Here is a 121,896-nt window from a genome sequence, read left to right on the forward strand (position 1 = left end):
TTGCCCTGAAGTCACAACAACATATTCATTGTGTCATTCATCTTCAGATAATAACAGGAAAAAAACTTAATCTGTTCCAAAATGAGACTTCACATTCTTTAAATCAGAGAGATGTGTCTGCTTTTAACCTGAAAATCATTACATACAACACAATTTACAGTACATATATCTGAGTTTTCAGACAGTGTAGTTGATTAGATAGATGTATCGCATGGTATCAGATACATTTATATGGAGGAAACATACCTGGGTGGGTACCTAGGACATAGCACATGTCCACCCCAAGCTTGGGGCATCCCATATGGTAGTTTTCTGAAGGGAAAAAAAATCACTAAAATATTGTATGTTAAAAACAAAGAGGCTAGCTTTCTAAAAGAATATTCCAAGAGAGTACAATTTCAGTTTTTTTCAGAAGTCCAATGTGTTGAGAAGAGTGCACAATAGAACCTATACTTTAGAGATGAGGGTTACTGTAGAAAGATACCCTTTGTCTCATAACTAGACACAGACACTGATGCCCCTGTTTCTAAAAGTATTAGACAGTCTTCAGTCCTCAGATGCAAAAATGCTGTTTGTAAATACATTTTCATACAAACATGATATAAATAACTGGGAAATACTATGCAACTGAGAGCAGTGAGTTGAATGAAAACTGCTGGGATAGAAATAAAACTATGTGTATTGAAGGTGCTATATGTAGATTTTTGTTATGCTACATAGCTAATGTTAGCGCTAACACCTGTTTACTTATCAATTGAGAAGAAAGGATGCATCAAACTTCATTCCTTTACTCACCAAGAGCTGATAAAAGTTTAAATATGTTAATATAGTGTGAATGCTGAGAGCATTCACACTATAGTTCTTCAAATCTTTATTCTTATTCTTTTGTACGGCATCTAACTAGTCCCGCATACTTTGTGCTATTAAAACTATTCAGGTATCAAAATGTTCAGCTCATTCAGGAAATTCCTGATTGTATACAACTTTTTAGTACTATTTATAATTTTTGTAATATTTAGCTTTTTCTGCAAAATTCTTCTCATTCAAATGAATGGACGGAATGTTCAAATTCTCCAAAACTTCAGCCTCTTTAAACCTTTACTACTTCAGCATACTTTGTGCTAGAAACTTAATTTAAACACAGTGACATCACCCACTCTAGCCATTCAGTCCTTCAACTTTTTCAGAAATGTGTGTGCTTCAAGTCTTCTCCTGCCCACACCTTTCACTTCTCACACACAGTTTATACCTCAGATTGTAGATAATTTTGTGCTCTGTCACACAGTGTGACTCCCTAAGCCATAGGATTCACAGTTTTTGAAGTAGCAGCCTCTGATCACCAAGAGGAGCCCTCACCTGCTCCATATTATCTGGCTCTCTCTCTCTGTTCATAAAATAGCCAAACCAGGCCAGTTTTTAAACTGCCATCCTGTGGTCATTTTTCACTTTATCTACACAAATGACACATGTCTGTGTTCAGTAAAGTCTCCTGGTGCTGGTAGTCACCCCATTTCATTGATAGCAGCTATGGTTTTTTAATCAATAACACAAATTCCAGAGGTGGGTTGAGCCACCTCTCAGTACTGTGTGACTGTGAATGAGGGCCAGCTTACTGCAGCTGCCTGATGGACATCTGGTCATTAAGACCTCCTCTGCTCTCTGTGCTGTTTACACACACACACACACACACACACACACACACACATACAACTGACACCTGCACATTAACACATTGGTCATTTTGATTGGTGATTTACCCTAACACACACCTCTCCTTTTAACTGTTTGTCCCTCACCTCCTCTCTCTCTCTCTCTCTCTCTCTCTCTCTCTCTCTCTCTCTCTTTCTCTCTCTCTATCACTCTCACTTGCACACACACATCCTGCATACTTTCTGTTATAGAAACCATTCAATTATTAAGAGGCTTAAACTATTACCCTTTTTACATTTGTGCTTATTCAACTTTCCTCAACTCTTTACACTTTTTAAAATGTTCAACTTTGCTATTGCAATTTTGCTATTCATCTGAATAGTTCAGCTGTTGGTTTTAAATTTCAGCTTCTGCATCTACCCTCTCTCTCTGCTAATTTCCACCACTTTAATCATTGCTTCAGAAATTACTTTTGATTTCCAACTGACTTCCAACTTCTATGTTTTTCTTCTTCATTTCAACCATAATTTCAGACATTTTAAGCATTGCTTCAGCGATCCATTCAGCTCTCAGCATTCACACGCATTTTCCACAGGAAATGCATTTTCTAGTTGATATTGATGTCATTTTTTATTGTCTGTGTCTATTACCAGGTTTTTAAACTAAAAGGAGATTTGTTGTCTTACTGATTTTTCCCAAAATAGAGTGGGATATCTTTAGAAGACCTCTCTGATGCACATGCAGAGTGTGTGGACCATGGTGTTTTTTCACTGGAAAAACCAAAAGATATAGATTTAGTTTAACAGTGGGAAAGATGTTAAAACTAATTCTAACACATATTTACATAATACGGGATGTTTGGGAAGTGTGATAACAAATCACCAAAGCAGAGACAATGTTTTCTTTTATTGTACAATATGAATGTTACATCAGAATATAAATGAATGAAGTATGAGTCATATCTCACTGTTCTTCTCTGGAAAGAAGAGGGATGTCCTTTGATGACCTCTCTGTCTCACAAACAGAGTATATAGATCCTAGTGGTTTCACACTAAAAAAGTAGTTTTTTAAAAATTTAGTTTGTAAACTGGCACATGTGAAGAGTAAAAGTAAGAAGTCCAACTTATTCAACATTTTTGAGAAATATGAGGTGAAACTACAGCCAGTAGGCTGTTAGCTTAGCTTCGTACAAAGCAACTAGCCTCGGTAGTGTTGTGTTTCATCAACTGGAAAATGGACATATGTTAAATGTTGGTGCTGCTAGTGCATTTTATTTCCCTCAGACAGAGCTAGACTAGCTGTTTCCACCTGTTTCCAGTCTTTGTGCTAAGCATAAATATATGAAATTGGTATCAATCATCTCATCTAACTTTCACAAAAAAAAAGCTAATTACCATATTTCCTATAATGTGAAACTATTCCTTCAAACACTGACAACCAACATTTAGTGACATAATCACTTTAAAACCATCCTTTTGGCATCCTAATACACCCTAACCCATACTCAGAAGCAGAGAATGGCAGGTAGAAATCAGACTCATTCTCATTTTGGTGAGAAGCAAAAACAATTATTTTTTCAAATGCAAAACATGCCCCAATTCATGTCTATGCACGTTCATTCATTATTGATGCATTTCTCAGTCAGGTAAATAGAAAGCAAAACTGCTTTACGCATCATTTGAAATATGCTGAAAGATCTTTTACCTTTTGTCTTTTTCCTTTGAACAAGTAGACGTTCCTGATATCTTTTTGTCTCGGAATTTAGACACAAGACTTTTCACATTTACCCTGTGTGTTAAAAGAGTGTTAAAAGAGTGAAATTACTCTCAAGATTCAGCTGACTTGATCTATACAATGATGATCTTGATGATCTATACAATTATACATTTATACATTATTACATATTACAATTGAGACACTTAAAGGTAAAAAAAAAAAAAAAAAAAAAAAAAGGATTCCTACTTTGCATTGTTGTCCTTTGTAGAATCCATCACTTTTTCTGACTGAGAAGTCAGTTAGGCATACCATACACCACTTTTTGATCCATACAGCCACAAGGGCATTAAACGTTAACCTGCAAATTTACAAGCCAGTTGTCAAGTATCAAAAACTACAATGAGTTTCAACAGTGAGTTTAATGCCAAAACTCTGCAGTGACCATTTACGGCCACATGTCCAAGCAATCTAAGTGTTATAGTAGGTTATTAGGTCATTGGGTATTACTGATGAATTATGACTTTGCCTGAAAATGCTCCATTACCTTTGGACTTACAACTAGCCTAGCTGAACAGTAATTGTTATTATTTAAAAATGATCTTTAGAAATTAATATTATTTATCTACAAATCCTTTTTTATTAAGTCATCTCAAGATATGTTAGTTTAGAAAATGGAACATTTTATTGTTGTAGTTTAAAGAAGAAGGTCATTTGAACAGCTTTATATTCATTCATTCATATATATATATATATATATAATACTTCCCATTGAAATGTAATAGAGCATAGATGGGTATAGTAAAATGTAAGCATCCAAGTACAATACAAGTATCTTAAACTTGTATTTAAGCAAAGTACCCAAGTAAATGTACTTAGGTACTTTGCTCCAAATGAGCACAGTGGGAGCCAGACATTAGGTTAACACTACAACTCAGGTGATGTCATTATCAATGCACTGATTGAAGTGATTGCCAGCAGAGGCAAAGTTTGAGGGGGAACATTGTCTGTCTTATTTCTAAGGAAATAACCTTAGTAAGTTTAAAATAGAAAATGCTTGGTGCAGAGCAAACAGATCACAGTAAAAAAAAAAAAAAAAAAAAAAAAAAGTTGAGAAATGAGAAGATTAGATGTAGTTAAAACTTATAAAACTTACTCATTGAACATAATCTGGGGTTTTGCTTCTTGAAAAAATATTTTTTAAATGCTCTACAGCTAGACAGAGTACACAAATTTGCTCCCACCTGCAACTTCCTTTAATAAAGGACATCTAAATAACATGTGGTTTTCAACCACAAACTTTTTAGCTACATTTGTTATGAGAGGAGTTGCTTTTGGACAGGATCAATTGAAATGTTCAGTATATGAAGACAAAAAGACAAGTCACATGTATTGTCAGACTAATATGGAGTAATCACTCAAAATGCCCAATGGCTAAGGAATAATGTGGAATTTTAAAAAAAAAAATGATACAAATAACCTACCTGAAAGAATCACCTGGCAAACCAATGCTCTGAGAACTCAAATAGAGCTGAACAAGGGTTAAGGAAGAAGGGAAGGAAGGTTTTAGATTGCACAATATCACAAAGGTTACTGGCCTCTCCCACAAGTGTAATATGTAACTAGTTCAGGCAGCAGAGGCTGTGACTCTTCTGAGTTCTCAAGGTCTGTGAGAAAATAATGTGAAAACATGCAAAAATGACGTATGTATTGGTATCGGCCCTGAAAAAAACCATATCGGTCTATCTCTAATGTTGACATTGTGTGACCCTCCTTCAATCCTTGCAGTGGAATAACTGTTTTCAAACCTTTTCACATCCCTTGCCAGACTCATATGCCTATCACAACCTTTTTCCTGACGGCCTTTGAGACCACCACACAATTCAGTAGCAAAGAAAACCCTACTGTAGACCATGGCAGAGGTTGAAATAAGACAGCTTGTACCAGCACCCGCTAAGAGGGTTCTAATAATTGCCACCTAATCTGGAACTCCTGATTCGAATTTTATGAATGTGAAGATGTGATAAATGTCAGGGTGTATGTACTTTCTCATGTGACTGGTCTGTTTGTTGTTTGTTTTAAATTCTGAAAATTAGTCAGATGTTTGAATCCTTCAGTGTTTCATGGATGTTGGTTCAAATATGTTGAAAAAGTAAACAGTTTCCATAGGGTGTGCTTTATTTTTTAGATAACTGTAGGTGCAACAGAGCAAAGAGCAAAGTTGCTGGGTGAAGTGCAGTATATATACAGGGTGTGGTGATAACTAGCTGTGCCAATCAAGTGAAGTATGACAACAACAGAGGGCTTCTCCAGGAAATCTATTTGCTGTCTGGAAGGTGGTGAGTGTTACAACATGAACACATACTGCCATAAATCTGCAGCCATCTCCTGTCCACAGAAGTGGCAGCAGAGTGCTAGTCCCAACACAAAGTCTAACTTCCTACCTGATTGTGCCTCTCCTCTCAACTGTGCACCTCGTGCTGTGCAGTTTATGCCAAAACCACACACACAGGCAAAGTGAATTTCAAGAACAGGAAAATAGAACCCAAAGACTTTTACTTTCTTAACACATTCCTCAGCTTAAATATATTATATTTATATTTAGGCTACATCACAACATAGAATTTTAAGTGTGTATATCAATCATAATGTGTGTAAAGTATATTAAAAGAATGTGAAGCCGAGACTTTTAACTGTACCTTTCTCGGGAGCAGTGAATATACATGGAGCTGCTCCCACACAGCAGTACAGCCAAACTGGGAACTCACCACCTACCTGTTTGAGTGGGTGGGGTAGTAGAGATACTAGATAGACAGACAGATGGTCAGCTATAGCTGATGGTCAGCTGACCATCTGTCTGTCCAGGAGGTAATGATTGAGGTATGAATTAAGCTAGTGTCAAACTTTCTGCATCTGCAAGTAAGTCTGCTAGGATCCATGTGACATACATTTTGTTATCAGAGGGTGTACATGAGGCTCTGTGCAGACTTCCATATACCCTGCAATATAGTGGTGGGGGAATGACTACCATGGAACCAGGAGTGCTAAAATACCAACTAATATTTGGGTTTTAGGAAAGTCAATGGGCTTTTTGAGTGGGTTTTTGGTTAAATGCCTGAAATAAGGTCAGGACATAAAATATGTCAGAAAATACCCTACTTATTATTTTTTTAAGCTTTTACATGTGTTAAAAAAGGCAGTTGCTAACGAGTGGCTAAATGAGACTACAGAGGTTGTTGACATCATAACACCACACACGAAAATGATCTACTCAACAATCCCCCTTTACAGCATTACAGTAACAGACTAGTGCCCCTTGCAGTCGTTCAATCAAAGATATTTTGTCTTTTAATGAACAAAAGAAAATCATTTTAGCTCATTCAAATTGTAGCCATGGTTTACACTTCTATTTAAGATGATTATATAGTAACATGCCATTTTTTCCAACCCATTCCTCCAAAGTATACTGTATCATTATCAGGGGTATTCACCATTTCATTTATCACAAGAATTAAGGTACGCATAACTGTCTGCTGTTGGATCATGTTATCCATAATACTCATACCTGTCTAATGTCTCACAGGTATTTGCAGTTGAATATCCATTGACAATATAAATGTACATACATAGAATGATAAATGGCTAAATAAATGTACTGTAATTCTTAGATGTCATATTTGCATATCTTGTTCATATTTGCATAAACTGTTCAGACGTTCTGAGCTAATGGTTTATTCAGTTTTTTTTCTCTATTTCTAGATTCTTTTCTCTAAGGCCCAAGGCCCATATTTCTAAATATATTTGTTTAAATGACATGGACATGCATGTTAAAAATGGAATAACTCCCTTGTCTGACACTAGCACCTGCAGCTTGCCTCTCAGACCCAGAATAATTGCCAGAAATAGAGTCACAGAGCAGATGGGGCTCAAGCACTGATGAGCCATGGACACATTGAGGATCTAAGAAAGAGTGATGGAATAATAGCTAAGAAAAATGACAAACAGATCCAAAGAGGTTAAGTTAAATTTTAATTGCATCTGTTAAAAGTTTTAATCTTACACCAAAGCTGAGGTACTGACCCTCCAGAGCCACAAAAGACAAGCAAACAGAGCTTTAAGTATGAGTTCAATGGAGTGCTGCTTTTATAAAAAATTACATTTGTTCCTCAGACATGTCTGAGTCACTGGAATCTAACACCTTGTTGGTCTTCTTTACATTTAATAGCAGGTAGCGCCACTCACAACAATCTGCAGATCTGATGTGGGCACATGTTCACTTGGATTAAAGTGTTTTTAATAAACTACTGTGCACGTAAGGTGAAACATTTGATTATGGCTATTCAAAAGTATTGAAGGAAAAAGATAATGAAAAGAACATCTACAGTAGAGAGAGAGAAATGAGAACTCACTTTTCAGCAAATGCGAAGGCGGTCTGGAGAGGAATGAGTGGGATCTCTGGCTATGGGGCTGCCAGGCCAAATGGTGGAGGAGATTCAGACAACAATGCAACAGACTCATCTTCTTGTAACACTGCTGTATTACACAGTTTTGTTGCTTAGGGCTGTAAATGGTTATCCCCTCAAGCATAGTCTAATTAGAACACTGATGTTGTAGCGCCATAGTGAATAATGATGGTCAGAGAAGCTGGCTCAGCAATATATCAAACCAAAACAACCATTTTTAACAATATAACTGTGACAGTCAAGTATGACTGCTCCTGGGAAGCATTGCTATTAGATTTAATGAGTTTTGAAATGTAGCCATCTAGTGCTAGCAACATTAGCACTGTAGTGGGTCTATCAGACGTGGTGAAACAAGGTTGATGAGAAAGGAATTTGGAGGCCAAAACAAACGAGCTAAAAGAAGCTAAAATGAAGCCATGAGTGAAAAACTTAACATAGTTAAGATCCACTGTCAATTTAAAAATACTGATCTGATCAGTGCAGATTTAAGTATACTTCTTGCATGGACTCTCTTTTTGTCACACAAATGATGAGTGATGGAAATAACGTTCAGGATGTCTATGGACAAGAAGACATGAAGTTGACCAGTGCTGGCTGAAAGTCTGGCTCTGACAGGTTCAGTATGATGCTAAGGTGGCTCAATAGCTTTGTGTCAGTTTCAGGTGTACACAGAAAGCCATGTGCTCTCACAGCAGGAACATGAAAACACCACAACCCTTGTTTTCCTATACATACAGTACATTTAGCATTCTTTGCCATCAATAAAAACTTCATGTAAGGTACTAGAAGTAAGTTCCTCAGTAGGCAAATTCAGTCAAGAATCATTAGGTATTTTGCCAATTCTCTACTAGATGGAGATAACCAAGGAAAATTACAGAATGTGCATGGCAGTGGGAAACAAACAATGTTATTGGTACTAAGCAAATGACTTGAACTCCTAAGTATTTTAATAGCTGTAAATGGTGCAAACAGATCTACACAGGTGAATCATACTGAGTTTAGAAGGTAATTAACAGAATATATGAAATAATATTTAAAATGAGTTTCTTTAGGATATTGAAGCCTTTTGTCACATGTAGAGTTCAGTAGTAATATCACCATTTCAATAGATATTAATAATACAGTGGTAATATAGTTTGTTTATTGCTGGGGCCATTTCCCCTGAATCAGTGTGAACCACTTATACTGTGTATACCTAATGGCCTCCTGGTCACACAAGAAGCAATGATAACCAAGTACGAAAGAGCTAACGTCAGTAAACAATGAATGGGTACAGCTCTTGGGAAATGCATTCATGAGTATATGAATCAACTAATCAGAGTAGAAAATTAGCTTGACATAGTGTGGATGTGTCTTTTTCTGTATATGGGTAAACTGTAAATTATATATCAGTCATCATTCATTAAAATGTCCAGTTATTGGATCTCTAATCATCAGAGGCACACGTTATTCACACTGTATTACTATTACACAGAGTTGTTTCTATAGTATGTACAGATATCTATGGAAATCTCAGTCCCCCCACCAAGCTGGCTCCAAACAACCTACATCTACCTGTATCTGCTCTCGCACCAGCTGGGCAGTCTGCTAATTTTAACTTCATAACACATTATTCATTGCAAAACAACCCATTTCAGGCTTTAGCTGTTAGCAGTGCTGTGCGTCACTGTGTGTAAAATAGTCACATAACATTGATTTCTAAGCAAACAGTGTGTGTAATATTCCAGTTATTTTATAATTTTATAATTCACTGACATTTTTTTGTACTATGCTGATATTACATAATGATTATTCGTGCCAGAGAGTGGCCAGCATTGCTAATCAAAGCTCTGACCCTCTCTGTACAGGAAATCTACATTTCACAGATCCAGTTTTGCTCTATATTACAGTTCTCATCATTCCAGTCGCCTTTCCCTGTTGCACGGTGCCAGAACTCCACACAGTCCTGGTTTCTCCCATTATAGCTGTTGGGCTGGTCTTTACCCCAGTACCTGTAGGACAAGGAGATACATCCAAAATGAGAATAAATACTGTTCTACCCATGGGTATATGAAGTCAACATTGCTTAGAGCTTTAATTTTGTATATATACAGTGATGTGAATTCAGTTTTCTTACGCTGTAGTCAGTGGGGTCCCATCCACCCACTTCCACTCCCCTTCTACTCCTTCATCGGTCAATCCAATCCAGACTTCTTTCTCACTTCCATACAAGCCGTTGATGAAAGTCTATAAGGGAAGCAGTATTTTAAAGTCATTGCAGTCTCTATGTTTTTTTTTTTTTTTTCCAAATAAAGATGCATCAAGATAATGTGACATGCTAGTTATAAATGGGGTATAGTGGAACAAATAGCTTAAAGCTCTACTGTATTTTTACATTAACAATGACTGTAATAACGTTATAAATGAATTTAGTGAATGGCTGATGAACACAGAGGAGCTTTTAGCAGCTAAAGAACCAGACTGGTGGAGACAAAAAAGAGCTAAAAGAAATGTGAATATTAGACGCACATTTGTGGAGTTGCCATAGACACATCTCCAAATAAGTGCTCATGTTCCTCTGTGTTTATATGTTTCCAAACATTTTCATCATATGAACTTCAGATTACAGCAGTGTTGTGTTTACAGCTTATTCCACTGCCATCAAGTCATCAAAAATTCAGTTAATGGAGCTTTAATTACAAGTTCCCATGGTGTAGCTTTTATTAAAACATACAGTTTCTATCAATACAATAGGGATAGAACTGTATTCTATCCTATCTGATGTATCATTTAATACATTTCATAACATGTATCATTGTTATTATTATATCACTACTTGATAATAGATCAACCATTTGAGAAAAATTTGAAACTTTATTTCATTAGGTCCTTACATTTTGGTTTGCTGCATTTTCTCAAGTAGCTATATCTTAGTTTAACCTCCTTGTGTCTCAAAAATTTTCCAGAGAAGTTTCCTGAACACTATGTCCTGCCAAACATCCTGTTTAAGCAGTAATAAGAGTGAACAGTTATAAATAGATATAGAGTTAAAGCCGTAATAATTGATTTTGAGCACAGTCAGCTAAAATCAACACATCATCACCTTATAAAGTTTGCAGCAAACCTGTTAATATGTGCCTATTTGCATAGCCATTATATATGAAATGACATTAGTATTCCTTTGAAGTCGTGTGTCTGGTGACCTGATGAAGTTAAGTCAAATATTCATTCTTTTAGCACTTTAGCTTCTTCTTTAGCTGTACTGAGTCTGACCCTGTAAAAACAGTTGTGTCATATTGTCATTTTTTGTAGTTTTATCACTATGACCCCTTTCACTGAACACATAGTGCTTAGATCCATTGTTAATCTGAAAATATCAGTTAGCGGAACTAAAGTAAGATGCCCTCAACTTACTATGCAGATGATGCAAACGGATAAACTCACCATTTCATCTCTGCTGTTTATGATTGCCAGGTCTGCTCCTTTGTTTTGACAGTACTCTCTGCTCTGCAGCCAGTTTTTCTTGCCAACAGAAGTGAAGTAGCAGCTGTACTGAAACTTCTGCCAGCCAGTGGGACACTTCTTATCTGTAAATGTAAAATATTCGTTGATCTATAAACAGTAGAGTTGGAGCACATTTTCAAACAATTTTTGGTGGTTTTCATGTGAAAAAAATTGTTTTTCATCAGATGGAATGGCTATCAGTGCTATCACATTTTGTGAAATGACATGTTGTTTTTGTCAATTCCTTAATTCTTTCTACTGACCTTGAATCGTTGCATTCAGTTTCACAGTCTGCCCCTGTAGAAGATCTCTCTCAACAGTCAGATTGTCGATTTTCACCTTCAGCAGGTCTCTCTCCATGGTCACATTTTTGCAGTTGCTTTCAAGCTCATTTTTTTCCTGAACCAAAGATTCATAACTAGCCCGCAACTCATCTGTCGCTTTTTTAAGCGTAATGAAAGTGGCTTGCAGAGTGTCTTTTTCTAATGTCAGGTTTTGGTGACTGCTTGCCAGCTTGTCTTTCTCATTGTTAGAGAAGTTGTATCTGTCCTGTAGATGTTCTAGGTTCTTAATTCAAGTCATTGTAACTCATCTGCAGGTGCTCTTTTGATTTGGTTACATTATTGAATTTGTTCTGTAAATTGTTCTTCTCACTGGTCACTGAATCATAATTGGCTTGTAACTCATTTTTGCGCTTGACTACTGAATCATATTGCTTTTGTAACAAGTCTTTGGCTGTAGACAAGGCATTGTTATTGGCAGCCAACTGTGTTTTACTTGCTCTGAGCTGTTCAGTTTCTTTATTTAAAGCAGTGTTACTGGTCTGTAACTGGCTTTGGCTAAGTTTAAGGTTTTGTGTCTCTTCAGTCAATAACCCGTTATTTGCCTCTAGTTGCTCTCTCCTTTTAGATATGTATTTAACGTTTTCCTGTAGTTGATCACGGATGACTTCAAGATTCCGTTTCTCTCTCTGCACTGTCTTCAGGTTCTCCTGTAGGTTCTCTTTCTCTTTAACCACAGCTTTTAGGTTGTTGTGTTGCTCTTGCTCTACTCTTTGGTCTGTCAGAGAGAATAAATTTTATGTTGTGCATCAGCAATTTTACTGTGACATTTGGCAACTTTCTAACACATGTGAATATCTGACAGACAGAAAAAGGAAGACTTACGGTGGACACTCTGACCTATGGCACCAACCACCAGGAGAGCACACAGGAGCCCAAGGCAAACGGTAGCAATCCTGTAAGGGCTGTTTCTCAGCACATAAGCTACGTGGCAGCAACCAAAACAGAAACAGAAGATTTCATTTGATTAATTTGAAGTAATCCATGGAACTTGTGGTTATGTGCTTCATCAGTAGTATTATAAAGTACACAAGTGTCATTTCAAGCAAAAGGGGCTGACTAATTACTTGTTATTTTGGGGATACACATCATTCATTATTATTCTGAAGGTGTGTGTGGTTTTGAAGTGCAATACCACATTTTGTATATGATATAATAAACCAGTAGACCTGTCAACCTTATTAAAATGGTGGCTGTATTTTATCCATATCATTTTGTATTATATGGATCAAATCTTATCTCACAGGTTTTGTAGTTTCGTATTATTTTGACTCAACTGTCAGATGATTTTAAACACAAATTGAGCCGATCTGTATGGATGAAATAATCAGACAGGAATGACTGCTTTTAGTTAATCCTGAGAATTAAATATGTGATAAGTCATAATAATTCATCACTTTAATGCAACAGTTCTATAAATCTTATATTGCCATTAAGCTGCCCAGCTCATTGAATTGCAGCATCACCCACAACTGACCTAATAAAAAAGATAAAGGAAACAATAATAATGCATATATACCTTAATAAATATATCCCTATGGCAAAATTGTTGAGAGCCAACATTTTACTTGACTTTTACATTTGACTTTCACATGTTAAATGATATCATGTAAAACTGGAGGGCATCGTAACGAAATTGTAAAAACAACATGGACATGTTAACCTCATAAAGCTGTTCGCTAACATTGCAGATATTTATGTGTTGAACAGATGCAGAAGAACATCAGCACTTCTCCGGTGTTTCTGGTGAATTGACAAATATAAGTCCAATGTTCACTTCCCTTTTTGCTCCGATGTTGTTCATTACCCATTTCAGGAGGGAAATGCTTAAGGTGTGAAAGGCTCCACTGGTTTAACAAGTTAACTTTGTCTGCTGTGTGATGCTGGATTTACAATTGGTTTATCAGTGTTTTTGCTCATAGGTACAAAAAAAACACTTCTCTATTGTGAAGAGTGGTCAGCAGTAATCTTAAGTATTTATAATTTCTGTTGATGAGAGCAGTGAGATGGAACTTAAACAACAAGGTTGTGGGCCCTGAAAGTTGTTAAAATGCTCTGTGGAGCTGTGTGGAACTGACAAGTTGATAAATATTTCTTGTCTCACATTGTCATATTATCCAACCCTGCGTAAAATTAAGTTTTTATTTTGTTACCTGAATAGCGGAACTTGCTTCCATCTGATAAAAGCTGCCTATATCCAATTTTACTGTCTTCGACGTCCATGTTTGTCACTGTAGAGGCATGGTACTCAACGGTCATCTTTGCATCTGCTTCATAAGCTGGAGTCCTATCAGAAAAAAACAACATTAGCTCCTTAGTTTTTCAGTAATGTTCCCAGGATTAAAACATCTGCATGCATTGTCAAGGTGCTGAAACTCTTTCTTCTCTGTTGCCGATTGCTTAAAAAATTTGTTTGTTTGTTTTTAGTTTTGTGCAGTGGATAATAAAAAATTAAACTCCATGAATGTAAGATACTGTATAAACACAATAAACATTACCTGTGCTTGTAGAGATGATAACCCAGTTAAAGAACTGAAAATATGAAGGAATTATGCTCTTGCAGTTTTGGAACCTACTGACTTCCTGTAACTTCACCCTGCAAAAGGAATGCACTTATGCCACATACACTATAAATCTTGACATGGTTTCCTTAACACTTGTGACCAGTTGGGCAGAACTTGGGGGTTGGTAGGAAGGCGGAGCAAGAGCCTCCCTAATTGATGGTAAGTTGAAATAGAACTCCAGATTTTAAGCTTTTATCATAAACTCTTTTTTGTGGTGTTTTTCAGGGAAGATGAACTTTTTCATGAAATAAATGTATGCGTCTGGTTGGAATGCACTCCTGCCACCACTCAGGCCATGGTGGCACTCAGATGAGAGTGCCACTGAGCTATACCATGCTTGAGATCATCTGGTTTTCTGAGAGTTCTGCACAGAGCAGCAACAATTGTTTGCCAGTTTCACAACATGACCCACACGTTCACATATGCGGAACAACAGATTTCACAAAACATAAAAAAATGCTGAACATGCAGTTTTCATACAAATGTACGGTGGAAACATCTGAGTCAGGTCGATTACTCAAGTTTTGTTCCAATGCCTGTTTCCTGATTCAGTTATATGTGATGCACCCTGTGTTTAATCTCATTGTGATCATAATGAAAACAGCATACTTTTAATTCCTCAGTGCTCCAATTAGTAAAGATCTGGATCCTGGATTCTGGATCACAACAACAGTAACACAGTACTAACAGGTCTCACTGGAATAATCACACAGGTGCTAACATACTCAAATACTCCAGCGGGTCCATACCTTGTCAACCATTCAACAAGTCATGCTTGACCAGGTTCCTGTGTGTAAATCACAAGCTGTAGATGATACAGCGAATCAGCATTTTATATATGACACAACCCATCCGGAACATACAGAGGGACAGGAAACAACAGGACAAGGGTGAGGAAATGCAAAGTTGCACTGAAGAGTGTAGGTGTGTGAGTGCTGCATTAGCCTCCCATCAGTCCTGACCTTAATACCTCTGTGTATTTGGGACCACAATGGCAGGATGTGACCCCCTACTCATATTCACTGGATTTATTTTCTATTTTAAATTGATTATAGAATTGATTGATTATTGATTAAATGACCATGACCATATACAAGCATCCAACATTTGCAGGTGAAGTTAGCTGAAGCCATCTTCTGTGGACCTGTTGATGAGGGATGATGTGATTTGTATAGCTGTTGCCTGTGGGTTTTGTCATTAGGTCTGCTAAGTTTGAATGCAAGAAGCATGAAATTGTCTGAAATGAGTTTACCATTGGAAGAGTTGTGCTGAGTTTGAAAGATATGAAATGACTCAGAGCTCGTCATTTTATATCTTTAATTTTGATATTGTGCATGACTGTGGTGTTGTAGTGTTATGTCCTGACTGTAAGTAAGCCCACAGCTGATGGGGTGCTCATAGAGAGGAAAGTAGAATTGTGTAACTTCATGGTATGTATGTAAATGGTAATTTATCAAAGTTTTATTTGTACAAGGACTTGTGTATAATATCTTGACAAAATACAAGCTACAGTACAACTAAAGACAGAAATCTTTGATGACACTTTCCCACTGCTGCTGAGGCAACATGTCTTACTGCTGAGTATGTCAACTGAAGACAAAGCATGAGGAAGTGAGGAGTCCTGACAGAGCTGCTCAACCCCTTTATCATCTCATCTGAGCAGCCGCGTTTTCCACAGTCAGTTAAGATCTCAAAAAGAGCCTCAGACAGTGGATTATGAACACACAGCAATGACCACACCGTGGAGAATACAGAAAATTGTACTGTTGTTTGAGATAAAGATATTTGGCTCATTTGAATGTTACACTGATGGAAAATAGCACAAATGCTGAAAACAGAAAGACCTTCATGGCTTTGTGAATATGAGTAAAGCTATGACTCCTACAGTTTGAAAAAATGTCAAGCACATAGATTTCAAATTAGAGCTATATGAGGGGAGGGGGGGTGGGGATGTATAACATATTTATTTATTAATATATGCATATAATTAAGAAATTTCAAATGGGTATGAATTAAATACTGAACTTAAATAGTAATAAAAGAAAATGAAATAAATTATATAACTTATTCTTAAAAGAAATACACTCATTCCGTCAGCACAAAACATTTCAAATGACAATTCCAATTACATAACAATGACAAAATTAAATGGTTTGTAGCTGCCAGACACTATAAGGATTAAACCCACTTTTAGCCCTGAATTGGTCACTTGCAAACAATCTGGCTGAATTTCTGCAGTTTGAGATGGTTCATGATGCCTGATTCATTTCCTGAACAATTGATAATCTGACTCGCAAATTATTTGCTGGATTTCCGGCATGTCAGAAATTTTGGCTAGTTTGAGCAGTTCCATAATCTGGTTTCTGAAAACGCCGTTGTCAGAAGATCTTTTATAAACTGTAATGAGCATGTTTTAAACTTACTAGAGTAGTACTTTAAATGTTACAGCAAGATCATCACTATAAACACAGACAAGTACACTTCCCAGCCGAAACTCTGTATCTAGAGCACAACCTGAGACCAAAAATGGATGCAACAACCACCACAGAGACAACTGATGAAAGAACCCACATTTAATTAGGTCAACCCTAGTGTGTGTACTGGTGTTGGGTAGTTATGCACCTAGAGCTGGTTTGTATTGAGGAAGGTCAGGTGTTCCAGTTAATGCTACAGATAATGCCCTTGAGACATCTGCTAGTAACCACACTGACAATATATACAAATTAAAAAACACCAGCCCTAACTCTGCCTTCATTTTGACCTCAACTACACACCTTAACGTTTCATTATTTTGCACAGTTTATATATGTCCACAGACATATGAACACCTACCCAAGTAATCAAAACTGCCTTTGTGGTAGTTCTCCCTACAATATGTCTGCCAGGACCATATTTTGTCATTATGACACACACACACACACACATGCGGTGAAAATAATACCAGCCATAGTATGGTGTGGCTGATAAAGAATGAAATCTCAACAATGTTGCTAAACTGGGGAAACACATAAATGCTCCAGAATGACAGGACAGTCCAGCCAGTCATAACCATACAGCCACACGCTGTATGAGCACATAGCACAAATGTTTGTGTTTTCTTTTACATTAAGACACTTCCACCATACATTGCATTGCAGAAAAAGCACAAATCAGTGTATAACAGCACTACACCAGAATGTATGAAGTTTTGGACAAACTGCTAATAACACAACTCTATTGCTGCATCTATAAGAGGACAGTCATTATTCACATGGTCACAAAAGGTGGCCCCTCAGAAAAGCGTAGGCATTGACCAAATTTTTTTGAATAGACAACCAATTCTATTGTTTCCCTGGATATTCTCAAAATTCTGTTGTCACTAAGGTCATTGTTGTCCATTTGAGGTGATCTTGTTGTGTTGCACATCCAGGCTGTAGTGGTGATGGCGGACTCTGTAGAAAATTCTCTCCAGTAAGGACCATCTTGCACCAGGTGTGACATACCCATTAGTGACCCCAACACAGCGGAAACCCAGACGCTGATAGAGCTGGTGGGCAGCCGGACTGTACGCCGTGGTGCCCAGCACAACAAAGGAGTATCTGTGAGCAGCAGCAAAGTCCAGAACTTTCTGTCCCAATGCGAACCCGACTCCGCACCGCCGACACTTTCGGTCAACAGACATTCTCTGCAGCTCGACAGCACCTCCTGACTTCTGCTGGCCAACTGCTGCTACAACACCCACCACTTTGCCTTCCAGCACTGCTACCCACAGACAGGCATCTGAGATGGAGGGCAAGAATACCACATGGTTAATAAAAGATATGAAAGTACAACCAGGAAAGGCAGATCATTCAGTTTAAAACTTTCACTCAGTCCAAGAGCATGCACAGTGTCCTGTTTCATCAGAGACTTTTTTCTTTTAATCCAATTATGAACCTATTACAGGTTTGTAGTCTGTATCTCTTGTGTTCCCATTATCGGACTGCTTTGGACACACCAGTTTTCTTGATAAGCTTGTGAACATTAGCAAGACCATAAATGCTAATATTTGGTTCATGTAATCCCATTTTCTAATTTTTAGATATTATGTTGTTATATACCACACAACACTGAAGACCTGTAACCATTTCATATTAAAGTTGGTGGACATCATAGACAATGATGGAATAGACATTCTATCACTGACAAAGTCTGATGTTCACTTCATTTTGAATATTGTTGATAAATCAACCCCCCAACCTCATTACACCCCAAAAATGGACAATCCTATTATAAAACCCAAGCTTCCTTGTCCAAGCTTGAAGCTAGTATGGGAAGTAAGACTACAGTGTAACTTATTTTAATTTTTAATCACGTTTTCATCTATATCAACTCGTAATACTAAACTACAATAACAATACTAACAAAAAGATTATGCTACATTAAATACATATAAGGTATCGGCGCAGATATTCGACATTTTGATGCATATAGGCATCGGCTTTTTTTTTTTTTTTTTTTTTTTTTTTTTTAATCCGACGGCAGATCAGAGATCAATTTAAAACTGGGTTATTTTGGCTCTGATGCAGCTACGCCTCTCTGTCTGCAGTCACTACTCTGTCTCCATCATTGTCCCGCCCACAGCACCATCTGATTGGTTACACGCAGAGCCACGGCACGGGTAACAGCCAATCAGTGGTGAAAGTTTATAGGAAAAGAGAGATGCTGCTGACCCTGGGAACTCCCTGCACTTCTTGTTTTTGTTTGAACTTAAAACAAAGATAAGTGAAAGATAAAATAACATTTCAGTTATATTGAAATTTTAAACTTTATTTATTGTAGAAAACTTTAGGGAGCTATTTATTTGTTTAAGCTTTCATTTAACTTTATAAGACATGCTGCTGAACCTGGGAGCTCCCTGCACTTTTTGTTAGAATTTTAAAACAAAGATGTCTATTATCTAAGATTTAAAAAAAAACCTTTAACATATTGCAAATCTGAAAAGCTGTTTATTAATAAACATATGCTTAAAGGCATTTAAACGAAGTGTTGGAGTTTGTATTATTCAAAATTTTGACGCCAGTATTTTCACTTCTACCGCAAATTAATATTGACTCCAAATATTGGTTATCAGCCTCCTTGACTACTAATAATCAGTATCAGCCCTGAAAAAACCTTATCGGTCTATCTCTAATACATATGTATATACACAAATAAGAAAGAAAGAAAGAAAGAAAGAAAGAAAAGACACACACACAGTGTATGAGCACATAGCACTCATTTTTGTGTATTATCTGAGAAAAGACAGTCATTATCTGCATAGTCACAGAAGGTGGCTTCTCAGAAAAACACTGACATTCACCATAGGTCTTATTAGAAAACACTGACTACCCTTATCTTATGTTCAGTTGGCCATTCTTATGTATTGGCATACTTAAATGAGGGATACAAGAGAAATTAAGATTCAGAAACATTTTACTTGGGTATTGCCCAGTATGTACCATCACTGTAAGTCAAAAATACACATACTGCATATGAAATTTAAATTAAATTACAAAACAAACAATATACACTATACCTGGTGACTTCATGTAAAACCCCTCAATGTCACCCATGTCTGTGCTCATGGCGTGTTCCAGGTAACCATGGATAACATGTCTGCTGCAGAAGTATCGTCCACACAGCACAATTGCTGGGAGGAATCCTATCACCCACCAACACATGGTAATGACAAAACATAGAACTGCAGGGGGGAAAGATATGGACAGATGTGTGAACATGGAGAAAATCTACAGTTGGAGTACTGTAACTTTCTCCATGGCTACAGAATAAAGTTGAGGCCAACAACAAGAGAACAACAGAATCAAATGAACATAGTGTAAAATTTGATTAAACATTATATATAAGAAAAACACAAATATATTATTTTTTGCAGCAATCAAGAAATCATTCTAACTAAAAAAAAATTTTTATGATCCTGATCCTGCTCTGATTGGTATGTTCACAGTCTTGGAGCAGTCTCTTGCAATTACCACCTTACAAAGGTTTCCAAGCTGCAGAAGCAATAACAGAAATGTGTAATTTAACTTCTTACCTGTCATAGCAGTGTAGAGCAGGAGACTTTCAGGGTGATGTTTCAAACCTCTGAAGGCAGTGTCCGGTACCATCTCCATCAGCCCTTCGTAAAAGATCTGATGTACCTCTGCTTTGTCCTTTGGCTCAAATTCACGCACAACTATAGTTTGAAGTCTATTTTTGCGTCCATTTTTAATCATTTTGTCAACCTTTTGTGGTGCTTGCAGAAGATAAGGGTATAGAACTAATACCTCAAGTCCAACCACTGCCAACTTCCTTCAGCAGTAATGTTCCCTTGTCCTGTGTGACAGCCCACCCATCTGTCTTCCTGCGCTGTTCTGTTCTGTTTCTTTTTTTAGGAACCTGAGTGGTTTGTCAGAGAAACTGCCTGCACCTGAGAGGAGGGAGGGGTCAAATGCTGCCAGTAGACATTCCCTTCATGCACCTGTCTTAATGTTCACTGGTTATTTTTCCTGTTAGGTCTGATGGCCAGTCCAACTATATACCAGGGAAGGGGAGGTGGGAAGAGGGACCACAGAGTGCATTTCCCTGTTTCTTACGATAGGGGTGGACACCCCAACTTTCTGGTAATACGCTGCCCACTATTTGCTTGGAGACTGAATTCAGCAGTTGGCCAATTCTTACACAACTAGCCCCTTTAACTGCCATCTGTAAACAGTAATGTTGCAGGAAATTACTACACACAGTGGTTTTTTATTTGAGTTTCCCCAGCAAGAGAGTACATCCTAGAAGAGTAGCCCATTCGCTCATTTCAGGCAGTTGCTCTGATGACCCACCCAGGCACCTATAAGAAGAAAACAGAGCAGTAAGCTAAACGGTCTCCCTTTTCTGCTCCCTAATGATAAGAACCGCAACATATGTTTGGAGGCCACTTACACCCTGTTATCAATTCCCATATGTCAAAAGATGTGTTGCTCTCAGTGAAAGGGAGATTAAGTAGGCGCCAGCCAATAGTTCTAAGGCAAATTACACATTTTTTATACATTAAAGTGTGTCCAGGTTTTAGTGAAAAAAATGTATAAAACTAAAATCTAGAACAAACTAAAGGCTAGAAAAGCTCAAAAACCGGACCTCTGAAGTCTGCTCGAAGTTACATTAGCTGCTACACAGGGTAGAAGAATGCATGGATTGCATACTCTTTTTAGTTACACTTTCCTCACAAGGAAGATTAACTCATCTTAGATATATAAGAGGATGGAGAAACACTGCATATCACAGGGTGAATATACAACCCTGGAGCAACACTGCTAATTCTGAGCAGCACTGGGCAGTAATAGATTAAACGTGATTACTTCCACCTTTAATGGACCTGGGCTGAGTAATGAAAAGGAATGGTGGTGATCAAGCCACCACTGAGTGAAATAGTTTGATAGGAAACTCTTCATCATCTTACCTAAAGTGCATATGGTTCAGGGGAATTCTTAATCCACCACTAAATGACAGAGGCAGGTTTTGAATGAGTACAATAAAGACTGCACAAACACCAACTGTTTCAATGTTGTCTCAAGGCTTAAAATTGAGCCACAAAAGATACAGTTTATCCATGAGCACTACAAAGGGAAGTAGCTAATGTATTGCAGTCATTTTATCATAATTTCCACAGAATGAAAATAGATTGCGGCAGTGACGACAGAAGGCAAGGGGCTTGGTGGAGGCAGGGAAACTGTTGGAGTGTGACTCACTTCTAGTCTGAGAACTCTCAAAGGGTCCGTGGAGATCAAAAAGAATCAGTGTACATCAGACAAGACCAAGCATGCCAAATGTGACATGAGGGTTGGACCAGTTGAATTCTATATTTAACTGCAATGACGCCTTTTGATTGTGATGTTTGTGAAATGATACTCACACATATGTTGGAGTGGAGGACGGCATGAATGAAAAGTTAAAACAAGACAGGAGAAACACTATTCAGGAATCACTACCTGTAACTATCTCAGTGTGATCTTAATGATGGAGCTCATTCCTTTAGTCTGAGTGAAAAAGTTAGAGAGCTCCTTTCTGTCTCCATTACATGCAAATAAGTAACAGCAGTGTCTGCTTAGAAAAACTCCATCAGCACATCTTAGGAAAGTATTTCCCACCCAGGTGAAGCAGGAGTGTGTCTTAATAAAAAAGATGAGCAAAAATGAATAAACATCAAGCTACATCTCTTAGTAATGTAAAACCAGAAATCACTAATGAGGCAAACCTTGAAGAGTTTTTAAAATATTCACTCAATAATACAGAACCACAAACACAAACACACCCACACAAACTCTCTTCATCTTCATCTCTCATTCTCTTTTTAATATACATACTATGAGCACATGCTACCTCCCACTCACTACCACTCTCTTTTCCTATGATATGATTAGTATCATCTCTATCACAGATATTCTGATTTATTTAACCCTCTTTGTATATAGAAATAAATGATTAAAAAATACATTCAAGATCAACTAGTATGACAGAGAATTTCACAATTATGAAGCTATAAAAACTATTGCCCAGATCAGCTAGATAATTTATCTTATAATTATGTTATGTTATTAAGTTATTTTATAATTTCCTGTATATATATATTGATTCCTGCTTTGCACAGTTTTGAGTGCTTGGTAACTGGCCTAAAGGGAGCACTTTTAAAGTATAGTTGGACATTTTGGGAAGACACTAATTCACTTTCTTGGACTTGGAAAGACTGGAAACAGAGGGAAAGCTTGGCTCTTTTAAAAGTTCAAGAATTTCTGGTGTCTTTATCATTACCTTTATATTTGAGTACAGATTTTTTTAAAATAAGGCACAGCGTGTTTATTGAGTGTTACAACGTAAGCATATTTTTGAACTTTGAGCTGGGCTAGCTAAACACCTCCTGGCTCTAGTGCCGCATTTAGCGCACAGCCACGAAAGTGGTATCAGTCTTCTTATCTAACTCTTCGGTAATTGTAAAAATGTTGACTTATTCCTTTAAAGCCACACTGAAACATTTTTCCAGCTGGGCTTACCTCAGAAGGTCCTATCAATACTTATGCAGCCATAATATTTCAGTCTGAACTTAAACTGACATAAGTGGTAGCACCTGGGATTCAGAGAGAGTTTCCTGTCAGTTAGTTGTTGTATCATCTTGTGGTCCTTGCCAAAGAAAATATTTTTTGCTTTTCATCATCTGTGTGTACTGATTCCAAGGTCAGACAGACTTAAGATTTCTCTGAGCCAGGAGAATTTCCTGTCAGTCTGTGATGTCATTTAAGCCTCTGCGTGATTTGCCACACTTTGATCATCCATATCTAGTGATCCCCCAGACACATTTAGATATTTTTTCTTATTTGTTTATCCTTGAATTGCAGCGGCATGAGTGATAGCTTGTTTTTGACCTAATTTAGCTGGTGACTCAGTAAAGTCAAAAGGCACCCACAGCTAAAGCCATTACAGGAGACATATTTTCTTTGTGCAGTAAAATTTGAACCATGCAAACTGTGTACTGCCATCCATAAAACCTTCCCACAGAGGATGTAAATACACCATAATTTATAAGAACAAAATCTGACTAAGCAACCCACACCTTTGAAAAAGAAGATTGAACTGTTTCAGAACAGTTTGTCAAAACTCAGAAATAGGTGCAGTATCCTGCTGTTCCAGGCTAATGTGTTGGGCTGCAAACATTAGCATAGTGAAGGTGATTGATGTTTAACTGAAACCATACAGCTAAAGCAATACAGAAATGTAGAAAAAAAAAACTATGCTCCCCAGGCAATTCAGGAGGTAGTGAACTCTGCAGCCGTTTAAGACTTCAGTCATTTATGCAAATTTCTCTGCTCTCACAGAAAGGAGAAGAGAGAACTGGATCAGGGCCAGGAACACAGCTCCTTCAGAATATAGCAGCAGTTTTCTCACCGACAGTTGCAGGGAAACAACTGTCCTTGTTATGTTTGTTGGCAAGTGCTGCACTGAGTCGAAACCCCGGAGGGCCCAGGCTGTTCAGTTTGTGCTGAGTGGGCTACAGTGTGAAGGCCTGTGTCCTGGTCCGTCATTTCCCTGTTCCCCCACCATGCCTCTGTTCAAGTTGTGTTTGCTGCTGTTTCTCCTGCTTCCTGGTCAGTATTAGTCATCCTCAAACAGTCTACAGTGCAATCCTAAGGTAATACACAGTGGTGTGTTTTTGTTATTTTTACTGCAGCACATTGGATTAGAAATAAAATCAGATCAATATTTTTTAATGGTTAACCAGCTGAATAATTTTGACTGGCCAACCTTGCCCAACCTCAGTCCAACTGAGTGTTCCACTTGTTGACCATTTAACAATACACATTTAAATAACCTGCACAATTCCAGCACCAGCAACCTGTTTAAACTTGATTTATTTCAAACTCAGAAACAGTAGAAACCATTCTTTTTTTCATTTTCACTTTAAGCCAGCACCAGAGACATTCTGTGACTCTCTACAGTAGCCCTGGTGCCTCTCACTCCTGGCTGTAGCCTACTGTTAGCAACAGAGGCCATAGACAAAGGCACCCATCCACAGAAAGCTAATCTAAAATTTACCACGATTCCACTCTCAAAACTGAAAATCAGCACTTTAATTGTATACTCATTGCTTTATTTCAAAACCACTCTAGTGTAGTAGAGACAAAACAATAACACTGTCCTAATACTGCTGACTGATCAGCTCTGACCAGGTCCCTCTGATTCATCAATTTACTGTACAGTAGAGTCAACAGAAAAGCAATGAAAGGCAAGTATAGTTTCATAAAACCTCTCAACCTCAAGCCATTGAAAGACACTGAAGAGCAACAGCCACAGGCTGAAAATCAGATTTATTACTCTCTCTGGTTGAAAGGGTAGTAAAACAGCCACCATAAATGACACCTCAGTAATATAGCCAGTCATTACTGGTAGAGCAAGAACAGAACATACCCATGGATGACAGAGGAGGAGAAGAGGAGGAGTTGCAGAAAGAGAGAGACAAAGAGGTGGGAAGATGTTGGGATGAACACAAAGTTTTGTGCTGTGCTGCAGGATACAAGATTAGGAGAAAACAGATGGAAAGGCGCCATGTGACTCTGAAAAACGTGGACTGGCAGACAGGAAGTAATAAGGGGGCAGTGATCTGGATGCTAGCTTCACTGAGAGGTTTTGGTTAAAGCTTGTGATGTAGTTAGTCTATGTCAGTTTTAATCAGTGAGGCGCAGAGAGAAATTAGGACACAGAGGAGTGGGAGGACTAATTTATTGGTGCTGTATCATGATTACATGAGATAGAGAGATCAGACATGCCCACCCCCTAGTTTCCAGAAATATTTTCTCTGAGCTTTTTGGCCCCTGGCAGTTAATAACATTAGCCAAAGAATTTACTGTGGGACAAACCACTGCTTTCTCCAGATTATAGAATAGTCATATATGCAGAGTTCAGTTCCAAACCACTGAATATCACGTTGGTAGGAAATGTTGAATTATTTATCCCTAAAAATTTCCCAAGTGAAGTTGTCTATCCATATCATGTATGATGTAACAAGCAAGCAGGTTTCTTCTTGCAGCTCCTGATAGGTGTCTTGGTCAATCCTGAGGTGTACCCAGATATTTTTGCTTAAAGGCCTTTTTTTCCCATCAATGTAACACTGTAACTACAGCGTAGGCTGCTCTGTAGCTGTCAGTTCTTGCATGACACGTGGGGGGATGCAAGAACTGTGACCAGGCAGCTCATGTTTCCCCCTACAGGCTTCTGATGTCGTTGGAGACTACGGCCAAAAAAAACATGAAAGAAGTTTTAAAAGGCTCAGTTACCCTCTTTTTTTCAGAATCACAAATCTGAAGTCATCCTTACTGCAAACCCCCCTGCTCACCACAACTGCCACTATATGACAGAACATAAATATGGCACAGAATAGTCTCATTTTCATAATGAAATGATGTGGGCCTTTCCACCATTGCTGATATCCCAAAGTGAATGAATGTGAATGTGTGTGTCATTTGCTCCTACTATTGGATACGATCCATAGTGTACTAGTGGTAGGCATACCTTTGTTGTTAGGATAATAACAATAACCATGTGCTTAAGGTTGTGGAATGGTTATGGTTTGTTTAGGTTTAGGAAAAGATGGTAAGCTTAGAGGACTTTTGGCATCATTGGTACAATAATAAAGACACAGGTTTGATTGTGGAAGATTACAGATAAAAGATACCTCACGAGTACTGATCAACACTGCAGTAAAACTAGTTTTAACCACACAATTAACAAGATTTTGACTGAAATCTGGGTGATATGAAATCAACAATAGCTATAAAGTGGTGAATGTTTGGAATGCCATAAAGAGCAGAATTAGATGCTTTAGCTCTAGCTGCTGGTGGTGATGTCATATAGTTTGCAGACACAATAACGATGCATGTTTAAGTGCAGGTTTCTCTGCGCCTCTCGTGTTCAGAATCGTGTTCAAAGCCCCGTGCAGTCCCGCGTTGTTTTAACAAATTCACGATCTTGCAGCCATTTCCTGGAGATGCGGGCAGTAAGATACGAGCAGCACCTCCCCCTCGTCACCTGTGCTAGAGGTGTATGAGCTCAGAGGAGATCTGTGCATAGAACTCAGAATATTCAAAAGATAAATGGATTTGTTGCTCGGTATGGGGAGATTACCCCCCACTTATGATGATATGAATCCGGCGCCGGTGCCGTCCATCCACCTCACATGGACTTTGTCGCATTACGTCACCTGCCTTCCTCCTCTATCACAATTAATACAGCCATTCAAGGTTGCGTAACAGTAAAACTTAATATATTAAATATAATATGGTAGCTATATAATGTAATAATGTAATGTAATAAAAATCCACTTTCTTATCATGTGGTGCTCAGCACATGAGTTCACTGACTGTGAGTTCAGCATGAAGTGATGAAAGAATGAATGAAAAACTAGGGTAAGAATTCAGTGAGGCATGAAGAGAGCTTTGCAGGTAAAAATGAAGTGGAGGAGGAAAGATCAGACTCAGCAGGTGCTGTACCATCATTTATGACCATTGCTGCGCCTTGACCTGTAATGACAGCTGAAGGTTTTCTTTCTGTTCTCGCTTTTGTTTTTGCTGCCAGTCCTTCACACTCCTTTCTACCCTTCAGTTGGTCCTCACTCCTCTCTTTATCATCACTCTTTAAATGACAGCCCTACAGATGATGTCAGAGTCCTTCTGAGACATCTGTATGTGAGTGTGTCCATCTGTTCTCTGTGTGTTTGTGCTGTTATGTCTTTGCATATGCGTGTGTTTGGTACACTTAGCTCTCTCTGTGGAGTGTTTTTCTTGCATATATCAGTATTTCTGTAAAAGGGTAGAATTTTGTAAAAATATATTTTCAGGGGGTACAGGATCACAGCAGAGTTTGTGACGTATTCACCACCTCAGAAACTAAAATACACACTGAAATGCAAATGCTTACGTGTTTGAAAACATTTAGATATTTTGGGGCCACCTAGTTGGGAAAATGTAGCAGATTTGTGCCGCTTATGCACGTAAGAGTATATCTTTTGTTTGCAAATCTGTAGGTGTGTTTGTGTGCACAAGTGTGTGTGTGTCTGTGTGCACACATGTGTGTAGGCATTCGTGTGCGTGGATCCCATATCTGTGATGCGATGAGGAACGTCTGTCTCCCAGTGGGCCTCTCTCAAGGCATACCAGTAACGGCAAACATTGCCAACGAGGGTGCATTCGCACGTGTGTGTGCGTGCACACTTAAGCCTTCCAAATGTTCTCAGCTATGAAGGGATCCAAGTACATGACTCAAACGTCACACCTCTTCTGTTGCTATCTTTCTGTCTCCCTCCTCTTTCACAGAAATTTTCATTTTCATCTCATTCTGTCAACAGCAAGCTCTGCTTTCAACCCCATATTGGCGTCATTGGCTTTTCACCTTTTCCAGTCTTTTTGTTACACACATACAGTCATAGGGTCTCTTCTAAATTTTCTGACATGATCATGCATTGTCGAGAAGGTGGCATAATAACATCACACACTGCAGCTTCAGATATTACCATAGAAATAATACTGAAAACCTCAACATTATTAGCTTAATTAAGGTATTATTTGTTATTATTTGTTCTGAGTTGTAATCTTATTGTACAGATGCTGCCTTTAATGTATCCACCCCTTGTATAAGGGTCCATATGTTCCTATATATGCATCAGTTCATCTGCATACTCACATAGAGAACTTTGCAGCCTTTAATGTGATTCATATAAATCAAACGGACAACAGTGCTTCACAGCTGCACACCAGATCAAAGGTTGCTCTGTTGTCTGGTCGCAGCAGCTGACTTCTGCTCTCACCTCTTTGATATGGAAAATATTTTCATTGCTACTACTGAAAAGAAAAAATGGAAGAAATAGCAGTTGAAGAATGTAAATTAAAAATAATGAGCTAATTAAAAGGGAAAACACCTGGTGAAAAGAAATCACTTGGCAAAAAAAGACTTTAGTCACAGCTATTGATTTGACAGATGCAAAGACAAATGGGAAAATATAAGTGATACATTTCTACTTGACTGAGTTAGAGAAAATCCATGAATCCGATGGACTTGTCAGCTCATGAGTTAAATCAAGTCAAGTCAATTTTTATCTATATAGTGCCAATTCACAACAGAAGTTATCTCAAGGCACTGTATAGAGCAGGTCTAGACTGTACTCTTTATCTTATAAAATTTACAAAGAGAGACCCAACAATTCCCACCCAGTTCCCAGTTAATATGTGCGAAAGACCAGGGAGCAGGCAAAATAGAGATGTGAGGACAAGAGAATGAAAAGAAGGAATGGGTGAAAGCAGAGACCTTGTGACAGGATGTTATATAGGAGCCTAAACTCAACTCCTGAAGACATGAAAAGGTGAAAAACATGCAAATTGCGTCTGTGCTTGAGAAAGTGAGAAACTGTTTGCATGTTTTTGAATATGTGTGTGTTTGAGTGAGTGAGAGGGAGAGAAAGAGAGCGGGATTAGGGCCCAGCAGGTGGAGACAAGTTGTTACAAAGTAGTGACGCACTTGAACAAGCACGCACTAACCAGCCTCCTCCCCATCTCTGTTTTTGCCCCTCTTGTCTCATGAATAAACTGGGAGTCATTAATATTCATCTATCTAACATACTCTAGCTTCCACAGACACATTCACGCCCCACCTCGCATGCAGCGATTCCTATTGTGTCTGGCCGTTGAGAGACATGGATGTCAACCAATCAAACCCACACTGTTTATATGTACTCTACGAAGAAGGTGCGTCATGGAATTTTCTGCCACACAGAAGCATGGAGACCAATGGGAATGTGAAGGATGAGCTGTCTGATGTGCTTGTTTCATCCTTATATAGGCATGGCAAGTAGTGAGTCCACGGAGTGAGCTCTGTGCCACAGAGTGTGATCTGTGTATGAGTGTGTGTGTGTGTGTGTGTGTGTGTGTGTGTGTGTGTGTGTGTGTGTGTGTGTGTACTGTGAGCCTGTGACTTTTGTATGTAAAAACTCTTTTTGCTGGTCTGTTTGCCCAGACTGAGGTCTGGTATAAACATATTGCTGGAAGATTTATGCCTCTCCTACTAAACTGTGCATGAGCAAAGTATACATTGTGCATTTACCTGCCTGCCCAATGACAGGATGCAAAGGTACCATGACAACAAGTCAAAGTCAAATGCCTCTTATTAACAGCCACATATTAACTCATTACAGCTCCTGGAGACCACCATTTTGGTCAGAGATTGGTGTCAATAGGACCAGGGGATGCATGCAACCCTTTAACTCCAGTGACAGAGGATGAAGCCAAAATGATTTTAAAATATCCATATGGAGCTACTTTCTACTTAATAAATAGTCCTAATGAAGGACAGTGAGGTGATCCAAAGTAACCTGGATATTGTTTCTGGAAATACAGCTTGCTAATGTGCTTTGCCATCCTAGCAGCATGGCTCTAGACGTGGCAATGTCAGTGTGTCGGTCAGCTGGTTCACCACTTTGATCCAGTACTAAGTGATTGTTTGCAGCCTCCAAAGGATGAATCCTAATGACTATGGTGATCCCCTGACTTCTTTTGTTGTGTCGACAGTAGGTCAATATTTCCGCTTTTCTTTTCGCTTTCTTGCCGGGAGCAGGTGGTGGTGATGGTGCTTTGCTGAGGGCTTCCACTATTGTTGCATTTACAATTAGAAAAATGGTTATAATACACCCTCTGAGCAGCATTACTTCTTCAGGGCAGTCTGGATGCTACAGTAATTCACTCTCAGAAAGTAATGAGACATGCCAGCCAGGGTGGGGTGAGCTGTTTAGCATGCTAACTTCAGTAGAAGAAGAGAAGTACAATAAAACAATAGAAGCAAAACATTATCGTTGTTTTCCACCACTAGAGACAGCTCCAAGTAAAGGAATGAAGTTTGATGCTGGTGCAGCCATGCTAATAATCATTATTAAAAAAAATCATCATTACCATTATTGCTGTTTTCTTGTGTTCTGTTTTCATCTCCATGCTTCCTGTCCTCTGTCTTTGCCAGTTGAATAGTTCATTGCTGAGAAAGCTGGACAACTGCCTGGAGGAGTTGCACAATGGCCACCGTGTCTGTGTGTCCACATATATGTGTGGGCAGGTGTGTATGTGTGCTTTGATTGCTTTGGGTGCTTGACTGGACAGGAGCCAAGACATAGAATGAAACACCCACACAAAATGAACATTTTGGTAAAACAAGTATGAATTTATTCATTCTTTATGCTGCATCGTCCAAGAACATCTGTTTTTTCTTTTACAGTAAAAATAAATAACAAATAAGCCAATCTGTCATATACATAATTATTATTTTTTTCTCAGATACAAAACATAGAACATGCACACTAACAGACTAAACAAGGAAACTGGGGAAAATGGTATAACTGGCACTTTGGTCGTCTGACAGTGACCTCACTGTCATGGCCACTGAAGAGCACCCGGGCTCAGTTTGACCTCCTCCACAAGACTCAATAAGAGACTGAACAGCAAGATGACACTGAATATTTCCCAAAATCACTCTTAATCAAGAGCTCAGTTGACAAAAAAAATATCCCAAAAAGGCAGTCATTTTCACAAACTGTCAACATCGGATAGAGTGAAAAAAAAAACAATCTAATCTTGTTGTTGTTTCTGTTGTAGCAGGGCTGACTGGCTTTGTGAGTGGATCTGTGCATATGTGTGCGTCACTAAAACTACCTCCTACTCTTTCACTCCTACTGCATCTTGGCCTTGCCCTCATCACCTCTATTGGAGCTAGAGACCCTCTCCTTCCATCCTTGCAGCGCCCTTGAGAGAAAGAAAGACAGTCATTGCTATACATCGGCACAACTATGGTATGTTGCTTCCCTCGATTCGATGTGGAAACCTGCTTTGAAAAAGGATGGATTAGCAAACACTGTTGAAGGAGAATGACTGGATGACTATATTTGGTCATTTCCTTCACACTGCTTCCGCTGCTCGCTCCAACCAGTTCTTCGCCTTACTTTTGCTGTCTCAGCATTAACAATTCCCAGCAGTTCTGACTTTAAAGCTGAATTCTCTATCACTTCACATCATCTCCATCAGTCTCTCAGCAAGTCAGTGTTTCAGTCTTAATTTGTCTCCTGCTCTCTCCGACTCTAGACTCTCTCATTGCTCTCTTGGTGTATTTACAAATCAGCCAATTTGCACCTCGTCTGGCCATCTGGCATCGCCAAACGATGAGTCAATGGAGTGACAAACCTACTGACGTATTTGCCTTTTGCAGTGTTGCCAGCTTGTGAATCCATTCATCCTAATTTATCCAGACATACACACACACACAGATGCCCATCACAACCAGAGCCAATCTGAGTGGCATCTAGCTGTGACATCAGGTCCATGTGGTCAGTCCTTTTAGTCTGCTGTAATCACGGTTTATTCACACAATGGCAATCTGCTACTTTTTTTCATTCATTTTGTCCCACATTTGTTGGTCGCTTTTGCTTTCGAAAAACAAAATGACCATGTAAAGCACCTTAAACACCCATTTTCAAATATCATCTGTAGTAAATCACCCCAAAGAAAAGTATGATAGACAGCATGATTCAGGAAATATTCAGTATATCTTTTTATCAAGATCTTCATCTGCATCCAAGTCAACAATCTTTACACATTATATCAATATGTCACAGAAAGACATCCAAAAACCAAAATCTCTGGCTTCCTGACAGGAAGCATTCATTTCCCTGTGGTTGTCGCAAACGACACCATATTTACTGAAAATGGTGGATGGTAATGGTGACTGGAACAACTACTGATGATTTATTACTTTTCTTCCTGCAGGTTGCTGCGTCTACGGCCAGCACTGTCTTTCATAATGTCTCACCGTTCTCTCACTGCTTCCTGTCTTATTGCTGCATGAATGTCGTCCCCCCTCCATTCTCCTTTTTTTCTCTTCCTCTTTCTAATCCTGTTTCATTAGAAACCTCTTCCCCTCCTCTCACTGTTCATTTTCCTTGTCACTCTTCCTTCTTCTTTGACATCCCTGCATTCTTCTCTCTCATTCCTTTCCCTCCCTCTCTCCCAGCTTCACAGTATATTTTCTTCTCTTCTCTCTCTCATAGTAAGTTCTTAGCCTCACTGCACATTGTGCTCTGTCCTGTAGAAGCACTAGCCTTCACAGTTTTCCTGGATAAAGATGAAAGTGATAGTGCTGGACCACAGATATCAGTTAGAACACTCACAGAATACATATCTATTTACATGACACTTTAAGTGGTTACAGTATTGTCATTACTGTGCACTGATTCTAACAGTAATTATAGTATTCGTAGCAGCCAGTTAATTGGATGCACTAATAGCACTAGTAGTTTTAACTAAGTTGAGGTGACAAAATTGACAACATCATTCACAACTGCTATCAAATCTTGTTGATATTAGAGATGGACTCAGCCCTGGTAGCCCTGATTGCAGGGAATCGTGATATCATACAGGTGAGACACACAAAGCCATACCTGTAGAGTATTGTAGATATATTTGACCTTAGCTGAAAAACTCTTAGCAGCCCTGAAAAGTGTTAAGCCCTGTAGGTGGTAGATTCAGAATCTAACCGTCCCCCTATCTCCATCGCTGTGCCTTGAGGATTGGCTTACAGCTAAGCAGGCAAAGGGGGTTTAGAGAGTCTAACAGGGGTCCTCATAGCCTTTAAAACAGGCTGGAAGGAATGGGGGATGGGGGAGGTGGTACTAAGAGTCTGATTCAGCCGAATAGCAGGTGGAGGTTGAGGCAGAGGGTGAAAACAGAAAGGGCTAGTAGTGAGAAGAGAGAAGGTGAGCAGGATGAGGGAGAGGAGGAAGAAGGAGGCAGGTCAAACTCAGGTGGACATTCAAGCTCGAAGCACCGCAGAGTGACACCTGAGTCCTCGTTGCCGTAGTTTGCCCAGTATTCTTCTGGGTCAAGTTTGGGCAGCGCCAGCTCTTCCTCCCCAAGCTCGTATTTGACTACTGAGGTGGTTGTGGATGGGCCTTTCCCATACAAACCAGCCTTGACAGTCTCTGAGGCTTTCTCAAAGACGCCTTTTGTGGAGGACTGGGGCTTGTTCTTGTGGAACCACCAGCGGGTCTTGGTGCTGAAGGTGGTGGTGGTGGAGCCAGCAATGGAACCTGGGTCGGGCAGGGGGCAGAGGGCGAAGTCCATCTCACGAAGGAAGCGAAGGTCCTGGCCACGACGGGTGGAGGGGGAGGCGCAGATCACCTCGGAGGAAGAGACGCGGGCCTCACGGAACCACTCCCACAGAGCGCGGGCCTCACAGCCGCAGGACCAGGGGTTAGCATTGAGGCGGAGGAACTCGATGCCCTGGGTGTCCCTCAGGGTCTGGCTGGGCAGCTCAGCCAGGGAGTTGTTAAAGAGGAAGAGCATGGTCAGACGGCCGAGGTCCCGGAAGGCGCGGCGGTTCACTTGCCTGATGCGGTTGTCGTGGAGAAGAAGGCGGTCGAGATTGACCAGGCCACGGAACACATTCTCTGAGAGGGTGCGGATACGATTGCCATGCAGGAAAAGCTGGCTCAGGTTGATGAGGTCAGAAAAGATGTCATCCTGCAGGAAGTGGAGATTATTCTCCTGTACAAGAGAAGAAAAAAATGAAAAGGGTTTAGCATGAGAAGAACAGACACTAGGTTTGGTAATATTTGTAACCGGACGTTTGTCATGCTGTGTGTATGTGCGTGTGTGGGTGGTTGCATGTGTGTGTAAGAGAATCCAACTATGTGTCAGTTATCTGCATGCTTTTGTTATGTCTCTCCAGTGCCCCTACCTGCAGATAGAGGAACTGCAGGCTGTAAAGCTTGTGGAAGATGTCATGGGGCAGGGCAGTGAGCCGGCAGCGGTGCATATGGAGGCTCTGGAGCTTCTCTAGGCCGCGGAAGGCTCCCCCCTCCAGCCTGTGGAGGTTAGGGTTGTCCCCCAGATCCAACTCCTCCAAGTCCCTCAGCTCACTGAAGGCCCCTGCCTCAATCCACGTGATGTTGTTGGAGAACAGCCACAGAACCTGATGAACACAAGGACGCAAAGGTGATTATTCTTCGTTGTGGATATTATGTAAAATTAAAAATGGAAAAACATTTAAAAGCGTGCTGGAATTTAACTCTTATATGTGTAAGAATTAAGAGACACCCTCCGCCTCCCTGCAAATGTTCCTTCCTACCTGAGTTCCGAAGCCAAAAGAGCCAACTCTAAGCTCCGTGATCCGGTTGTTCTGGAGGAACACGCGCTGGGACTCGTAGGGCACTCCGACCGGGACGGCGGTGAAGTTCTGCGCCTGGCAGCTCACAGTCATTGGAGTCGGGTAGCACACGCAAAGGTGCGGGCACGCCGATGCCGGACTCGGCTTGCCTAGGACCAGCCACACCACCAGCCAGAGGGAGAGTCCGCCTGGAGGAGAGCGGGAGAGAGGGAGAGGTGAGCGGGGAGCTGTCCGTGGTGCTGAAATCATCCGATACCAGCAAGCATACAACGGCATACAGAGTCCAAATAGGTAAATATTTACGCTCATTTTCAGCTGCATGTTAGCACGGTCTCTTTATTTTGGTATTATTGTATTTAAACTCTAGCGTTTTAGCTGTATTTGTCCCTAGAATAACATGATTAACATCTTCCAGCCTTATCTTTGGACAGTAAATGAAGTTTGCGCTTCAGCACTAGACTTGTACCGAGCATTACGCACAGCATTGTCGCTTAAGTGTTCGATCAAACCACTCTAAAACTATGTTTTAGTTAACAAAATAGTCTTATTCTGTTAAGCTTCACATCCAGCACACTCTATTTGACTATTACAAATCATAAAATAAGTAAATGTCTGACAGAACTTCTAAGTTTCCTTTCAGTTTCGTATCATCCATTGAATCATGTATCCATTTCGATGTTATATTCAGTAAATCAAAGAACTCAGATGAATCGTAGATTAAAAACTTGGAAGCTGTTGCACAAGTTCTACTGAAAAGCAAAATTAGCTCTAAGTCTATTATATTCAAAGAGTATCCAAAACCAAAGAAGACAGGGAGAAACTTACTTTTGCAGTTGCGCATGATGGAGCATCGTCGGCTCCGAGAATTCGAAGAGGTTTCCATCCTGAACCAAAGCCCAAAGCGAGTTAGCCTAATAGGACGAAGTAAAGCCTGCTATCTCCGCTGATGCCCTGGTTCCCGAGTCGGAGCGACTGAGAGTGTGCCGGTTGATGGCTACCAGTGTCCCATATATACTCAAGCATCCCGTTATTGCCTACGGCAGTGGGCACCGTGGAATCTCCTACGTCACCGATCCGGGGTCATGAATGAGTGAGGGCGGCAAGAAAAAACGGAAAGGGGAGGGGCCGACCGTCGGGGATTCTCTTGGAGAGCTCGTACGCGCGTAAAGGGCTGGTTGGAGACGTGCGCTCAGATTCTGTGAGAGGAGGAGACTGTTTCTCGACGCACATTGGAACGAGAGGGAGGGAGGGCGAGAGAGTGAAAGTAGAAACAGTGATGGGAAGGGGGGGAGCGAAGGCACGGTGCCCGGTAATGATGACTGGGTTCTGTGGAGGAGCGGAGGACGGGTAGGAGAAGAGCGCACAGCTCGTTTCCTGGCTGGCTCGCTCAGAGACCGTTATGGTCTGCTTCCGGCGCGTTGCAGCCAGACAGAGAGATACAGAGAAAGGCTTAGATGGTTCTGTCTTAGGAAAGGAGGATGCCCCCGAATTATGATTCAGCCACAAGAGAAAATTCGGTGCCAGGAGAGAGTCACTCAAAACAACCATGATTGAGTAGTATTTGTTGTGGAGGTGAACTACGACATGCTCCAGTCATGTTGTTTATACATTAATTATAGCTCCTGACAAAATTATTCTGATGATGGAGATATGAAATGGCACTGATTGGCTAAACAAGGCAACAGTGTTCAGATAGAAGTGTGCTTTTCTTTACTATTTAAGGACGTTTGGATCAGTTTAAACTAAATCTGTTGATGTAAATCAGGCTGTTGAAATGTAATTCCTCTGTCCTCTGTTTTTATTGCACTAGTTCAAATATTGTTAATTAGCTTCATAAATGGGGGGAAATGAGCTGGTAATGAAGCCAGAAAACAGAGAAACAGCAAAAGACAACAGATGCCTTAATATGCATGTCACTTCAAGTCTGTTTTGCTGTGTCTGTGCCTCAAGCTGTCGCAGCTTGTTTGACCACCAGCTGTAAGATAGCAAGTTATCATCAATTCTGACAATGTTACAGCGTGCTAAAGAAAACTGTCATTTGTCCTCTCACTTGATCAAATGATCAAACCAAATCTGATCACATTTTGTATATCTTTTTTCAGTATCAGTATAGTGCTTCCCAATGTAGTGCAGTTCAGTACCACTGCAGCATTCTCAAGCTGAATTGATACAAAAACAACTGAAGCTGTGAGCAAGGCTATGGTGTTGTATCACATCATAGGTGTCTGTGTGTTTCTTGTCACTCAGTGCATCATGTATATTGTTCAGTTATCTAGTGACTGTGATGGAAATCTGGGATCTGGTCAACTCATGACGACAGAGGTTTCAGGAAACTCAGCTGATGTCACAAGCAGAAGTATTTATTGAAGCTTGGCCAAGGATAACAGAGATGAGTGAAAAATGCCATTTCATTCTGAAAGGTTTCTTCCTGGTAGATTCTATTTAACCTTAGCCAACGTCATATTTACTGTTAATGTCCAAATACGGTTATTCTCTATGGACTTGCATTACATCCATACACCGAGGATTGTGTTGGCCATCTAATCCTAAACAATATCTTATGTCTTACCTTACCTCACGTTGTAATGTATATCCCTGTCCTACTCCCAAAGATGACAATGTGACTAACTGACCCTGACTGTGAGAGACTGATTTAATTAAAGATTTAATGTATGAAACTTCCTTCACAGTGACCATGTGGAGAACAAATTTATCTGGCAGCAGAGGAAGATGAGGGACCAGCAGCCAGTACTGTGCTACATAAATACCAAAAAGTCACTTTTTGCCATTTTGTGCAATTTTGAAACATCACAGGAAGTTGTACCCACGTTTAAAGCTTAGCAATGCAATGAACAAATATACAGTGCTACAGCACTATATATTGAATAGGATGGAAAAGTATAGAATAAGCTCTGACACTTCAGTAGTTCAAGAGTGGCTTTCAGTATGACATCAGCTCTTGGTTTGCTTTCCTGTTTCCCTTTGCTTAATGTACAGTATGACTCAATTCTACTTTAATTGATTATTGATTGATCTATGAGAGCCCTGACTTTGTAAATCATTTTACTTGCACAAAGAGCTAAATAAGGAGCTTCAAAGAGCTGTAAAAAAAATATGAACGTGAAGTTTTACAGCATAGTTTTTATGAAGATTTTCCTATTGGAACATTATACAAGCACCACTCTGAAATGAAATGAATAACCTTCACAGTAACATTAGAGAGGCTCCAGCTGTTTGAGCAGCAATAGAAGAGGTCAGAGTCGACCTTGGAGAATAATTCTGCTTTTTTTGTATGTCTGACATTGAAAATAAATGTAGACTGCTGCTGAGGCTGAGAGCCATGAGGAGGTAGACAACAGAAGCGCACCCATTCATAGAAACGCACAGGCGGCTCAACAGATGAGCGTATGAGGGAAGAAGTAGTCACACACAAGGGCGTATGCATGGCTGCACACATGCACTCATATCAACACGCGTACTGTACAGTGCACGCACACACCGTTTGTATACACACACACAGTCTACATTCTGCACAAAGCCAACTGAGCCACAGGCATGATAAACAAATGAGTAATAGAGGGGATCCATTACACGGTGTGTGTTGTTATTCCCTCACACCTCCTGCTTTGTCCTTTTCTGGACTTGTGGACGCACACAGAGCTTTAGTGCCCACTGTCCATCCGGGACCGACACCTCACAGGCTTCCCCTTCACACAAACCCACAGTACCAGCTGTGTAAGTGTGTGTGTGTGTGTGTCAGTGTTTGACTGTTCATGTGTGTATGCATGCCTGCCTGCTGAGGCACAACTTTGTCTAAATGCCACCGCGGAGTGTCAGTCAATCAGTGTTGTGCCAGTCACCCACACAGCAGGTTTGCGGTACTGTGTGTAGGCACTGTCTCCTCAATGAGTATGATGATCGCTACGTCGTGTTTGTGTAATCCCCACACAGAAACAAACCAAGGCTTCCCCGGCCCGTACCGACTCCAGCACATCTGCCAGCCCGTCTCCCTGTCCGTCTGCACGTCTGTCTTTATCTGTCCCCCTGTCTCCAGCTTTATTCAGTGTCTGCTTGGCTTTTATCCATGGTTAGTTACCAACTGAGGAGTGCGTCACTGCACCTACCAGCACGACGTGCTGTTATCCTGCTCTCCGTGGTGTCAGACACCCTGAAATAAACTGATTCACTTTCAATCAGCTGATCCTCCTGGACTTATCACTACAGGTGTGGCTGCGCAATTCTCTCCTGTGTGACGTCAACGGCATCACACCATAACACTGATAGCAAGTCGGAGTGGATGTAGGTAAGGGCGATGGGATACTGTAGAGGTGTGTCTGTTGCCAAGGTAACAACACACATCCCCCTGCTCTCAGACCTGTGATGAAGATATTCAACATAGGCAATATCTTCCTGTTATTGAACTGCAGCGCTGTTTTGTACAATTCACAATTGGTTAAAACCAATCACCTCACTTGCTTGTCTTTGTTAACATCCTGGAGAGGTATCGATTGAATGAGGATGAGTCGTGAGGGAGGAAGACTTTTACATGGTTCATCCCATTAATGAACTCAAAAGACTGCATTTGCATGCACAACTTGTACACTCAGTGTATTTGTGTCCCATAGGGGGATGCTAATGAGGAGGTATGAGAGACACATGAGGATGTGCACGTATCCCCCCCAGTGGTTACAACAGACAGTGTGATGTGCATCAAGTAAAAGACTGATATAGACACAGATTTGAAGACACAGATAAACAGCGTAGTGTCATGCACATAAACAGTGAAACAATGAAAACCACGACATGTACTTCTGGAAGGTGACTCAACATGTCTGATTGTTTTGTAGCAAAACTATCTAACATGTTGCTCACTGGCACGGTCTGTCTCCCTTTCACTCTCTCACACACGCATTCACAGAGGCAGTGGCATCTTTCAGCGTCTGTCCAACTGTCACCGACAAAGATGCTCGTGCTATTCTTTCCTGCCTTGCACACCTCCCCTCTCTTACATTGCTTTTCTCTTTGTCTTCCAGAGCTCCCTCCCTTTTTTTTTGTTGTCGGTATCTGTCATTTGTTCTGTCCCTTGGCGTCACCACTTCCGCTTAACCATATACTGCTGCTTTCTCTCCACACGCTGGCACACAGTCTGCAGCACAATGGATAGTGGAGTGGCATGTAATTAGTTTTTTCTTCTTATAAGGCAACTGGTTTTTGAGTTGATAAAATGCTAGACAGCCATTTAGGAAGAGCGTCATCACTATTGTGTTAATATTTTTAACATCTTTTATTAAGTCAAATATTCTATACGTTTAAGTTCAAAAAGTTTGCAATTAACAGTGAATTCTCTTAATCTTATAAAATTAGGAAAATATATAGTAATTCATGCTCGATGTCTTTATTTGCACAGGAAAATTAGAATATATTACTGGATAGTTTTGTATTAGCTGCTGCCTAAGAATTTATTTGGAGTACTTTACAGGGCCACACTAACCAGTTATGGAGCCCAGGGGCAAAACTGACCTGTGAGCCCTTATTAACATCTTCTCATTTTTTGTGCATTGCAAATATACTCTGTTGCCTTTAAAGGAAGACTCCACTGATTTTACACAATAAGCTTAGTTTACTCATTATGAGGAGTGCTATATTCCACGTATGCAAACAGCTGAGTAGTGTCTTCTATAGTGCTAGAGGAGATTTGTCAAGTTTAAGAAAATAACCCTGATGACATCATCAAGATTATTTTTCCATTAAGCTTTGGCTTGGAGATAAATTAGCTTATAGCTGAAGGACTATGTTACAGACTGCAGACAGACAGTCTGTTACAGACTGTTTCCCACAAAACCCTAAGCTTCTTGGGACTGCAGTGCCAAATCTCTGAAGTACTTTATTAGTTAATGCCGGTTTCATTTTATTTTGCATACAAATATGCTAGGGTATTACTTAGGTCAACTTTTGCTGCATGCTTTTTTGAGAACACATTTTATTAAGAATATGCACCAAGTGAAGCATATTATTTATTAAAACAATGAAGACATTACTGTAACATTCAGGGCCTTAAGATTAGGTAAAAATACAGGCACCACCTTAAATGTGGTTTGTGGAGTTTCTTTTTAAACAAACAAGGTGTTAGGTACAAGTAGTGCAACAACATTTGCGTCAGGAGGAGGTTGGGATGGATGTATGAGTTAAGAAAACATAGGAGTGAAACTGTTGACCATTCCACAACCTTAACAGAGGTCCTCTAACCTTAAGGAAGCACATATTTAAAACTTAAACCACAATATTTTTCTAAACCTAACCAAATCATGACTGCTCCACAGCCTAAACCTACACCTTTATTATAGTTACCATGTCGACCAAGCACTGGCACGCCTGCCGCTGGTACAAACCTGTATGGTCATTCAGGTTGGAGTACTGGTTGAAACAAATAAATGTTCTAGTTATATTCATTGTTACTCACCAAAATACATTGTGTGTGTCCTAGCAATCTAAAAACTGTGTTGAGTGAGTTTCCTTCCTGCTACAAAAACAACTTTGTCCATGTTTGCATAGCATGAAACTAATGGCTGGGATGTGTTTTGTGTCTCCTGCATGCTTGTGTGTGTCTTTGTGCACATGCATGATACAAACAAAACAGGGACCCACTTGTGAAATCATTGCTACTAAAATCACTGGTGGTCAGAAGCTCTACCACACAGATTTAAGCCCCCTGTAATTTAATCTCTAATATATAAACAGTACTACTTTACCGTATAAATTTGCAATAACCATCAATGATTTAACACATTGTGAACATTGAGCCTTTTGGCTCCCTGATGGTCTGTGCCCTGGGACAGTTGGTAATCCAGCTTTGCTATAGAAAGTGTGTTTTTCTGTAATTCAGACTGAAAATAATGTAATTGTTTAGGTCTTTTACTCAAACTACAATTATGGTCAGTTTGAGAGCAGAGGTTGTACATGCCCAGAAGAACAGAAGGGAAGTGTACAGAGTAGCTACTGTGAACCTAATAAATGCTGGTCTCACTCCCAATTTATGAATAAGGTCTGAAAATATCATCCTTTGTACTGACAGATATAAAGTGTTCAAAGAGAGTTAGGGAAGAAGTCCTTTATGAAATGGTCCTCTGAAAAGGCCATTCAACAAGATGGAAGCAGGATCCACGCTGCTTTCTTTGGTCAACACAACTTCCTGTCCTCCCCTTTCATCTCCAGCAGAACAATTGTATAACACTCAGCCATATGTGTTTGCATGTGTTCAGATCAATATTGTCCACTCTCCCTCCTCCTCCTCCTCCAGCCCTCCCTCATTCACTCGCTTGCTCACTCGCACGTTCCATTTTTCTCTTCAGAGCTGATCTGCTAAGTCTCCACTCACTTTTTCCTCTTGCAATTACCAAAAACACGAAAGCATTTTCCACTCAGGACATCTATCTATCTATCTATACAATGAATGCCCTTTCTCTTAAAGCATGGGAAGAAAAGAAAAAGTAAAGTCTTTGCACATGAACAGTGTATTTTACAGCTGATCCTTCAGCCATGAGGGTCACAAACTCCTCTGGCCTCAGAGAGAGAAGAGATCATTTTATCCTGGAATGATTCCTGCAGTGAGAAATATTTTTCACAGCAGAGGCTTTAGTGCTTTTCTTATCATGCCATGAGCACATACACTCTTCCCTCTGTGTAGCCTTTTCCTGTATCTACAGGGAGTTGGTGATTACTACGCCTGTGTTTGATCAGGATCTTGCACAGAGGACAGATAATCAGCCAGGTTATATTTTCTACATTGAATCAAATAATAATTTTGCTAATCTTTTCTCTCTGTTGCAGTGTTTGATCTGCTCTGGGTCCATGTCTCTCAGGCCAGTTTGATTCAGCTCTCCAAAGCTTTATTGGTTTGATTATAGTGCTGCCAAAGCACACTGTTGATGCTAGATTAAGTTCACATATAAATTCTCCTTCCCAACTCCTTTTCTCACGTCTTTCACACCAACACACTTCATGTTATCATCTCCTCCAAACATTATCTGTGAATGTTTCACCTGTGTGTGCGTATGTGTCTATGTCTGCAAATACATTCTCTTATTAGCATTTAATCCCCAGGTGCAATGTCTTTTTCACTCTGTCTCTTTCAATTAAATCTAATTAAACCAAGTTTTTAACATGAGTGTTCTGTAATAACATTGCCAAATCAATTATGTACCAACTACTCATTGAAAACAAAAGCTCATGGTTAGGAAGTATTACCATTAGGAGGAAAGTAAATGATCCTGAATTAGTAACAGCCACTTTGGAACAGAATTGCTGATTGGGGCCATGAAATGCTTTGCATCACATGAAAATGAAGGTGATGAGAAGAGTAACACATGAGATCTATGATCTATGACTGTGACTTGATCAGGTCTTTCCCTTCACCAGCACAATAGGTGCCTGTATAATACAATAAAACAGACAATGAGAGGTAAGGAGGACAAAATATAAAGAAAAGACAGGACAGACCTACCACCATCCACACACACAGCACATCTTAAGCTCAAAGTAAGGAGCAAGTCCTGTAGACAAATGTCAGTGATATGATGCACAGAGACCAAGAAGAATCCCACGACTGGGCTTCCAACCACCACTTTAAAAAAAAAAAAAAAAAAAAAAAAAAACACATCACAACAATAAAATCTTGACAGAGCTAATTCAGGACACTTTCTGCAATATTTAGAAGGTGGATTAAAGGTGAACAGGTGTTTCTGTAGGATCTTACAGATTGACCAAACATTTTCTATCTGTCTTATTGTTATTTGAGGTCAGGCAATGTTAATAACCTCAATATTTTTTCAGTTTTTACCAAGGCACTCCACATTTAAAGACTGAAACAGCCTAATGTACAGAACTAAGTGTGTCAGAATTCATTTGGAGAGAATTTTGGACACAACAATTACACATTCAATTATGATAGTTTAATTTTTGGTACTAACAGGATATTCCACCTTGTGTTGTTCCTGACTTCCATCAGGAATGCTTTCCCATCCCCAGAATACCACAGCTTTAAATATTTCTACACATTAGGCTGCATGCACAGTCTAATATGAATTACAAACAAACATTTAGCTTGACTTAAAAGTGAGAGATGCTTATATTCTGTAACATTATGAAGATTAAAGCTATGCAGGATTCTAATTTATAGAATCATTGTCAACAGTGCTATCAGTAAGATCAGCAGAGTAGAAACCATTAGGTATGTCATACTTTATATTCTTTCACTCAAAACAGATTTCTAAATCCATCCCAGTCAGACAAAAACCAATAAACATACAGTCAACATCAGCTGTAAAAATGCTGCAGTAAACAGTATTAGACTGAAGTGACAAGGAAGACATAAATATCAATTCTATTTCTTAAAAGTATGATTATCCTCTTTCCAATAAAAAATTAATGAGTTAAGTTTAATCATATATATATATATATACAGTATATTTTAATATGTAAAGCCAAGGAATAAAGAAAAGATGGAACAAATATCATTAGGATTAATGACTGTGTGCTATAAATAGGTGCAGATCTGCCCAGATGTCTTGCCACTGAGTGAGCTTTGTCCACCTTTCTTGATGTGGCCACAAATTGTTGAGCACCTTGGGAGTACTGGTGTTTGTGTTGCTTTTGACCCTCCTTTGTTTTTGCTGTCGCTCTGTTGACATTACAGTTTATGGTCCAAGCGCAGCGACATGAAGGCAAGTCTCAAAGCTCTTTTATTTGTGTTGTGTTTGTGTGTTCTTCTGCACAAAGGGGTGGCAGTCAATGCCAATCACACCGTACTCTGCAAGCTTCAACAGACATCTCACTATACCTTTAACCTCTCACCAGCAGCTTCTTTGTCTTTTGTGTGTCTCCTACGCTATCACCAGGGCTGACTTGGTATCCCAAGGAGAGTTAGTTCCAAATGTTGCATTGTGACCAGGACAATCTGCACACACAACCAGTGGTTTATCTTACGCTGCAACCAGCACAGCTTCACTGTGTGTTGTCCACTCCTCATCTACCTCTGGGATGACATAAGCTTTCTGAATGTTTAACCATTTTGTCTTAGAGTTTCCAAACCAATGGTGTTACAGATCTCAAGAAATGGATTGCATTCGTTGCCGGTGGCAAAGCTAACTGCAGGGATAGAAATGTTAGAATGCCAAATGCTGTGAGTGCCATCAGTGCATTCTGTAATCATTCTCAATCTGTAAATGATAAATGGATTGCATTTATATAGCACTTTTTTAGTCATATTGACCACTCAAAGTGCTTTTGCCCAAGAATACTGTGGCATACAAACTGGAGGAGCCAGGGATCAAACTAATGGCCTTCTGATTAGTGGGCCACCCACTCTACCTCCTAAACCAAGGTCACCACTGCAGTCCAAATGAATACAGAAAACAAGTGTGAATGTGAGTGTGAATAACCCTGCGATGGACTGGCAATCTGTCCAGAGTCTATTCCAATGTCAGCTGGGATAGGCTCCAGCCCCCCCGCGACCCTTCCAGATAAGCGCTATAGTTAATGAATGGCTGGATGGATGGATAATGTCTGAATATAGGTTAATGAGTAGCTAACATTAGAAAGCCAGCTAAGAACACACAACATGTGAAGTTTAGAGAGCCCAGCAGTCACACTACTAAAAACTAACCAACTCCTAGCTGCAGCTATGCACTAAGCTAATATGTTCTGCACATGTCTGTACACTGAACACACAGAAACCAAACTGATATCAACCCTCCGTAGTGTTACTATCATCAGTAACTGTCAAGTCATTTTTTAAATTTTAAATCCCTGAAATCCCTTACGGTATTGGTTACTTAAAAAATTAGGAAACTCACATGACTATAAGGTGTTACTGTGTAATGCATTACCACCTAGTACTGCTCAACACATGCTTTGTAGCCATCTCAGCAGTTTTCTACATGAAATAAACATGTCATCTACCAGACATACATGTTTACTCTTGCATTTCTGTTTACACATTATAAACACACAGAACATAAGTACTAGTTGATTCAACCTATTGTTTTGACTGTTGTCATATCACACCACTACACCTACAGTAAGTCTGCAGGTAGCAGTGCCTTCTCCAAATGTGGCAACTGCCACAGACTCTGCAGACACAGCAGCAACTTGCAAGTACTTTTGCTTTTGTCTCTGACAGGACTATCATCTGAAAACTCAACACCAAACTTGTACATTACCCTGACTGCCAAATATAAATGTGGGCATTCATATCCAAGCTGTCAGACAGCATAAGCTCAAGGCTGGTATTTGTATCCTTAGTGGAAAAACTAACAAACTTTAAACCAGATTTCCAAACCCTGAATTTAGATCTAAACGCTGAGATGTGTTTGAAAGAAGGTAGTTTGTATGCAAGGCTGGATTACAAACCGTGAGAAGTGGGCATAGTGGCCCTCATGTGTCAGTTAGTTTCTTGTAAATTTAATACAAAATTTGTTAGGAAAATAAGCACCTGTAAGGCCCAAATTAACAGCACAGTAAAAGGTCTTAAAGTGGTCCTGCTTTACTATCTAACCTTAAGATCTGTAGTATCAGTGCTATCATTATTTCAGATTTGTTTTGCATATTCATGGTTTACTTTGTATTTAATCAACACATGCACACACAACAAATCTGTGGCCACGACATATTCCAGCACAAATTAGTTGTACACATTCTCCTACAAGGTATTCATGGTGTAGCACTTGGTTGTGCACACAAAAAGCAACAGAAATAGTCATGTGACAAATTAAAAAGAGAGCTTGACAGGAAATTTTAGTTTCTATGTAAATCTGTCATCTCCACACATCTGGCCAGTCACTGTGTGAAGTTTGCATTAATGTCAGATAGCCAGTTTCTGAATATACAAACATAAACAAAATGCAGTGGTTTCAAATACTGAACCTTAAACCAAATCTTAGCCGACAATCTTAAAGAATAACTTAAAACCTGACTTTGATCCTAAACCTCAACACTCCTAATTTCAATGATGAACTTTAACAATAAAACAGCCATGACTTAAATATATCTGAGAAATGACTCACTTAACTTTCAAAAACTTGTTTTCACTTTGGAGGTTTTTCATCATCATCTGGCCTTACTAAAGATAGATATACATGATAGCATATGCACACACTTTCCAGGATACACACCTCACTACCTGTTCTTCTGATTATTGTGGACACTGGCCATTATCTGTCAGCACTCAGGATTCAGAGATTTCATTAGGATCTGTATCAACCACTGACACAGCCTGACAGAAAGCATTCAGTACCTGTGACACCTCAGTGGCACCACACTTACAGGAAATGGACTGGAGAATAAACACATGAACAACTATTAATGGATGGATTTATTACTTTTCTTCTGCAGGCTCCTGCCTCCAAGACCAGACCTTCCCCTCCCTCCCTCCCTCCTTCTTCTATCCACCATATTTTCACCCCTAGTCATCAGTCCCCCTCTCCTCTCTCCTTGCATCCGTCTGTTCCACTTTCATCTATTATTTTTAACCCTCAGGCATGCCTCATGCGTGACGCAGATGGGCACGTAATACGGACACTGTAAACTAAAGAGAGAAAAGGCCTGGGCTGCAGACAGAGAAAGAGACAGAGACTGATATGAGAGAGGAAAACAGACAGACACAGGGGGTCTTGTTAGGGAGACAAGGAGGGAGAAAGATTGAATTAAAGCCTGGGGGTGAGAGATGATGGTGAGACAGATGAGAGAGAGGTAAAAATGTTATCATCACTTATTTTACACATAACATGGAGCAAAACAGGTAGCCTTCTTAAAACTTGTAATGTGTCACACATCACATTAACACCTGCCAGCAATATTTTTTCATTTTGTGGTGTAAACTTTGTCAAAAAAGATAATCAGCATTGTACTATTCCCACTTCTTCCCTCTCCCTCTCTACCCCATCTATTTTACTGAAAGCTCCACACACCCACTTATTTGTCTGAGCAGAAAGAAGAGGAGTTACATATCAATCTTACATCACTCAACAGTCAGCCTGAGACTTTTCATAGAGGCACTGAATGAGCATCAGCACTCCATGACGCACACCAACTGTCAGGTTGAAGTATTTATGCGTTCGGTGTGTTTGCATATGTGTGTGTGTGAGGGCAAATGTGTGCAAATGTATTTGTGCATGGTTAATTTGTGTGGCTGCATAGCAGAAACTACACAATTATCAGCAGAATCATACAGCATAAAGGAATAAGAAAGTTTGTCCTCCATATGGTCCAATACCTTCGTCTTTCCCCTCCAACTTATAATAATGAGTTACTCATAATTGGACAATGAAACTAAAATTGGCAGTCCACTCCTACTCAACATACGTGTGCAGGCTGTTTCCAAACGTATACATCACAATCTCTGCACGTAATAATGGCAGCATCCAAATTATTGTGAATTGTAATGATTAATAAGGCTGTACGTAGGACCACATTATTCAAATATCACAGTAAAATTAGTACAGATGACACATTCGGTTTCTGGCAAAAATCTGTGACTTTGATAGCAATAAACAATACAGAGAATCATCTGCTCTGTGGTTTCATTTTATCTGCCTGTAACTCTGACTAAACTCATCAAGCTTGCTGAGAAACAGTTACAGTGCAGTTAGTGGGAAGGAAGATAATGACTTCAGTCTAAAATATGGAGGACCAAAGTGACATTACCAAAAATAATTTAATGGGTAAATATACTAAATGGTTAAATAAACTCAATAAATAAATGAAAATAAAGAAACAAATAGAAACATTATAAATCAAAATGATAACAAAGGAACACATAAGATAGAAAATATGCTGTAATAAATATATTTCAGAATAAACTGGCAAATAACTTTTAAAAATTTCAATAAGATGGACAGGATTTATTCAACTGTCTTTATAAATAAATCCACATAATGCTTATATAAATATCAAAATACATTTGCATGTGTAATATCTTTTTTCCTTGTATGTATCTTTTACTGTCACCTTGGGTCTTAATTTTCCCTCTGCCAAATATCTATTTTCAATATGCAGAATATATTTTCATTTTGCATTTGATTTATGTAGTGGGTATGGCTAAATCTCTTATATAGGTTTGGTTTGATAAACTGAGTTATTGTGGACTCTTCAAAAGAAAAAGTAATTGATATGTTGAAATTAATTATATTGGTTATTGTGCTTCCTTGATATAAATGTAAATTGCTATATTATCAATGCAACAATCTCGATTAAAATGACATTCAATTTAATTAAATATTGCCAGCTGTAAGTCACAACATAGATCAAGTTATTTTTTTCACACAACAAAAGGTTTCTTGTACATAGCCAGAGCGAAAAAATCCTTGGCAGAAAATAAGCGCAAATAAATAAATGAAAGCGACCCACATAACTACAACGACAGTTTTATCAACTCAGAGTTTCCCTCATGTGGAGCATGGTTTTCATGACTAAATCAAATTAAAATTGTAGTCCTGCCCATTGGGGGATTTCACCTTGCGAATGATTTTATTTTGTGCATGGCCTATTAAATTTGTAATTTTTAAAAATACATTTTTAGATATATCCATTTTATTTGTCCTTCACTTTTGTTCATTCGCTCCTTGGTGACACTGAACTAATTCTTTTTCCTCCAATATGCAAAATATGGGGTTGTTAAGATTCGCCCTTAAATGACAATAAGAGGTAAATGAAATATAAACTGAATACAAGACAGACAAGACAAATGTGTCATGTATTTATTTTCTAAAATGTATTCATGTAATTTATTTTCATTTTGTTACTTTGTAATTGTGTTTATGCTGCATAAAGATTATTATTATGAATGTTATTGTTATTATTATTATCATTAGTAGTTGTTGTTGTTGTAGAATTTCTTATCACCTTCATTTTGTTTTATTGTTTTGTATAATGAGTTACATCTGGTCCTCCATAAAGCAGCTCTCAGGAGACAGGGACTGTAGTTCTGATGATTTTATTAAACCTGAATTGAAGAAATCCTCCTCACATTATTTCCAATTACATTACAGTCCCTACAGACTTCCAGTGTAAATGAATTGTTGAATGTGCTCCCCTCTACAGAAATCAGTCAAACTGTTGTTACATAAAATCCATTTCTTCTATATCTACCAAGGTCTGTAACTGAGTGACCTTACTAGTCTGGGAGAAGAAATGTGACAAGGAGCTTAAGTTGCAAGCATATATTTCATCATCCTCTACAGCCGCTAACAAATTAGACAAGTCTTCAGCAGTGAATGATCACCTTCTGAGCAGCCAGTCAGGTGGTCAGACCTGCTAAATCACCAGATGGAGTGAGAAGTGTAGCAGTGGAATTGGAAGTGAGAAGGTGAAGACTGGGTGGGTGTGATGTTGTGTAGTTGTGTGTTCATCCCTCTTCTCTCTCTCTCTCTCTGTCTGTCTGTTTCTCTCTTGCACTCTCTCTCTCTCTCTCTCTCTCTCTCTCTCTCTCTCTACCCATTATTTAGCAGCATTGTACCTTGAGGAGTCATTAAGCTCTTATAAGCTATCCCATAATGCCCTGCTGCTGAGACAGTCCCAATTCACAGAGTGACATCAGAAGATCAGAAGCAGGGCTGGAAATAAGAGTAGCCGCATGTGCCTGTATGTGTGTGCGTGTACACACACACACACACACACACACACACATACATATATATATATATATATATATATATACAACATACATATATATATATATACATACATGTATGAGTGTGTGTGTGTGTGCCGGCTTGTGCACGGGTCTACTCACATACCAACGTCCATATGTGTGTGTTAACTTGAGCGCATTTGCATGTGTGTGCGTGCGTGTCAGTCTGACGTCAATACTCCTCCGATCCACATTTAACTGCATAGTGAGGAAGGCTCATAGCACCTTGTAGGTGTCTTATCTCAATGTATTTATAGCCCAAACTAAACTGGGTGCCAGTGTGACAGGTGAAGTGTGCCTTTCCCTCTCTAGTTTGAAGGGAGGAAGAGGACTGAGCTGAGTTTATTTCTGGAGTAGGACTGCATGGGAATTTGCTATGATAGAATTAGGTTTTATTGCATTTTCAGCAGCAGATACAAAAGTATTTCAGGGTGGAGGGATGAAAAAATAATGAGGAAAGTGCTGAAAGTGTATAGTCACATATTAAAATAAACTTAGAAAAGCTTTTCTAAAGTAAAAGTGCCTTGCATGGAGAGATATTTCCATCCAGCCATAAAAAAAAAATGACTGAACCACAAAAAGTAAACATAAGGTGAATGGATTGAGGCTATACGCTATGTTTCTCTAAGTGATAAAATGCTGACTTTTGCTCAGCTGCAGGACCTCTTCTTATTGGATTTTCTATTTCTGTTTCTCTTCCCCACCTACACTACGGTGCGGTGACGACTGTGTGCTACAGCTGTATCCACTGTATCTGGGAAGTCTTCTTTCATTGGGCAATATTATTCATTCATTCATTCATTCATTCATTCATTCATTCATTCATTCGCCTTTCAGTCTGGTCTACTAATTGAAATACCCACACCTGCCAATCAATTAGCTGTAACAGCAAGAAATGGGGTGGAACCACATATGAAACCTCATGTCCCTCATCATTTCAGCATGGGTTAATTTAATGATACTACAGAGTCACATTACAGTAAGTAGTTCTTGAAATTGCAGTTTTGTTGCTGAAAAATTATTTTTGAGTCTTTCATTGGCTTTAAATGCTACAGTGCCAATAGGCCTTGTCAGTCTATGCTATGAAGAAGAAGCCAGCCAGAATCTATCAGAGCTATATCAAACTCAGAAAGCTTTGTTGTTGCCTCTGGGACCAAACACTGCGCTACTGGTGAATTCTTGAATTCTTCACCAACCCAGAACCAGAGAGTGAATTGATTCAGAACACAAAATCTATTAATTATTAACAGGAGTCTTCAAAATGTAAACTCAAGTTTTAGCCTGCTGTTGGAGCTGCAACAGAATTTTTAGCTCAGTTACTTCTCTTACAGCAGTACAGCAGTCACAGTAGCTAACCTTTGTCCCTTGTGTCCTTGATATTTTATCAGTGTACCAGATTTTTTTTTCCGCATAGTTGTTCTTTTTTTTTTTTTTTTTTGATGACTCAGCCAGGAAGACATTGTGTTCATCCAAGCCCTGCAACTACTCCAACACAAACAACCACAACCCTGGAATCTATATCTGTATGAGTAACAAACAACTGGCTAATGCTGTCTAATTAGCCATCAAGATGTTATGGAGTTAACTAAAAGAAGAAATTGTATTCCTTATATTTACCAGACTTACCAGTCAATGTATTAGCTAGTGTACGTTTAAAACAACTGAAATCTTCAGTGCTTTAAGGTTGTTGAGGCTATTTTGTCCCCCCACGCCACACCACTAGTCAATGTCTGTCTGACACAGAATCAACCATACTTTAATACTGAATCCTAAAAGGTGATATTTTTCAGGGGCTTTGTGTTGTTGCATCAGATTGTGCTGGTGTTTGTGTTTTGAATCGTTATTGGACTAGACACTGTATTTTTCATCTCTGCTATGCAACGTAGGCGCCTCTTAATAGAACTTAATAAGGTTGTTGGGCACCAGACAGGTTAGGTATAAACTTTTCCACCTATACCTGTCAAATTTAGGAAGGAAGGAACAGGAGAAAAACCAACCAATAAAGGTGAGACGTGTATCTTGTATTATTTCACTCTTTCACATCAATGATGAAAATCACAATTTCAGCCTCCAGAAAGAGAGAAAAAGAAAGAAAAATCAAATCTCACAAATCAAGATGTCATTAGTCAGTCTCATTTTAGAGGTCTGTAACCAGTGGGGGTATGGATGCAGGTAATAGTGTATGTGAGTCCATTTGGGGTGTACAGTCACTTAAGGAGGGTGAAGGTGTGAATGGAAGAATATGGGAAAGTGAATCAACTCAGTCCAGTTCAGTTCAGTTCAGTCTAGTCAGTTCAGTTCAGTTCAGTTCAGTCCAGTGTGTATGTAGGTGTGTGAGTGTTTCTGGGTAGAGAGAGGGAGAGGGAGAGTAGAAATGCATTCAGGTGAGCATGTGGGAGAAGCCAGGAGAGTTTGGGTGGTGAAGGGACTTATCTGGGGTGTGGATGATGAAAGGGTCCTCTGACCTGGAGAGAGAAGCCTTAGAAAACGGAGCAGGACAGGTCCGGCTGCTCCAGGGTTCCCTTTTCTCTTCCTACCGTCTTAGTTCCACAAGTTCAACATTCCATCTCAAACTCCTCAGTAAAAGACCGTGTAAATCCATGTTTTATCCAAGATACTAGTCCTTTTTTTGTTTTCTCTCCATTTCCCTTTTTCTCTCACTCCTCCAGTCTCAAACTTCCTTCCAGTATCACTCCTTTGTTTGAATTTCCCTCCCTAATCAGCTCCCAGGTGTGACTCCTCCTTGTATCTTTTCAGCATGTCATTTCCTGTTTCCTCTCACCCCCCTTTTTCCTCCTGCTACAGCTAAACCTGTCAAATTGTTCCTACAGGAACCTTGATGAGACAGAAGAACAGAAGTGATTTCTCTTTTTGGATCTTTTCAACAAGACAGTTGAAAGTCTGGTGCTGTGAGAAACTCAACGTTATTGTAATACCACTGTGATAATCACATTACATCACACTACTTCCTGTTAAAACACTAGATATTGGGACACTGTGAATTGAAAAATCACTCTGGGAATAAGCATGTTACGGTGTTACATTTTCTTACTGGGTTGCATCGTTTTGTCATCAATGGCAATAATAATCTTTTGTTGTATTTCAATAGAAAGTATGGTTTGGTCAGGAGGTTGGAGAGAACATATTGAGTGAATCATATTTATGTACCGTATCCATCATTTCTGAGCTAATGACTGAATAATGTCCTAATGCAGTTTACTGAAGCTTGCCTCATTATGTTTGTATGATTTGAAGCACTCTCAGCAATTTAATGTTCTATAAAAAGTCTGATCGTCACCGACGTCACAGCATGGGTAAACCACATGGCGCAGAGAGAATGTGCAGATTACATTATGAATGATGTAGTTGAATGTTTTTCAATATTTGATAAGTCTTAGGGGAGGAAGTGAGCATTACATAAATGATCACATTTTATAAAAAAAAAAAAGAAAGAGTGAATGCTAAAATGTGGTCAGATCCATTTTGGTGCTGATGTTTACAGGCCACACCAGGGCAGGCATCAGTATGCTCTTTGTTGAGGAATATAAATAATGAATGAAATCATTCATTACAGAAAGCCTCAAAACATAATGTGCTGTTTCATACGGAGTGCTGTGGTACAGGAGATGGAGTGCTTTCTTCTCTCACAGATCAACAATGTTGGTCTAAATTGTTTTCCATCAGTACAAATCAAATCTGTGTCTCTGCAGGGTGTATTACGTTGAGTGATTACGCTGTGTGTGTGGACTGGGGAGAGAAATCGTATATTACCTCAAGATGAGCTCTAACAATAACAAATCCAGTGAGCCGGTCGATTCTTCAGGTTACTAACTTCTAGTGTATGAAGTAAATCAATAACAGTGGATTTTGAGTCTCAGATAAGAAGATGACAGAAATCCACTCAAACATTTTACCATTTTGCGGCACTGCACTGGCACGAGGTTTCACTTCCATACAATTTCCAAACGACATAACTTAAATCTTCTAGTGTGCAGTTCCTACACACACATATATATCCATCCATTATCTATACCGCTTATCCGTTAAGGGTTGGGGGGGGCTGGAGCAGGGGATTTAGAATCACCAATTAACCTGCATGTCTTTGGACTGTGGGAGGAAGCCGGAGTACCCAGAGAGAACCCACACAGGCACAGGGAGAACATGCAAACTCCACACAGAAAAGCCCCGGGCTCGAATCCAGAACCTTCTTGCTGTGAGGCAACAGTGCTAACCACTGCACCACAGGGAGGATAGACTCAGTATCTTGTCTGAGGCTGAGGGGGTCTGTTGTCTTCGGACAACAGTTCTCCTTGAAAGTGTCTTGTATGATGGGTCACCTGATGTGATCTGGATAACACCTTGAGGCCCTTGGTCTTCAACAATGTTGAAGCAGTTTGTGGAGATTTATTTTGCTACAGCATTAGTGTTAGCTTAGTTGTTGTTGTTGACAGACCAACAACAACTCACATCAGCAAAGATGTGCTGCTGGGCTGTGCTTTGCTTTGGAAAGACAGTTCATCACTCCACCATGTACACACAACTTTTTTAATTTTTTTATTTTATTAAGCACATACTGCAGAACCATCAAAACACTAAATGGCTCCCCAATCCTGCATCAGCACTTTATCAACACCAAACAGTAACCACTACCAATTTTACCATTGATCAGCCATGCTTATTTGCACTAGAACTTTATGTATTCTGTTTTTTACTGTACTTCAAGCACATAACACTTTATTTTATCTTCATTTTTGATTTTACTATTTTATCTTTTATCCTTTTGTATTTTATACCATGTGACTTTTGGTATTTTAAACACTTGGCACTTTATCTCATACTTGATGCTACATCCACGGATGTATACAATGGTTATATGTACTATGTGTTTTTAATTTTTGATATTATGGTACAACTGACTGTTGCTGACTCTTATCATAAGCACACTGAAGCAAATTCCTAACAACTAAGTGGTACGGTAATAAAGTATTGAATCTTGAATCTTGAATCTTGAATACTGATATGCTCTGTATCAACATATTTGTGACTTTCCAAATATGTTAATTAACAAGATATCCTCATTATTTATTTATTTATTTATTTATTTTGGTGGTGGTAGTAGGGGGTTCCTTACAACCGTGATGACGAAGGCCCTCTAACCTTAGCAAAGCACTTATTTTCCCGATACCCGAACCAAGATGTCTCCCTCAGCCTAACCACTTTGTTATTGCTCCTAAACCTAACCAAACTATTACCAAAGAGCTGTCACATCATAAAAGGTTTAGTTATTAATTTTTCATCACTGATTTTCATCTCCTGCCACCATAGGAGCCCTAATTCAGGAAATGCTCCTCCAGGTCATGTGAGAGGGGCAGGACAAACAAACTACTGACAAAATGACCACTTGCGGGGGGGTTCTGGTGGAAAGGGGGGCCTTTATGTGTCTGTGCTTAGGGGCCTGTTGTCTAGTCCAGGTATTTGGGACATGTACATCACAACTGTATCTTATATTAAATAAGATGTCTTTTCAAGTGTAGCAGGATGTGAGATGCTTTATTGGGTTTTCGGGTTGATGTGGTTACAGGATCTGAGCACTCTCTTCTGTCTCAGATCCCCCACACAAACACACACAAATCCACACTGGTACCCCTCTCAGTCAGGCTCTTACAGGCTGAGCGAGGGCTGACGTTGGTGGGATGTGGAGGAGAAGTGTGCGAGAGGGGAGAGAGGGAGGGAGGGAGGGGAGGAGAGGGAGGAAAGTGTGGAGCAGGGAGCTGACAAACAGAGACGGTGAGAGAGGGAGAACAAAAATGGAGAGAGCATTTATTATCAGGTACAGTCTCAACGGCCAGTGTAATTATCTCCTCTTCCTCTGCTTCATTTTGAATAACTTTTCATTGGTCACTAGATTACAATGTTCCAACAACTAAAAATAACAACCTACTGCTTTCCCTCCATCCTCCACTCAAACCACCAAGAGATTTCAGGACAGAGAAGAAAATATTACACCCTCTCCCTCCTCTCCTTCTTCGCCTTCCCTTCTCCACCTTTGCCCCCCCTCGGCCTCTGTCTCGCCTCCAATTCCTCTCTTCCTCGCCCTCGCCGGGTTTCACTTGGCAGACATGGTGTAGCAGCCGTGTGGGTGCCACTGCATGTCGCGGATGCGCCTCATGGACTGCATCTGGGGGCAACGGGCGCCAAACTCATTGAAATGCCTGTAATCGCCTTTCTCCAGCAGGTACTGGCTGCCGCGGTAGCCAGGGTACTGATAACCCACCCAACTGGGGAGAGAAAGAGGAGAGAGGAAAGAGGGAGGAAAGGGAATTTACATTTTCAAAGTATGGGTGGATGGCAAGGTTGCAGAAGAGATCACAATAGAGACAAGAACAAGGAAAAAGATGTCTGATTGAGCAGAGAAGATTCAGAGGAAAGTAATTCTAGTAAAGGCTGAAAGATGAGTAACAGAATGTGAGAGAAAGAAAACCAGGAAGGATAAACATTGAACAAATACAGACATTGATCTGTTTTTCATGCTGTCAGCATTAAACCACAGGTCACTCTGCTTCTCAGCTGTTTGTTTCAGGAGTGGGTAATGCTACAAATGAAGTAATCACAGTCGTTAAGAAACAGTGTCTGCTGCCTGCAACACCTCTGAGAGCTCAGAGACACCGAGCTGCTGACGTTGATGACACCCTCGGCTAGCTGCTGATGAAAAAGCCTCTATTCCTGAACTCACTCTCAGACAAACACTTTAGAGAGTTAGCTGGTGATTATGCTCCCGTTTCTAGTCTGTCTGAGAATGACGTCACAGATACAGAAAACTGTCTGCAATTCGTTAGAGCCCAACCGTGTTTTGACGCAGCTGTTGCAAAAGCAGGATGTTTGCAGCCAACACTGTTGAAAAATGTATGATTTGACAATCAAGAGCAGTGAAGAGAGAAAGGATTTAAGACAGCTGAGTTTCTGCTCTGTAGGAAGGCATAAAAAACAGAGACAGGTACTCTTGGTGTTCAAAGGAACAGCTCTGGAAAAAGTGTCAGTCTCCTTATCTAAGTGTGAGCAAGAAAAAAAATCAGTGTTTTTCCAAAAATGTAGATTTTTTTTTTTTTTTTTTTTTTTAAAGCAAAGCAGTAAAACACTTGTAATATTGCTACAATACTCACGTTCCACAGCTGACCATGATACTGCCCACTCTGTCTGTGAAACCATAGGCAAACAGGCTGGGGACATCGTCATCCATGATCTCCATTTTACGACCCTTGAACTCCCCAGCTTCATACAGGCAGATCTTATGTTTCTCAGGATCCTGCAGGGTGATGGGAAAAGAAAAAAGGGGGATGGGCAGTTGAAATTAAGAGATAGATATTGAAAAAAGAAGAAGACAGGAGTGTGTGAAATGTAGTCAAGTTGGACAGGTATAAGGGTTTACCATGCGGACAGGCCTGAAGGACAGCAGGTAGTCGTTCTTCTGGCAGTTGCTCCAGGAGTCCCAGCGGGGGTACTCACCCTTCTCCAGGATGAACATCTCGCCACAGAAGTTCATCTGCTCAAAACCCACGAAGCTGAGGAAGGGAAGAAAAAATACAAGTCCACCAATTTTACATATGAACATCAGTCTATTTGTGATGAGGAGTTCTGTCAGTGCACTACAGCCTGTGAAAAGAGTTGACGTGTTCAGTGGGTCTGAGGGGAGTTTTCAAAAGTTTGACAAATAAGCCTAGTGAAGTCATCAAATGTAGGATCCAGAGTTTTTGGAGTTTCAGCCATTCTAGAGACTAAAAGTTGGGATGTCTCAGCCTCTGCTGCTTCAGTTTTGACCATTCTTTTTCAATGTGTCTTTCAGAGTGTACCTCAACTTTACAGAACTCCATATCTGATGTCCCTTTTAATTCACTTTAAGTGCAGTATAATAGACTGCTATTATCTTTCTCTTTGCAATCATTTGTTCTTACCTTGAAAAAGTTTCTTCTCATCTCCTTCCTTTTTATGCATCTATTATTTCTCATTACGTCATTGGTGTTTGTGACTTTGTTGTGTCAAAAGTTTGGGTATTGGAGTTCATTCTACTGCTGCACTCACTGCAAATGACTCGGGATAAAAGCATCAGATAATGCCTAAAATGCAAAGTGTGAGATGTCACATAATGGTGAGGTACAACAGTGAAATTACCTGCTCTTTGCTCAGATGAGTGTGGGTGCTGGGTACATTTTACTGGCATGTGTGGGAGGGTGCGCACCCGTGGTTGTGCACGCACAGGCTACTTACGGTCCACAGTCGACGCGCAGGGAGCGCACCCTATCCATTCCCATGTCGCACACATTCATGCACTCGCCATTGATCTCAATACAGCGGCCCTGGAAGTTCTCCTGGTCAAACACGCACATCTGGATAGTTGTTGTAAATAGAATAAGAGAGGCAGTATGAAGGGACGTCACAGGGGTGGTTTCAAAGTTCAGGGGCGAGGCTTGAGAAGAGCAAAAATGGGATAGAAAGACTGTGGCAGAGGAGAAACTGTCCAAACAAGAAAGCGGGAGACAGAAATGAAGTGACTGTGTTATCACTGTCAGTTGTAGTTGTCGCCCGCCCCCTCACACAGCTATAAGAACCAGCAGGTCTTGATAATAGACATCAGCCGAGAAGGTAAACTGTTAGTGTGAGACCAGCTGCTTCACACTGTGTGAAAAATACTGTATGGCATACAGTATTTGTAGATGTTTGATCATCTGTTCTACTGTATGTGTGATGTACTGTGTGTGTGTGTTTGTGTGTACTGTACCTTGTAGGACATCATTCCCATCTCAGACATCTTGTTCTGAGCCGCCTTCCCATCAGTCTGGGAAGCAGACTTGGATTTCTCTCCTCCAGCAGACATGATGACTGAGGAGAGGAGAAGACTACCTGAGAAGACTGCCTCTGTTTTTAGCTGCCTTTTACTGTTTCATTAAGAGTACAAAAATGGGGGTGGAAAGCAGGGTTAAGCATTATGTCTCACTTATTTAAAAAGGATTTTATTGTGCACAAAGAATGTGCACACCAGTTTAAACCTTAACATGTTAATGGAATAATAATTTTCACATAGCCACAAGTCACACAACAGAAGTGGAATCAGCAAAGGCCAAACTGTGGCAAACATAATTCTCCATTCTGTATTTCTGAACCAAGCTCTCTGACTGTCTCTTTATATGACATGTTACTATCTGTTGCAGGACAAATGACATCCTCTCTGGAGAGATCATGTTGTATCATTCTGAATTAGCTTTGTTGCTGTAAATGTTTAAGTTAAATTAACACCAAATAATTAAATATTATTGAATATTCACTTCACTTCAGTTCACTTGTAAACAGTTTGCAGTACAGACCACTGAAGATGCTCCCCAACAAGATGATGACCCTCCCTTCAGTAAAAAAGATAGAAAAAAGAAATCCCATTTTTCTGTCCCCTTTCCCAGCCCGTTCACTTCCATACGTTCCATAACAAAGCTGAATTCAATTCAGACTTAACCATACAAATTAGCATCTTGTCACTTGGTTTACACTCTACAGTTTCCTTCAATAATTCATCAAAAATCATCAAAAATCATTCATTTTTTGTTAATCACCAAAAAGTCACAGTGCCTTTTTAATAAATGTTTATAATTAGATTTTGATAGACTGACACTTTTCTCAGTTTTGAAATATTTAAAAATGAGCACTCCTGCAAATTTGTTACTGCATTTGCAAAACCAACTTGATTTTAGATTCCACCAGTCAAGATTATAGCAGATTGGCTTTAGCATAATTTATACTCAGAATAAAGTCTAACGTTTACTCTGAACAGGCCACAGTGCATTTATTGACAACCACTGGATTTGCAAAAAAGAAATTTACATTTCAACCAGTACTGTTTGACTTCCATAGCTTGAACCATAGTTGACTTCCTATATCATTGTAAGGTATTACATCAGATTTCTCTTGCTCTCTGTCTACTCCCCCCTTCTGTCTTTTCTTTTCTGTATGATGTTTGTCCACTGTCTTACCTGTGGCAGTGTGTGCGTAAAGGAGTAGACTCGGGGCTGAGACTGGTGGTCTGTGTGAAAGTGCGCAGGGCCCCCTCGCCGCTTTTATATGCTGGCGCCCAGAGAGAGGGGATTATAGACACAGAAACAAACTCGCTGAGCTCACAGCCCCCACAGAATAGAAATACCCCCATCATCAAAGAGAGAGAGAGCGCGAGGCAGAGAGAGAGAGAGAGAGAGACGGTGGGGCAGAGAGGGAGGATATATGTGATATATGACAGTCAGTGTATATTTTGCCTTAGAGGACCTACTGAATGACAAATAACTTCATGATGACTTGATGTTAATATGAATCCATTGACTAAATGAGTAAAAGCAGAGAAGAACTGGAATAAAGTGAAGTAAAAGTGAGACTGTTTGTGCAGTGGGCTGCTATGTACAATGTATTTTTTCAGCCCCACCTCCAGTAGCAGTTTCATAATACTGATAGCCAGGCTGACCAGGCTCACATATAAGAGCCTGTCACAAAATTATTCATTCCCATTCCCTTCAGTGCTGTAATCAAGAGGTGCTGGGACAAACACTAACAGGAAAAGCAATAAACTGTGAGAAGCAATAACCTCACTGTTCCACCTCTGGGTGAGCAAAGAGGTTCAGAGTGCACATGGACAATAATCTGAATCTCCCTCTTCATCACAGTGGGAGAAAGCTATTCAATTAAAGCCCTCTGCCTTTTTTTTCTTGCGTGGGTGAGTAAAATATTGTGGTGGGTGTTAGTTGCAAAGAGGAAGGTCCATGAGATACTTACTCCAAAGTGTACACGAGGGAGCAAGCAAAAAGCGGTCAGCTGTAGCTCTGAAGCACGTCCATCACAGGTGAGGTCACATGTCGTCTGACATCAAGGCCTCACATGGGCCGGGGGGGACGGGGGTGAAACAAGGAGAGCAGCTCTTCACCAGATGATGCCCCTGAGGTAAAACTATTCATCTCTTGGATTTAGTCTCTGGGCTCATTAATCCTGCAGTTTGAATTTCCTCAAATCATCACGCTCAAGTGAGCATCAGTGAGAGGTCAGAGGAGGAAGGAGTGAAGGGCTGAATCACACACTTCCCTCTCAGTGGCTGCTGGACGTCCTCAGTCACCACTGAGAGTCACATGAACACACAAAATAAGGGGAAGTGGGCAACAGGAAGAGGAAGTTAAGTGAGCACACTGGGGCACAGCTCTTATTTATGCATCTCAGTGCTCCTCGATCGAGGTCTTCCAATAACAGCGGGATTGAGTGACTGCATACAGTCAAGGCCCACCATCCTAAAGGACATTCGAGCTAACAAAACACTTCTCAGAGGAGACAACACATAAGCAGTGAGGATACACAAGCATATCCAGTGTGGAAGTCCTATATCAGAATATGTTCTCCTTTCTTTTTATGATTGTTTTAGTGGCATTTTTCATTTATTGAATAGTGATAAGAGAGGTAGGGGTATGATTTGCATGTATGATTAACTGATTTGTGTGGTATAAGAAAAAAAAAATCACATTCACATCTGGTACAACTGGAAAATAGCAGGAACACGACTTCATAGTTAGATATTGTGGTCCTGCTGTTTTTGGAGAAGATCAGTGTTTTTAGTATGGGCAATATAAGCTGCAAAATCTCTCTCAGTCCTTTTATATCAAAACTGACACATGATATCAGAACTGATACATGAGCTTGAGTCATCAGACACTGCAGCTAATCTGATGGAAAATAATCATATAAAACCAACAAAAGTCAAAGATTTTTTCTATGTGCTATAATAAAACATGCTCTTTGAACCCATTGATAAATATCTGGAGCATGGCTGCACCAAGTCTGTGAAATACATCTTCCAGATAAATAATGGTTTGATTGTTCTTTCCTCCTCCAGTTGAGTATAAATAACAGTTATATTCTCCTGATATTTTTAGATTTTCATGTACAGGTCTATTTAATATTGTTAATATTAATATTGTAATATTGTAATATCTGTAATTTTCTGCTGAAGATGTGAATGGAGTGTAGCAATACTGGACAGCCTATCACCACACTATCTGAGCAAATCCAAGTGTAAAGATTAAAATAACAAACAAATGAGTAAAAGTCTCTTAACTTGATTCAAGGTGATCCATTTAACATAAATGGACCATCCATACCAATGACTAAAAATCCATTGATCATTGCATCCTGATGGCCTTTGAATTATATACATCTATAGTATATAGTATTCAACACCCTCATGAAATAATGTAAACTTTGTATGTAAGTCAGTTGTAAAGGAAAAGTGATAAGATATGCATGCACTACAAATTAAGGTGTAATAAATGCTAACCACCATATAGCAGTGTTAGTTTGTTATAAGATAAAGTAAAAGGAAATAAAGAGTGTTGGTGGGGTGACAGTGGAAATTCTGTTGGGAAAATGATGTTGGTTGTGACATGTTCTTTGACTTGGCCACTGCCTTTGTGTGTTTGTATGTGTGTGGAAGTGTGTGTGACAGTGAACATGTTAAGAGGAACTTGGTGCCAGGCCCCTCATAAGCACTCTAAATGAAATGTCATGGACCAAGGACCAGATGAGGCAAGAGGAGATGTTGCTGTGGTAACTGGGGCCCACTGTCTGAAGTGATGGACTCAGGGGGATTCCTGATAAAACAACAATCAATGCAAGGATGTGTGGGTGTGGTGCAGGGACAACATTTCAAAACAGTCACTAAGTTAGTCTCCACTTTTTCTGTTTCTGAGTTTCTTTCTTGTATTTTAGCACAAGAAATCCTCTCTTGTACTGCTTTTCTACCTATGTCTCCCATTTCAAGAGAACACTATTACTATATTGTTATTGTCAATTCATAATGATTAATTGAATTTCTCTATTCTGATTTCCTCCACTTTTGGGATGCACCTTTGAAACAGGCTCCCCGGATGGCTCTCCAAATCCTCCTCATTCTCTGCCTATAGCCCCGGCCATTGTTGGTCTATACGATGGCACTGCTGACCTACACGAATAGACCAACAACAGCCCGCATTCACCACCCGCACCTCTGTGGCTGTATATGATCTGCTGAGTCGACAGGTCGCATAGGGTTACAAAGAGAGAGAGAGAGAGAGAGAGAGAGAGAGAGAGTGAGAGCGAGAGACAGACAGACAGACAGAGCGAGCACAGAGCGGCAGGCTCATCCAGCACGCGCGCACCATTTTTTTTCCTCACGCACGAGCCGCTGAAGTCCTCACCTGCGTCAAGTTAGTCATAGTTTGCCAGAGGAGTACCGGAAGTATCCCTCACTTTGCCTTCGACTGTATTTGGGATTTGCCTGCAATTATAAACATTATTGATTAATCTGCCTCTTGTTTTATCTTGATTATTCGATCGGCCTGTTTAGTCTCTGCAGTTACTTCAAATATATTCAAATTATGATCAGCCAATAAATTGTCATTAAGCAACTTGTCCTCCGAACTGAGAAGCGGGAACCTGTCGTTTGATATTTTTTTAACAAATTACTAAATGATAAGTTTTTATTTAATTGTAAAACTTGTCGTTGGTTAATTTCCACGTTGATCAATAATAACTGACCAGGCTAATCACTCAGCTGTAGAATTAGGCCTTACCTGAAACAGTGATTCAGTGTTACAGGTACAGTTAAATCGTACCTCGTGGAGCTGTTAATCCTGAAGCTAAATTTGATTCTATTACCTAGGAACTCACACAAAACCAGATTATCTGCGTATATATTTTCTATACTCAAGACTTTGTATTAGCCTCCTTAATCGTTGTAAAAGAGCGGTGTGATAGAGCTTAATTTTGAAGAGGCTAACCGGAAGTAAGAGCCTTATTTGAGTTCAAGCTTTACATCCGACAAACTCGTTTCGCTCAAGAGTCATTAGCATGAAGTGGCAACACGCGCACACGCGAGGGTGCGAGGGCCGCGGGTGGACGCCGGTATAAAACCGAGGCGCCAGGTTCAGACAAAGGTCTATGTAAAGAGGATTTGGTGAGTGAGGAGCACGAGGAGAGTAACCAGGTAGGATGAGCGGGAAAATGACTGATACTGAACATTCCTATGGGAGGTATTAAATCTCCCAGACTTTATAATTTTAGTTAATAGCTTTTTGGGGTGTAAACTGTCTGCATGAGAAGTTAAATGTAAAAGTCTGAATTAATACGGAGGGTAACAAGTTCATCTTTAATGAAAGAAACTAGTTTGTTGTTATGCCATAAATTTGCATTTGTCCTTTATCTGTTCCTTGTTACTGTTGAAAGTCTTCTTGTGATCCATGGTCCTTGTTCTCTCTCTTATCATCACCACTCTAGAAATGAACAGAGTCACTAAATCCCACACAACCTCAGCCATGTACTTCCCTAGCATGGGTACAGCCCCTTGCTTTAAGGTGAATTCACACTCACTCACGCACACACACACACACACACACACACACACAAATATATATATGTGTATACACACATATGGTACATACCCTCATGGCTTCCCCCTGTCTCCCCCTGTATGCAGGTGACTGTGTTTGAGCAGGAGCATTTCCAGGGCAAGTGTTTGGAGTTCACCTCCGAGTGCTGCAACATCCATGACTGTGGCCTGGACAACATCCGTTCCATCCGAGTGGAGAGTGGAGCGTGAGTCACACAGCCTGTACGCCTTCAAGTCTCTGTGGACAACTGACTGACTGTGTGTGTGTGTTTATGTAAGTGTGTGTCTGTGAGATGGAGGTAGAAAGATAATAAGATAGAAAGCAGTGTCCAGGCTCCCACTACGAAGCATGTCACCTCTGAGGTCACTCCATCCTACGTGTAGGATGCACCCAGTATGAGCAGTAGTAGGGGGGTTGTCTCTTTGCTACAATTTCCTTTTTCAGAGGAAATACCAAGAAAGAGCTTTTTTCATGTTCACCTGAGGAGCTAATGGGTTCTTTTTACCACTTTGAAAACCATTTAAAGTGTAGGATTTTCTCTGTGTGGAGGCTATTCAGACCTGGCATGCATGCCTCACTTGTGGTCAACAGTCATCATTGGTCAGCTGTAGATAATTTAAGGCCATATGAGCATTTTATTGCTTTGATAAAATGGTGTGCCACCTCCTTTTCTCATATAGTGTATACAGAGGTAAATGTCAAGATCTCTCTGCTGAAAATCACACACCATTCTGAGAAATTTTAAACTGCTCTGAGAACTAGCTATTGGGCCAAAAACTACTTTAAACCTGTACCTATTACTATACTATCAAACCGTCCGGAAACTTAATTTCAAATGTCAGATTTTTCTTGATAACATGAAATAATCATGTTATTTCATGTTATCAAATAACATGAAATATTATTCATGTATTTTGAATAAACAACAATTAAATTGCTTAAAAAAATATCCTGGAATATTATCAGTGGAAATTAACAAAGTGAATTTACTCACATACAGAATTTAGGCACAGTTTTGAGGTACTTGTACTTACACAGTTGTACTACCAACAACAAAACTGAACTCCTGCTTAAGTATTTATACAATTTTAATAATGATATATATTAAAACACTAACACAGGCCATACTGCATAATGAGTACTTTTACTTTTGATGCATTTGCAAATACTTTTATACCTTTACTGTGGGAAATTTTGAATTGCAGCACTATAATTAAATATGTTTATAGTGTGGTAATGCTTCTTTTACTTAAGTAAATTATTTGAATACTTCCTCCACCACTGGGTATCATTTATTGTGAGTATAACCCTTAGTAAAAATCAGCTAATTCACTCTATCAGGACTGTGTGAGTGTGGTATGATCAGATTTGTTTGACAGTGGTCCCCCACAGTTATTTCATTTTCTCATGGTGTAGTGACAGGAAAAGGCCAGCAAATTTAGGATTTATAGGAAACCATCTTTAGAATTATTTATCTGTCAGTGTAATAAAATAAAGATTTCAGTGATGTTGCCAAATTCCTCTGTCGAAGGATGAATCAGCTATCATCCATCTCTCTATCCACCCAAGACCATAATTATCTGATATACTGATTGGGACAGAAATCTTCAAAATAAACTTTTAACTAAATTAATAAAAGAAGGTTCTATTTTCAGTTTTCAGTGATAACCGTCTATGAATGTTCTACCACATTTAGATGATAAATGACTTCTTGTTTTCACAACAGTAATTGGCTTTCCTCAGCTTTGGGGGCACACAAAAATGATTGTACTTTTTGTAACTCCTCTAAATGTATTTAACGTATTCATGAAATGAAGTGAATGAACACATTAGCATTTCAACTTTTTCTTTTTGTGTGGGTAAAGACCCTGTATTTTCTATCAGCTACGGGTCATCATACATTTCCTAACCAGCTCTCTCCCTCTGCATACACCATGCAGCCATCTGTACACAGGGTTAAAACACCTTTTGAGCTCTGTCAAATAATTTAGCAGCTGAGGACAAGTTTTAACACTCAAGGACTTGTTTATGCATTGCATTTATTCCTAACTCAGAGTATGAGAGCGAACTTGTCTCACTCTCAGTATTTTGACGCATTCTGAGCACATTTATACATAACAGCTCAGGCCTTAGTCATGATGTGTAAAGCTTGCCAAAGTCAGAGTAGTGATTCTGTGAACACCTGCTGAATTAAGTAGCTGAGTGCAGATTTAGCTCCAATTTATCAAGGCTGAGGGTGCAACACTATCATCTGTAGACTTTGGAGGAAAATGTGATTACAGAATACCAACTCAGACTATTTTGGAGAAACTGTGTGGATGCGTACAAGCTACAGTGCATGCAGGTTACATTCAGAAACTTAGTCAAGCAAGTTGCCAGGACAGTGCAGGAAGTCTCCTAACAACTTCTTAACACTCCTTGTTATTTCAGCAAGACCTGGCAAAAGCATAAAACCATGAAATGTTTGTCATGTAGTGAATTCAACTGAAGAAATTGGTTGTTGACAAAATGCTCTTATAGCCAACAGGAAAAACTCAGAAATGGTGACTGCTATTTTTTAGTTTAGCTGACACAAAGGAAAAATATATTACAGTGTTATATCCATTTCTAAAATTGCCCAATGTTATTTGGTCACTTTTCTTAGTTGAACAGGAACGAAACTTTCTGATTTTATTAAATGTTTTTAAAATCTCTTCAAAATATATTGGAATAAAAGTATGTATGGAAGCCCTCTCCCACTAATGTGATTATGGAACTCATTATTTTTGACAAGTTTTCTCATTGTTTTGAGATACTAAGTCGGTTATTTTGAGAACATTACTTACAGAACCTTTTTTTTTTCATCACATTGCTGGAAATGGGCGTCTATACTAAACTGATGTTCTCAAGTAACCATAGGTTTTCCCCAGCTGACTGATCCCTCTCTTTTGTCTGTTGTCTATCACCTGTTTTATGTTCAGACTGATTTCAGACAACACTGAAACACCTCTCTCTCTCAATCATGTGACCATTTCACCTCTTCCTCTTTGTGTCCAGCTGGGTGGGTTTTGAGCACCACGACTTCCAGGGCCAGCAGTTCATCCTGGAGAGAGGCGAGTACCCCAACTGGGATGCCTACAGCGGCTCCCTGGCCTACCACACAGAGCGCTTCATGTCCTTTCGCCCCATCTACTGCGCTGTGAGTACCTGCGGGGGGGGAGGGATAAAATTAGACAGAAGAAGAGAGAAGTGGGAGTGAACGAGCATGAGAGGGCAAATGGAGATGGTAGTGAGTGACAGAAGGAGGAGAGTGAGCCACGCAGTGAGTGACTGAGGCAGCTCAAAAATAGAAAAGAGACAACTCAGTGCCGAATGCCTGCTCACTGTGTACGTCTGGCGTAACGCTAACTTTAACACTAATTCTCCATCCCTCCCCCTCCCCTCCCCTTCCCCACAGTCTCACCAGAGCAGTCATATGATGATCTTTGAGAGAGAGAACTTCATGGGCCGCTGCACCAACCTGTGTGACGACTACCCCTCGCTGCAGGCCATGGGCTGGTCCATGCCCGAGGTGGGCTCCATGCACGTGCAGAGTGGAGCGTAAGTCAGTCACTGATCCTGTCTCATTCTAACTCAAGACTGGTGTTTGGTCATAAAAAGGTTTCTGAGGAGTATAGAAAGAGCAAAATGAGAAGAGAAGGGAGATGGAGGCTGAAAAAACTAGATCTAATGGTCGAAACAGGTGCAAGTGAACTAACATACCTTTATCTTAATGTAGTCGTATCTCTCACTAATCAACTTCTTTTGTGAATAATTTACCATTCTCCTCAAAAAAAACCCAAAAAAACTGATTTGTACATGCACATATATAATCTTAAGGCGCTGCCATTGTCTTTATTTTCCTCCTCTTTTGTAGCCTCATCTGTTTAATTATCTCACTCACTCCTCTCCACTTTAATCCTAGAGCAGCTTCAGTGGTTGGAAAACAAATCTCAGAACTGCATGACAGGGTCACACATTCCCAACACTTCTCAAAGCTAGATCACACTTACTTTGAGTGACAGGTCAGGCTGCCACTTTGTGTTCACAGTGACATCTTGCAACAGTTATTTGCTGGGTTGCCATAAAATGTGATACAGACGTTTCATGTTTACTGGAGAATGAACTGTAATAACTTTGTAGTAGATAGAATACTGATTATATAATACTTTTATATCATGATAACTGCTGAAGCTTGAAAGAAAATTTGGTCCAACAGGATGGTTGACAGCTAATAATAGAGTAAAGAGAGGAGTTAAATCAAATGCCATAGAAACACCTGAAGAATGTTATAACATGAAGCAGCGCATGTAAAAAATAATAATTTAGCTCTTTGTGCTCACTTCCTCTTCCTGGCTCTATCTTTGTACAGCTTTGTGTGCTATGAGTACCCCGGCTACAGAGGCCAGCAGTACATCATGGAGTGTGAGAGACACAGTGGAGACTACCAGTGCTGGAAGAACTGGGGATCCCACTGCCAGACTCCCAAGATCCAGTCCATCAGGCGCATCAGGCACTGAAGGGGAACAGATGAGGACTAGAGACTGCAGCAGATGCCTGGGCTCAGGCTAACACCCGCTCACTGTGCTTTGAGGGGCCCGATCTAAGTCCAAAACCAACTTTAGGTTTGGTTCTGAGCTTAGGGCTTCATTAAGTCAGCACTGTGATTACAACACAAAGCATCAGTGATGTAGCAGCTACCTCTTTATCCCATATTCATATTTCTGTTAATACTCATTTTGTTTTAGTACAAGTGAAATAAAGTTCAAAATCAGAACATGAAAAGTCCTTTCTGTAATTCCTGTGTGAGTGCACATATGCAGAGACAGTGACAATGGCAACTTACAGTTGATAACAGTTCATCAATAAATGAAGGATTAAGGATAAAATAGAAACAAAGGTCACTGATGATCCCATACCAGTGAAACTATTATGATATAGTGACGTAAGTTTTTATAGGTTAGAAGTCTGCTTCATGTATCTGCAAATGTTCTGAATGTAATACGTACAGAAGCACAATGTTTGTGTGTTTGTTTCTTGGTAAAACTTCACTGTTTTACTCCTTGACCCATATTAATCAAGCATCTCAGAATCCCTGCTTAAAGTTAAACCAGCACAGTGATATATAATGGCATTTTCTGTGGTTAAATATATTTTCAAGAATTTAATTCTGGAAAGTGATTATTGTTATGTAAGTGTACTTCTGATGTTCAATTACAGTAAAATTGGTAGGTGGAGCTTACGAGATAGATGATGTGCAGATACAGTCTTCTTGACTGAACTTTCGCTAAGCTTCATTTCTACTCTTACATCAGATACATACGTTTACGCTGCTGTAATCTAAATTTACAATGTGTGGGTATGTCATTGTACTGTGTCACAATAATTGTAATGAAACATTTAGTCTTGCTCACGTTTCCATGGCAATAAGTTTAGGGCAGTCACCGTTGGCTTAATATAAAGTTGGTGACTTTGACAACACACCACCACCCACCAGTAAGGAGGCTGTGCAGAGAAATACAGTCATGTACAGCAGATAGACAGACACTTACCTTCAACACAGTCTTTAATTACATTTGCAGGTGTAAAGTACAAAATGAATTCCTGTGAACACAACACAGAAACAACAATGTCATAGGGATCAATGCAACATCAGGTACCTTTGGCTTCGTTCACAGAGAGGAGTGATTTGCATTGAAAAAATTAAATGTTAAATATCCATCATAGGATATAGATGCTATTCCTCTCTCCTACAGCTGGTTTAAAAAGAAATTGATACAGTGGTTATTGTAACAGAATAAACCAGAGGTTAAGTAACTCTAATCAACCCTAATGTCTTTGCAGAGTACCTACAAAAATTTGCATGATACAAAAATATGTTAAATATCAGACCATCAGTGTCAAAGTGTGACAGCTTGCTGTCCTGAAGTCAGGTAAATCAGGGTATTTTAACTGAACATGACATAACTTCAGAAACTAAAAATAAGACAAAAGTGATGCCAGGGAATGAAGTGACAGTCATCAGTGATGACAACTCAAAATTCCCTCAGCCAAACACCGTGTCAGCCAACAGCAGGTCCCCAGACCAACTTGTCATGATTAGACAGCCCATAGACATTTTGCTGTGTCTCCAAAGCAAAAGCGCAGGTGTCACTAATAACATTAACAGTGGTCCTGTCTCATTCAGGTGTCCATGTCATGACAGTGAGGCAGTGAGGCAGTGAGCCAGGACCCTGAAACTGAAGCAGCTACATGGAATTCAGCCATTGCTGATTTTGTTATTCGCATCTATGATTTTTCTACTGGGACGAGTCAAAATATCTTTTGGAGAAAATGGCCTGTTGGAAGCCTGTTGGATTCAGTGCAAATAAAGCTGTTAAAAATAAAATAAAGCATCATGAAAAATTAGATATCTAATAACTGTATAGTATATAAAACAGTTTAATACTTATAAAGCCTTAAATAAACACAAATTTTACAATACTCTTTGGAAGTCATGTGGACAGAGTGATAAGTGTGCAGCTTCATGACATGTTTGTTGTGACAACTTCTGTGCTAAATGGTGAGGTCCTTCTCTTTTTTAGTCACGCTAGAGGTGTGACACCAGGGATGGCAGTGCTGGTCAGTCTGCCACTTTGTTCAAGACTGAAATATCTAAAAATCTGTTTGATTGCCATGAAATTATGTTCAAACATTTATGGTCCCCAAACACCTGCAAAACTAATGACATTCCCTTCAGCCTTGGGTGTACTTTCTGTTTAGTGCCAACTAGCAAATGTTAGCCTACTAACATATTCAATTAAGATGGTGAACATGGTTAACATTATAGAAAGCCAAAGTCTTGGCATCAGTCTGGGCTAGCCTCTGTTCCACTATCTTCTGTACCTCAGTGCAGTCTGTCATTCAGCGTTTCTTTCCATATTTAAAAATAAATCACCATCTGGCAAGAAATGAAAACATTTGTGATTTAACAAATGTTTTCATGCTTTCTAGCTGTAATCTGTGTATGTACAGCATTCAAACTGTCCTGTTGTTATTGCAAACATGTTGTAATCCCTGAACTCATTCATGGACTTGTCTTTTCTGTTGAGGGTTATGGGAAATGGTGTTTGTTAAAGGCTAAAAAAATTATTAACAATATTAGATCTAAAAGAATTTGTTAAAAAACTACTATCCTTACCTAAACACATGAATCAAGCCACACAACATACAGCTGAGAAAGGCTGTGTTCCATGGCTGGATGTTTAGCAAATGTCAATGTGATTTTGAATAAAGTTTTCTCAATACAGGAACTTAATCCAGAAGTTTCAGTTTCACCTTGGCTCTCCATTCCTGCTTAACATCAGCATGTTAACATTGTTACTGTGAGCTAACATTAGCATTTACAGCACTGCTCTGAAGTAGAGCCATTAGCATGGCTCAACACTCCTAGACCTGTTTACTGTTGTGGTACATGAAAACATTTGAGACAACCCATATTAGTAATAATACCCCACTGTTCCTGGCATCGACCAAACATGACTGATGCCCAAACCTGCTGCACACTGAATTACACTAAAGCATAAACATATATTCATACATTCATCTTTAACTTTTGCAAAAGTTGAATTTAACTCCTCCCAGCGGACACATCAGGAAAGTGACACATATCTGAGCTTTTGATACTATCTTGAGTTAGGTTGTTGTCTCCAACAAATATGCATAGATTAAGGGGTGGAAGGTAAACAAAGGCAGAGGAACAACTATATAACTGAGGCTGTTGATGCTGTTCACATCCAGCAGGATTATGCAGGCTCTCTAAAAATGACTCCATCAAAACACACTTCAACCTGTGATTCAAGATAGAAAATCAATTCCTCATTTCTTTTTCTGTCACTTGCAGTTCTTTCTTTGTAGAGATGGGCTCTTTTTAAATGGAACCAGTTTATATTACAAAGTTTGTTGAATGATGAAGCACAAAAGCAGCTACAATCTCCTCTGCAGTTATGGGTACATTTGGTAAATGTGAGCCACATGCTGTGCGGCAAAAGAAAAACAAGTATTCTTGTTGTATCCAGTGTATGCTACCCTTTGAGACTGCTGTGCCTGTTGTTAAATAGCTGTGTAGTTCTTCCAGTTTCTCTGCCTTTTCATCTGGATGACTGTTGTAATTATAGCTGAACTTGTAATTCAAGCCTTTTAAATTAAAGCTCTATAAATATTTTTGTTTAGTGTGGTATGAAAGGATTATGTTAAGTATAAATATCTGTTAAAAAAATGAATGGAATCATCAACACAACAGCATCCATCTCCCCTCCTCTCTCCCTTTCCTTTTCTCTCACCCTCTCTAGCGCTCGTCCCTCTCTCCCTCCTTCACATGGGCGTCCTCTTTGTCCTGTTTGTAGCGGTGACCCTCCACCCCTCTCCTCCTGGCTCTGGGTGAGTCAGCTCCCTGGGCCCCTCCCACTTGGCCCCCTTCCTCCCTGTCCTCTGCTTCTATCTCTTCTGCCACATGGTCTTCGTCCTCCTCCTTCTCCTCCTCATCCTCCTCACTTCTCTCGGAGTCTGACTCATCTGAGTTGTCCTCTTCCAGGTAGCGGTAGCCCTTGACCTGTGGACATAAATGTCACTCTGAAGTCAAAATGTGTTTGCAGACTTTTAGTCACAACTTAAATATTATTACAATAAAGCACAGGCTATAATGACATTTAATCCACTCGTGAACAGCTGAAGGATTTCATTCACACAGGGCTGGTAGAGTGCAGGACAAATCACTGTTTGCAGGAGTTCAAATCTCACTTCACACCAGATCTCTATGGATTATTCTTTATTTCTGCATGACACAAAAAAATTGAGTGAGTGAATAAAGTGTTTACATGCTGGGTGTAAGAGCATCAGCTAACTCTGTTATCTAATGCAGAATAACTTGATGTCTGGTGTGTACTGTGCAGTCAGATTAGATCTTCTACAAAAAGGTGAGGGTTTCAGTCTTAAACCAGTTTCTGGATTGACTGCTAAAGCTGTGTGCAGAAGATCTGTAAACATCTGGAAATCAAAGACCCATGGCACTCCAATCATACATAACAGAGAAAAACAGAAAATCCCCACAATGTCAAAGCTATAACTAGGTAAGATTTGGCATTTCTGCTTTAAAAAATTGTTTATCTAAATACTTGCCTTGCTGATTATTTTTCTGTTTCTTGACTGACTGATTAATCAGCTGTGTCAGGCCTATATATTTCACCAGACCAAAGCTTAATGGAAAAAAACAACAAAACAACTTTACAGTCACAGCTACACAACACCTGCTAAAGAAAGCACTGCAGTGACCGACTGAATTTACAAGCTTCACTCCACATAAAACACTGATGAACATCATTTATGTACATTGGGGATGTGACCTAATAAGATACAGCAAGGAAAATTCTTGTTTCTCACTGGCTGTTAGGTGGCTATTAAAAGCGTGCATAGGACATAAGTTCATCTTCAATTCAAACCTTGTTCTAAATCAGCGCTCATGGTTTGTTAGTCAGTTAGTAAAGTTACCTAAGTACAGGTAACCATAGCAACAACACTTCTTATTTGTACTATATTCCTAAATTATATTAAAAAATTAAATGACATCAAGCGCATTCAAAAAACAGATTGCTATTTGAATCCAGGTTCTTGTTTTGCCTCTGTCAACTGGCCTTGATATGAATGTGATATTACACCGTGATGTCCTGATATACAAAAAATATTAGATTTTACAGCTCCCTTTAAGTTGTTTTGTTATCAGGACACCTCCACATATTCTCATTTAATTATGATGTGATTCATGTGTGGCAAAACCATACTAAGTACATTAAATGTAAATTAAAGGCCTAAACTTGTTGCATAAAAGCTTCTTAACTTCAAACCCACATGAGATCATGTTTATATATTTAATAGTGCATATAGTAATTAAACATATAAGTAATGACTATCTACTCATTCTATGATCCTCAGCCAGCATATATGCAAGTCAATTTTCTGCGCTTTCCTATTTAACAACAGATGTACTTACTGATTCATTCACTGCCAGTTTTTGCACATCCATTCTCAGATGAAAATATTGCACACAACTATATTTATTCATCATTTGAGACAGTTACTGTGAATTTGTAAATATCCTTATGCTGCAGTCAGCAACTACTCTCATCCACAAACCTGCTCTTAATTGCAACCTAAATTATTTTCCTGTATATATTTTAAAGACTTTCTTAGTATTTATACTCCTTCATTTTTTCATAATGTTTGTTGTTACCTACTGTTGCTGTCTCTGCTGCTGTAACGCAAGAATTTCCCTCACAGGATCAATCTATCTATCTGTCTGCCTATGTTCTTCCATATCACTAGAACACCATTATTTTTGGATATTGTATATATATTTTATACAAATCACCCAGGTGTAACTTGAGTGCCACTTACCATAGCTGACCTCAAAGTCAACTGAACTTCTAATTGCAATTTGTTAAGTAAACTACACCAGGACACTTTTTTTGGGCATTGTAACAAAATGATTTCATTAATGTGTATTTGGGCAGATTCAGGCAGTCACTCATGCCAGACTGGATACCTTGTGCCGTGGCCGAGGGATACGAGGCAGTCTGGGCCGCACGTCCCTGGCCAGCCGATGCTCCATCACCCAATAGCAGTAGCAGGCCACCAGTAAAGTGGCCAAAAGGATGGAGAGTTTGGCCTGAGGGAGAGGAACAAAACATAACAGATTTTTCCTGTAAAATGTGGATCAGAAGGTTGTTTTTGTTTTTATTTTTTGAGCATATGAAACAATCACATACCCTCATAGGCATGTTGGACCAGAGGTAGACTATGAAGATGGCGATGGCCTGCCACCAGTGATAGATGGTGTACACAAAGTCCAGACGTTCTTTTTCTTCAGCATACAGCATACCAATCAGAGCTGACACACACACACACACAGAGCAGTTGACACGTCATGTGTGAACAAAGTTAGTGAACAGTACGTACAGACACTTCAACCACAGCTGTTACTCACTGCTGACGCCCGTCTTGTTTAAGGCAGTGCCAAGACCCCACAGCACAGTGATCACAATCAGAGGGCCCAGATACCATGTGCCCTTTATTGGAGGTTCTTTAATATGTAGGGACCACGCCAGGAGGGCCACCAGCAACACAAAATGCACAGCAGCGCCGCTCATCAGACACAGCCAGCGTGGGAGGCGTAGTATGCAGAGGGAGAGTGAGGAAAAGACAGAGCAGGAGAGGCCGTAGACGACTATAAGGAGCCACAGAGATTTCAGACCCAAAATGCAGACACCATAGGACTGTGGAGGGAGAGAACGAATGACAGAAATTAGATGAAATATGCATATATTTCTTATTACTACAACCTACCTGCTCCTTTACAAATCCAATTTTAGCATTTTGCCTCCAAACTACTCAGAAACGCTAACAAGTTAAGCAATGAAAGTTAAGTCTACTCTACAAACTCCATTGATACAGTACCAGAGAGAATCCGGTGACGGCAAACAACACTTCAAAGCCACTGTAAATAAAGAAAGGGCAGAGCAGTCTCAGGCGGTAGTCCCTCAGGTGTTTGAAAGGCAGCTGGAAGATGTTTCCCCAGCCTATGCTGCGAAGGTCGATCTCCTCTGTTGGCCGGTAGGCAGCGCCACACAGCACAAGGAACTGTGGGTGGCAGCAAATGGCAATCAGTAATTGTATTACTCTGCCTGACTGCTATGCTTTGTATATGCTTTGCTGTACTGTAAACAATAAGGCATTTCTTTCCAGCACATCATAGGACAAAATAACCAAATGTGAAGCACAGAGCAACACTGCTGACTTAAAATTACTAAGAGCTGCATTAGCCCCTTAACTAACACTAGGAAATTAAGTTAAAATAAATACATAGGGCGATGTGCAAACATACTTTCTACAATCCACACTTAATCCAGCTTTCTTCACTGCTCTGAACTGCACATAAGTGTGAGACTGTGTCTGTTCATCCATCTGTGTTAGCCCTGTCATAAACCAGTGTGTGCTGGGATAAGTTTACGCTCTGTGCATCACTGAGTGAGCTGAGCAGTTTAGAAATTGGAAAGTCACTTTAAACTGAAGCTGATTAGTGGATAATATAGCTCTTACTCAATCACTAATCAAGGTTAAAATGGCCCCAGTCATGATTCCTTTTGAGTTCTGTGGATATTGTTCCACTGAACACAAAAGCCATATTTAATAGTGAAATAAAATGAAGATGTCAGGTCTCACCCATCTTAAAGCTGCTCTAATCATTAATTGATAATCAAGTAACTGTAAGTAATGTAAAAGGTGTCATAGTGATCAAGTCACAGATAATTATCACCAGAAATAGGGCTCCAAATGAATGTTTTTGTGTGTGTGTGTGTGCTGGATGTGTAAACAGGTAACTGTTTGTATGTCTGTCATATATGTTCACACTTTGTTGTGCTGCCTCCAATTGGCTTATATTTGATTCGTGTTAGACTGAATACTAGCAGGCCTCGAATTTACATCACTTGATTAAGCATATTAGTACACAACAGCTGGAATAATGACGGTTTTATGGGGAGTATGGGCAGTCACATTTATGTTACAAATGTACATCTGTAACAACAACTGGTACCTGGTTGTAATGGGCTAAATTGGTATAAGAGGTGCATGTGCCAGTGTGTGCACGTGTGTTAGGGAACACTTACAATAATCATGCCCAGGAAGGCAAAACCCATGAGGACACTCTCCACCTGGATGAGCAGCATGGAGCGTGGCAGTCTGGTCAGCACAGTGGTGTTGAAGCCAGGGATCACTCCACTGACTGCTGCGCCTGGTAGAGGAAGAGGAAGCCAGCAATGTGATAGGAAGCTGACAAAAACTTGTGTTTCCTTTAGCACCTTGCCTACTATGGCATAATGGACAGAACTATGACATTGTTTCTTGTTTCTGTATATCTGGCTCTTTATCTGCTGAGCGCTCCACAATGTCCACCAGCTACACAATGACTTTGTCTGCTGTTTGATACTGGACAGATTTATCAGAGCCTTTTCTCCAAAATGATCTTCCTGTTGCAGCTGGAATCAAGGCTGATGAGAGCAGAGCTCATGACAGCCCCAAAATAATGAGTGAAAAGTTGCTAAAAGGCCATGTAGAGCTGGGGCCAGCTGCAGATGATAATTCTGTGCAGTCCAAATGACCTCTTTAACTTTCACTTACTAATTAGATCCAAAAAAAACAGCTTTAAGTTTAAATTTAGTGCAGCCTATTGAATTTAGATTTAGACTTAGACTTAGACAGACTTTATTGATCCCTTTGGGATGACTCCCTCGGGGAAATTACGTTTCCAGCAGCAAATACAAACAGAACACATCACACAGGGCAGTGCAACAACAGTTTGAATTTGCATTGTCTCGAATTGTAAAACTCTTTTGGTCAATGTTAACACTGAATTTAGAAATATATATATAATATATAGAAATAGATAAAAATAAAAAGCTGATTTCCTAAGCAATAAAATGCACTCTTGCTCATTTCAATGCACTCATGGTTTTTACTGCTGCAGTCTCAGTTGGTCTGGTATGACCAGTGGCTTACAGTGGTTAATGTCAGCTACTGTTAGCAAACTTAAGATTATAACTGCTAATACTGGAGTGAATCCTCATACACTGTTATCCTGTGGTTATTTGTGTGCAATCATTCATCAGTGGAGGCGAGGTGACGTGTGTATTTACCACAGGTTTTGACATTGCATAGAATGTGGTTGCTTTCATGCAGGTAGTCGTTGAGGACAAGACGCATTGGGAACTCCGCGAAGACAAAACTCAGCTGTTGAGGAAGAGAGAGATGACAGGGACCAACGTCTTTACTGATGTTACACACCATGAAGCATTAATGAACAAAAGATGGTTGAGGACTTACATGGAAGATAATGTGGAAAACTGAGTGGAAGATGATGATGTAGCTGTGGCACGCTCCTTTAGGAAGCTTCTTCTGCTCCTGCACATGCTCTTCCTTGTAGTTGACATACTCGTAGTACTGCTGCGCCATCCTGCATGTGTGTGGTGTGCGAGAAGAAATTCACAGCAAACACACATTAGGAAACATACCCATGTACCATCAGGTGCAGGTTAGTCTGAGGCTTGTACGATTGTGTACCCTCTCAGAATTCATGGTTTGAATTGACTTCACAAAGGAGAGCCTAAGACTGTGTCTGACATTTTTATTTTCTATTTCTTTCTGTATTTAGTTTTAGAAAAATGTCATTCTTGTCTTGATCTTATGTTTAAAAAAAAGAATATCAGCCAATATACTGCTATCAGATTTTACAAATTTTTAAAATCCTCAACAATCCAGTACTGAATGGCCATGTGACCCAAAACAATTAATGGCTATGTTTAAGTTAGTCCAGGTAAAATAAAGTACACTTAAATTAAACTAAGTACACTTAGTATACTTCCTGTACATATAATTACTGTACTTAAAGTCCACTTGACCATATTATTTCAAGATAAGGTGTTGCCTAAAAATACTTTGGTATTTTTTTTATTTTTTTTTTTACTAATGATGTTGCTAAAAAACAGCACACTTTTCAATTAAGTCATTGATTTATTTTTTTTTTTTACCTGGTTAGTGTGGTGTAAAAAATCAATCTGAACAATCTGAGCAAACCCATCTATCTACTGAGATCCCAGCTACCTATGCTGTTCGACCTTCATTCCATGACATCATGAGGGTCAAATTTCAGGCAGCTTATGAAACATCCTCACCCACCGTCTCCTCCACATCCTGTTTCTCACCTAGTAATGTAATTTCCCAAGGAAGCCCAAAACGGCACAATGGCTACACCTATAGCTACTGCTGATGGAACCAAGGTGTAGTAACGCTCCCAGTAATTGGTTGAGACGAAGAGTGCGTAGATTCCTGAAGCCAGGAACATCATCCACTTAGTACCTAGAAACCTGAAAGAGAGATGAAGTATAGAGTATATATGGACAGAGCAAGGACACTGAGATCAACAAGAAGGTTTTATCACTAGTGTTTGTGTGTGTGTCTACCTGATGAGAACAGGGGTGTACAGCAGGCCTATAATGGGCGTGACGTTAATGCCCATTAACATCTTGCGGTCGATGTCCTCCAGGCCAAGGTTGCTGTACTTCACCTCACGGTAGGTCATGTCATAATGGAGGATCAGCTGCATTTGCAGAAGGCCTGTAACACGCACACGCAAAATGCATTTAAAAGTACATGCTGCAACTCTGCCTGTTTGTATTTCTCTGACCATTTCATCATTTTTACTCCTGTCAAACCCACCCATATATACACTGTACACAATCATGGCTCCCACACTGGCTGCAAGAACATTCTTGATGACACCCAGCCTCTTCCTCCTGTAGTATTTCCTCTCCTCTTCCTCCTCATTGTACTCTGCCTGTGGACCCAGAAACTCCTCCATCTGAGGAAAATAAATTATAATAGTGTTATTTTTCACATGAAACTTAAACTACTGCAGAGAACATTATGTGGTTTTCCACAGAACAGCTGAGCTCACCTGGCCCTGGATGTTGTCTTCTTGCCCCACATTTAGCAGTTCGTTCATGCCGCCATTGGGAGGTGCTACAACACGATCAGCATCTCTGATATGCTCTTCTCCATCACTTGCCTCCATCTGGTGACCAAAAGGAGTAATACTGTAGATTACTAGATGGTTAAATGCACTTTCTGAAATCACCCAAAACAGTCAATCACTGTAGTGTTCCTGTAACATTACTTTCATGATGTATCAGTAAGAACTAGGGTTTTCAAATCTGTAAGATTAGATGATGATATTTTGATAACAGAGTAACTGATCGAGTACTCTTTTCTTAGTCTTCTATAATAGTAAGAGTAAAGGTTCAAAATTTTGCCCCATCGCACCAGAGATCCTTTTTTTCATGTTCTTTACATGCTGTTTGACAAACTCCAAGCAGCTGTCATATGCCTTCTACTCAAAGTGGCTTTTCCTAGTCTATAGTAGTATTAGAGTTGATGTACTGTCATTGCTTTAAAATACACTGCAGCTCAATATCCCTCTTGGGCTGACCAGCAGTACCATGTGATATGCAATTATTTCATATTTTCTGACATTTAATGGCCCATATTTATATGTATATATATTTATACATTTAACCAACCCTTATTACAGCTACCAAACCAGTGAAAAGGTGACAGCCACACCCACTGCATATGGTAATACACAGCGTCATGACAGACTTGAAAACCTTAAAAATCTTTTTTCTTGTAACACGATCTCTTTAATATACAATAAATCTTGTATGTAATTAAGTAGAAATAAGGTTAAATAACTCTCTCCTCCTCTCCTGTCGTCTTAATTTTTTGTTAATTCTTTGTAAATTAAGACGACAACAACCTCTTCCTTTTCTGGCGCCTCCCCTCCCCTCATAATTGTTTTTTTTTTTTTAGCAGACTACTACTACAACAGCTTTCTGTGCTAATTGGACCTATCTCTCTTTCTAAGATGTCAAAGGTCAAATCGACCCTTATGTGTTATTACAACAGCCAGTTTAACTGTGACTCTACAATTATTTAAACACAGTTCATTAAATTCTACCACGATCTCTGTTAACTGTGATTTACAGAGTGAACTGATGTTCTGGAGCCTTTTGGTCCCTTCATTTTCACTCAACAACTACGACCTACATTGTTATAAAAGAGGATATGACCTTCTACATGTTCTCCAAAATGTTATGTTAAATACAACATAGCTACTTCCCTTGTTAGAGCCGTCATGGCCTTAAATACCAAAGAAAAAAATCAAGCTTCAGTGGTTAACATGTTTGTTGAACATGTTCTGGGTATTCAGATAGAAGTCTGGTTTGTTTTCCACTTTGAATGCTCGAATTTCCCTCAGCGTGGTTTTAGAAACGAATTTAAACACTCCTGAACGACTTAATATTCCCTTGTTAAAAGTGTGTCTGAGCTAATGTTAACTCTACGTTATGTCGTCTGACATTCATATAACGACCTCTGTTGTAGTAGTATCTAAAGTGGTGTTTTTAGGTTACTGTTTACACTACTGTCAGCCAGACATCTCAGGTTTAAGAACTACTGTAAAATACACCTACCCAACGCCACGCACTTTTTTACCATCTACCCTCACCCTGAACATCACTTACCGTTCTTGCTGCGTGGGGCTCCTCGCGGACACCGGAATGAAAAGTCTGTCCACCTGAGCGACAGAAAACAGACGCCACCTCTGTCTCAGTGTCACTCTCAGACTCTCAAGTTATTGGTTCCTCTTTCCGGCGTACAGCGGGGCAGGTATATATAAAAGTTTCGCGAAGGAAACGAAAGTTAGTTGTTTTCACTTCCTCACTGACATCTGCCTCAACATTTCTCTTAAAGCTACAGGCACACGTTTATGGAAACCCTGCCTCCTCCTGACAGCTTACAAATGCCTGTAGGACAGAAAAGAATGACTTTCACAGCCTTTAAACAACACTTCGAATGTTTGGATAACGTGTGATTTTGTTTAATTAGAGTAATTACCAATGAAACACTGTAGCTTCCCTAATACGCAGATAAAAAGCAGTGTCACAGTGGTTCACAGAAAGGGAAAAAAACATCAGTCAAAAGCATGGTCCACTGACATACAGCACAACAGTCAACACAGGCATGACAAATGAGCAAAGTCCAGTTCATCACTAACACACACCTATGTAACCACAATGACCCCGCTATGCTTCCTGTATCGTAGTTACTTCAGCACTGAAAAAAAAAGTAAACTCTGCATAGCGTGTTGTATAAAAAGACATTTCAGCTCACACCATACAGCCATACATAATTCAGTGCATGACCCTGATCCTACTTATTTGATTTGCAGTATTTTGAGGTTTTGAACAGAAGTGACACTACTTTGTCTGTAATTGTGAAAAATGTATCTCTACTTCAATATCATGTTGTGTTGCAACATTACAAAAAGGGCCCATGTTTACTTTCAATCTTTCAAAAAATGGAAAGGAAAAGGAAAAACAAATCACCCTAGGTCAAAGGATGATTTGGGATCAAAGGTTAATTTCAAATTAGTCTTAGTGTTTGTTTTAACTTGCTGCAAGTGCCAAATGATTGGCACCACAAAGTTTCAACAGTAACAACAAAGTATTTGAGTTTCTGAGCTGAGCAGCTGAAAACAAACACAAAGTATGACTTAGAAATAATGTTACATGTCCTGGGTCTTTCTTCTTTCCAGTCACTTCTTGAGGACCAGGCCAGGCTGAAAGTAAAACAAATGTGACTGATCCAGAGAGGCTGGTGGATCACTCTGAGCAGTTTCAAGATATGCCGCTGTTCCACCAAGAGCTCCGGTGCCTCCTCCGAACCGATCTGTTTTAATCATCCTCTACTGCAGCAGAGGAGGCAGTTTGTCTCAGTGGACCCCAACTTTAATTTTATGTTTTGTTTTGTTTTTTTTTTTTATTTACCCACCCGTTACATTAAAACACCAGTCTCTCACTTTAGAGAACATAGATATGCTAACCCCATCCCGCAACCTAGTAATTCCCCACGTAATTTCTTTCATCAGTGTCCGCTCTATCCGCTCCCAACGGCTGCCTTCCTCATCATTTCCTCATCCTGGACTGAGAGCTCTGTCAGCTTGCGTCCCAGCCTCTCGTGAAGGTCCAGGTATTTGGCCACGCATCTGTCCAGGCACACCGACTCCCCCTTCGTCAGTTCTGCCTCCTTGTAATGTGGTGGTACGCACTTCCTGTGGCAGGCGTTGGTCATTCTGGGAGAAAAGGAAGCTAGGAGTCAATACTTTTAATGTGCTATTTCTATAAACAAAAAATTATGTGGCCCAGCATCTTTTAAAAATGATCAATTAAATTGTTTTGACTGTTAAAGCCCAATCTCCATAGCATGTAAAGATGGGATTTTAAAAGTCACACAGGAGCTACTAATTTCAGTTATTTAAGGTCAAATGTGGAGATGTGCAGAATTAGTGGCATCTAGTGGTAAGGTTGCTGATTGCAACCACCTGAAACTCCCTACCCTCACCCCTCTTCCCAAGAGTATAAGAGAACTTATTGTGGCCTTCAGGTAATGCAAAAACACAAAAGGCCCTCCCTAGAGCCAGTGTTTGGTTTGTCCATTCTGAACTACTGTAGAAACATGGCAGGCTCTGTGGAAGAGGACCTGCTTCATATGTAGACATGAAGGGCTCATTCTAAGCTAATGAAAGTGAAGTGATTCTTAGTTTTAATAATATAACAATTCAAAAATATAACAATGGATATTATATTCCATTTCTGCGAGTAGATCTCCATCCTACACACTGATCCTTTAATTTATTGATTATTTTATAGTTCTGATATAGATATTGATATAGTTTGATATAGTTTAATCATTGCACCTATAAACATCACAAAACCTGTGAAAACATGTCCTTCACAATGTCTAATAAACCCAATGTGATGTCAACAAGTACCTTGTTTTATTAAACCAACACTTCAAACACCAAAGATATTCAATGTACGAAAGAACGAGAGAAAGCCAAAGATTGTCACACTCGAGGAGCTGAAGGAATCATATGTTTGGAATTTCTGCTTTGAAAAAATAGATAATAGATCATTAAAAATGTTGCAGGTGACATGTTCTCTCCTTGACTTATTGTTGCAGATTTAGACTACACTGTTTTTTGTGGGATTCCAACACCACTAGGTTTTGCCAAAGTCACTGTAACATTATGGAGCTTTAAGTTTGACTGACATGAATTTCATTGAATAGTTTATTTGCCAGGGATAATACTCCGTAATAAATAGAAATGAAGAGATTATCAAATGTTTTCCCCAAATTTAGCAATAAATGCCTCGAACTTCCTGAGAATGTATCAATATTTTCTACTGTGACATGATGTCAAAATGTCTTCTCTGAAAAAGGCCTGTAGAGTTTTCCCACAGATGTTTTGACTTGTCGGATTTGTCACAGCAGAAAAGACACTAGTGTCATTAATCACAATAACGATGGTTCTGTTCAATTAAGATGAGTCGCTATGGGATAACAGTGAGCCTGGACAATCTAACTGATTATAGTCATAATTACTGTTATAAGAAAAGGCTGTGTTTGTCAAGTCAAGACATTCACTGACAAAAGTGCAGCTATGAAATAAGGCACAATATCCTTCACATATGTGCCCAGATCATAAATGTGGGCACTTCAACTGATGCATGTTCATATACAATTTGTAGTCAGCTATGATGAATATCAGCAAGCTTGGGATAGAATGGGGGGGGGGGGGGGTTGGCGTGTTTCAGAGTCAGCTCCTTCTTCAGGGCTCTGACAGAGTAGCTAGGTTTCCATCCAAACATAGCACAAAGTGTAAGTGAATTTTAACAAAATCTGCAAAAGAAAATGCTAATTTCACATTTGCAATTATGCTTGTCTATCTATTCACTACTGTTACATTATGGTGGTGCTAATTTTCCAGTTGTGCATCATTAAACCACTGCAGAAGAAAGACATTAAAGTCATGTGCTTCACCTACTGCACATTGAAAATGCACATAAACCACACCTCTTGACTGATGGGATCAAGTTGAACCAGTGGGGGCAGTCCTGCAGCAGGTATTATTTATTGTATATTTGAATAAGCCTTTTCTCCTTCTGCTGTGACACGTCAAAGTGTCTGCTGTGAAGACGTGTTACTAATATACTTAATGATGGCTACATTACATTCATGTCAACAGTTAAAGGACTGTGCATGCTAGCACACTGGTATAGATTACTGGTCACTTAAATCAAACAGCCAGTTTTAACACTATTAATTTCTTGACAACTCAACAGGTCTGCCATGATCAAGGCCAGTGGACATGATTATATATATAATTTCATCATAAATCCTAGTTATTTTAAGACTTTACATTGGCTTTAGCTAAGAATAGGCAGTCATGTTGACATTTAATAGATGATTCATTCATTAAAACCTACACACTGGACATAACAAAATGAAGTCTACTGAAGCCCTAAACAGTGTGAACACACCACTAATCCTACATCATACTACGCCATGTACATGACTCCATTTGCGACGTGTGTAGCTCTGGAGAAAATCTTATGTACTGTTGCAGTGTGCAGGGTGTCACATGTAGCTCCTGTAACTGAATGAACTCAGTAGCAACCAGCATCAGTGTAGGACTTTAAAGCTACGTCTTCACCAATATAAATGAGCACTATAAGACCTGTTATTACTACCTAATATGCGATTTAATAAAGACTATGAATGAAGGCCATGAGACAGTTTACTGCTGTCTGAAGGGTAGCATTAGAAGAGACCGCTAAATGAGTGGTTAGCTTGTTTAGGCTTTACCGGTTGTACATGTCAGCCATCATCTCCACCTCCAGTTCGGCCGCTAGCTGCTGTGCCTTCATGGGATCCATGTCTGCGCTTCACGGCTGCTCTCACCCGGCTTTGACCACACACACTCCGTCCTGGTGACCCTCTCCGGCGGACAGTCGACAAAGATCCTACCCGCTGCTTCTTCTGTAACCTTCAAATCTGCACGAAAACACGTGTGTACCGTTTCCTCAACTACTTCCGCTGTCAATAAAGTTGGATTCAGACAAAGTGTGCCCCCTGGCGCCCGTAGTGAGGACAACAACCTCGGTGCTGTTTGTAAGTGGAAAACACACTGATGAAAAGGCAGACTGTTTCTTTAATAAACCATAATTATGTAGTCTCATTTACATAAAACGCCATGCACTTTACACAAACAGGCTCAAAATAAAATATTCTTTACAGTAGTTACTTACAGAAGTGCTTTCTACTTTAATCAGTCTGACAATTCAAATTTCACTCAGAATTTAAAATGAATAAAACTGACAAACATTAAATGTAAACATTAATGATTCCTTTCAGACTTGTATCAATGCCTTTTCATATCATTAATGAAAATTAAACAACCATTCCAACCTTGTATATTGAACTAAATGAATGCAATCAACCTGTGATTTTTAAATGTACAGAGCTTATGACTGCTAGACACTGACTGATGATGAAAAGTAACAGAAAAGGAAGGATGTAAAAATCTATTATACATTGCCTCACATCTCTGTGAACATAAATAAAACCAGAACAGAGAGAACATTAGGTTTGGCACACCAAAAGTGCTGAACTAGACACACAATATATTCTAAAACTATGCACATATACAAAGGTTATTCAGCCTCATCCCGTCACATCGATCTCATTCACATCTTCCTCCTCGTCTTCATCTAGAGTTATCTCTGTGTTGATGAGACCATCCTCACGCTCCCTGGTCTGAGGCACTTTGACTGGGGAGTAAAGCAGAACGTCCACCTCCACTTCCTCCTCTTCCTCTTGATCGCAGCCTGACACAATCCCACCGGCACCTGGCAGAGGTGGACCAGTTCTCTCAGGTGTCTGGGTGTACAAGTTGTGATGCCATGGTTTGTTTAACTGAGGCAGGTGAGTGTCACTGTGAGACAAGCCTTCATTGTTGATGACATCACAGGCTGTTCCTGTTACAAAACACAAAGGAATTAAAATACATCCAGGTTAACTAAGTACAGTACATTTACTCAAGAACCACTTGGTACTTGTACGTTACTTGACTATTTCCATTTTTCTACTTAAACATCTACTCCACCAAATTTAAGAGGGGAATACTGTGACACTACATGAATTTGACAGCTGGAGTTACAAGTTTCTTTTCAGATCGAGATTTTGTATAAAAAAATTTTAAAAACTGGATGTACTGGATTAAACCAATGGTTTCCGACCTATATGGCTTGTGATCTATAAGCCCCCATCCTTAACAGAGGTAGGGCAGTTAACCAGACTTCATATATAATAATATCACTTACTGGGGACATTATATTGCAGAACCATCACTTTCACTGCTGAGACCTGGAGACCATTGTGCTGCTAGTACTTCTGTACTTTTAGTTTAACAAGCTTGAGTATACAGCTTTTAAGTGCGGTGTATTGGAGTGTTTTTACATTGTTGTACTGATACTTTTACTTTTGTAATTTGGGTGAACAAAGCCTTTGAACAGGGTTCCACCGAAACTTGACACAGGGCATTATTTCTCTTCAGTTTAGGAGCTTTTCAGAAAACTAGCCCAACATCATCACAATTGAAGTTTTTTGTATTTATTGCTATCGGTCAATGTCATTCTTTCATTTACCACCAGATGGCACCAAAACAGGGACTTTTCTCATTTTGGTGGTTTTAAGAAAACATGTTCTCTTTGTCTAACCAATAAACTCAATGAAAAATATTCAGTGGTCATATATAATGTTTACTTTCAATGTACACAGAAAAATAGGGCTTCAGAATCTACCACTAATCAACCCTGACTATCAGAACACCTTACCTTCATAAAGATTCATCAGTGGTTGCTCCCTCTCTGCTGCTAACTTGGCCACCACTTCTTCCAGGTCATCAAAGGAAAACACTGGTTGGTTTCCACCACACAAAAAACTGGTCTTCTTAGTAGAGCTGTCTGTGCCATCTGTTGATTCGCTGAAAACTTGATTGTGATTTTTATCAACTGTGACACTAATGACCGGAGACTGTTCACTCCCGACCCGGTCTTGAGGCTGAGTGATGTCTATGTCCATCTCTTTGTCTTTAGCTGATTCCTTGTATGTGCTGTCTCTGTTCACCATCCCTTCACTTTCTGCATCTTTTACAGTTCCATTTGTTTCCTGGCTTTCTTTTAACTTCCTTGTTTTTGAGTGTTGCCTTTTAATAAGCTTCTGAAACTCCTTCAGAGTGACCATCTGTGGCCATTTGGATGCCCCAAGTTTTCTTACGTCTGGGATTATGTCATTGATACCTGCATCAGGCTTGTCAGTGCTCTCAATGCTTATGGTCTTCTTTGGTGGAATTACCCCCTCCTCTGTGCTTCTATTCAGCCTCCTTTTTTTACACTTCTGCTTTGTTTTGTCCCCCTTTTCTAAATCCTCTTTTGGCAAATTCCTGTCCATTTTCTGCTGACTTTCTTCATTAGAGCCCATCTTTTCAGGGAGAGCAGGATTGTTGTTCGGAGGGATAGGATCTTTAAGTTTTGTTTTTGGTGGTCTTCCACGTTTCTGGTTTGTGACTCCTTGTTTATTTGCCGTCTGAGCTCTATAGGCCCCAGGTTTTGCAACTAAAGAATCTTCTGGGCTTGTGTCACTTGGTGACTTTTCAGTTTTTTTCAAAAAACCCCTGGTTCTGATCCGAGTTTGGGCAGTATTCGCCACAGATATTCGGGGTTTCTCTCTCAAGCTCTCTGTGACAAGTGACTGCTGATTTGGTTTGGATAGAATGTTCATAGAGCTGGTGGCCATTCCTCTTTCCTTGGCAAGTACATTGTTGCTTGATAAACTGACTTGACAAACACTCAAGTTGATTTGACTCTTTGTTCCATCACCGATTTTTACATGTTTGTATGCCAAGAGAGAACTGGCAGCATCTTGTGGATGACTGGTGCGTTTTGTCCTCCTTTTAGGTGCCATTGTATTCCCAGCTGTGTTGTCTTCCTTCATCTTCCTTGGGTCAGATTTCAGTTCTGCAGCGTTTGGTTGAACAGAAGATAGCGTTTCTCTCTCTTCCACCTCTTTCACAGTACAAGATTCTGCCAAGATACCCTCATTTTGTCGATTCAACTCCAGATGTTCCTGCCGGTGCTTTGACAAACAGTTGTAGTTAGTATCCTGTGGTAAAGACATACTTTTATTTTCTTTGCAAGTGATGGCACTCAGGGGAAATTTTAGCGATCCAGGGTTTTCTGTCAGCCAAGGTCGCCCATGTAGAGATGGCTGTTGCTGAACTTTATTACCAAGGTTCATGGGGTTGTTGGGGACAGGCTGATGTTTTGTCGCTGAGGTGCAAGGCTCTAATGGAGAGAGACATTGAGGAAGCCGCAAATCGTCCATGCAAGGTATAGACAGGACAGTAGTATGCATGGACTGTGTCTCACTGCCATTCTTCAGAGGTAAAAACTCAAGATTGTGCTGACTGTCTTGTGAGGACAGGTCCCATAATGCTGGATAATGTAGTTTCTGCCCAGAAGAGAAGAAAGCTGAGGGTATGACTGATCTTGTTGTAGGTGCGTCAAGATGTGGACATTCTTGACTTTTGGATAACGGCATGTTCTGATGGCTCATTTCATCACTCTGCCACATGGATCTGACAGATGAATAATAGTGTGGAGAGCACTCCTGCCGTTGTTGGATTACCGCAGCATCTGGCAGTACAGAGGAAAGGCTTGAGCAGCTGGACTGGTTCTGAACTGTGAAACAACAATGGATACCTGCACAACAAGTGTAAAGACTGCAATCAATCCATCTTGAATTAACAAAGCTGAGGTGATTGATGTTAGGATGGGGGGTTTTGTGTAGCATGAAACTGACAATGTGGGCATTTAGATTGTGGACTGAGACTGAGATCAGGTTCAACTGAGTCTGTTGGTGTGATAAAATAAGAAGTGCTCATCGAATGTAGGACTGAAAAGCATGAAACAGAAAGAACGTTTAAGGGAAAGTTCTCAGTTTAAATTTAGAGCTGAAACCATTAGTTAATGAAAATGAAATCCGCAACCAGTTTTTTGACAATTAATCAATATATGTCAAATCTGATTCTCAGTTGTGAGGAATTTGTTTCCCCTTGTCTCATGTGGTAGAATGCCTTGTTGTTGAGACAAAACAAGTCATTTGATGTTATTGGCTTGGTGCTTGGATGATTCACATAAAAATCATGCATATTTGGAAAGCTGTAGCAGGCCCGCACTGCTTTCCTGATATACAGGGTTTTGTGTGAGTCCTCATTTCCCTGGTATCTCCACAACAGAGGTAGCAAGTTACCATGACCCATGGTCACACTGGCCATATTTCTGGGAAATATTACAGGTTGAAAAAAATGGTTTTTGCCTTAACATGTTTAAACATGGAGGAGGGATAACTTTATGTGACATAATCATATTTCTTCACAGTACTGATGGAATCAAATAAAGGACAATAAAACAAACTGGTAACAGGTTTTCCTCTATGTGTGAAATTATCCCGAGGAATCTATTTTGACAAGTTACAGAGGGAAAAAATAAAAAGATCAAAGAACTGATGGACAATAATTTCAATACCTTTATATTATGGTTCAGAAAACCTGTTTTGTTATGTAAGAAAAACTAATTTGCAGCAAACTAATGCATCTACATACCTGTATCTGCTGATGAGTTGCAAGTTTGTGAACCCAAATCCTGGTTAAACACACACCCTGCTGCACTGACAGCAGCATGCATCTGATTGTGCCCTGCATCGTTCTGTGTAACTGGGTCTTGGGAAATATTCAGTACTCCGTCATGGCTCAGCTGAAGGTGATGAGACTTCTTGAAGTCCCTCTCCAAGTTGGGGAGGATATTGATGCCCATCATGATGTCTTCCAACAGCCTCTCTATCTGCTCATCAGACTCCTCTACAGAGTCCTGATGCTGCAGAACTGGAGCTGCCTCGAGGCCATCGTTCTGGTTTGGGGTGAAGCAGTCACTAGAGGGTGGCTGGGAGTCAGAGGAGGTGTTGGGGTGAAGTGGTGACGTGAGGGAGTTGGTAACAGGTTGAAGAATATGCCATTCTGGTTTCTGTATTGGGTTTGGCTGGACAAGGGAGGGAGGAAGAGGAATGTCTGAAAGGTCATGTCTTCCTGTTGCCATATCATTGCTAAGTAAGTACTAAAATGAGCTATTCTTGTTTTTTCTGTCCTTGCACCACCAAGAGAAATTCTCAAGTATTTATTGCACTTGACAAGAAGTAAGTAAGTAGTTATATTTATAATATATTAATTTTTTCATCACCATTCATAACTACCTGTCTCAGGGAGGCAAGAACTGACAAGGTCTCATCTGCATCTCGCATGCTCACCACCTCCCACACTTCTCCTTTAGTCCTCCTCCTCAGCTTCACCTGCACAAGAGGGAAGAAAACACAGTGATGATGATGACAGCACAAAGATAAACAGGAGTCTTCCCACACACACATCATGACAGTCTGAGGACATCACAAATCACATCACAGCTGAGCCAGGACAATTCTGTCATAGAACTGTCAAGCCACCTTTACTGTGGTGACTGCACTCGATGGGAAACAGAGACGTCAACACTACACCAGGAAGTCGCAACCAAACAATATGATATCTTAGCCTCATGTTGAAAGAAAAAACATTAGGTTCAAACATTATGTAACATGACTTGCAACACTTTTGTCTATTGCAGTGTAATTTTGCAATTTGGACATAGTGAAGCATAATTTACAATCACTTGGTAATCTCACCTAATATACAGTAGCCTTAAGGTTTATGTACACAACTTACTATAAAGGGGATGCATTCCAGGTTATTTTCTACGTGAAAAAATGCAATTCTCTCTCCTTACCCTGATAGAGATCTGTGTGGTCTCCATCATCTGCTGCATCTCTTTCATCTTGGCCATGTTCTTCGTGCCAACATGCCTCACTGTAGACTTTGTGCTTTCTTCTCCTGGCATCTCATCTATGTCAGCCTGGCTTGGCTGCTCTGTATCTCCTCTGTCGTCAGCTGTCATGCCATTTCTTTTTCCATTCTCCAGTTCTGTTCTTTCCTCAGCCAAGGCCTGTAGACTGTCCCCGGACTCAGATGACTGCTGGTGGCCGCTGCCCTCCTCACGACTTGGGGACTCTGAGTCATCAATAAGTGAAATGGGGAAGGTCAACGTCTCACCAAACAAAGCTGGAGTTGATGTGGGATTTATTACACAGCCAGAGGATTGGTTTAATGGAGACTCTCCATCGCTTGGTGCTCCCTTGTCCATACTATAAATGCCTGGGCAAGAAGTGGAGCAAAACTGTTTATCAAGTGTGAGGCTTTGGGGTTGCAACATGACAGAAAAATCCAAGCTTTGAGCTTTGAGTTCAGACTCTGGGGACAGAGGGGTAGCTTGGCCGGACAGAATAATAAAACTGCCCACTGACTTTTCACCAGCTTTAACAGTCTGTGTTCCTATAGATATACAACTTCTCTTTTCAATTGGAGAATCTGTATCCCTCCTTCCAACCATCTCAGCCTGAACTTGTGCATCCTGCATTTTCCTGTTTTCATCCCTCCATCTGCTTTCCTCGGCTTGACGGCCATTCTCTCTGAAACGCCCGAGACTCCGCCTCTTCTCTTGGAGTTCTGCCACATTCATCCCCTCATCTTTCTGCCCCTCTACAAGATCTGCAATCCCAAACTGGCGGGCTACAGCCAACACGTCATCATGTTCAACGCTTCCTTTTACCTCCAGCTGCCCAGAATACAGCAGACCAACCAGCTTCAACAGGGTCTGGGCCTTCACAGGCTGGAGCTGGAGCCGATGCTTCTGGCCGGACGGAGGAGACGGGGAGGCTGACAGCTTCTGAGACAGGTAAGGGCTGAGAGCTGCAAGGATGCAACTGTGGGTTGGCACTGAGATACCTTTACAAAAAGGAGTAGATGGAGAAAAAAAATATTTTGTTTCCACTGAATTCAAACCTTCAGGTATGCAATGTCAGCACTGTGTTATCATCTACATAGCTCACCCTCACCCTCAGTTTGTAACAGGGTATCACAGAATTGGGCGTTGTTTTGTTGTCTCTGCAGCTCTGCCAGAAGCTGCATCTCATAACCTGGCCACCAGTACCTCTGCATGTCCACATGGGCACTTGGAGAAAGGGAGGACAGGAGACAGGACGGATTTGGATAATGCTTAAAACTTTCGTGAAAGACACACACAGAAGGATACACAGTATTGATGGCAACAGTGGCACATCCACTCAAAACCTACCTGTTTACTTCTGCCTAGTGCTCAACTTTCGCCCCTGATTTGAGTTTACTATTCATCAGTCATCTCATTTTAATATATTTTTTAATCGTTTTTTTCATACAAACAGCAGTACCTCTTTACTAGATTTTGAGGACCTTCTTCCGAAGACAACGGATCCTGTTAGGTGGCGTGTACCAATGTGAACACACTCTACGACTTTACTAAAACATGGCAGAAACTCAGCACTGCTCGGTTCACGTGCCAGTCTTTCCTCAAACCGGATAGCTGGTAGGGGGCTATGCTGCACGTGGGTGAGCAGGACTGCGCACGCAAAACGTTAACCTGGTGAACTTGATGTTAAAATACAGTCTGACGTTTTACTTTAGTATATATTTACTTCTGTTTATCTATTTTATGTTAGCTTTAGCTACATGGTACAATTTGACAAACTATTTTCTCGATGATTTTGAGGATCAAAGTGTGACCAATGTTGCTAATAGCTAGTTACGTGGTTAGCAGAAAAATGACAGAAACCCCCTATTCGACAAATTAAACAAAAGTGTAATATCCACCTCATTCCTAAATAGCGGTTTGATATTGTTGTCGATTAGAATGACGGTTAAATGAATCCCGTTTCAACTGTCAGCTCAGCTCAAAGCGATCAAGCTAACACTAACTTTAGTCACACACAGCAGCTAAAGCTTCGTAGCTTGAAAATTATACTCACCTGTATTTTTCTGTTGCACGAGCGGCCGTGTTTCGGGCAACTAAACTATAATCCAAATTAGAACACGAAATTTAAACATCTAAGGCAAACTCAAAGAAGTATTAACATGTCTCCCGCACTGTTATCACATCTAAGCGACTGAGTCGCTGACTGACAGCGACACCTACTGGTCGCTCGTGTCAACAACGAAAACAGCACTGAAGCAAGTCTCCTCTCTTTCCATTATGAACTTCTTCTCACGGATTGTTTACAGTGTGATCTAGAGGCAAACGAAAACAAAGGCTCCGAGAAATCATTTTCTTTTTTATTAAAAACAGTATTGCTAGTTACATAATTCATTCATAAATGAGAATGTGCAATTTTAAGAGCCAAGGCAAAGATATTAAGGTGTAGTCCAGAATCAGATTTTTTCCATTAGTGTTCCAGTATCTGATGACTCTTGGAGGATTTTGTTTAGCTAACTTATTTTGCATTTAATTAAGACATAAACTCAATCAACAGTAAAACTGATTGCATATGCGTTCACCCAGAGCACCCAAAACAATTAAACCCAAATCAGAATATAAAAAAAGAAATACATAAAATCATTAAAATTAACAAATATTCTCTTGTATATATAGTTTTAATGTGCTTATTTCTTCCTCCACTTATCTAATAGCAAAATTCTGATCTATGCCTCCTTACACAGATTTTCTACCACAACCCTTGCTCCTCTCGGTTCTCTTTTAGTCAGTCCACTCTTGAAGGCAACTTGTTACTTTGAGAAAATGAGGCCTCCTCTGTAGTGTTTTTCAATTTGCATGGAAAACTAAGTTTTTTTGTTTTTGTTTTTTTTTTAAGGGGGGGGGGGGCACGCATTATACTCCCCTAGTGCCTATTTTAATTGTCCACTCAATAAGTATCTACATCTCGACACTAAAAGTATGCATTCTTCTACAGAACAAGCACTGTACTAAAGCAACGTGGGCCAAAACAGACAATACTGTGTCTTCTCCCATGTACTGTTCTGTTGTCTTAAAGCCAGGTAGGGTATGGGTTTGTGAAGCAGTAAATTATACAGAACAAGAGTTTTATACCTCGTAAAGAAAACAATAAAAATCCAATCCCAATAACAAAAATCAACTCTTACATACATACAAGTTCACATATTCCATTATTTTGCAGAATAGAAAACTGATGACTTCCATGTACATTATGCTCAATTAGTGACCTACTCGGAAAAAAGACACCTTGATTGTTTACCAATGTCACGTTGGACACATCCATCAGACCTGTCCTGAATAAGCGAGGCACTCCAGTTAGCCCACTGTTAGAGACAGTCTTGTATGTACACATTCTTAAGATTACAGACCTGTGGATAAAAGGAAACACATCCACTGATTCCTGTGATGTCTCCCCAAAAAAGTTACAGGGCTTACATTTATCAGAAAGATAGGAACGTAGCACAGACTTTACTGTCTATTCCACCAAGGTGTAGAAGAATTTCTCTGCTCTATTTCTGTCCCCTTATATCTATAGACCACAATCAAATACAGAAAAATGCAGAATCCCCCCCCCCCCCCAATGCATCTTGGCAATGATCTGCCACTGACACAAACTGCATACAAAACAAAGCAAAACACAATTTTCAGTGTAGCTGCAGTTAAAAAGTCTTGAGTGTGTGAAGTTCTTGCATTCAGTATTGGCAGTTGCAGCAGTAGCAGTGTCATTTGGCACATGTACATTACTGTGGTACAAAGCAAAGCAAGAAGAGGAACAACCACTACCAAAACAGAAGCAGAAAGTTTACACGTATCTGATTAATCGATAAACATTGGTTTCTCAATGGTAGGAAATTCTTTTTTTTTGTAGTATTTAACCATCAGGAGAGAAAATTACACATTCGCTCAGTTTCTTCAAAACAGAGTGTATTAGCCATTTATGTAAAATGTCAACAAAATGTCCTGTTCTGATCCCAACAGTTCCATTTAATTAGTTTAATAATGGTTTAATAAGTCTATGCTCCAACCTCCATAAAATTACAAAAGTCCTCAGATGAAGCCACAGTCTCTGCTTTTTGATGAAGAGAGAGCGTTAGTGTTGTCCAAGCAAGTTATAGTGTTTTTGTGTGGAGATGTAGTGTTGGTGCCACCATATCTGATGGAGTGGTTAGCTTTTTTTGTTGTTTTTTGGAGTTTTAAGGACTCGCAGAGCTTAAAGTGGTTGTAGTGTCGCATCCGGTTGTCCACAGGGAACGTAGATCCACGTCAGTTGTCCATGTTGTTTCAAAAGTGAGTCAGCGAATGGAGGAATGTAACAGAGAAAGGGAGAGAGAGAGAAGGGAAGCTGCAAAAAGAGTAAGGAGAGACAGAAGTGTCGAGTGTAAAAGGATGGAGTTTAATTCCCATTGGTAGTGTAGTGGTCCCACGTTGTCAGTTCAGCAAGGGCAGTAGGTGGGAGGAGGCTGTCGTCTTGTGATGCACACTATCAGTTTTTCTGCAAGAGAAAGCAGAAGTGTGGGAATTGATGATGTGTAGCAGCTAACGTGAAGCGGGAAAAAAAAAAATCACACATTTAGAATTCTGATTTGGAGCAGAGGCTTTCAAAAAAAGAAAACCACAGTACAAAATACAATACACAACAGTGGCTGCAGGCAACAAAGTCACCACATGTTAGACAAAAATCACACAAAAACTGTGCAGAGAAAAAAAAAAAAAAAATCACATCTCAAGAAAACTAAAAATCACTAACACTTTTCACCAGCAGGGGGAGCAAAAAACAGTCCAAATACAGTAGAGTGGAAGCTCACTGACAACACTGGTCACTCTCAAACACACAACTAGTCACAGTTGTACAATATTAGGCCATACAGTGAGCTGTGAGGAGCAGCCGGGGGGGGGGGGGGGGGCACACATACCATGCGCTGACATGCAGTGTGACAGTGGGTGTAGCCTAACCATCGTAAGAATCCATTAGAGGCAAAGAGGCCTGCCTCTCCCCATACATCCCTCCCTGAGAGAGAGAGACAAAAAATAGAGAGGAGGAGTGTGTGATAGATTGAGAGGCCGAAAGCGAAGGAGAGAGAGACCAAAAGAGACATTGGGAGAGAGAAACAAGGCACACGGTGAGGAGGAGATAAGTAAAGAAGGAGGGGTTAAACATGAAAAAGTAAGAGTGAGGGAAACACAGAACAGCAAAACAGGAAGAGAAAAAAGTGGAGGGAAATAAGGCATCAGATGAGAAAAGAAAGAAGGGTTACAACAGGTTAGTATAATGTTGGGTCATGTTATGTTTCAGGGGAAAAAAAGAACACCTGTGAGAAATTATGTGCAAAACACTTCAACCACAGTGAAACAAGACATGCATCGACATGCTGTCTGTGGGTGTGTGTGAGAGCATGTCCGTTCACACGGTTACGTTTTTAGCTGGAAGTGAGGACACTGGTCTGTATATCATCATTAAATGTGGAACCTCAGAAGGTGTGTAGTTTCTAGATGACTAAACTGTTTTTTCCCTACAACTCCCATTTTCTTTATCTTGATATGAGCCTACACTCCTGAATTCACCAGAAAAGGTGATGCACAGACAAACAGAATTTGTAGAAAATAATGAAGCATTACAATCTGTGAGGGACTGCTCTGGTGTAAAAAAAAATTAATGGTTTTATTATTCCTCACAATAGTCTGTTTTCAGTGCTTAAAGTTATATTAGGGTTAGGGAAGGCATGTAGGAAGTATGTAGTAGAGTTTGTTAGAATTAAGAGAATTAGGTAATGCTCATGCAGGACTATGTGTGTGTGAGGGGTGAGGGATGTGGTGTGCATGTGGCCCGTGTTTACCTGTACTGCATCTTTGTCAGCAGGTTCGAGTGTGTTATCCAGAGTGTTCCTTCTCCCTCTCTGGTCCAGTGTGGAGTAGGCATCTTAAGAGGAAGAAAAATGTGTAAACCAGAGGTAAGTGTGTGTGTGTTTGTTTGTTTTAGACATGCTAAGATCAAATGAATCACGTGCTAATTCTGTCCAGGCGTATGTGTCTTTTCTGTTTTCACTCACTCTCACCTGGTCCAAAGTCATTCATTGGAATCATTTCCCGGTCCCCTTTGCTGCCTGTGTATATCAAAAGACACAAACACAGCAAGCATCAACATCACAGTTTCTCTGTAAAGTTAAATGTTTCTGTTCCCTCAGACATGTCTGCCTGAGCATCTCCTGCCAAAGACTGTGAAGTGTGTAGGTGTGTGAGTGTTTTGTAAGTGTTCCTGAGTGTCAGACATGAGACAGCTAGTATTTGCAAATATGTATTTCACATTAGTTTGGTGTGTGCTGGGTGGGGTTAGGAAATTTTAAAGTCAGTGGCAAAGAGCTTAAAGGATCTTTTGAATATATTAAAAAGAAAATCAAATATACATTGTGGTGACAAACAAACTCAATTGGGATTATCTGAAATGTCCCAGTGTGGTAAACCCATAAATGTCTTGCATGCCAAGCAGGTTGAGACAAACATTTAAGAATGAATTCAGACTCTTAGTTAACTCTTAACTTCATGCAACACATAGAAACAAGCATTAGCATTATAAACTGTAAAGCAATGCAAAAGTCATCTTTGTGTATTTTGCAGGTAAAAGTGACGACATCAACAGAAAAAAAGCCAATGTTTAATGCTACTGTATGGACAATACTTTAGACAAAGGTCTGAGGACAGAGGACACTTGAGACTTGCAGCCTTGAACAGCACTATACATGCACATGCTTCCCTTTCACTTCCTGACCTTTGTCTATGAGCGGCAGAGTACTGTCCTCATATCCTCCATTGGCTCTAGTGTTGTTGCTGGGAGGGTTTAGGTTGACCATGAAGTCTGTCTTCTTCCAGCCGTCCTTCTCCAAAGTGCGCCGCAGCTCCTTGTAGCCCCACACTGTCTGCAGCACCAGGCCAGCACCACGTACTTCGCGCTCAGAGCGATTACTGGTGATCCCGGTGGACAGGACAGGCAGAGAGAGAGAAATGAAAAAAGGAGACCCACAATGAGAGCGAGTAATTCAAAACTGCCAAACAGAAAAGTATCTCTTCTATCAGCCCTTACCCATCCTTGTTAATGAGCACCAGTCTCTCGATGCCCTGCGAGGCCCTGAGGGTCTTGGCTGCTTCCAGGCTAGAGCCCAGCACCTCATGAAGTGTGCTCAATACTGACACCACCGTCTCTTCTGACAGCGCTCGCACAGGCTGACTCTGACCACCACCGGGCAGGTTGGCCACCAGGTGAGGCACCGCGTGTTTACCTAACAACACAGGAGTGGTTAAAACATTAAACCACGATTAAACACTGACACAGTAAATCTTTCTGGTACTCCATTTATACAGCACATTGTACATATTTTATTATCTTGTTGAGAGAAACACAAAGCCTCACCTAGTAGATCTCTATTGCGCGCATCAATGGCCAGGTTGCGGAGGGCTCCAGACATGGCTCGGACCACTCGGTCATTTCCATGGGCCAGCAGCTCAGTCATCATGGGTAGACCCTTCTCCTGACGCAGCAAGGCACGGATGTATCGTCCATACTAAACAAAGACATATATACAGTATATTATTAAACTAGACAGCTGTAAGGCTATACAACACATTTACAACAGTTTGTAGATTATCCCCACAATCTGGGACAGTAGTTACTCAGCACAAGGAGCGGCAGTGTTGTACAGTGTAACAGGACGATAATGGATAGCAGTTCTTACAGTCCAGCGGCCGGCGCACAGGTTCTGAACAGCTCCGGCTGAGGCTTCCAACACAGTGGGGTTCTTAGACTCCTTTAGCAGAGAGGTGTAGATGCGCACCACCTCCGGCTGGTACAACAGCTCATAGCCTACAGGGGGACAGGAGGACGAGGGGGAAGTGTAGGAAAGACGTATGAAAGGGTCAGTGGGGCGGGAGGTACATAAAGATTATGAGAAAATGCAGATTGCAGATTGAGTGTTGACTGTCATTACCTTTAGCAGGCGTGGTCCTCTTTGGAATGTCTATTATATCTGCAGCTGCATCCTCGTCTTTCCTACCTGGAGGGAATCATCAACATCACAGTCTTAGAAACTTAAAAAAGATATATATATATATATATATATATATATATATATATATATATATATATATATATATATAAATCTTATTATAACAGATTTATTTTAGAGAACTACATCTACTGTTAGTATTTTTTGGTTTGGTTAAATATATGATGTCAGGCGAAAACAGAAACTGACAAAAAAACAGATGCATATTCTTCACTTTCACAGTGAGACGGATGCATGCATGTTAGTTCTAAGACAATACTTGAATCTATTAGCTCAGCTACAGTTACTCTACCACTGCTAACACTGAGATAACAACAGGCAGCGGAAGCAAAGTGCAGTCATACAGAGGTAAAGAGCTTACCTTTGGAAAACCACTCATCTGTAGCCCAGCACAAAAAGGGGAGAGAAAAATGGAGAGGAGGAAGAAGAGAAAAAAAGGATGAGGAGGGAGAGAAAATGGCAGGAGGAAGAGAGAGCATTTAAGTAAGAGGAAAGCAGCCATAACTGAGCCACCCAATCAACACCTAATTACATCCCAATGGCACAGCTGTCACCGCACAGGCTCAGTATTGTGACATGCCCAGCATGAAGGCCAAAGCAAATCAAAGCACACACAAGCTATCCCTGCTATTCTGTACTGTATCAGTTTGAGAGGTTGTTGCTGTGACATATTTCTGTGCGACACATGAAAATGATAAGTTATAAATAACACATTTAAATTATTAAACAGAAATGCTATTTAATTAACCTATAAGCTGATTACCAGTGAACTGAGACATTTCCTTTGACTTAGACTTAGACGGACTTTATTGATCCCTTTGGGATGACTCCCTCGAGGAAATGACATGTGTACTACACCAATGACACATCTTTGTCAGAGACTCTGATACAGTCTTCTCTTTCATAGAGTGATTGTATAATTACAATAAACCCGGTTACTTGAATTTTTTTTTTTTTTGTATTATAGAGCTGAAACGTTTAAGTGATTAATCAATTAGTTGATTATCAGAAAGAAAAATTCAACAACTATTCTGATCAATTAATCTCTTCAGTAATTCTGTAAGACAAAATGCAAAACATTTCTTACTCATCTTCTACAATGTGAGAATTTGCTGCTTTTCTGTTTTCATTTTCATTCTAAACTGAATGTCTTTAGGGCTGGTCCAACAAAATAAGCATTTCAAGATGTCACCCTGGGCTCTAGGAAATTCTGATGGGAATCTTTTCACTTTTTTGGCATTTCAGAAACTAAACGACTAATCTGTTAATCAAAAAAATAATTGTCAGATTAATCAATAATGAAAATAATCTTTTGTTGCAGCCCTACATTATTTTAATTCCTCAATGTCTTTTTTTTTCCCTAAAATGTATATTGTACATGGTTGTTCAGTGCCTTCATGGATTTATTACATTATTATTTCCATTATTAAAAAGAAAATCTGAAAAACAAAGCTCAGGAGACAGTATCTGACTGTATATGAATGTTGACAGATGGTCTTTGTCACTTCAAAATAATTTTATAATTACACTGGCAAAGCCACAAAACAGTAGAAAGGGGGTGTGCAGTGAGGAAAAAAAAAATCAATATTCTCAGTGAAACACAAACAGAGCAGCAGGAGAGAGCGTGAGCTTCCTCTCAGTTGGGGAAATTGCTAACATTCCTGTGCAAGCCAGTGGTCTTGTTTGTCTAAGTGTCTATGTGCGTCTTTGTGTCTGTCAGTATTAGTCTAGTAAGACACTGCTGACAGCAGTGACATCACTGCAATCCTAAATCATCCTCCTACTGACTGAACAAATACAGTATATGTTTCTCTCTCTCTCACTCTCTCACTCAGACCTTTGCCCTTTCGGGAGCTGAAGCAGCCGCCCTTCTGGCTGGAGGGGGCGGGGCCCTGGTTGATGGGCGCGGCCTCCTGGTATCGCTCACAGCCAGGGATTTCGCGGTGCACGTGATAAGACAAGTTCCTCAGCAGACACACGCTGTTCTCTATCAACTGCAAAGGTGGAGGGGAAAAGATGGGAGGAAAAAATGAAGAATTATTTAAATACAAACTCTCAAATATTTCTTACTATAGGTACATCAAATCACCTGGTCACAATTATATGACCTGTTTTCAATTATTCTTTGAATATGCCTTAATTTCGACCTCTTTACTACTGAAAAGATAAACTTTATTGGTCCCACACTGGGAAACAAGGGTCAACTAAATACTTTAATTTCAAGTAAATACATACCACATACCTTATTGTCAACATCTTTACAGTCGATCTGGGACTGGACAATGTACATGAGCGAATCGACCAATCCTGTGCACTCCCTCAGCTTCCTCCTCGCCTCACTTCGCTCCGAACTCACATTTCTTTAGACGAGTGAAGAGTTGAAAGGATAGGAAACAAGAATGTAAAACAAAAATGAGGATTAGCAGTGTGAACGGCTGGAGAAATAAACCAGGCAGTTAAAGAGGTTAAAGGGGAAAGGAAATAGTCACCACAAAAGGATTCCTGCACACAATGCTTGAACACACCCCCAAGAGCTGTTTGAATGAAACTCCTGTTAAAATTGCTCCTTTACAAAGAGAGTACAGTTCGACCAGATCAAGTTACAGCTCCGGACCAATTTCTTCAATTGCTCTGTGACTCAGTCCCACTTAAAGATCTAACAGAACTGGAAGTATGGAAAACTGAGAACCGGTCAGTTCTTAATTCACTGATGTAGGGACGTAAAGAAAGGGCCACGAAGAAGAAAAGTCTGTGGAATGATTGCTGGCCTGTTTTTCCTCATGGACACGCCCTCTCACACAATAACAGGACACGCTCCCCTCCACAGCAGGGGGCACTGATTTCACTTCACTGCACAGTCCAGGAAGGTTATTTACATGTTGTGGTAGGCCAACATTTATAATATTAAAATAAAGGCTAAATCAAATCAGGACTGTTGTACAGTCCTAACATCAGAGGAGGATGGATTAATCAGTGTTAGATCATCTAACTCACCACTAACCTTTGGTATGTCACATTAAGGGAGCAGCAATTTTTAGGTAAAATATGAGAATCATACAGGAGTGTGGTGTGGGGAAGCTGTGATGTTGAGTGTGTATAAAAACCAAAAATACAGGTAAGTAAAAGCATGCAACACCAAACCACAAGTGCTTGATAATATACAATATACAATTAATACAATATACAATGCAACATCTGCATGTTTATGAGTGAAGATCAATATGTGCGTCAGTAATCATTTGCAGGACTAGTCTGACTCCAGATAATAGTCATGCTGTGAACTGAATGATACTGTCCAGACCCTTTCTGCAAATACCAAAGTTTTTAAGTCGTCAAGATTACCAAGTTATTCACACATACTTTTCTACACACACAAGCAAACACTGTAATTAACCGTGTGGTCAAGGGGAATGCATAGATAACAGACCCGGTGGCCAGAACATACTGTTTACACTGTTTAAGTCAATGCCCTACTGTCCTCTGCTTCCCCTCCCTGTAAACTCTTCAACTGTCCTGATCTCACTTACCAGTTACTGTGGCTTCAATTCAGCCAGAATTTCAGCTTTAATAAATGATTGACATTTAACCCAAAAGTGTTTTAATGCAAAGTATATGAAATTAAATGACATATCCTGTTTCTATGTGCTAGCAATAAGAGAGGGCTTCTTTCTACTGTAACAGTGGCTTTAGAACAGTAGGCTATACTGCAGTTATCATACAGATATTACCAAATATCTATTAAAAGGTTTATAAAACATAGCCAAAATGTCTGGTAAAATGGGCCAGTTTATTCTGGTTGGGAAGGACACATCAGGATTCTTATCATTAGTGGGACAAAAGGCTTCACATGAACGCAGTTGCTTCCCTTCCTCTCCATTAAAACCGTTCCATGATGTGTTCCCTGCTCTTCTAAACTGTTAACTCTTCATTGCTGCCTTCCTCCCTTTACACGTCCCGCTGCTCTGTCAGTCTGCTGAGCTGGCATCTTTCCATTTTCATCTCTCCGTCTTCATCAGCACACCCTCCTTCTCTCTCCTTCCTTATCAAACAGCTCTAATCTGCTTTCTACCTCCATCCTTCCTCCCTTCTTTCCTTTCCTCCCTACCTCAAGCAGCCTGCTGTGTTGGTGAGGGCCGTCTCCCACTCAAGGTGTCTGGGCTTGCAGTTCTCCTCCCCGCCTCCTGCTCCATTGCTCCCTCGCTCCCATCCTGAATGGGGCACCATCACTTCATCGGAGAGGGCGTGCAGTGCATGGTCCACAATTTCCATTTTCACAGAGTCATGAGACGACAGGTTCCACAGCGTCCCTGGGAACAACATACAATTTAAAATATGCAAAAATGCCTACTTTAGTTATGCAGCTTACTTGCACTCTTGCCAACTGTCACTTTAAAAATAGCCCTATAGAAAATCATAGCTTGGCAGATGGATAGTGGTACCTCCAGATTTGTGTGGAATGTCATGTCTGTGAATTCAGATGAACTATAGGAGTAGTCTGTATATGGTTTCATCCATTATCAATTGATTAGACAACAGACAAAAAAATAATTATTTTGACAATCAGTTCATTGATTATTATGTGATGGTTCTAGTTTCTCCTTCCTTAGCCTTACATTGCAGTAAATGAAGTATCTATGGGTTTTGGAGTGTTGAAAAAAATCTATATATTATTACCTGTGATAGTGTCAGTGAGGTCTTGGTCGTGGGTCTTTCTCAGCAGCCTGATCAGAGCAGGCACTCCATCACAGTTCTTGATGGCGATCTTGTTGTCTGGATCTTTGCCATATGAGATGTTCTTTAGCGCTCCACAGGCTGCGTAGTGAACCTATAACAGAAAGACATTAACAGTTTAATGAGCGATCAGTCATGACAGAGAATCATTTAGGGAGCATGGATTTCACATACATGGATTTGGCATAGTAGTAGAAAACAGTGACATGCCCTCATAACAGTTAGATTGCGCTATGCTAATGACATGGGCCTCAGCAGGACTTCTCATGCAAGTAATTTCCTATAATTATTGGCGAATTAGGCCACATTTCTTACATATTTTCACTAAAAAGCAAAGTTAATTTCAGCACAAGTTCATGAACATCATTTAATCTGTCGTATTTTGTTTCTTAGCTTTCCACACACACACACACACACACACACACACACACACACACACACACAAAGTGGAGTGGAGTCTTTGGAACCACTTAAAAAGGTTGCGAGGATGCAGTTGCTGTCTGACCCATTTCTCCAGTCAGCAAGTCATCCGACACACACCAGACTACAAACTTGTCATTGGCTGTAGAGCATGAAATGTGAAGTTAAGATGCTTCTTTGCTTCAAGAGTGGAATGCATGATGTGGTTTGCTTGGTAATGCCCATACAAACATCAGCAAAACTTTGCCACAGCTTGGCCTAAATGAAAGGGAATCATTAAAAAAACCACAGAATGTTTTGGCCGAAACCATTTTTAGCACAAATGTTGACCTCCAGGATTTAACCAAGAGAACTCAAATACGTAATGCTTATTTCTCATTCACTTGATATTAAGGTTTTCGCGTTCACGTTGTCCTTCCAACTTGGCTCAGGCCAATGAATTGTCTCAGTATTACATAAGAAATATACTACTGTACATCCCATAAGCCTCACTTTTACCCCACCTAGTCCAATTATAAATACACTTCTAACAAAGTAAAAAATGAACTGAAAGCCATGCAAACTGACCTCTTTGTTTGGGTTGTCAAGCATAGAAACCAGAGCTGGGATGCCTTTCAGACGACGCACATCAGACTTCACCTGGAAAAGCGACATAAGCAGTGGATGTGGATGGGGGTCAAGTAAAGTCCAGTTTACTGTTTTTAAACAGCTCAGCAAATCAATATTATATCCTTGGAAATCTTTGGGGGGGGCAGTTCATATAGAAATGTCCTGTCAACACTGTTTTTTGCAGTTCTTTTTATTAAAAGAGTAAAAGTTGCTTGTTGTCAAACCAGCTGGAGTTGCTTAGCTAGCTAGAGTTGAGTTGAGTTCTAGCTTGTCCTGGTTACTGTAAACATATGCATTAAGAAGTTTGTAATCAGCAATGTTGACTGAGAAACTGGTCCTAATGAACGCTGTAGTGGGATACAAGTTTTACATTTTAAAAATTTTAAGACTGTGCTTGCACATGTGTGTCTCTTACCTTATCATTCTTGTAAGTGAGATGCTGCAGGTATGCAGCTGCGTTGCTCTTGACCGGGTCTAGCCTGTAGTTGAGCATGGCGATGACCTCTGGCAGCTCTGGCTGACGCCAACCACCAGGGCCCGGACCTTTCCTTAGAGTGCTGTCCAATGAGGCCATGCTTCCTCTTTCACCCTGGGCCAGAGGCGCTCCTCCACCCCAATAGTACATGTCCCCTGGACCGCTCATGTCACCATCCAAGGTGCCCTCGTAACTCCTGAGGAGAAAGGGAAGCAAAAAATCTGAATGTACGCCCTTTCTGACGACACACAGACATCTACCCATACAAACACATAGGGAAATTATACACCTGAGCCGTATAACTGTTTGGTGGTTAGGGTTGGATATCCATACTGATCTACCAATTTCGATTCACTGTCCAGAATCAACTTACTTCAATTTGATTCAATTCGATTCTCGATTCAGTTACATCAGATAAATACAGCTTCTCATAATTTATCCTGGGACTTTCCATTCAACAGTTGAGCAACACTGCTGTTTCCCTGACAAAAAAAATGTGTGAAATACACATTATAAGCTAATCCATTTACACATTTCCTGATCAGAAAATTGTTTACCAGAAAAAAAGGCTAAATCCTATTTCATACAGCTACACATGGACTGCTAGTAGCAGATGCTTCAACTGAGTACAGATCAATTTGAGGACAGAGAAAGCAGAAACTGAAAGTCGTCCCACTAATTCATCTGCACTGTTTATGTTGACAAGATGTCTGATATCAGGCTAGCTACTGTTAACTCTCAGGGAGGGATAGACTAATTAAAGTAGAATCCACACACTGTTCATTTCCACGGCTTCGTATCTCGTAACCCGAGATATTATCTCTTCAACAAACATAAACCTAAACCTCAGATCAGTGTGCAAAGTGTTCAGTCTATTCCTATTATAGTAGGGATCTCTAGATTCACTTCAAGATTTGTTGTGACTCAAGGCAGCTCATAAAGCAGCTATCCCATGGTATGTTTTAACCTCAAATAACCTTGTTGTGCAAATTGTAACAACTTGATTTCCACAAAGCACTAATGCTTAGATATACTACTTAAAGCACTCCCAAAAAGTAACCACTGCATACATGTAACATTTAGCACAGATGGACATGAGGAAAGGTGCAAATGCAAAGATCGATGTTGGGATTTCAAGAATCAATACTGGATCACTCAAATAAAAATCTGGATTAATAAGAGAATCTTTTTTTTAATCCAGCCCTAAGAGAGGTGATGTGAAAATTGCTCTTATTTTGGTCCTATACCAAGAACTGTAAATGTAATATAATGTTATTGTAGTAAAAATTATCTTGAGGACTTAATTCTAACAGATGACTCACAGACACTACAGTAGTCATCCCTAAAACATAGATGAGTCACCACAAAAACACACATTACTTACCCAGTTCTGCGTGGGGGCCCATGGGGGAATGCGTGGTGGTTCCGGGGCACAGTGCTATAGTGCATTGGGTGTCCCATGCCGTAGTCAGGCTCATCAAAGCCCATGCTGCGCTGATCATCCTCCAGACCGTAAGGCTCTGGAACAAACCTTGGGATAGAAGATAGCTCCATAGCACTTCCCATGCGCCCAACCTACAAAAGAGTCAGGGATAAAGGTATGGTACTACAAGCTTCAAGCGCCATTTCCAAATGGAAAACCTCTGCCTACCTATTGAAATCCTATTCAGTTCTTAACATGCAGAATAGAAACAAAGTACTAAATTGAGCAAGGGAATCCTCAAGGGTCAGCAGACCAAGTTATAATCCTGCAAAAAGGAAAGCACCAAACAAAGTGACGCAGTGATTGTTGAACATACCTGTGGTTGAGCAGCATATGGGTCCAGCTGGTTCCTGCTTGGGGCTCTATAGCTCGGATCCAGAGTTCTGTACCCATCTGGATGGACTGGTCTAGAGAAGAGAGAGAAACAGAGGTTGAGAAAAAGGAGAAAAGTTGGCTAATTAAACTGTGAAATTACTGTCTGCTCTGCCTTGGTGGTTTGAATCTTCCATGAGCTGTGTTAACAGCAACAAACATGATACCTGTAGCGATCATCCATGCGAGCACCCCTGGTAAGGCTTGCGTAGGTCTCAGATGGAGGTCCTGCGCGGTAGTCGTCATAGCCCCCTGGAGGTCCGTAGTGGTAGTTTCTGGGCACAGTGTGAGTGGGGTAGTCCATAGGCATGCCTGTGGCAGGACCCTGCCTGTAGACCCGGTCCATGGGCGCACTATAGGCTGACATGCCTGTTACTGAACCCCCACCATCCAGGGAAAGTGTGTCTGACACAGAGGGGATGACTGTACGAGTGGTGGTGGTCTTTACTACTTTCTTTACCTTAAAGAGCAAAAGAAGAGAGACAGGAGAGAAGATGTTAAAGCTGAATATTTAACACAAGACAATTTGTATGTTAGAGCTTTATAATCCAAAGGGAAATCTTCCAAGTACAGCACAAAAGCTGTAAAAAGATCCAGAATAAACTCATTTGTAACCATTTCTGCCAGCATGTCACTCTGTATACAGCACACGGCAACAAGTGTTTCTATTTGGATCTCATGTTACCGTGGTTTCTGTGCGCCGTGTGGTGCCATCTTCAGTGGTCTCCACAGAGACAACAGGTGGGGACTCCTGGGGTTCCTCCTCTACCGTGTAGGACTCCTGCACCATCTGACCAGGCTCCATCCTGAACTACATACACATATTCACACATTTCAAGGGAAATGACAAATACAGGTTTCACATGGGGTTAGCCATGTTAAGCCTTAAACAACTGAAATTGAGAGGGCTCTGAAAGATGCTTACGTGATGTGTCCCGTTGATGTAACCCTCGTTGAGTGTCAGCCTCTCTATGTCTGCATCACAAGGAATGCGGCCGTTCTGAAGAGAGAAAGAAGAGACTGCTTAGAATAAAAGGATACATACGCATTTATGAACACACACACACACACACACACACACACACACATCACACATCACACATCACACATCACACCACTGACTGGGCAGTGGAACTTTTCCATAGTCACAAGCAATTCATATTGACCAAACAAAAAAAAAACAAAAGTGAAAGCAGCAACCGTAATCAGCTTTCATTTGAATTTTAATTGCACCCAGCTTTATCTTGTGAAGTTCAGGTACTTTAAGTTGCATCGAAGCTCAACAATAGAACCTTTCTCTGTTTTCTTTCTGATGAATTGAGTTTTGGTGTTGCAACTAGCTAAAGATGGCTTGACCACAAACAAAACAAGAATGTAGTTTTTAAAAATAAAGTGAAAGTCAGTGACGGTTAATGCTTTGGTTCGTAGTTTGCAGTGTGTTTCAACAAAAAAAATCTGCATTGAATGGAATAATGACACTACACAAACTCCAAAGGTATGTAAACATCATGAACACAAAAACACATCCCACACAACACAACTCATCCCTAAACACAAACAATGAGGTAGTTGCATGGAGGACACTCATTCAACAAACTTGATCAAACATAAATGTATTATGATGATGGAATGAACAGAGGAACAAAATTAGTCAGTAATGAAATGAATAATGACCCACAGAGGGAGACAAGCAGAGAGATAAAATCTCTTTCTCTCATGTGTCAACACCACCAGCACTGCCTGCCCAGGAGTAATGCAGGGTGTGGTGCACTTCCCATTCCAGCCACAGGGGGAGCTTGAAGTACCTCTACTGCCATCTTCACAGTTTTATCTCCACAACTTAAAGAGGATCAAGGGGGCACAAATAGGGGGGAGGAAACAGCTTATCACTGACCTCACCGTTGTCTCTGACTGACAGAAATGTTGCATTTTCAAATTAGTAAAATAGTAATGGTTATACTGGGAGAAGCAGTGACAATTTTTTGAAGTGCAACTCAGCCTAGATCAAGTAAACAAGACATATATTAAGCAGTTGAGCACACTCGAGTGCAGATTAGGACCTAGTCAGAGGGAATAGTAGAAAGTGCTGGGCAGATGTGAGCGTGTGGGAACCTGTCAGTAACGACTGAGGTCGTGTTGCACTGCCTGGGAGAGTGGCAGAGGCATGCTGATGCCTCTGGGCTACGTAAACACATAAGGAGATAAGGAACAGCACAAGCTACATTTTTCTCCCTCTTGTTATAACACATGCTCTACCTATATTTCTGCTGCTTATCAGCGAAGAGAATTATCGTGTCCTGGTGAGCCTAAGTACAAGAGCGACAAACAAGAGAAGGAAAGTGAGCCAGCAGGAGAGTCCGGTTGTTTATTAGAGTGTATTTCAAAGGTTGCCTCAGGGGCAAAAAAAAAAGTGTGTGTGTGTGTATGCGTACATGTGTAAGCCGGTTTATTCATGTGCACTAATGACTGAGCGTGTCAATAAGGAAGCGAAAGAATGAGCGAGCGGGGGAGTGCCTGCATGTCTGTCTGCGGTGAACTCAGAGTGTGAAGTCACTCGACGCTCTCTCGACCAGGTAAGTGACTCACGCGTGATAAAGAGGGTGTGTGAGCAAACAGTTGAACACAGTTCATCTGTGAAAGTGACTCAGGAATCAAGAGTTTTACTAAGAATCACAGCTGATGAAAGGGGTCTGACTGGACCTCAGTGCCCTGTTAATGGACTCTGCCCCACTGAAAAGGCAGCCGAAGGAGGTTTTTGTTATACCAGAAATATATCAAACAAACTATAAATAAACCAGTTGGTTGGCATTCTGTAGCTACAAAGGTAAATTTCTTGATGATAGTCCAGGAAAAGGCAGATATCACAACAAACTAAATATCAAGCAAGACATATCTCTGCATGCAAACGCCTATGGACAAGTCAAGACAAATGATGGGTTACACTGCCTGTGTTAAGTTTGGGAGGTGGAGAGATATGACAATGATGATGGTAAGATTTATTCTGAAGGAGACATGGGGTGGTGTTTGAGTAACCGATGGAGAATAGGCAAAAAATGCATGATCAAAAGCTGTGAGGAGCAACAGAGGGTATAAATTACCTCCTCTGGAGAAGGCCTCATTGGAAGGAGCTTTAGTTGTTTTATTTCAGCTTAACTTCCAAAGCTCAAGTGGGCATCAAAACTCCAGCCTGATTAAAAACCCAGAGGAGGTATTTTTTCCCCTCTAGGTTCTGCTGCCATCCAGCCAGTCTACACTGATAGGATGTAGGTGACCGTGGGGGGAAGACACTGGATGAGCTCACTCGGATCGATGAATGGATGAATCCGAGGGACTTTTTCGATGGAGAGCGTGCGTGGGTGGGTTGGGGGAGGGGGACGAGGGGGATTTGTTCCGTGTTACCTGCATGTTGGGGAGGGGGCGGGGCAGGGTGCCGGCGCACGACCTCCGCTCCTCCTCCAGAGCTCGGCTCAGCATCTCAAACTGCCTCTCCTGCTCCCGCACCGAGGCCAGCAGGGAGGCCGTACTCGCACACTGCTCCATTCACACACTGAGAGCAGAGCACAGGATAGTACAGGGTCAACACCACAGAGCAAGAAGAGATTTAACCAACACCAGGCTTTCATCAAGGAATTGAAAAAGCGAGACAGAAAAACCCCCAGTACATAGATATGAAGAATGGCCCTGGCACAGTGCAGATCTAGGAACATACGCACCAAAGAAGTGCTAATGAAGTTGATATTTAGAGGTTAAAAAGCAGCAGGAGCTGACGCAGGGAACTGCAGCAAGGGAAGATAAATGAGGGAAGAGAGAACAAACCGGGAAGATAAAGTAGCAGGTACAGAGAAAACATGAATACAGAGTCACAGCAAGGACGAACAGCAGGCATAAGAAAAGAGTGTGCTACTTGAGAATTCAATAAAGGTGATTATTCAGTTCAAATTCAAGGTGGGACAAGCATCAGCAGAGCAGGGGTGGAAGCAAACTACTCTCAGTTTTTCAGTTCTTTTCTTCACCTCCTGCTCTGCGGGGTTAAAAATAGACAGAAAGTGAGATACATGATGAGAGACAATTACAGCATGCTTTCAGCTGCAGTGTGCCGAGCTTGTTAGCACTTCTTCTTCGCTAGAAAGTGAGGAAGAGAGAGAAAGACGAGTGCGAGAGCATTCAGAGGACTTATGATAGGACTGTATCACACCATCAGGTTGCACCAAATTTGAAAATCCAGAGGTGTTTTGAACTACTGGCGTGTGTGGGGGGGGGAAAAAACCTGACAGGCGTGAATAACGTGAGGTGAATAACATTCATCATCCTGTTACAATACAATGTTCTGTTGAGGAACCTTGGGTCCTTCATTCATCTGGACTTTGACACGTACCACCCACCTAAACATTGTTTTAGGCCAAGCACACACCCCCAATGACAACAACACTACAACAACAGGAACACGACAAAGAGCCCAAGGTGTTGACCTGGGCTCCAGACTCCCTAGATCCCAATCTGACCCAGCATCTGTGGGATGATCCAGAACAAGTCAGATCCATGGAGGCCCCATCCCAGCAACCCAAAGGACTCGAAGGATCTGCTGCCAATGTCCCAGTGCCAGACACTATAGGAGATCTTCAGAGATCCCATGTCCAAGCCCTAACAAGGCAGAGCTGTTTTAAATAGGTCCCCCCACTATGAGGGTGACCTATGCAATTTTAGGCAAGTCCCACAAGGTACTGAATCAGATTGGGATCTGGGGAGTTTAGAGCCCAGGTCAACAGCTTTGGGTCTTTGTCATGTTCTTCGAGACATTTCTGAGCAGGTTTTGTGGTGTGGTGGGAACATTATCCTGCTGGGGGAGGCCCCTGACATTGGGGAGTGTTGCTGCCATTGGAGGGGTGTGTGCTTGGTTTGTGATAATATTTAGGTGGGTGGTACGTGACAAAGTAACGTGATATATGTATATATATATATATATATATATATATATATATATATATATACATATATACACACACACACACCATCAACTATGTTTTCTCCTTTAGAGTCTTACTGTTTTGGTCTTACAATATTCTGCTCTGACAACAGTTTTTTCACTCTGCATATAAATGCATTTTTTAAGTTGATAGAATCTCTCTGCTCCTCCTTGTGGAATTTTTCTTTCCTTTCATGGAGAGTTTGATGATCATTCAAATGTAAAGGGTGTGCTTGATACACTACACCAGACAATTCATACAACATACTGAAACACATATTTCACCTTAAGCAGCTGAATTACATAGATACCAATGATTCATTCACCACACTACAGAAAAGTGGCTGCAAAAATATAAGCAATAACATGAAAAAGGAGAGAAGAAGTAAAGTTTGATTTTAATCCCCAAACTGGTCTTTTAGAAGGAAATGTGGCCTAAAGACATGCCACAGATGACCTAAGCCTGAATTACAGAGGAATGATAATAAGTGAATGTCACTCCAACCCAAATTAAGACAATGACAAAGTCCTTTTCCTCAGACTTCCTCAGCAGGGACACTGATGAGGGAGGAATGAGGAATCTGGGGAAGATTACTTCAGCAGTGTCTGTCTAATAACGGGATGACATGAGCGTGGCTCATCTCCAAACCAGGGCAAAAACCATTTTCTACTTCAAAGTTCACTGACTCATGTAGATCAAATCTGCTTTCCATCCGCGTGCACAAGACTGGAATGGAGCGAACAAAGACTCCTGTATTAAAGTCTGAGTGCGCACATACACCGGCGTAAAGTGTGCTTTTACATCCGTGTGAGGGCGAGTGATTGTGTATGTGGGTCAGAGACTAAATAAAGGTAGCAAGTGTGCATGGCTGACGTTGATTTTATCCTTGAATACTCAAACAGAGCTGTGGCAAGTTTTGGTGAAGTTAACACTTCTCCTCGTTTTCTTTCCATTTGTGTGGAAAATAAAACACACATTGTGGACAGAAGTACAAACACACACACACAGCCATTGTCATACATTCCACAGTGAGATTTAGCGTGTCATATCCTGTCTCAGCTGTTGGAAGCTGTCCTAATAAGGGAGCCCTTCACTCTTTCATTGTGCTGCTCTCATCCACCTCTCACACCAACAATTTTTTCTTACCAGCCAAAAACTTCAGTCCTGGAAAAGGAAGAGTGGAAGCTGTTACATTCTCTGACCCAATCAGGGCAGCCGACCGCAGACCAGCCAAGTGCTTCTATAGTGGATAATGCTCACAAACTGAAAGACGTTTTGAATTGCTTTCAAGTCGGTATAAGTAGCATCCACGTAAGGCTATGAGTGCATTAAAAGTTAAATCAAAACCTCGACACATCAACAGTTCCTTGCTGAGATCCCAACCACATATAGCAGCCGTCAAGTTTTACATTAGGGACTGTGAATTTCAGAGAGAAGATGAAACACTGACACCACACATCAGATAAGTCAACATACCCACAGTCTGAGCTGTTGTATGCAGCTCTGTCAAAACGTCAACACTTTTTTAAGAGTGTAGAAGAAGACGGTCTCTTGAGCCTCAGTGCAATAGACAGGCAGACACACACAACCTCTACAGCTATGCGAGTCTCACCGCTAACATTCTTGTGGCAGGGTGCAGTTGCTTGTGAGAGAGTTTTAAATGGCTTTAGCCACTTAAAGCCTGGGCATTAGTCATTAATCTATTGTAAGGCCATTAGCAGAAACGCCAAATCATATCTGCTAATGGGATAGCCCTGGAATTACACTGCTAAGCCACTTACCATCCTGAGCCAACACACAACACAGATGTACACACACTGTTAGTGTCCACTACTCACTGAAAACTCTGAAGCACACACTCACAGTCAGTTTGTTCAGCTATCATCCAGTGCCCACTGAGCATTGTAACTGCAGTGTATTCCCTTATTATCATATGCTATCATTGCTATTTCAGCGACTTAGTCACTAGTGGTTGTGGCAGCCTGACATGCATTCTGTTCCAGTCCCCACACACACACACACACACACACACACACACACACACACACACACACACACACACACACACACACACACACACACACACAGCTGAGGTGAAGCTATGGTAAAATGCTGTTGTGGCTTGGCCAAATGCTCTGCTGACTCAGCCTCATTTGAATGGTCACACAGAGATTTGGCCTGTGTGTGTGTGTGTGTGTGTGTGTGTCTGTGTGTGTGTAGTGTGTGTAGTGTGTTAGCCTTGGCCCACATCCAACTACTACCGCCTTTACCATCCTGAGTTGAAACCATGAAACCCCCACCCCTTTCCCATGCGGCCTGCAATGTGGGCACAGTGTGGTAGTTGCAGAGAGAGTGCACATGCACACACGCCCACCCATAGTCACACTCCACGCAGACTGTTCAGGGACCTCTGCAAGGCCAGCTGTCTAATCTACAGGACACCATCTTACTATTCTTAGTGAGGAAGGAAATGTGCTGGCAGCTGTAATTCAGAGGGCAATGAAAGAATGAAAAAATGGACCAGCGAGTTCAAGTATATGCACATCTAACTGGAGCAAGGAGATGTCTCGATATGATATTGACATGAGGCTGGATGTCATCTGGGTTTTCTGTCACTTACATCATTAATAAAGCTTTAACGTTCTTTTTCTTACTCCTAAATGCAGCATTAGAAGTTAGGTGACTGTGACTATTTTAGTTCTTTAAGCTGAGGGAAACAAAGCCTCTTGACCATCATATCCCACATTACAAATGAACTTCAATTACATCAAATAAATCATTCATGATTAATCTGTGTCTCTGTTAATTAACTGTCCAGTCCATCAAACATCAAAGAAAGCAGAAAAAAATCACCATCACAAATTCAACAGAACCCAAGGTGGCATCTTGTTTTGTCGCACCAACAGCCCAAGATATTAAATTAACAATGATACAAACAGATAAATTAAGCAAAAACTCTCAAAACTAGAACCAGCAAGTGTTGGGCATTTTAGCTTACTCAATCATTTCAATCATTTATTGATCATCAACCATCAATCATCATAACCAATCAGTAATGAAAATGACTTCAGTCACTATTCCTTTACAAAGGGTTTCCACTAGCATTTTACAAGAAGAGCAGAGGCCTGTGTCACAGAAACAAATGCCATAAATTAAATGATTGTGGCTATTGATTAGGTTATAAAGTACTGACTAAACTGGCGACCGGATGAGATTCATCAGTATCAGGGCACCTTACAACAGTGTCCTGAGGGAACACCTGTCTGACTCCCTCAAATTAGGGTATATCTATCATGATGATTTTCTTGGTTTGGAACTACATTTTGCCTAGAAATATTTCAGTCTGACAGCAGAATTATGTAAAACAGAAACAAAACATTCTTATCATGAGTCCACTGAGAGTCAATAGATGAGAATATTGCATAGTCACCCAGCTGTAAAACTGTGTCATATCTGATTTAACGAATATAGGTCAGCTCCACATCTAGACGAGTCTTTCACTGTCGTCTTCACTTCAACGTCAGCCAATAATGTCACAAAACACAGAAATTCAGTAATATTTCAAAACTAAAATAACAAATCATGACAAATAATGAACATTCCTGCTCCATCGATATTATGGAAAAATGACAACACAAACTAAAAACTAATGTTCAGCTGTCTGTAAAGATTTACTACTGGTGAACTGCAAACAGAGTGTGACCACCGCTTAACAAGGAAGTTGGTTGAATTGCGGCAGTGAGGACCATAAAAATGCAAACTGGCACTCAACCTTTCCAAGAAGTTTTAACCACCGGCCCTGAGGGAGGGTCCTGTATGACAGTTAGAAGAAATCTGTGCACTTTGATTTCACTCTGTGTATATTATCACACATGTCCTCCCCTGCACTGACAGTGTACTGACATGCTTGTTCAAATAAAAACACGACTGCAGGTGTAACCATCAGAGGTAGAAAGACAGAGAGAGAGAGCATACAGACAGGGAGGAGGAGCAAATATAAGAAAACCCCAGCTTCTGTGTGTCAGAGGGACACACCCGTGGTGTACTCTGAAAGCCCGTCATTACAGAGGCTCACAAATGATAGCCCTGGTTAAAACAACTGGCTGAGCAGCAAGACTTCAGCCCCCACAGACAAAATGGCTAGGAACGAGTTCTAGGCAGCGAGAGAAATGTCCCAACTTTTGGGGTTTTTTTGCCCCTCCTTTTTACATCTTTCAGAGGGGACATTTCTAAGCAAACAGCTTGTCCAAACTTGCTCACAATCTCTTCCATCTCTGTTCCAGCAGGTCAAAGCAGACAGGCCCGCAGGGTATTTAGAGGAATATGCCAGGCATGTCCATGCTGTCCTGAAACTCACCCATCAGCTGACTGTATCAATGCAAATCAACAATTCACAGTTACTGTAGACAAGCTGTCAAACATGTCTCAGGTTTGTCTCTCTGTTGCTCTTGTGCAATCATATTTAACGTCACACACAGAAACTACAGAAGATCACGATTACAAACAGAAAACAGTGGGTTTACTCCAGAACTGATCCACTGAAGCAGTTTCAGTCAAGTCCTTTTGGGTAATCCAGCATCCGTTCACACTGAAGAGCTGTAAGCTGAGAGGGTGTCTGTGTAGCAAGCCTCTACACAAGAGACTGTGTAATGAAGTAACAAACAGGCCTGCCACCTTACCACACCCCACACATCTAGACCCACACAACAGGTTCTTGCTTTTGTCCCTTGCTGCTCCACCACTACCACCACCACACCACAAATCCTGTCCTCCCTCCCCTACCTGGCGGACCACATCAAAAGGCAGCTGCTGTAACACTAAACAGTGGGTTTTCCATAGTCACGGGCACACAGAAAAAATTAACAAAATGCTAAAGGCAATCTGCCAAAAATGACACACCTTGCGAGCAGAGTCACCTGAAAAGCGCCGTGCAGCACCAGTGTCCGCAGAGAGTGGGCGTTTCAGGTACAGCACATAATAGGGAATGGATAAGTAAACCGAGACTGGACTTTGACTCCCAACTTACGGTCGGTGACGCGGCGGGCTGGCCGCTCACTTCCGTGTACTCTCACCTGTCCTGAATACCCCCCAGGTGGGAGAAAACTGGAGAGGTCTAGTGAAACCTTGTCCCTTCAGTGTTTAAAGGCAGCAAACAGAAAACACTCCGTGTGCTATGTTATAATGTTAAACACCCCCAGCCATCCACAAACCACACCATTCATGAGACAAATTGATATGTTAGCTAGTCAATATTATATTAGCTAGATAATTTACAGTTTTAACCAGTCGTTATATAAACCACTTTTAAATGTCTGAACGAGTTCTGAACTTTTTCCAAGTCCCACTCTAGATAAGTTATTCATTAAGTTAACGAATGGAATACACCGATGCTAGCTAAATTAGCTTGTGCTATGGTGGCTAGCCTGCTAAAGCTGCGTTCCAACAATCAAGTTCGCAAAATGAAAACTCACTCCTCTTTCCACCTGCAACAATTCCCAACCAGATGAACCGAGCGCAAAACACCAAGAGACAGGCCATTACCGATTCTGGAGACTGTTAGGCTTGTTTTTCAAAGTCCATAAGTGTTTGCGAGGTGGATTCAGGCCTAGCCTAGCCGACTGCCGCTGCTACTGCTGCTGCTGCGCTGACACAATCCAAACCTCGACCCGCAGGCTCGGAGAAGAAGTGAGTTGGGGTGAGACAACAAAAAAACACACCTCGGCGTGGTCGAACAAACGGCGAGAAAGGGAAACAAATAAAGTGTCCACAGCGGGGCGAGAGCACTCACAACAAAGACGTAGAAAACACCCACCTATGCAATATCCTATCTTCCTTGCCTTGGCTTGTTGTTCACTTGTCTCTGCTCTTCCTCTCCGCTGGGGGGAAAAGGTGGGGGCGAGTGGAGGAGAAGGGAGAACAGCAGAGAGGGGAACAGAATAGCTTGGGAGGAGGCATTTTATTGACTGACTGACAGCCAATATTACCTTTTCATAAGCTAAGTTAGCTGATCGTTGATAGACTGCATCACTTCAACGATATATATATATATTTATATATATATATATATATATATATATATATACTAAACTAAAGCAGTGCAATAATATCATACATAAATAAAGATTCTGATTAATATTTATTTATTAAAATATTGTTCAGCAATCAAAAATATAAATTCCCCGATTTCATTTAATTTTTCCTTTTCCTTCCCTATAGAGAAATAACAAAGGCTATTATTAGAGAAGCTTTAATTTTCATGTCATGGTGTATTGTACTATTCAGCCACATACGTATTCAGTATTTTCTCCTTTTTTTCTCAACTTCAAGCTCTCAAACAAGTAGATCATCGCTTATTGTTTGGAAATAAATGTCTAACATTAAAGATGCCACTTCATTGTAAAGCTCTGATATTGCCCTCATGTGGTTGTAAAGTGGAAGTGCTATTAGAGAGCAGGATAAAAAAATCAGTCTTCAAGTTTACTGTAATTTGAGGAACGTACTCAGATCATTTATTACAACATACTATAAAAATACTGATTTTACAGATTTACAAGTAGAATGAACCTGTAGAACCTGCATTCAAATTTGTACTGAAATTGAAAGAGTATAATTATTTACTGCAAAATGTTTTTGGATGTCCACTGTCATTGTTACATTATTGGATTTTTACTACTGATGCAGTAACATGTCAGAGGTACCTTAGTGTTGCAGCTGAGCTGAGTTGGAGCTAATTTTATGTGCTGTATATACTGTTAGGTTTGTTGTCTGTTTGTCTGTGTGTTTGTTTGTTGTCTGTTGTTTGGTGCTTTAATTCTTCAAATTTGATAAACTAATTTTGTTTTCTGTGTAAAATATAGTAACTATATATGTTTTAAAAAGTGCAGTGGAATTAAACATACAATATTTCAATCTGAAATGTATAAGGTAGGAGTGCAAAGTACCATAAAATGGAAACATTTAAATGAAGTACAGCAAATATAGTCACTGTGTCTCCAACAGAGTTGAGTACATTTACTAACTTACTTACTGTACCAAAGTTCAGTCAGTTTTTGACATACTTGTATTTTAACTGAGTAGTTTTCTATCATATGCCATTTTATACTTCCTCAACATTTGACAGTCGCCATGTTTTGTTGAGTCAAGTTTGACATCCATAACAAATGAACAGCTATGGGCATTTTATATTTATTAAAGACTGAACCACCCAGCAAATTATAAAGTCATTGAAATTAAGGCCTGCAGCTATTATTTTCATTATTGTTTGATATTTTGCTTGTTATATCTGATAAACAGTTAATTGATATCTGTATTTTAAAATGTTTTTTGGTAAAATACTAGTATTTTTTCATTTTTAATTATTATTGTATTAGTGAATAAAAGTACCTGTATTAATATAATATGCCCACTGGAATCTATGATTATATGTACACAACAAAAAATGTGGGGAGTTTTCTTAGAGTATTTTTGCACTGGGTTATTACCACTTTGACTTATGTACATAACAAATCTGAACACTTGTTCCACCTTATTAATCAACACTCACACAAAGAGCATTAGTGTAACTTAGCCACTGACAACTGGAACAAACAAAGCAGATAAAAACAAGAACGTTATTCTGTTCTACACGACTGAATTTAATCATTTGCCAGTCCCACAAACAGCCAATAAGTGGCACTATACTGTAACTAATGAGGAAAAGTGTTCTACAGCAGACACACAGTGCCCACCGCCTATCATCTATATATGTATTTCTATACCATATTCAGCAGTGGAATATAACAGGATCAACAACAAACAGCAAAGAGTATGAACTGATGCTCTGATAATTTTGATTTTAACCCTTTCATACATGAATTATGAAATCCTTGGTCAGGGTTTTTTTCCTAAGTGTTTTTATTCTTTTTTAGGCATGAAAAAAATTTTGAACTTCATTTTTTTTCTCAAATAACGAAACAGCTGCTTATCAGTCACTTATTCTGTGCAATATTATTTCAATCTGTGCAATATCAATATACAGTTCAATCTGTTTCTATGTATATAGTCCTGTGTATATTGTTTTTTGTTTAGATTTCTATAATATTGTCTTGTTTATATCTTGTTTGGTACTTTACTTGTATTTATTCCTTTTTCTATTTTTTACAATCCCTGCTGCTGCTGTAACAGTGTAAATTTCCCTACTGAAAATCAGATTCAGACTTTATTGCCAAGTAAG

At 40.2% G+C, this 121,896-nt stretch overlaps 9 protein-coding genes across 26 annotated transcripts; 1 reads left to right on the plus strand and 8 right to left on the minus strand.

Annotated features, from left to right (window-relative positions):
* Nucleotides 1–8,751: 8,751 nt before the first annotated feature.
* LOC108900137 (CD209 antigen-like) lies at nucleotides 8,752–14,315 on the minus strand. The gene is given in 8 exon segments (XM_018700999.2): nucleotides 8,752–9,817; nucleotides 9,943–10,052; nucleotides 11,250–11,392; nucleotides 11,573–11,882; nucleotides 11,884–12,368; nucleotides 12,476–12,574; nucleotides 13,804–13,937; nucleotides 14,149–14,315. Coding segments are annotated over 7 exon segments (1,392 nt in total). The 5' UTR covers nucleotides 13,910–13,937; nucleotides 14,149–14,315; the 3' UTR covers nucleotides 8,752–9,678.
* A 1,330-nt stretch (nucleotides 14,316–15,645) lies between these two features.
* On the minus strand, nucleotides 15,646–21,041 carry LOC108900136 (N-acetylaspartate synthetase). Of its 2 annotated transcripts, none has more exons than XM_051070841.1 (3): nucleotides 20,267–21,041; nucleotides 19,751–19,876; nucleotides 15,646–17,973 (listed from the first exon to the last, which is right to left on the minus strand). In XM_051070841.1, the coding sequence occupies exons 1-3, from the start codon at nucleotides 20,445–20,447 to the stop codon at nucleotides 17,579–17,581; spliced, it is 702 nt and encodes a 233-aa protein (XP_050926798.1). In that variant the 5' UTR covers nucleotides 20,448–21,041; the 3' UTR covers nucleotides 15,646–17,578. The 2 variants fall into 2 exon arrangements, with proteins under 2 accessions (XP_050926798.1, XP_018556514.1); XM_018700998.2 differs by having other exon boundaries at nucleotides 19,751–19,915; nucleotides 20,267–21,031.
* Nucleotides 21,042–32,309: 11,268 nt separating this feature from the next.
* LOC108900156 (reticulon-4 receptor-like 2) lies at nucleotides 32,310–36,265 on the minus strand. Its single transcript, XM_018701039.2, is given in 5 exon segments — nucleotides 32,310–34,313; nucleotides 34,507–34,740; nucleotides 34,897–35,123; nucleotides 35,761–35,868; nucleotides 35,871–36,265. Coding segments are annotated over 5 exon segments (1,518 nt in total). The 5' UTR covers nucleotides 35,959–36,265; the 3' UTR covers nucleotides 32,310–33,452.
* A 19,886-nt stretch (nucleotides 36,266–56,151) lies between these two features.
* LOC108900144 (beta-crystallin B1) lies at nucleotides 56,152–62,802 on the minus strand. 2 transcript variants are annotated; one of them, XM_018701023.2, is made up of 7 exons: nucleotides 61,418–62,802; nucleotides 60,631–60,721; nucleotides 59,391–59,491; nucleotides 58,880–58,998; nucleotides 58,044–58,176; nucleotides 57,778–57,920; nucleotides 56,152–56,895 (listed from the first exon to the last, which is right to left on the minus strand). In XM_018701023.2, the coding sequence occupies exons 3-7, from the start codon at nucleotides 59,484–59,486 to the stop codon at nucleotides 56,724–56,726; spliced, it is 663 nt and encodes a 220-aa protein (XP_018556539.1). In that variant the 5' UTR covers nucleotides 59,487–59,491; nucleotides 60,631–60,721; nucleotides 61,418–62,802; the 3' UTR covers nucleotides 56,152–56,723. The 2 variants fall into 2 exon arrangements, with proteins under 2 accessions (XP_018556539.1, XP_050926800.1); XM_051070843.1 differs by lacking the exon at nucleotides 60,631–60,721.
* Nucleotides 62,803–64,284: 1,482 nt separating this feature from the next.
* Nucleotides 64,285–70,606, plus strand: LOC108900142 (beta-crystallin A1). Of its 2 annotated transcripts, XM_018701020.2 has the most exons (6): nucleotides 64,285–64,646; nucleotides 64,937–65,013; nucleotides 65,136–65,254; nucleotides 68,086–68,227; nucleotides 68,486–68,628; nucleotides 69,440–70,606. In XM_018701020.2, the coding sequence occupies exons 2-6, from the start codon at nucleotides 64,939–64,941 to the stop codon at nucleotides 69,585–69,587; spliced, it is 627 nt and encodes a 208-aa protein (XP_018556536.1). In that variant the 5' UTR covers nucleotides 64,285–64,646; nucleotides 64,937–64,938; the 3' UTR covers nucleotides 69,588–70,606. The 2 variants fall into 2 exon arrangements, with proteins under 2 accessions (XP_018556536.1, XP_050926801.1); XM_051070844.1 differs by lacking the exon at nucleotides 64,285–64,646 and having other exon boundaries at nucleotides 64,692–65,013.
* A 9-nt stretch (nucleotides 70,607–70,615) lies between these two features.
* Nucleotides 70,616–82,428, minus strand: LOC108900141 (protein unc-93 homolog B1). The gene is made up of 13 exons (XM_018701019.2): nucleotides 82,233–82,428; nucleotides 80,609–80,725; nucleotides 80,371–80,512; nucleotides 80,115–80,268; nucleotides 79,857–80,018; nucleotides 78,979–79,108; nucleotides 78,792–78,885; nucleotides 77,766–77,890; nucleotides 76,555–76,737; nucleotides 76,085–76,373; nucleotides 75,867–75,988; nucleotides 75,644–75,766; nucleotides 70,616–73,657 (listed from the first exon to the last, which is right to left on the minus strand). Exons 2-13 carry the CDS (start codon nucleotides 80,723–80,725, stop codon nucleotides 73,394–73,396), a joined length of 1,905 nt encoding a protein of 634 aa, XP_018556535.1. The 5' UTR covers nucleotides 82,233–82,428; the 3' UTR covers nucleotides 70,616–73,393.
* A 138-nt stretch (nucleotides 82,429–82,566) lies between these two features.
* On the minus strand, nucleotides 82,567–86,648 carry LOC108900143 (mitochondrial import inner membrane translocase subunit Tim10). The gene is made up of 2 exons (XM_018701021.2): nucleotides 86,419–86,648; nucleotides 82,567–83,842 (listed from the first exon to the last, which is right to left on the minus strand). Exons 1-2 carry the CDS (start codon nucleotides 86,487–86,489, stop codon nucleotides 83,647–83,649), a joined length of 267 nt encoding a protein of 88 aa, XP_018556537.1. The 5' UTR covers nucleotides 86,490–86,648; the 3' UTR covers nucleotides 82,567–83,646.
* Nucleotides 86,649–86,926: 278 nt separating this feature from the next.
* LOC108900125 (uncharacterized) lies at nucleotides 86,927–94,710 on the minus strand. 2 transcript variants are annotated; one of them, XM_051070846.1, is made up of 7 exons: nucleotides 94,594–94,710; nucleotides 93,649–93,764; nucleotides 92,484–93,538; nucleotides 91,921–92,016; nucleotides 91,277–91,709; nucleotides 88,449–90,308; nucleotides 86,927–87,590 (listed from the first exon to the last, which is right to left on the minus strand). In XM_051070846.1, the coding sequence occupies exons 2-7, from the start codon at nucleotides 93,749–93,751 to the stop codon at nucleotides 87,277–87,279; spliced, it is 3,861 nt and encodes a 1,286-aa protein (XP_050926803.1). In that variant the 5' UTR covers nucleotides 93,752–93,764; nucleotides 94,594–94,710; the 3' UTR covers nucleotides 86,927–87,276. The 2 variants fall into 2 exon arrangements, with proteins under 2 accessions (XP_050926803.1, XP_050926802.1); XM_051070845.1 differs by having other exon boundaries at nucleotides 88,449–90,374.
* Nucleotides 94,711–94,876: 166 nt separating this feature from the next.
* ctnnd1 (catenin (cadherin-associated protein), delta 1) lies at nucleotides 94,877–119,689 on the minus strand. Of its 14 annotated transcripts, none has more exons than XM_018701010.2 (23): nucleotides 119,497–119,602; nucleotides 112,120–112,267; nucleotides 109,646–109,720; nucleotides 109,406–109,531; nucleotides 108,888–109,180; nucleotides 108,665–108,755; nucleotides 108,250–108,440; nucleotides 106,806–107,061; nucleotides 106,349–106,420; nucleotides 105,305–105,455; nucleotides 104,736–104,937; nucleotides 102,873–102,990; nucleotides 102,468–102,624; nucleotides 100,992–101,009; nucleotides 100,553–100,618; nucleotides 100,301–100,428; nucleotides 99,979–100,129; nucleotides 99,652–99,847; nucleotides 99,340–99,533; nucleotides 98,630–98,677; nucleotides 98,411–98,493; nucleotides 97,490–97,584; nucleotides 94,877–97,068 (listed from the first exon to the last, which is right to left on the minus strand). In XM_018701010.2, the coding sequence occupies exons 2-22, from the start codon at nucleotides 112,258–112,260 to the stop codon at nucleotides 97,525–97,527; spliced, it is 2,817 nt and encodes a 938-aa protein (XP_018556526.1). In that variant the 5' UTR covers nucleotides 112,261–112,267; nucleotides 119,497–119,602; the 3' UTR covers nucleotides 94,877–97,068; nucleotides 97,490–97,524. The 14 variants fall into 14 exon arrangements, with proteins under 14 accessions (XP_018556526.1, XP_018556525.1, XP_050926806.1 ...); XM_018701009.2 differs by having other exon boundaries at nucleotides 98,624–98,677; XM_051070849.1 differs by lacking the exon at nucleotides 119,497–119,602 and adding an exon at nucleotides 119,402–119,488 and having other exon boundaries at nucleotides 98,624–98,677.
* Between the last annotated feature and the right edge of the window lie 2,207 nt (nucleotides 119,690–121,896).

Source organism: Lates calcarifer, linkage group LG5 (assembly GCF_001640805.2).
Source record: "Lates calcarifer isolate ASB-BC8 linkage group LG5, TLL_Latcal_v3, whole genome shotgun sequence".
NCBI classification, from domain to species: domain Eukaryota; kingdom Metazoa; phylum Chordata; class Actinopteri; family Centropomidae; genus Lates; species Lates calcarifer.

What these genes read in the sequence shown, in the direction of transcription:
- LOC108900136 (XM_018700998.2), bottom strand. Translation starts at nt 20,447, where the DNA reads ATGATTAAAAATGGACGCAAAAATAGACTTCAAACTATAGTTGTGCGT. An exon ending in GCTCTACACTGCTATGACAG is followed by an intron (nt 19,916 to 20,266) that starts GTAAGAAGTTAA and finishes TCCCCCCTGCAG; the next exon opens with TTCTATGTTTTGTCATTACC. An exon ending in GTTTTACATGAAGTCACCAG is followed by an intron (nt 17,974 to 19,750) that starts GTATAGTGTATA and finishes CCTCCATCTCAG; the next exon opens with ATGCCTGTCTGTGGGTAGCA.
- LOC108900144 (XM_051070843.1), bottom strand. Translation starts at nt 59,486, where the DNA reads ATGTCTGCTGGAGGAGAGAAATCCAAGTCTGCTTCCCAGACTGATGGG. An exon ending in TGGGAATGATGTCCTACAAG is followed by an intron (nt 58,999 to 59,390) that starts GTACAGTACACA and finishes ACAACTATCCAG; the next exon opens with ATGTGCGTGTTTGACCAGGA. An exon ending in CTGCGCGTCGACTGTGGACC is followed by an intron (nt 58,177 to 58,879) that starts GTAAGTAGCCTG and finishes TCCCTTCCTCAG; the next exon opens with CTTCGTGGGTTTTGAGCAGA.
- LOC108900142 (XM_051070844.1), top strand. Translation starts at nt 64,900, where the DNA reads ATGGTCCTTGTTCTCTCTCTTATCATCACCACTCTAGAAATGAACAGA. An exon ending in GTACAGCCCCTTGCTTTAAG is followed by an intron (nt 65,014 to 65,135) that starts GTGAATTCACAC and finishes CCCTGTATGCAG; the next exon opens with GTGACTGTGTTTGAGCAGGA. An exon ending in ATGCACGTGCAGAGTGGAGC is followed by an intron (nt 68,629 to 69,439) that starts GTAAGTCAGTCA and finishes ATCTTTGTACAG; the next exon opens with CTTTGTGTGCTATGAGTACC.
- LOC108900141 (XM_018701019.2), bottom strand. Translation starts at nt 80,725, where the DNA reads ATGGAGGCAAGTGATGGAGAAGAGCATATCAGAGATGCTGATCGTGTT. An exon ending in TTTTCCACATTATCTTCCAT is followed by an intron (nt 78,886 to 78,978) that starts GTAAGTCCTCAA and finishes CTTCCTCAACAG; the next exon opens with CTGAGTTTTGTCTTCGCGGA. An exon ending in CCGTCACCGGATTCTCTCTG is followed by an intron (nt 76,374 to 76,554) that starts GTACTGTATCAA and finishes CTCCCTCCACAG; the next exon opens with TCCTATGGTGTCTGCATTTT.
- LOC108900143 (XM_018701021.2), bottom strand. Translation starts at nt 86,489, where the DNA reads ATGGATCCCATGAAGGCACAGCAGCTAGCGGCCGAACTGGAGGTGGAG. An exon ending in ATGGCTGACATGTACAACCG is followed by an intron (nt 83,843 to 86,418) that starts GTAAAGCCTAAA and finishes CTTTTCTCCCAG; the next exon opens with AATGACCAACGCCTGCCACA.
- LOC108900125 (XM_051070845.1), bottom strand. Translation starts at nt 93,751, where the DNA reads ATGCAGAGGTACTGGTGGCCAGGTTATGAGATGCAGCTTCTGGCAGAG. An exon ending in TACCCTGTTACAAACTGAGG is followed by an intron (nt 93,539 to 93,648) that starts GTGAGGGTGAGC and finishes CTTTTTGTAAAG; the next exon opens with GTATCTCAGTGCCAACCCAC. An exon ending in ACTGATGAATCTTTATGAAG is followed by an intron (nt 87,591 to 88,448) that starts GTAAGGTGTTCT and finishes GTTTTGTAACAG; the next exon opens with GAACAGCCTGTGATGTCATC.
- ctnnd1 (XM_018701009.2), bottom strand. Translation starts at nt 112,260, where the DNA reads ATGGAGCAGTGTGCGAGTACGGCCTCCCTGCTGGCCTCGGTGCGGGAG. An exon ending in CGCATGGATGATCGCTACAG is followed by an intron (nt 108,756 to 108,887) that starts GTATCATGTTTG and finishes TCTCTTCTCTAG; the next exon opens with ACCAGTCCATCCAGATGGGT. An exon ending in CCTCACTGACACTATCACAG is followed by an intron (nt 104,938 to 105,304) that starts GTAATAATATAT and finishes TGTTGTTCCCAG; the next exon opens with GGACGCTGTGGAACCTGTCG.